The 142,715-nt window shown below is 38.6% G+C and overlaps 2 protein-coding genes across 2 annotated transcripts in view; both read left to right on the top strand.

The window, feature by feature from the left end:
- Window positions 1–17,951: 17,951 nt before the first annotated feature.
- LOC135196180 (protein bric-a-brac 1-like) lies at window positions 17,952–111,411 on the top strand. The gene is made up of 5 exons (XM_064222766.1): window positions 17,952–18,120; window positions 62,653–63,499; window positions 102,320–102,379; window positions 104,615–104,815; window positions 110,744–111,411. The coding sequence occupies exons 2-5, from the start codon at window positions 62,687–62,689 to the stop codon at window positions 111,014–111,016; spliced, it is 1,347 nt and encodes a 448-aa protein (XP_064078836.1). The 5' UTR covers window positions 17,952–18,120; window positions 62,653–62,686; the 3' UTR covers window positions 111,017–111,411.
- Window positions 111,412–133,039: 21,628 nt separating this feature from the next.
- Window positions 133,040–142,715, top strand: part of LOC135196182 (septin-7-like) — a gene marked incomplete in the record, with an annotated part of 398,771 nt that continues 389,095 nt past the window's right edge. The window contains 1 exon segment of the mRNA XM_064222767.1: window positions 133,040–133,164. Within this exon segment, the coding sequence (XP_064078837.1) occupies window positions 133,152–133,164 (13 nt within the window).

The raw sequence follows: 142,715 nt of genomic DNA on the forward strand, positions 1-142,715 counted from the left end.
GTTGCTCTCATATTAAGAAGTGGTTCTTCCTTTGTCACCTGAAAAAAAATCATTACGAAGCAGTGATTCCACCGAATCACTACACGACCTCTGGTGACTCCTTGTGTTCAGCTACTGTTTTAGTCGCTGTGGTCGGTTCGATGACTGATTATCTCTTTCCTGTTTCTGCCATGGCCTAGACGTTTCCCTTTTTCTGTTTTCCTCGTTCTGCAGTCTTCGTTTCCTTCGATTTCTGGCTCCACCCTTGTCTTTATCCTTCCGTGTTCCCGCAAGTCCACGATATGATTAGGTCACCGAGTTGCTCGTCCTGACGGAATTTGCATAAAAAGATTTAATGTTTATGGTATTCACTCCTCTGTATGTACAGCCGACCGTCTTGCCTCCATGTCTTTGCATTAGCACTCCTCTGATACCTAGCCTTTCGTAGGCACTGCAGGCTAGAGAGAGAGAGAGAGAGAGAGAGAGAGAGAGCAGCTGGTAATGTTATTGTTTATCTATGAAATCCTTTTGCTTTCCGTAATACCGCAAGATGTTCCTTCGTGTCTCAACATTTGAAATTCATTGTCTCTTTTGGTACCCACAAATTTGTAGCGATTTCATTAGCGTATTCTGCTGTTAGTTCCTAGCCACATGAAGATATCTAATCCTTTGGACCAGCCCTAGGAAAGCTCAGTGGTCTGGTTAAACTAAGATATACTTAACCTAACTTATTAGTTTTTATGAAAGGAAACAAGTAGAATGCAAACCATCGTAGGACAGAAGTCATTTCCTAGAATATTTGGAATAATGTAAAAATAATTTTAACGTTGAAAAGAAGTAACAAAACCAAATTTCAGCTTTCATATATTTGGTTCTCTAGACAAGAATTTTGGTTTTCCTTTATTTTAGCCTAAGAGTGCATGAATGGATGAAATAGGCTTCTATAAGTGTCGAGTAACTATAATCGCTATTGCAGTCGATGGCCAAGAAACTTGACATACCGGTGATAGCAAGGTAGGCAACTAAATGACAATACTAGAAGGCGTAGATATTCAGGTAAGGAAAGACGATAGACGGATATCTTTGTGATTCAGTTCATCAGTACCAGAAAAGGTCACATTTCTTATTTTGTACATTAGGCTTGCATAGTTTAATGAAATAAACTGAGAGAGAGAGAGAGAGAGAGAGAGAGAGAGAGAGAGAGAGAGAGAGAGAATTTACTTTCTAAGGACTGTCAAGGGTCAGTTTATTCATGCAACCGTTGAGACGCCGTGGGTTACCGAAACTACTACCGACAGTTCGTCCCCCTCCGCCCTTCCCCGGAGGACATCCATCGCTTATCCTCCCCCACCCCATTAACCCCCGCCCCCGCTCTCGTGCCCGCCAGGCAATGTCCTCGAGGCGATAATATTATGATTTTGAAGCCAGTGAAAGTAAGGGCGAAGGAGATTATCTGGCTTGAAATTGCTGGTCGTTTCATGACAAATTATTCGACAATTGGGGTGGTTCCGTTATTTCTAATTTTCATACTTTCTTTTTGTTCGGGGGCCTTTTGGCACCGAGGGTTTTCTCTTTTGTGATAGCTTTGTTTTGCGATTTCAAGATTGCTCGGCTTTCGTTGGTAAGAAGGAGTTCAATTTTGCCTTTTCTGCTCTGTTGCAGTTGGGAACGCTTTTCGCACGTCTATATACCGGGTAAGGAGAATGCTTTGCAAAATCAGAATACGTGTGAATGGGAAGCTTATGGGCATAACGATATCACTTTCCATAGACTACACCCTGGAAAGGCTGTATATCAGGAGAAATGCACACATGCACGTATATGAGTCAGGGCGTTGGCCTTGTAATTCCACTTCTGGAATGTTATGCATTTACTCTCATGCAAGTCACCAAGATACGGACGCTCTATATAGTAGCCGCTCTATGCATGAATAGTTATCCCTCTTCGAGCGTGTCTCTCTCCTCCCCAACACAGGTTGGAGGCTTAGAGGGGAAATGAAAAATGAAGTAACTTCTAATTTCATCATTCTCTTCGAATTTTCAAATATTTTCGGTTTGAATCGTATCTCAAAATATTGGAGCATCAGGAATAAACGCTCATGATATGGCTATTTTATTTCAAAGTTCATGGTGAAATATGTGTATATATATATATCTATATATATATATATATATATATATATATATATATATATATGCATACACACATGCACACACACACATACACACACACACACGCACCACACACACACACACATATATATATATATATATATATATATATATAATAATATAATATATCTATATATATATATATATATAATATATATATATATATATCATATATTAAGACCAGAGGGCAGTGTAAACAGGCTGGTAAACAGGCTGGTTTCAACACAACAATTCACATTTTCCAGGCTGTAAATAAAAGAATAGATCTTGTAAATTATAAAAATAAACAAATTATACAAAAATCTGTTTATTTGTTTGTTTTTATAATTGACAAGATTTATTCTTTTATTTACAGCCTGGAAAATGTGACTTGTTTTTTTGAATAGTCGGCACCAGTAAAGATGTTTTTATGTACCAGCCTGTTTCCACTGCCCTCTGGTCTTCATATATCGATTGATTAGCTGTCCACCTGTATCCTATATATTATATTATACTATATATATATATATATATATATATATATATATATATATATATAGATATAGATAGATATATATATTAGTGTGTGTATGTAATGTATGTAACTAAAAGCTGCAGCCGACGCACTCAAATCCTTCGACATTTTCTTGGATTACTACATACCAGTCGCACATTTTATGTTTTACCGTAAATTCATTTTTTTAGCGGGTTTATGAGCCTGCACTATCAACGCTGCGTGCATGCATATGAGAGAAAAAAAATATACTTGAGGCCTGAAGCAACAGCAGCTATTATTAACTTGACAAGATGCAATTAGAACGCAATAGCACAAAAATTGAAACATAAGGTATAAATAAAATTCACTGCTGTTTAAAATCTTTGTTTGAAGACAATTTTCTCTCTGAAATTTTTTATTTTAAATTATAAAGTGATTTGTGTTCAGCTACTTCATTTTGGAAAAATGTGTGTAAAGCAGATTTCATTGGAGTATAAGAGTTATTTTTAATGTATTACTTTCTTAATGATCAATTTATTTATGATTATTATTATTATTACTAGCAAACATATGTATGCAGAAATTATGTATGATAAATTCGTAAAGTAATTAAGTCTACGGGCATTACCGGCCCCGTTTCATGAATGCCCTCTCACCCCCTACCCATTCGGAGGGGGAAAGGTGGGATGGAACCCCATTATAAACCATCTTCGGGGTCCTCACTATAACCCTGCCAAGTTTCATGCCCATCGGACCAGCCGTTTGGCCGTGATCGATTGACAGACGGACGGACAGACACAACGCCCATTACAGTAAGATTATTATTATATTATATTATATTATTTAGAATACTGCTTTGTAATGAAGCAAATCAAATCTATTTGTTTGCTGCTTTGAGGAAAACAAAGACGCTGTCTACGGAAACTGGAGTCTCTTCATTTAATGAAATACTAAAAAAAATTGTGACATTCAAAATGGCCAGGACTGGAATAGAGTCAGTTTCAAAATAATGAATAACGTCAATTTTCACGATGGCACATTTCATGCGGTTGTGTAGAGAAGGCCAATACGAGGTTCAATGTTGCTGCTTTGTAATCCATGAAGAAATGGTTTGCTCTGTTATTATTATTATTATGATTATTAGATGAAACCTGGAACACGCACACAGGGGCCATTAGCCTGAGATTCAAGCTTCCAAAGAACGTTGGTTTCAACCTCCCAACGCAGTAACTGATCATGTTACAAAGCCAGTGATTTTTCATCGGCCTGGGGAAAAGGCGCGAACCAGTGACATCTGAGTGGCATACCATGACACTGACCACTATACCAGCTACATCTAGTTATGTATGCACACTTTTAAGAGTAATCCAGAGTGAAAGACAGTTGAGATTCGTCCAAAAGAGAAGCTGAACATAAATGTTAGTAAAAACGGCAGCCAAATGATAAAAGAACAAAACATAAACAGGGTACGCTTATAAATTACACTATGAATAATTGTGGATCTGAAAATAGTTTGAAAAATCTCCCATGATTCCGAACTGTTATAATAGGAATACTTCTCAAAATCCAAAAATCCGTTTGCTGATAATGGAAGTCCTATCTAACTTATTAAAAACGGACTTTGAACAATATGCTCACAAAAACAACATCTCTTTTGGACTTTCCCTACGACAGTATGATTACAGTGACTGAGATATAAAAATAGTGTTGGAAATATTTCTCACGCGAACACATTACCTATGTTGATTTATTTCAAAAGTCAGATTTTAGCCACTTTGATCAGTATATGTCTGTCGCAACCACGAAAATAAACTTCGTGAATACTTCTGGCATTGTCATGTTGCTTATTAAAGTGACCTAACAGTGACTGGTTTCTGAAAATATTATCGTTAACTTCTTTCACGATCTTCGGCAGAGTGATTCTTTTATTTCAAATGTAAAACTGTTATGATTATATGGCTGTACGTTAGCATATGGAATATCTCAAAGAGAGAGCAATATCATACACTTCGAAAATAAATGGTACAAAATCGCCGCTTGGCCGTCCTTATTTTTTTTTTTTTCACTCATTCACTTTTAGGCGGTTCTTTTACTGCCAACTTTAGGCCGAGAGTTGTTATTGATGATGGGGATTATTTCGGTATTAAGCCTAGTACGTATCCACTTTTATCAAAGTCCAGGGTAAACTCCCGCCAAGCAAAGTAGACGGCCTCACGAAGATATTGTTTATTAATATAGTTTGTCGCCCACACAATATAGAAATGGGTGTATATGAATCACTGATCCCGAGGGGCTAGTACTAAAAACGGCACCCCAAGGAGCTTCCGCCATGTTTGGTACTAGCACCTCGGAGCGGTAGATACATTCCAGCTTAACACCGAATTATTCCAATCATTGGCCTCCTCGTTGCTGTTTGAGGTATTGCTGCCAGTTGAAGCGGTATGGTTAAACTTTTGAAGCGGCTGATAGAGTAGCCAGCCTCATGTTCTAAAACCAACTTGCAAATGAGATCTAAAGATTCAGCAAAACCCGGAACAGAATTCTAAACCATACCATCTTTACCATTGGCATCTTCATCTTTCTTATCTTTAAGTCCTTTTGTTTTTATTCGTTGTACAAAAAGACTTGAAACAGCGCAAGCGTTACCTGTTGCACGTGCTTATTGGCGTGACGTGGCACCCTTTGCTTGCGAGCAATCACAAGGGCGCTTTGCAACTCGTAACGGAACTTCCGCGAGATATATAGTATGTGCCTTTGCGCAGTTCTCCCTTCCACCTTTGGTGGTGAGCTTTGCGTGGTTGAGGATTCTTGAGTGGGCTTCGGTGTTGCCGTTTTGTGGGTATCTTTTCATAAATATCATTTATGATCCACTTACTCCATCTCCTCTCTGGTTATATACATACATAGATATACGTACATATATATACACCACGAAAGAAGTAGTAGGGAAAGGCATCCTTCAACAGTTCATTGTTAATGCCGACATTTCGCGACACATCCGAAGTTGTATTTTCAAGGCTATAAATATATATATAGCGAACATTCTTTGATGATATGGTATGGCAACAGCTCTACATGAAGTAAAAACAGTTAAAACTAAACATATTCATAGACAAACTCACTAAAGATAAGAGGAGTTCACTAAAACCTTAAAATTAACCACCTACAAGACAGAGTGAGACCTACTTAGGTAAAAAAAAATAATAAGGAAATCCACTTGCCAGTTGTAGAGAAGACAAATTTTTAACAATAGTACAGTCTTTTTCATGGTTATAGATTCTAAGTCGTTGCTATCTTTGCTTCTTTGCTGTCAATTTAATTTTTACATAATTTTGAATGGTTCCGTGTATTCAACTATTCAGGATTAGATGACTTGCTACCAGATCTATGGCTTAATCCCCTGTGGGAATCTATGCGTACTTTCGACAGCCTCTTTGTGTATCTCACGTACTGTATAGCCCGTGAACGTTTCGCCCAATTCTATTTATATACGACGCTGGATGAAACTAGACGACTGGTTAGATCTTTGACTCAGAACAGGGAACATTTAAAGCAGGAAAACCCTTTTGAATAATGGACGTGTATTATCTCTTGTATTCCTATACGAGGATGAAACATCATATGACAATGAAACTATATCTAAAAGAGTTTAACAATTTAAATATGAACACTTAGGGAGACTACAAAACAGCAAGGGCATGCGGTGTAAAAACCCCTTTTTCCAAATAATAAACCATGCCTGATGTTGTAAGGAAAGGCGCATCAGGCAACCGACCCCTTGGTGTAGGGAAAACGGTGGGAAAGAAGAAGACTTAGGGAGACTACTGCGGGTCAGATACCAGAATGAAGCGAGAAATGGAAACATAATGCTAAATGACGCGAGAAAATGATGAAAGGGAGATAGATATGATTTGAAGATGCCATTTCCAACATCACGGGGAAAACATGACATGACACTTTCACCTGGGCTCATGGGGCACCTGGATGAGAACTAGGAGACAGGAAGCTGGAGATGAGTGGAGATCAGTGGGAGTGAAAGCACAGGAAAGACATAAGTGGAGATTAGTGGAGGTGAAAGCACAGGAAAGACATGAGTGGAGATTAGTAGAAGTGAAAGCACAAGAAAGACGTGGGTGGAGATGAGTGGAAGTGAAATCACAGGAAAGACATGAGTGAAGATGAGTGAAAGGGAAAACACAGGCAAAACATGAGTAGCAAAATTTCACAGAGGCTCTTTGGCGATGCACATACGCATGAATGCGCGTACGGTGTGTGCACAACATTACGAGACTTTCTCAAGATCTAATTAGAAAAAAAAACATTGTTTCGCAATGTTTCCAAAACATTAAATCTGTCCAAATCAAATATTCCACCAGTATACATATATACAAAATTAAAACACAACTACCAGACTAAAAGCCGTTCCTACTAATGATTGTCAGACTAAAGACAAAAGAATCCAATTCAAACAGGCATAAAAACAATATTTATATTTATAAAAACCATAGAAATTGTAAAAAGAAAAAAAAATTCCAAGAAACCTTAAAAACATTCCCTTACACAGGATCGTCAAATTGTCTTCAAGGGTTTTCAAAAAGAGAGTTTTGTACCTTGACATCCGATGCATTCAAAAAATGAACAGCATCTCTAACTCTAGCCAACATATTATCTTTTGGTACAACCATCCAAAACTGGCAACGTGATGTCCTTGAGAACACACACTTCAACCAAACCTAAACCGAGAGAATATGCTAGTCACTTCTTCTAAAATGAATATTCTTTAAAGCTACAATGAACTCTATACCTCCTCTTTCTATCTCCAACATCCTGTTTGCAAAGCTTTATATCCAGCACGGAAATAAACGAAGCAACTTTCCTCTTACCTGGCAGAATTCGAACCAACGAGAACAGAAGTGCCAGCCAGCGCGGCATACTGTGACGACGGAGTCTAATCCTACACTCGGTTTTTTTCCCTCTATCCACCCGCCTGTGGTGTTTGCGTATGGTAACACTGCGTCCCGGGCTTTAGATAATTACATTCAGCTTACATTCAACAATAATAACTATCCTATTTCGAATATTAACGGTGTAATTCGCATACAGTAAATTATTAAAACACTTTTCAGTTGCAAATGTACACCCAGATATCCTTTTATTTACCTAAAACTTTCACATAGCGTATCTATCTAATACCCGGGACGCAGTGTTACCATACGCAAACACCACAGGTGGGTGGACAGATGAAAAAAAAAACAGAGTGTAGTTCAGTTCATACACTCATCATGCATCTCTCGCATTCATATTATGCATATTTATTGGAGCTGTATAGACTCGATTGCTTCATTGGGAGAGAAGCCTAATCCTTCGTTTAGGGGATGAAAGGCTCAAGACTGAAATCTCAGATGATTATTAAAGCAAAACCCCAAAACAAGAGCCGACATTTGAATCAGCCTTCAGTGCAGAACTTTTGTCACGTTAAGACCACAAATGAGTTTTAGCAAAAGAATGGGACAAAAACACAAAGCATGTGTTTTTCAAAAAAAAAAGGAAAGATTTCAATAAGTAAAACCATATAAAGGCTTCCTAAAATGAATGCACCTACTGGAAGCTTTGGAAAGTTGAGGAGGAAATCAAAGGTCACTACTCACTACATACATATTCCTCCTCTAGCCTCTCGATCATCATTTGATGTCTTGGAACTTAAATATCAACAACGCAAGACGTCTCCAGAAAAAGGTTAATCAGGTCCTTCATGTCCGAGTCTTGGGACGAAAACTGGTGCCTGGCACGGTCTTTTTTAGGATGAGATACCTAAATAAGAAAATTGAGATGGATGAAAATAAAAAGAGTAAATCGTGCGATAAAACAATAAAAAAAAATGGAGAAGATTAAGAAATGGCATTTGGTTTTGTTTTTTCTTAACTTGTTTCATGAAATAGTATATGTATCTATTGAGTAAATTTTTTGCGTTTTTTTAAGGAATTTGATGTATTACTACCCATCTTGTGAAGAAATAAGGAACATAAAAGGAAACTGGCAACCGACATAGGAAATATGGCAACACTCATTCTTTCACGTGACGTCATGCGCAGGGCGCTCTTATTTTGGTGAACAACTCGGCAGACCTAATATACCTAGACCGTAGTCCCTGGGAGAATGAGCATCCTAGTTCGTTCTGCTGGCTTTTAGTTGAACGGTATGTGTGGTTGTTTCTTTTAATAATATCCCCGGTTTCTATTTCTAGTTTTCTGTTAAAGGAAACTATTGAGATGGCTTTTTGACTGCCCCTCCGCCATCATATCTTAAAAGCTACTGAAGCTAGAGGGCTGAAAAACTGGTATGCCGAACATCCACCCTTCAATCATCTAACACACCAAATTGCAACCCTCTAGGCTCAGTAGTTTTTTTTACTTTATCTAATGTTAAAGTTAGCCATGATCGTGTGTCTGGCACAGCTATAAGTGTGCCAACGACACACACCACCACCGGACTATGGCTGAAAGTGTCATCGGCCGCGGCTGAGAGTTTCATGTAGCGTTATACACTGTATAGAAAACTCGACTCGGATAGTAAGCCTACAACCTACTTTGTTGTTGTTGCGGGGGAGGCGTAGAAAAGGTCTATGGAAGAGCCTAAAAAGGTCTGAAAAAGGAGTCTCACGTTGAGTTAAAGATACAGGAATTTTAGTATAGGATATTTGTGATTTATTTATTAGAATGAAAATGTAAAAAGTACATAATGTGCATATCAAACTGTACATAAAGATTATTTCTAATAAAATTTAGTGTATATATTTTTATTTTCGTTGGTGAAACAATGGACTGTCTGTATGTAGATTTTAGCAAGTTTCAATTTATTTGATGTACTGAATTTAGAGGCTATATTTCTGTTCAGTTAGTTTGTGTTTCCTTATGACTGAGAATATACGAACGTGTTTAATTTGTGTCCTTTTTATTTGGTCCTTGATGTTGGTATGAGTAGTTCTAATTTTGAGTATTAATGACGAAGACTACTTCACGTGAAGTTAGAGATATAATGTTTGCAACTTATGCGTCAGTGGAAAATCTTGCACACGTCCTCTAGTAAGCTGGCAGTCGGATCACTCCTTGTTAGATTTTGTCATGACCTCAGGCCTCAACCAAATGTCTGGAGCCTAGGTTGAGAATTGAACCTACTAGATTTCAGTGTGCAATCCGTCGAAGGCTCCTACAATCTCTTGATAGCGGCAGAGCGGATGGAAGGTTGGCGGTTTGGTGACCAAGTCAAAAGATGCCGACATCTTCTCCGTTGCTGGTCTCTAAGGAAAATGCCAGGTACCAAAATTTTGCAATTTAAAGATGGCTGTACATTAAGAAATACGGATGTGTTATATAAAAACATTTTCTCTCACGCCAGTTTTAATTCTATTTGCATCTCGGTATATGATGTCTAGGCCAGTCCCTTACGACGTTCCTTATTGGCTGTTGATGAGCCAATTACAGGGCTGGAAACTCAGTCCCTCTCGAGAGTTCACATAGGCAGGATGCATGTTCCACCTCCCCTGAGGGATAGCTTTGAAAGACGTATCCCTCAGGAGAAGTGGAACATAGACCCTACCCATGTGAACTCTCGATAGAGACTGAGAGTTTCCAGCCCTGTGATTGGATTATCAACGGCCAATCAGGAGCGTCGTAGGGGACTGGCTTAGCCATCATATGCACCGTTGATGTGAATCTACTATAGCGTCATCTACAAGCGTTGTGTCTTCACACCAATGAAAAAAAACACAAAGTAAATAATGCAGGATTCATGCAGGAATGTCACAATCTAAACTAAAAACCCATTTATTCTAATAACGAAAGTACGTTTTATTAATATACAAAATGTACCCAATAGAAAAAATGTAGCCAATGGACGAAATTCCTCAATATTCAAAAGTTACGCAATGAATACAACCTACCTAAAGCCAAGTGTAAGAATGGATAAAGTGTACTCAACATGCAAGCATACTCAGTGAACCCAGCGGACAAATTATACACAAACGACAAAACAATTGTCTCAATAGATGAAAATGACCTTTTAGACAAAATGTACCAAATGGGTACATTTCGTCCATTGGTTACGACTTGTCTACTGAATACACCAAGTGAATCAGGTTGATGGATTCATTTTCCCATCGTGACACTGTGCCTGCTGGATATATTTAGCTCACTATACTATATATCTATATATATAGAATATATATATATATATATATATATATATATATATATATTGTGTATACTGGGAGCATTTTCCTCACTGGATGCATTTTATCAGTTAGGTATATTAGGTGTTTTCTTCTTTTATTGGGTACATTTCGCCGATTGCATACATTTTCTCTGTTACGTACACCTTATCGGTTGGTTATATTTTGTTCACTGGATGGATTGGACACATACGGCTATTAAGTACATTTCGTCCATTTGTTAAATTATGTATGTTTACATTGTGTCTCTTAGCTACATTTTGAATATTGGGTACGTTTTATTCATTGGCATATCATGACTGCCTAGTTTCTCGGTAGGACCAACTGCTTAACGAAACTGGAGACTGCAAACCGCACATTCTACTTTTGCAGGTTTGGAAATATCCAGAGGTTCGTGAAGGACGGCGAATTCTGTCTCAGATTCCGATATGCCAGCAGGTGCTCTCACGCCATCCCTCTTGCGACTCATTTTAGCACGCTCTGACGTCACCTGGTGAGCCTTTTAGCAACAAACGATTCTCAGACATATTTTTGGATTTATTTCTTATTGAGAATTAGAAGACCTATTCAATTCATATTTTGTTTTAATGGATTCGGTTTCCTAATATACATTTCTAAATAAAACGTTTGAAATCGCATCTGCACAAAAAAAGGCTAAAGGCCCGTGCACACTAGGAAACATTGTTTGCAAACAAAGTTTCCAAACAATGTTTCCTAGTGTGAACAGCCCTTAAGATGAAATCAAGCTGAAAAAATACAGAGAAAAAGAACAAAACATTGACTATATCCATGCCAAATGAGGGATAAATTCATACGGTTTTATCCTCGCAATAAAACCACCATTTTTTATATCTGAAAAGTTCGGCATAGTTTAAGCATATCAGCTGGTACGTGGCGCGATTTTCATTCAAACAATTAGACTTCAGATTTCAGGATTCGTTTTCCACTAAAAAAAGTGTTTATTTTCACAGTCACAGAATTACATAAAATACAAAAGTGGTTTAATCGGGAAAAAGATACTAACTTTATTTGATGATACAGGAAAATACTTTGCATTAGGCTACAAATGTCCTTTAATATTCAATTCGCTCTACCTTGGAATTTATATATTTTCATATATGTAATTCTGTAGTCTATATTCGCAACATGAAATCCAGATATAAAATCTAGACATAAAATCGATCGTATTTATTCCAGGGGAGAAAGCTCAGTGTTTTGGCCCTTAATGAATCAAGGCTAAAGGGCAGCAGTGGGTGCTCGAAGGAATGGGAAAGACACAGAGTACCTGTGGTGGGGTAACTGGAAAGTAAGGAGTCAGAAAAAGGGTGGCTCTTGTTGTCATTAAATTCTGTGCACAAATGAAAGGGTGTAATTGTACCAATTCGAGGCTTGTGTGGGTAAGATAGAGTGCGGCAGGAGAAACAAAGTCATAATATTGATTGTATAGACTTCAGGAACACAAAAGAATGTGAGAGGAAAGAAGAATTCTCTTTAGTGAGTCTGGGTTTATGTCCGACTGGTTTTGAAGACTATGAAAGGGTAGTTGTGCTAAGAGATTTGAATGCAAATAGATGTTGTTGTTGGTATGCATGGAGTTCATGAAGTAAATTAAAATGAAGAGTCTTGTGAAAATGTGTTTAGAAAGTGAGATTATGGTTTGAAATACAAGGACTACTCTTTTCAAGGAAAATAGACGTGGTAAGGAAAGACTTAGTTAAAGGAAGTGATAGTACATGATGGACAGAAAAGCAAGTTAATGGATGTCACGTTATGAAGTAGAGTGGCTGCAGCTATATCTGATAACTTTTCGGATGAAGCAAAAATTATGATAGGAATCATTTCCATCGGAAGAGAAATGTGTGGAAACGTAGCTGTAAATGTAATTAAGCAAATGAGTTTGATAAGAAAATGAGAAAATGAAAAGACCATACATAGAGAAAATGGGTCCAATATGGACTGAAATTAGGCCGAGGTGGAAGTAGATGGGGAGTATGTAAAATTCCATGATGGATCATCAGGGCAGAGGAGAGCGTTTATAGGGGGAGTCAGAACACTTTGTGGAAATGAGGAAAGGAAAGGTTCATTGAAGTAGGAAATAAATTGATCGAAATGCAGTTCCATGATAGAAATAAACTAGGGGTTGGATAGGTCACTCAAGCAGGAGAAAAAGAGGGAGGCAATCAGAATAGGAGGGAAAGAGTGGGGAATAACTTCAGGAGAATGATCTGTTATACTGGGAATTAAATACAGTGGACAGTTTAATGCGGATTGAGAGATGGTTTCTCAAGCGAATGCCCTTATATAATGATGGAGTGGGTATTTTGAGGATTTTTGCAACAAGAACGAATGAAGAGAGAAAGAAATGAATGATTCAAGAGTTGAAAGGGTTAGTGTAAATTTGAATTGATTGTAGAAGAAGTTTCTGTTGAGGATGTAAAGGAGGGAGTCAAAAGGTTTAAAAATGGCAAGACATCTGGAACTGGTGGGATTACAAGTGAGGTGTTGTGAAGCAAAGGGGATAGTGAAGGAAGTTGCTGGTCAATACAAAGGTGCGTCTAGAAAATGGAAAGATTTTGGAGGAATGGCTGCTAGGAATTATCACTCCATTGTAGTTACAAAGGTGGAGATGAAAATGGCAACTGTAAGAATGATAGGGGCAAACTTTTCCTCTGAATACCAGGTAGGATTTTGATAAAGAAAGTATAACTGGGGAAAAGAGAGTGTATAGGGGGAGAACAGCGTGAATAGAATAGAATGAAATAGAATTTAGGACAAAGGTTAGAGCGCTGAAACGGAAAGTTGACAGTAAAAAGGTTTGAAAGAAGTGATAAGAGGAAATCTTCGCAGTTGCACTATGAACCAATTGTTAGGAGGATGGAAAGCAAGACAGAAGAGAGAGAATGCAAACGGAGGTACAGTAAAAGGAATGAAAGCGTTGTTGCTAGGGGACGAAGGGACGCTGCAAAGACCCTTAAGTAAAGCCTACAGTGAAATGCACGAGGTGCACTGACGGCATTACCCATTACGGGGAAGGGCGTGGGTGTAGACAAACATGGCGATGTGTGGATTAATTGTTTGTTATAGAAAAGATTTTGTGGGGAATTTGGAACTAAAGAGAAAAAGTGAAAAAAAGTAGCAAATAGCTTAGCCTAGTGAGAGGAAAGATCAGAGTGTTTTTAAGAATAGACGGGAGAGGATGACCTAGAAACTGCTAGATACAGGAAGTGAAAGGAATATTGAAAAGGAAACAGAAAAGTGGGGAAAAGATAGATAGGCCGAATGGTGCATTGTGTCTTGGAAGTTCAACATACTGCTGATGAGTCTTCCGCGTTCATGAGTGAAGCAGCAAATGTTGTGGAAGTTTTCCGTACAGGGGGTGTATCCACGGTTTTCATCTGAAGTGACTGAGATCACTAGATTCTTTTTAATGAGAACCGCCGCCCGCTGCAGTAGCAGCATGATGTTGAATACATACAATGTGTGTGTGTATCGAGTAAGCTTTCTGACGAAGCATTTATATTCATATACTTTAACATTTAGAACTGCGTGTGTACGTGTGGTCGAACATAAGCACACCTCTCCAGTGAATGTTAAATGTGTCAAAAGTACAGAACGGGTTTTTACGGAGCGCGCCTTCCTTCACACAAACAGTGAACCCCCGTGAATCATTGTTTCCCAGAACTGATGGATGCTCTACCTTCCAGCGGTTACGTTTCGCTGATCTCTCCTTTGAACAATAAATTTGTTAGGCGTTTTTTTTTCTTTGTGGTTTGTGTTTTGAGACTGGTTGTTTTTAATGAAATGTAAAACATGGTTAAGAAGTTTGAACATCTTTCTTGGTTTAATGACTTCTGGTACTAAGGATTATTGTGTAACATTCGTGTAAGATGTTTATGATGGAAGTGCCGATGCCTTTGTTACTTGAAAACTGTTACAAATGCTGGAGAGAATCTGGTCATTCTGGTGCGTTTGTACTCAAATTTCGTGTTCAATAAAATGCTGAGAGTTCTGGCCCTTTTACCCACTGTAACCTGTATTTTCAAAATTTTACAAGAATCTAATATTTTGAACAATAAAAGCATAAGTTATGTAATAAAAATTGTCATCCTGTATGGCTTTCTTCCAAATGAAAAGCATTCCTTCAAGTTATCTAAGAGTTTGATGTTTTTCCCAAGAGAAAACAAATTTCCCCGAAGTTATTTAAGGTCCATTTAGACACGAGTTCTAAATTGTATATCATTTGTCTCTTCCTCAAGGGCCGCTGGAGGCTTCCTCTGGAAATTAGCTTTTGAAATCTCTACAGTTAACCCAGTTGTAAAAAATGCGTCCGAGATTTTTGTTTGAAAGCCCTTTCTTCTCCCAGGTACCTCCCGCGGATTCCCCCCCTCCCCAACCCCCGGGGGAAATGCAACTTGAAAGTCAGCAGAGCAGCCTCACGATACCGAGCGATCAGTCATTAAGACTACATTCTCCATTTCCAGCGGGCGCCTCTTTCGGTGATAACGAAAGTTATTCCAGAAACTCAGAAGTTCCCTCTGTTCCGCAGAATAAATGATAGGCCTCCATCCTACCAGCAGATCGGAAAAACATCAAAGTAATACTTTCCAGATGACCTTCGAAACGTTTGAAGGGAACCGGAGTGAAAATCCCTTTCCAGTTCCCGAGGGGTCTTTGGCATCACGCCGCCCTCCGCGGAGGACCCGAATCGCCATCCCTCTCCCTTGACGTTACCATTTCCAACTCACGGTCTCTTCCTTCCCCCTCGCCAGCCGTCCCCCCCGGTAGACATGCCACGGTGCCTCCGCCCACAACAGGTAGCGGAGGGAGAGAGGAAGCACTGGGCGTGACGGGCAGAGGAAGGGTGGGGGATTATGGCATATAATGGGTAGGGTAGTGGTACATCGGGGGACGGAGGCAGCACGTCCGTATCCCCAATCCGTTTCTCCAGCATTTGCCAGTTACCCCTCCCTCTTCCCCCTTCCACTTCCCCCTGCCCGGTGAGTCATCTGTGCTGAGCGCGGTTGACGGTGGCACACACACCTCGGCAGCACCATTCCCCTTCCATGACCACCCCTCCCCCCCCTCCCCGTCACCCCACTTCCTCTCCTTGTATCTCGGCACACCACCATTGATCGATTCATACATTCATTTTTTTCTCTGCTCTACGATGGAGGAGATTTAAATGATATCGGATAAGTGCTTGTGCTTTGAGATTAAGAGATAAGACCCGCTTCACTAAGGAAATTTTTAGTCTTCCGACAGTTCGGCGTGGAGATGGTGTGTGCATGTCACCGAAACCACAGTTTGGACCCAACTTTCTAACTCACGGCTTGCTTCAGATGAGCTTCGAACACCGTTATCATAAGCGTTCAAGATATATGTGCTAGATTTTGTTTTAATAAGATTTTACTTTTCATATCTGCCCTATAAAAACTATAGTCAAACAAAAACACTTAAATTACGATTCGCGCGACAAACTGATTGATAAATTAAGTTTTTCTTCTTTTCTTTCTGTTTGTTATTCTTTAGACCTGGTTTTCAGTGTAGAGTTTTTTCAATAATAGCAGTCGGTCACACAAGGCTCCAGGTAGTCGGAAATGTAAGTGCTGGCCAACCCACTAATAATGCCTTGGTGGGAAATTTTGTCTACCCTCAACCCAGGCGCGCTTTTTCGCTAGGGCCATTTCAATGAAAGAAAAAACCGCGTTTACGAAAACTTATGGATAGACATAACATATATCTATATCAGCATGACTTCTCAAGATAAAGATATAGTACGACGAAGGCGGTAAGATTCAGCGTGAGAGTGAGTTACTGAATTTTTGGATAGAAAAGCATGCTAGTTTGCAGAGGGAGCTCATTTGACTGGGGTGGTGGGGTGGCAGTGTATGCATGAGTGGTGGTTCATTCACCCAACAGTGCGTAGCACGGCAGCGATAATTCAGTAGCTAAACTGAAGGGCCCTTACATGACACTTTCTTCTTGGTGGTGGAATCCAAGAGATAAATCCATCTCGTGCATTTTCAATGAGTGACAGCGCTGGATATCTATTCGGGGACTGTCTGTTGATCGGTGGTCCGAGTGTCAGAAGGAGAGGAGGGAGGAGGAGTAACTGGAGGAAGTGGGGGCGTGAGAGACGGGGAAGGGGGGGGCGGCGGGATGGGGGAAGAGGAGATTGGTGTGGTGGGGGCGAACGCGTGCTAGACAGTGCAGGGAGCGACGGGGCACAGTGCGGTGGTTGGTGGGCAGCAGCGACCAACGCTACCACTAACATCCAAGTATCGATTTTTTAGTAGCGTTGGGTAGCCATTTTACTGTGAGGCAAAGGCCCCTTTGGGCAAGCAGTGTGTAGTGTGCAGGGCCAGGCCACGGAGGAAGTAGCCCCTGGGCTGGAGAGACGGTGCCAAAGTGAATTTTTCCCGAAACTTGCAAGTGTAGTAAAAGGGGGTGCGTGTTGTGTTGGGGGCACTTGGGGTGTGGTGGTAGTGGTGTGGCACCTGTGTGCAGCAGCAGTTTAGCAGTGAGAGAGAGAGGAGAGAGTGTCACGTGTATATACCACCCAACAGCATTATCATATTTTGTCTGTCGTTTCTCTCCCTCCCTCCGCCTCTCATCATCTCTGCTCCTCCACACGCCCGAGTTTTGTACCCTGGGAAGAAGAAAAAGACATTTAGCCAATAATACTGCCAGGAAGGCAGCAGCTGGGTTGTCCCTCCTTCTCAGGTCTTCAGGGGATTGTTCTCTCGCATCTGACATCTACACGAACAAGGTAAATAAAGAACGGAGTTCTTCTTCTTCTTGCTTTTCCGCCGAAGCTTCGTTCGTCCTTCTTTTCTAATGTTTGGCATAGAAAAGATGCGGTCATGTAGGCAATCTTAATGTATGTAAGCCTTCTTAATTGACTTTATAACATGTTTTACCCATTTGACGTAGGTCAGGGTGTTTTGATGACGTTGGCTCACCAGTATGTATTTTAAAAAGTCCTCGAAAGTAGCTTTATGAATTCCATTATTTAAGGAACTGTTCGCGTAAAGGAAAAAAAAAACAAATGAGTAATCTCGTGTGTCACGTATTTGAAAGGTGGGGAGTGAGTTTCTCCCTCATCTCGGCCCCACCTGGCATTTCTCATGGCTAAAAAAGATAGCCCGGTATGACGGAGGAGGAGGAGGCACTGTACCATGTACCGTACATCTCAACATATTGTTCTACGTACTCACTGAAGAGAGGGGCCTTTTAATTCTTTGCTTTGTAACCTCTGGATGGGTCAGGTACGTTTGGAGATAGCATCTTAAATATAGGCCTAGTTTTGCTTTTCCAAGATATTTAAGAAAAGATTTTCTGTTATACTGACGCCGATGAACGATTGTTTTATTTCATAAAACTTAGATTAACTTTATTGTAGACGTAAGATATGCGTAGGCCTATAGTTTAAGCCTGTCATTAAGGTAGGCCTGTACTTTTCTTTATTAATGTCAGAATTCCACATGAACGAATTACGTTTTTGATGCCACAATGATAAAAGTTGGATTCGATTTCAATATCAACTCTGAAAAACATAACTGCATCATGATATGCATTTTTCCACTTTGAGTGGCAATGCTTGTCGTGGAAATACTTTTAAATCACGCCTAGTTTCTTAGCAGTTTAGCTGACTTCTAACTTTCCCAGCTGTTCAGGTTCCACATAATTTGACAAAATTTGTGTTTATAAGTTTATCTTTTGCTCGTATACGACCATTTTACCCAATGACCATATAAGGGCAACATTTTACTTTTATTTTCTACGTAAAGATACTCGTCAAGTTTGATAGAAATAGTTGTAACTGGTGGAGTTGGCCTTTTTATGGTGTTTGGTTTTCCATAAAGATTAAATTAGAAATGCTTACTTAATTTTGACCGTGTAGAACGGTACACACATTTTACCCTCGGAACACTGGAAATTCATGAAATTGATGTTGCACACGAAAGGACGAAAAAGCTTATGAAGAAGCGAAAAGCTTTGTATTTACTCGTAAGTCGTCAAGTAGAGATATAGTTGGGGAGAGTGGGGTGTACATTATGTCCCAATATCAACCGCTCCCCTCATCCTCTCCCCAGCTGTTATTTCTATTTCTCTTTTGGTGAGAGTAGGACCAGAAACTAACTTTAAAATCATGGTTCATTTAAAGCCGACGGCCAGGACGAAAGGCCCGGAGTGATCAGCGTCGCGCTAGATTTATTGTTATTTTTCGTTCTCTTTCATTTCTTTGTTTTTCAGGTGCCTCTTTGTTTAATTTTGTGCCTATTTGTAACTTTGGTTACCGTTTAGATGTGCATTGTGCTATAAATTTCACAGTGGTTAAGATTTTTTTTTTTATTTGCCTTTGTAATCTTTTGCTTTAATATGAAGTAGAAACAAAGTTGATCGCCGCTAAGCAGTCTCATGCTCAGACAACATTACTCTCTCTCCTCTCTCTCTCTCTCTCTCTCTCTCTCGTAGCGTAAGTGCCAGCGCGTTCAAATCAAATGACTAGCGTTCGATCCCTAAACCGGATGAGGAACTATGTCTTCCATGTTTCCCAAGATTACAGTGTGCTTCTTGTTGACTGTAGCAAGGAATTATATATATATATATATATATATATATATATATATATAATATATATATATATATATATATATATATATATATGTATTGGCTGTTACTCGAGTGGTGGTAGTCGCAGCTGAGATATGGCTACAGACGTTTGATTGATTGTGAGTTATCTGGCGTCACAACTACCAGGGTCGGCTACAGACGAAAAAATATCAGATGAGAGTAATTGATCTTGGTATCACAGATATGACAACTAACGGAAAAACCTCGAGAGGTAATCCTCTCCTGGAGTTATGGAACCTTTTTCGCATATATAGCGTATATACTATATATATATATATATATATATATTAATATATATATATATATATATATATATATATATATATATATTCTCTACTTGGATAATTGCTATGCATGATCGTTGCTTATTTACTTGCTGAAGATTTTAGTTAGTTCAACTTACTCTGATCATAGTGGTGAAATTTTAATGTCCATCTGTAAACAAATGAAGGCTTGCAAGAGGCGTGTTGATTCGTAATGAATGGATTTTAAGTCGCTTGTTTTTGCTTCCTGAAGAACCAAAGATGGCCGATCAAGAGAAAATCCTTGATGCTTTCACGCAAGCTGTCTCTCCTTTGCTTTTCCCAATAAAGTGTTTCATTTAGCTTGGATCACAACTTGTCAGAGTGATTTATGCCTTCCCTCCAGAAGATTTAGCGTCTCTCACTCCTCCTCCTCTCCTTCCGATGATTTATTTATTTGATCATAGGAAGCGAATATGCCACGGCTTCGTCACTGTCCCCAAAGACCCTGGCCGGCAGCATGAGCGGCGTTCACTCGCATCATTTAAACCGGGCGGAGAACAGTTTGTTGGTGTTCGCCACTTGCGCCCCGGAGTTCTATTGATTTTTTTTTTTTTTTTTTTTTATTGACTTTACTACACCGCCATACGAAAGAGCAGCTTGTAAGTGAGTCTCCTTGAAGATGGGCAGACGGGTACTTAGTGAAATGCTCAATCTTAATTTAGACTTGAAGAGTGGTGGAGAGACCTCGTGCCCATAAGAGAGGTTTCCTGCCTTGGTAGGAAAGCGCGAATGCCCTTAAAGCCGTCGGCTTTGTCACATGGCTGCGAGTGGTGCCTTGAAATGTCAAGGCCAGTGCTGGAGCGAGTGTGGTATACTCGCAGATACTCCGTTAAGTTTCATGGTCGCCTTTATTTCTTAATCGGTTTCCATCGATGTGTATACGGCTCTCATTTCATTTCATTTACAAGCTAAACTTCATTGCTACCTAAAGAAGTTGTTTCGAGGAATTTACCGAGTCGAAAGGAGAGAAGGCACTAGTCTCATTGACGAAAAGGAAGGGGAATATCTGTCGTATTTTACGTAGAGATTTGTTTTTGCTATGTGTTCATCATTCGTAAAAGCCTTTGCTCGTGATTACTTGATTGGAAAATTCCAAACAAATCAACTCTAACCTATACTCTGTTTTTTCTCATCTGTCCATCCGCCTGTGGTGTTTTCGTATGGTAACACTGCTTCCCGGGCTTTGATAGTTACATTAAGCTTACATTCAACGATTATAATAATATCCTGTTTCGAATATTAACGGTGTAATTCGCACACAGTAAATTATTAAAACACTTTTCAGTTGCAAATGTACACCCAGTTATCCTTTTATTTACCTAAAACTTACAAATAGCGTAACTATCTAAAGCCCGGGACGCAGTGTTGCCATACAAAAACACCACAGACGGATGGACAGATGAAAAAAAAAAAAAAAAAGTATAGCCTAGGACACACGGCCTAGGATCCCCACCCTTGCAAACCCCCATACCTTCAGTATGCCTGCTGTCAACAGTTATCAGTCGTAAGTAAGTTACCGAATAAAATATTGGGTTGGCTGTTCATTTCAGTTAAATTAGCAGGTTGATTAATCTCACATTAAACGCAAGCAATAAGACAGCTGCAGTTTTGTTACCAAGATCTAAATTAAAGTAATTCTCTCTCTCTCTCTCTCTCTCTCTCTCTCTCTCTCTCTCTCTCTCTCTCTCTCTCTCTCTCTCTTCTCGTAGCTGAGGTGGTAGCACGTCTATCTCACAATTGGACTAACATTACTCGTGTTCGGCTCTCGAACGGGACAAGGTGAGATAAATGGGCGTTACTGTTCATTGCTCTGTCAAAATGAAGAACCGTGTATATGAATGGACCTCGATGAAGTACTCCCCACTCTGCGAGGTGAAATCATTCATATTCCCCCTACAGTGAAAATAAAAAGTACTGTAGGTAAAGCTTTAACGATTCCAATAGATAACAAGTTTAGCTTCGTAACACCTTCATATTTTTACCAAACTCCTTCGCATAATATATAATTGATCCAGTTATTCAGAATTCTGGATGAAGACTACAGTAAATATTAGTATCGTTTTCTTGTCATTTTTTTGCTTTTAAACACACACACACACACACGCTATATATGTGTGTGAGAGAGAGAGAGAGAGAGAGAGAGAGAGAGAGAGAGAAATGTACATCTTCTCATACTTGTTTTGTAATGTTTCCTCTTTTGCCAGCTTAATAGTTGAGTTCTCTCTTCCTCCCAGTTCTGTAATATAATTTGCGAAGGAATAATGAAACCGAATGTAACATAGGAACGAGTAAAAAATGCGCAGTCGAGTTTTTTGTACAGCGTATAATGAAGGGCACCGAAATAGTAGATCTATGTTTCGGTGGTCTCGGTATATATAATGCTGTATGAGCCGCCGCCCATGAAACTTTCAGCCACACCCGGTGGTGACCTGTCCTATATAGTTGCCAGACGTACCTTAAAATAAAAACTACTGAGGTTAGAGGGAATGTGGTATGTTTGATGATTGGAGGGTGGATGATCAACGTACCCTTTGCATGAGCTCTAGCCTTGGTAGTTTTTAAGCTCTGAGGGCGGACAGACAAAGCCATCACAAAAGTTTTCCTGTACAGAAATATTGTCTGTATAAATTGTTGCGTTCTTGTGCGACATTTTTCATAAACCAGAAAGAAATGGCTTATTGCTGTAGCCTATCGGAGAGTCCACTTTTATCCTGTGACGCCATGTTGTACTTCGCGGGAAAGCTCAGTATCGCCTAGTAATTCTTTTTGAGCCTAGTGTTGAACTGAAATCTCTGGTGTGGCGGCATCCACTCTTTGCTCCGATCTTTGACCTATTTTCACGGCTTTTGAGTGATTGTAGAGCGTTTGCTTGGTGATGTAGTGCAGAGTCTGTGACGCTGTCGATTGTGGTCGTTTTTGGATTGATTGTTTCTAGGAGACCGAGGCTTCCAAAGTAGGCTAAGGTCTCACTCGACCGACCGTTTTATCAGAGGTAGAAAATGCGGAATATTTCAACTCTCCAGTTATAGCTGCCTATGACTTTAGCTGAGCATTGAGCTGCAGACTATGATGAATATAATATCTACCAAAGTCGTAAAATAGAATAGATTGCTGTCAACCATAATTTCAACCATAATTAATTGTAAATAGCCTAATTTATTTCTTGAATGGATCATGGGCCGAAATCAGATTCAGGGATATGTGTCTTAGAATGACGAATATCAAAACAGCGTCGATCGAAGCCATTTGAGCTTCATATGCCTCTTGTAGTAGTGGGCTTTGCCCTTGGTACAATTTTGTGCACAGAAACCTGCTCTTAATCTTGAAGATGGCTCATCTCCAATACTGATGGCACATTATCGAACTGGTCGTCTTCAATGATTTCACACTTGACGTGGGACGGTAAGTATCGTGTCACTGATCTCCTAAAACTGCCGGCTTGTACTGTCGCGTCAATTTTGTTATAAGAATGAATGCTGTTTGTGGAGTCTTTTAATTGATGTGAGATTGTTGTGGTGCGGTTTGTTAACGTAGGTCTACATTACCCTTGCATTTTGCTGTCATTCACGATAAGCATACACAGTTTTAACATATGTACATTGAAGAACGCCAGATAACTGGCAGTATAACTAAATGTATTTAAGGTCAGTCATGACATGAGTATTTATATAGTTAAACCAGAGTAAATATTTTTTTCTATAAGTTGCACATACGCAAATCCGATCTCAATGGCGCTTTGAGAACGAGTAGGGTTCTTGGAAGTTAACGACCCAAAATCTCTTATTTTATGCATTTCATGGATGACACGAAGAAACCCTTACACCCGAGGTTACCCTCAACCACTACCGCGAATGCAAGCCACTTGGCCTTTTCTCTCTCCCCCCCCCCCCCCCCCACATATATATATAATTTGTGATAGTCCTAGGAAAAAATTATATATATATATATATATAATATATATATATATATAAAACATAATATATATACATATGTAGTTTGTGATAGAGTCCAATAAAGTATATACATGTCCATTAAGTGAGCATCTTTAAAGTTAAATTGTAAGTTCTGAGAGTAGCTAAAATACAGGCTAAAGAGAACTTACAGTTGAATACATCGAGAATGCGGTTAGTGCATGCATACTTATCATACCCCAAGTTTAATAGTCCTATACCGTCAGAGTTGGGGTGCTAGTATTCCCTCCGTTTGTCTCTATTTTTGTACATTTGTCATCAAAACTTTTCCCTCTCGGTTCAAAATATTTCAAGTCAAGCTACATGCATACCTACTAAAAAATAATAATAATAATAATAAGTCTATGTTACACTACAGTGTGGAAGTTCACAGTGGATGAAATTATGGGTTCGGAATCCGTAGATTCTGTTCTGTTCTTAGGGGGTTAGTATCGTCAGGGCACCTCATGCGGTGCACTGTAGGCATTACTTAAGGTTCTCTGCAGCTTTCCTTCGGGCCCTAGCTGCATCCCCCTTTCGTTCCTTTTACAGTACCTCCTTTCATATTCTCTTTCTTCCATCTTACCTTCCACCCTCTCCTAATAATTGATTCATAGTACAACTGCGAGGCTTTCATCCGTTACTACTTTCAAACCTTTTACTGTCAATTTCCGTTTCAGCTCTGAATGACCTCATAGGTCCCAATGCTTGTCTTTGGCCTAAATTCTGTATTCAATTCAATTCTGCACGCAACTCATAACTTGGCCGCAATTTTTGAACCCAAGCAGTAGGACATGTTTAACTTGCGTATTCCACTAATGAAATTTTTGCAGATAAACACCAAAGTTGGTAATCTTGATCCTGACTTTCTTACGAAAAAAAAAATAGTTTCCTATGCGGGCATTTTTGTTTCTTTGACAAATCTTGTGTGGAGAAATTTGTCAGTTATCTACGCAGGAGCGTATATAATTATCTCTCCTTCAATACTTCATCTGTGGGAACGCTCTTTAGAGAGAAATAACTCTGGTGCTGGAGGGTCGGGCATTGCTTTGGCAATGAGATAAGCTCATTGTGTTAGAAGGAAGAGATTACCCCTGGATGTGCTTAATGAGGTAGATCATGTTGGTGGGTGTTTTTTTAATTACTGGCAGAGAGCGCCTCAGTGGCGTGATCGGTATGGCTTTGGCCTAGCACACCTCGGTGCCCGCGAATTCGATTCTCGGGCATTTCACTGAGGGGTTAGAGATGTGCATTTCTGGAGATAGAAGTTCACTCTCGACGTGGTTCGGAAGTCACGTAAAGCCGTTGGTCCCGTTGCTGAATAACCGCTGGTTCCATGCAAGGTATAAACACCGTACAAACATACAAATAATTACTGGCATAGTTGCGTTCAGAATCGATCCTAATCTGATAGTTTAAGGATAACAAGGATAGGGGCTGATTTGATTCTCTCATTTGAAAAACCTCTTTGTTTAATGAAATTTGTTGTAGATTCAGTTTTTTTTTTTTTTTTTATATAGCTCTGGTTGGCCTTCTTGGTCTCCTTGCTTGATCTCAGACCCGAATTATCCTATTACCTCAAATCCATCGATCCCAAGAAGAATGGTCGCGTCCATGAGCAGCGCATCGTCGCTCCTTAACTGTGATGCAGCAGGACTTCGCTCACTCTTACACGTATAGTGCTTATACTAGATGACCTCTCCTTCGATCCTTCTCGCCATAATGCCGGACCTATAATATTTCTTCTGTTGCCTAAAGATTTTTCTTTTTTATCCCTTGACATGCACGCCCTGTAAACCATATGAAAGCCATCAGTAGATTAGATTGAACAGAAAACTAGCAAAGAGGCAGCATGCATAGCGTGAAATAATGTTCTTTTTAGACACGAGATGAGAGCATTTTCGGTGTTTATCACTTGGTGACCCTTTTCTTTGTTAAAGAATAAAAACTTTTCAAAGGACAACTTTTAACAGTGCAGAACTGCTTCTCAGATGACGAAGTAATGTGATTTAGGTTATATATCCGTATTACGAAGTTTATATTTTAACATCGTGCGTTGTTTTTTTTTCTGCTGTTATTAATTACTTGTAAGTATATGAGATCTATAGTACATATTCATAGCCGTAAAATATGGCCATAGAAGATATGATTACTGTAGGCAACATTCACAAACAATTTAATTACCACACATTCAAACATTGCATATATCAACTTGCATACTTCACACTAGCCTACATACATATATAAGGTCCCCTGTTTTTTAGTGGCATGCGATGCGGTGATTTCAGAAATCGAAGGGAACAGGAACTCGGAAATGCGACAGATTGGAGGCCAGGCTACGTTGATTTTAAACACAGCATCAGTGTAAAGTGAACATTGCCATTACCTAAGGTTTTCCCCCAATAAAGTTTTTATCATTCAAGCTGTAGGATTTCCTATTGTAGATCAGTTTGATATTTCCTCCGCGCCCACAACCCCCCTCCCTACCACCACCACCACCATTCATTTTCCATACCAAGGACAAAAGGGGGTGGGGGGGGAGGCAGTGTAGGAGAGATGGCTGCAGGGCTTCCGGTTGCCATGGTGTGTGCGGGGATACAGCGAGGTATATATACGCTCTAGGGAAGTGCTGGGTATAAATGCTAGACCGTGATATGCTCACGGTCCAGATAGGTATACTATTATAGTACTATACTACTGTATATCCCATCGTCTGTGCCTGCGGCTTGGTATTGCTTAAGATTTAATACAGCATGATTTGGAAAACTTCCTGATGTGTTACACACACACTGCATGTGAAAGGTTGCTTTATTCTCTCTCTCTCTCTCTCTCTCTCTCTCTCTCTCTCTCTCTCTCTATATATATATATATATATATATATATATATATATATGTGTGTGTGTGTGTGTATATATGTATATATATAGTATATATGTGTGTGTGTGTGTATCTGTATATGTAATCTCAAGTATAACAGCCCCATAAAAACACTGGTTTAAAGCTAAGGACTATTTTTCGGTGGACTGACTCTCACCCTTATCAAGTAGTGAATGACAGAAGAAGTTATATTGTGGTAGATATGCCCTCAGTTGATCCCAGGGGTCACCGCTAAGCCGACGTTGGTTCTGTCAGTTGTCTTAATCCGCTTCTTTGTTGTCTTAAGGAAGATATTGTCTATATGGTCAGAGTCCCAGGCTCCATTGGAAAGGTTGATCGTATTATCTTGTTGTATCAGTGAAGGTTCTACCATCTGACATGTATATATATAATATATATCTATACACATACACACACAAAATATATATTATATATATAATCTTCATTTAAGGTAATCAAAAAGGAATTTAAAGTATAGAACAGGTTGGTATATGGCCTCAAAATTGCGACATTCATTTAGCAAAATGAGTTCATCTAAGAGACTTTTTAAACATCAGATGCTTAAGGTTAAGTCATCGTTTGTAACAAAATACGGAACTGTTAACAACACTTATCTTAGTTTATTATCAAGTAAGTTATCATAGTAGGTCTAAAAGGAGCATACTGATAGACTATAATTTATATTTAATAAGGCAGTTTGAATAGCGCCACACTTTTTAATATTATTCTTCATGAACCAAACAAAAACTTCTTTCAGTTTTCTTCTGAAGATTGAAAAAGAAACCCACAAAATCACTGTGTAACTTGTTTACTTCTAATTATTTATATTTAATTGTACTCCACACTCGAGTGCTTTCAGGCCCTATCTGTGGCCCATTTTCAAGAGATGTTTGGGTTGTCAGCCTGGGTCAAGGCCTAGCAGTCTTGACCCAGGCTCACAATCCTAATATCTCTTGAAAATGGGCCACAGATACGGCCTGAAAGTACTCGAGCGTGGAGTAAAATTAAATGTAAATACTCAGAAGTAAACAAGTTACACAGTAATTTTGTGGGTTTCTTTTTCAATTATTCTTCATGTACAAGTGAGCGAACAAAATATCAGAAAAACTGTTGAGTTTGCTCAGTTCACGACAGAGTCTATTATTGTGTCCTTTGCGTTATGAAAATAGTAATTAACCTTTGGACGTTATTCTCTAGAACTTGGGACAGTTTATTGACAAAACATGTTTAAGCTATTTCTTTTGTAGATTTTGCTGGACGATTTAGATTTTTTTTTCTCTTGTTTAGAGGGTGCTGCATGCAGTGGTTGGGGAGTTTACTTGGAAACTTCCAACCCCTGCCATGTATTTCAAATTCGAGGCTCTATTTGCAGAATTGACAGAGTTGTTTAGGTCAAGATGTGTTAAAAAAAAATATAAGAGTATAACTTCGCATAGGGCGCGAGGTTAGGATAATGACTTTAAGCACAGCTATATAACTCTGATATTTGTAGGTTATAGAACATGATACGGTCACGGAAAAGATAGAAAGGAAGAATGGATTCCAGTCGTTTTTTTTTTTTAATGTTAATATTCTTCATTATTATATTTCTTGACTGTCTTCTTTTCTTGTCGGAAAAGAATGTAGAAAGTTAATCATAGTAACTTTCCCCACATGCTGGGTTGTGCTGCAGAGGCCAAAGGACATGAAAGTCGATGTTGAGCCGCTTCTTAAAAGATGGAAGGTTGAATTTCAAAGCTTGGCAGTATATTTATAGATAGGGGGGTATTTCTTTCTAATCGAGCCGTTCGCGGAAGGTTGATATCCCCCCCCCCCCCCAAAGTTTCTTTGTTTCTGTCAATTCTTCCAAGTCTGATCCAGATTAAACACGCATCTTAGGTCGCTGCCTCATGGAAAACGGAAAACAAGACATAGGCCCAGCTTCAAATCATTACTACTTTAATTTCTGAGTTAGGGATGAACCTCGTGTGCTGGAAATGTCCGTATTATTAGCCACTATAGTAGATTCACATCAACCGTGCATTTGATGTTGATGCCAGTCCCTTACAACGCTCTTGGTTGACTGTTGATAAGCCAATCACTGGGCTTGAAACTCTCCGTCTCTCTCGAGAGAGTTCACATAGGCATGTGAACTCTCGAGAGAGACCGAGTTTCCAGCCCTATGATTAGCTTATCAACAGCCAATCAGGAGAGTCGTAAGGGACTGGCCTAGACATCAAATGCACGGTTGATGTGAATCTACTATAGTATATACAGAAGGTTTGCCAGTAGTGTGTTGAACCTCCCAACACACGATGCACCATTTTCTGCTATTTAGCAGACACACTCTCATACTTCCTTCGTAGCGCCTCAGTGGCGTGGTTGGTATGGTGTTTGCGTCCCACCTCGGTGGTCGCCGGTTCGATTCTCGGCCATTCCATTGAGGAGTGAGAGATGTATATTTCTGGTGATAGAAGTTCACTCTCAACGTGGTTCGGAAGTCACGTAAAGCCGTTGGTCCCGTTGTTGAATAACCATACTGGTTCCATGCAACGTCAAAACACCATACAAACAAACAAACAAAAACAAACGAAAAGAAAAATGAAGCTGTGCTGACCTTTTTTGCCCCTTCTGCTTATCTTCGTTTCTCTCTGTTAGAGTTCATCACCATGTACACTATACAAACAATTCCTCTCGACATCTGCAACCTTTTATCTTGCATTCATATCCAACATGCTCACTCTAGTTCTTCAATGGATAGTTGGCTCAAGAATCTCTTCCAGTGACACTCCAGGTCTCCTTCCAATCTTTTCCACTTCATATCATCCATTTGCGTGAATCTCCTTTTATCCTACTATCCTTTTATCCAGTGTTTATTTCTGAATCAGTATTTAAATCATCGGCTTCCATCCTTCCACAGTCCATATTAAGATTCATTGTTCCACCCTCCTAAGTTTCATCTACTTGCATAAACAGAGTGCTTCTCACATTTACGTTAACTTTCTAATCTTGAAAATACTTATACATGTAGTTTTCTTTACCATACGGTTTCTTTCGCAATTTCCAATTGAGTAGTGCATCATCTAAAAGCCTTAGGTATCCCGTGCTCTATTCACAGCTCCTTTTTTTTCCTCTCTCTCAAAACTTCGCACCTTGATTGAATGTCCTTTAAGTAGCTTTCCACTATCCGTGGAACAACACACCCATATATGAGACTCACGTTTGCTCTCTCCCATCCACATATTTTAACATTTTTTCGTCCAGAATAGAAACTATTGATAGTCCACTGTCTGTGGAGCGCATTGTTGTACAATGTTTCAGATAGGCATGGACCTTTTAAGGAAGATATACCATGTAAATGGTGAGGATATCACAGAAAGTTTCAATGGCAGTGTAGACTTGGGTAATTTTTATGGGATATCTACGTAATACCAAGATTTTCAACCGAGTATGAAACTATTTATTTGGCCATTTATTTATGTTTGTGTGTTTTATGTTTATTCTTTGATGCCTCAAGGAAAATGTGAAAAAGAAAGTCGTTGAATAACTGAGATAGGTTTAACAGTATGTATCTAGTTTTTGAAGGCCGCAGTTCCTATGGTGTCCAAAGGCTTCCAAGCTAATAACGTTTGCCATAGTATATCAACATAATTGCAATTTTCCCTCTGTAACTGGCTAATTGTAGAGCTAATGGTATGTCACCTCGATCCCATAATCATTATATAATCGAGCGTCCTTATTATCAAGTAATTATTAATTACGTAATTTAAACACGTAACAAACGCGCTGGAGGTATGATGCTGTATGAAACTTTCAGTCGTGGCCCATGAAATTTTCAGCCACAGCCCGGTGGTGGCCTGTGTTGTTCCAGACGCACGAGCATGGCTAACCCTAAAATTAAATAAAGAAAAAACTACTGAGGCTAGAGGGCTGCAATTTGGTATGTTTGATGATTGGAGGGAGTATGATCAACATTCCAATTTGCAGCACTCTAGCGTCAGTAGTTTTTAAGATTTGAGGTGGAGGGGGGGGGGGGGGGGCGGACAGACAAAAGAACCATCTCTGTAGTTTTCTTATACAGCGTGTGATTGTGCTAGAGGTTGTTGCTGCTACAGAATGACTGGCAGTAAGAATTATGACATCGCTAACTCGTCTCCAATGAACTTTCAGGATGGTGATGAAGTCTGCATTTGCCCGGACTAGCATTTCATTTCTTTCTATAATGATAAACTGAAGGGGAATCCGGTTTCCGACAGCATCTCTCTTGTTGCACCACATATTTTAAGATCCGTATTTTCTTCAATATTTTACCGTGATCTAATGACAACTTTTACGTAGGTCATTGCAGTACTCTGGGTTTTTTTTCGGGGGTTGGGGCGGGGGCGGGGGTCATTTCAAACATTTTTAGTCACGCGGTTGAATTTCTTACCCTACGGCTGTAATAGTCATTTATTACCTTAATCGTAATTTTCCCTACACTTGCCACTGCAGTAGCGCATTGTTGTGGCATGGGAAAAGTTGGCCTCTTAGAGAGATCAGTAGACCTCGCAATGCTGGGATCAGTGACAGTTCTGTACCTCGTGTCGAAAATATTTCATCCTGTATATTGCTGCTTCCTCTAGCCCTAAACTATTTCCTTATGAGAAGCGTGAATGTTACCTCCCTGGGATGAGGCTTCACTGTTTTTCGTTCTTATTTCCTCTTGTTTGTCGTCGAGGCTTGGAGTAGCTTTTGGTTTGTTTCACCCTCCCAATAAGCAGAATTTATTGAACCGCATTTTGTTTTCGTCAATTAGAATTATATTTTTTTCATGGCGTGGTTTATAAATAGGATAGCAATTTTTTTACTGGCTTTGTTACAATCAATAGTGGTACACTTGTTTGTTTGTTTGTTTTTTTTACCATTTTATGGGACTTTTTGATTTGTTTTTTCAAAGTTTGTGTCAAAGAAGGGATCTTAGAGCTGTATGTTGAAGTTTAGGGGATTGCTCGTTTGTGTTTGTGAGACTTTTTCCTTTATATAGCTGTTGTGTCTAATGCAAATGGACCCAAGTAAACTTTTTGCTGAATGCATGTATGCATGCAAGCTCGCTGGGCATCTATTCTGCATACATGTGGTTGTCATGTAAAACCATCAAAGTCACACGTAAAATTCACCAGCTCCGAGTTGCATCCTTGGCTGCTATTTAAGACATCAGTCTCGTCTTAAATAGCAGCAAATTAGATTAAAAGAAAAAAAAGTGATGCAAAAAATCATAATTGCTCTGTACACTTCTCACGCCGCATTTGGCTCAAGATTGCTTCATTTCTCTTGACAAACAACTTTATGAGTGTATTGCCTTGTGCGCCCTCTTCGAACGCTGTGTTGAAATTTATAAGCTGGAGAATTTGCTTACTATGCAGGGTTAGTCCATTTCACTGGTACTGTAAAGATGAACGTGAACAGGGAGATTTTCTAGCGGGGAAGAAGACGCGAAAGTGAGTCTGGATCATGTTCTGTAGTTGTATATGTTTTTCCTCAGCCGTTGCTGCTTTCAATCATTACCTATAAATTCTGCTTCGGACTGGTTTGTTCACACTCGAGCTTTCCATTTCCCCCCCCCCCCACCCCCCCCCCCCCCACATATACACACCTCTCCTCCGGGGAAAGATTAATTACCGTGTTGTGTTAAACAGAAACCATGACGACAGCGGTCGAAGTTTACACGCGACGAACTACACACACATAAACACAGTCTCGCGCGTTCAGATATTTTCATGATTTACAGAGAAGTTTATTGAATCAGCATCACCAATAAGATCATTCGCGAAGATTATTGAATCAGCATCACCAACAAGATCATTCGCGAAGTTTATTGAATCAGCATCGCCAATAAGATCATTTGCGAAGATTATTGAATCAGCATCACCAATAAGATCATTCGCGAAGTTTATTTAATCAGCATCACCAATAAGATCATTCGCGAAGTTTATTGAATCAGCATCGCCAATAAGATCATTTGCGAAGTTTATTGAATCAGCATCGCCAATAAGATCATTTGCAAAGTTTATTGAATCAGCATCACCAATCAGATCATTCGCGAAGTTTATTGAATCAGCATCACCAATAAGATCATTCGCGAAGATTATTGAATCAGCATCACCAATAAGATCCTTCGCGAAGATTATTGAATCAGCATCACCAATAAGATCATTCGCGAAGTTTATTGAATCAGCATCGCCAATAAGATCATTCGCGAAGATTATTGAATCAGCATCACCAATAAGATCATTCGCGAAGTTTATTGAGTCAGCATCACCAATAAGATCATTCTTTTGGCTGTTTTTGTTTACCTAATTGGGAAGATGGCGTCATTACGGAGTAGATGGTGTAGAAGGGAGCTGCAAAAACAAAGGATGGGAGAAAGAGAGGAGGAAAGGAAAACGGGAGAAGGGGAGAAGAGATGGAGGAACTGGAGTTGCTGGGGACTTTCTATACTCGTCATTTGACATCTCAGCCTCTCACAGCAGACACTCTTGATTGACATTCCACAACCATGTGGAGATTGTTAATGTCCATCACTTCGACCTTCTTCCCCCACCCACTTTTTATCCCCTTCTCCCCCTTATTCCTATCTGGTTTTGATTATCTTTTATGGTAAACTAATGGTCTCTCATAGATGATTTCACTCTCAGCTCCATTTGTTTTTTGTTTTTTTCATACATTATGGTTTATCAGTCGTATGAAGCATCGTCACTTGTTTTTTTACGCAAATCTTCAGAAAAGAATTTCTCGCTTCGGTATTGAAGAATAAAGATTTCAGTTCAGGGTGAGAAGGCCAAAGTTATGAAAGATATTTTTGATTTGTAACTATTTCTGAAAAATGTTAAATATACCAGACATGCGAATTCATAATAGAGAGGTGGCATTTTGGTCCTCTTGAGTTTTGTTTTTTTTTCCTTTTTTTTAGTGACTCATTGTTTTCTGCGGTTACATATTCAAGGTTTGAACTAGAGAATTAAAAAGTGCCAGTCTGCTCTGAAGCAAAAGAATTTAACGCTAAGATGTTGCAATCACTATTGCTCACCATAGAAAATAAACATATATAATATGTAAAAATGTTATCATTGTGAATGCCAGTGGGTGGTGTCTTACAGAGGATATAACTCGGCTAAAATAAGAAATAAGCTATGTACGATTTAATGCTGTCTTTGCTTCTATGTGCATAATCTTAGTCACTCTGGTCTCTCTTTAAGAAAAAAAGGACTTTATTCCTTACCTGACCTTGGAAATAATTATCTTAAAAAATCAGGTCGCTGTTATATCCCCACACCCCATCTCTCTCTCTCTCTCTCTCTCTCTCTCTCTCTCTCTCTCTCTCTCTCTCTCTCTCTCTCTCTCTCTCTCTCTCTCTCTCTCTCTCTCTAGGCTTGGTGTAAGTGCGTTTATCTTAAGGACATCACGTTGCTCGTTTTAGATGGTTTTGTATCAGAAAGATAATATGATGGTTGTAGTTAAAACTGCCATTCATTTTTTCAATGAATTTGATGTTATGGTACAAAACTCTCGTTTTGAAACTCCTTGACGACAGTTTTGATTATCCTGTACAATGAAATATTTTTGAAAGTTTCTTGAGATTAAGTTTTTCCTTGTTGCAATGTCTATGGTCATTCTAAATATACTAAGTAATGTATTATGCCTTTATTAACTGGATTCCTTTGTTTTTGTTTTGTAGTAGGCACGACTTTGAGTCTGGTATTTAATTTATATACTTGATCTTGAGAAAGTTTCGTAACGTTGTGTACACACCGTACGTGCGTTCATGCGTACGTGCGTCGCCAAAGCGCCTCTGTGAAATTCCACTCCACTCGTCTTTCCTGTGCTTTCACTTCCACTCATCTCTACTCATGTCTTTCCTGTGCTTTCACTTCCACTCATCTCCACTCGTCTTTCCTATGTTTTCACTTCCACTCATCTCCACTCATGTCTTTCCTGTGCTTTCTCTTCCACTCATCTCCACTCAGGTCTTTCCTTTGCTTTCACTTCCATTCATCTCCACTCATGTCTTTCCAGTGCTTTCACTTCCACTCATCTCCACTTCATGTCTTTCCTGTGCTTTCACTTCCACTCATCTCCACTTCATGTCTTTCCTGTGCTTTCACTTCCACTCATCTCCACTTCATGTCTTTCCTGTGCTTTCACTTCCACTTATCTCCACTCATGTCTTTCCTGTGCTTTCACTTCCACTCATCTCCACTTCATGTCTTTCCTGTGCTTTCACTTCCACTCATCTCCACTCATGTCTTTCCTGGGTCTGGTACTCGAACTCCTCCAGTGCCTACAGGAGCCCAGCTGAAGGTGCTATGTCATGTTTTCCCCGTGATGTTGGAAAGGGCATCTTCAAATCAAATCTCTCTCTCTTTCGTCAGTATCTTATGTATGTATATATGAAGTTCCATCATTTCCTGTGTTTTAATTTCTCGCTTCGTTCTGCTATCTGAGCTGCGGCAGTCTCCCTAATTCAAGTGTTTATACTCAAATTGCCAAACTCTTTTAGATGTCGTTACATCGTCACGTGATGTATAGTAGTACAGATCATATTAGCCTCTATATAAAATCGTGCTGCATTCACACAGCCTACTGTTTCATTTATCCTCTGTGGTCTTTTACTTAATTCTAATTCAAGAGACCGAGTATTAGAGATCATTGTTCTTAAGTATTTGAAAGACTGCTTCAGTAATCATTTCTTCATCTCTTAGTGAATACTGTTTTCTCATCACTTCCGCGCGTGATCGCGTTTTAATATCCTTCCAGATAATTGATACATTTTCATAAACAATCATTAGACTTAAAGACTGGAATATTGAAGTACATTTTAATAAGCAGTCATTAGACTTAAAGACTTGAATATTGAAGTACCGAAAATTCAAAGGTATTTCTAAGTGAAATCAGGGGAAATGGCAGTTTGTTACCAGTAATGAAAATGACAGGCCACCATAATTAGTAGCTAAGGTAGAATTTATTGAAATAACGCTGATGAGTCCATCTAATTCCATTAGTTAACGCCAATGGACTTTTGCTATTCACGATTGACACAATATCCCATTGACCTGTATAATTTTCATAATTCCTTATTTAATGAGTATTGGTTCCAGTAGGTATCATTTGCAAGGTTAAGCAAGTTCTTGGAACATCAGATATGATTGTTATTCTACGTCTAGTAACTTAGTAACGTAATTTCATTATTTTAGGTTCTTCTATCAGCAGTCGAACTAAAGATTTCTATCAGCTGAGAGTTTTGCCATTATCGTCCTTAATACCGAATGTATGTAACATCTGACCAGCGGTACATTATTAGTGGTTGACCTGAAACTTGGGCGCGATGGCTCAAAAAACTAACCACGGAGAACTAATGTCTATATGAGCGGTGTTTCAGCTAGAGAAGATATCTCTGTATTTTCTCTTCAAGTTTAATGTATATCTTTATCCCAAGAGTTGTTCTACTCTTATGGCTTTTGGACAAAACTCTGTTCTTCATGAGGGAAAGTAATAACTATCATGGCAGAGAACCGCTAATTTTGTTTACTTTACCGTGTACCTGTTTACAACGTAAAGTCGTAAACAGTTATCATCTGCATTAGTGCAGGAACTGTTGTCACCTGCAATATTGCTCAAATAACAGCCCTGATGGTGTCGCTTTGTTGATACAAAAGTCGTCCCCGGGGAGCCTTCAAATCCCCCAGCCCTTACCCCTGGGAGTCTCAAGGTATTTTTTTTTATAACAACACACCAGATAGGTGGTCCTCAAGGTTTCGCACCCGTAAGGTATATGTGTTTGCCTCCTCATAAATATATATCACAGAGGATAATTACCCCGCCGGCCAGTACTTATGAGTTGCGCAGTCTTTCGGTATCTCCCATAATCGTAAGGTAGATTTCTACGTTTGGAGTAAAATTGCAGTAATGATATTTTCAGCTTCGGGCTGTAAAGGGTTTGTGACGCGGCACGAGCAGTTACCTGGTGTAGGAATCGTGGGAGATTGGCCAATGGCTCTGTGGCTAAATAGAACAGACTCGGTAAAGTTCAGTCAGGGAATGGCTGGCTGGATGGGTAATGTCTTCTTTCTCCTGGTGTTTTGTAGTGTGCCTTTTATATGTATATATATATATATATATATATATATATATATATATATATATATATATATAATAGATAGATAGATAGATTATATATATATATATATATATATATATATTATATATATATATATATATATATATATATATATATATATAGGTATATATGTTGGATGTGTGTAAATAAATGTCTGAAAAAATGTACTCTTGGCTATTAAAGAGGATATTAATGAAATGAGGGCTGTAACGCGACTCCCTCTGTAGGATTCAAGAGGTTGGAAGTAAGTGGACCGTAAACTATCCCGTTATCGGTAAGCGCTGTTTCCTCGTGAGAATTCGGTTTCAGTGACTGTGAAACTTGTCTTAGCGTCATCAAGGACGCAGCAGACAAATCATTCGTGTCGTCAAAGTTATTGACAGATATATATATAATATATAATATATATATATATATATATATATAATATATATTATATATATATATACATACCTATATAGATATTACATTATATATGATATATATATACTTACACACATTTATATATATATATATATATATATATATATATATATATATATATATATATATATATATATATAAAGTTCATTCTGGTCTCATTTTTTATGCGTGACTTGGCACGTCGATTTTAAATAGGGTCGACTGTAGTTATTCAGAGATTTTCACCAAAACTAGTTTTTTTTTTTTCATGCTCTTGTTCCAAACGTTTTAGCTAGAAGAAGGTCATAAACAGGTCTCATCCAATTTGAGCGATATCTGTTAGTCTAATGTCTAAGGTCTTCTTAAATTAATTTTGTGTTTATTTGTTTTTGCCAAAGAAAGTTTATTCATTTTGAATTGAGAGAGTGGTATGGAGAGACCATACAGTGCCTTATCTATAAAGTTGATTAGAAAGAATCCTTCCTTCTCAAGAGAGAAGGTCGCCTCTTATTTTTCTGTATTGTACGGCACCGTTTACTGTAAGTGCCAACGTCCTTTGGTGCCCATTTGTTGACATTGTCGCCATAGAAGAGCTCGGGTCACTATTTGTACTCTCCTTTTCATTATAGCAAATGGCACTGTTTCCAATGACGCGTCTACAGTCTTACGACAGAAGCGACTATAATTTCGCTTCTCCAGGCGTACGACTCCAGTCGGGCTGATAGCATTCCAGTCGCAATCGCCTTCGCGACTAGAAGTCTCTCTCTCTCTCTCTCTCTCTCTCTCTCTCTCTCTCTCTCTCTCTCTCTCTCTCTCTCTCTCTCTCTCTCTCTCGCTTCAAACGTGGACGATTTTAAACTGATTGAACTGCTGCACATACACAGATATCTGTATGATCCATAAAATAAATGACATTTGATGAGATTTATTTCTTTTTAATTGATCCAAAAATAGGAAACATTTTGCATCATCGTCTTCCTCGAGATAGTAGAGAGAGCAACTCAGGTGCTTCCGCCATGACGTCAGCAAGTGAAACTGATGAAGTAGAGCGACCGAAGTCGCGGTAATGGAAATCGAATAGGGTGCGACTGTAATCGCGCGGCAAGAAAGCGTTCGAGACGCCGCATTGGAAACGCATCTCGAGGCATCCTTCTCTCTCACTTGGCGTCACTTTTTCTGGGTTTCTTTCTTTGCTTTGGTGTTTCGCACGAGTTTCTTTTTTTATGCACTGAGTAGGAGATGAGTCATAAATCATCTTTAACTGGGAGCACATAAAAACAGCCAGCGAATACCGTTGTCTGAATGGGAAATCTTTTTCTAGTCGCAGTTTAACGTCTCGTTGATCGTAGTTTCGTTTTATTACCTGCGTAATTGCAAGAAATTGTCTCTGCAGACCCGTGTTTCTCTTGACAGGCGAGTGTGAGTGGCAGCACAAAGCCGCCGCGAGCAGTTTGTTGAATGAGGTTCCTTAGCTCATTAAGTTAAAGACAGAAACTGTCGGAACGGATTCGGGCAGGTACTGCTCCAGAGTTACACGGCGCTTTGCGGTCGTTAAGGATTTGGGTGCACTGGAATAGAATAGCTACGGAAAATTGCTCTGTGGGTTTGGTGTCTCTTGAGTTCGTTTTAAGAAACTCGGTGATTTATTTAAAGACGCCGGAGTAACGTCGGAAATTTCCCCCAGGAGTCATTGAGTTATTAACTTCATACCAAACACTTGTGCAAGTTAAATATGACCGGAATAATGATCATGAGTTGGAGTTTTTTGGGGCACAGCCTTTCTGTAGACGGAAACCGGATGGATCATGCCACGCCCATTTTCATGTGAACTGTCTGGTAAGTTAGATTTAGGATGGGAGATTGATTGAGTGGTTACTAAAAATGATGATGCACCTGTTTCAGGGTCAATACCTAAAGGTACATAGGTTAACTGCGCTAGGTTGCTAGTTTTTTTCTTTCTTAGATTCAAGTTTGTTGCAATAAGTTAGGTTTATTATGATACAAAATAAAATCCTTTGCTTCGATTTCTAATGCAAGATGCGGAGGGAGTAGTGGTGTCTTCATGAAAGATGTAAAAAGACCCATACGATATCAATAGAACTTAGTTTAAAATGCAAGGTGGTAAAGGCTACTACTAAGTTGTATAATGGGAAATTATTCAGGCTGCTCATTTTCCTCAGATTTACCGTGGAAGATTTCTTAGACCCTCCCTGTGCTTTGAGCAAAAGATTCCAGTCTAACCTTGAAAGTGTTATGATGCAAAAACAGAGCATTATGATTCAGGTCTTACGTAAAATTTTAATGCAAGATTTTTCAAGATCATGCCGCCAGATTTTCAAGACCCTTACTGGAAGCCATATTGCAAGATGGATGCAAGGTTGGCAAGATGCTATTTGGTTTTGCGTCGTAAACCATTACTTGAACTCATAAGTTTGTTAATTGCTCTCGTGTAAAGTTAAAGTTAAATTGTTTTATAAAACTATTAAGACGATTACCTCGTCTTATAATGTAGGTTGCAATCATTTTATAAACAGTACATACCCATATAATGCAAGAGTTCTCTGGTCATTACTATTGTTTGTAATTTAAGGTGAAAGCTTTGGATATGACTTGCTTTTGTAATGCAAGACTGCTTGGGCAACTACTGAGGTCTTCACTGCATGTTTGCTTGAACCATTACTCAATTCTAGTTTGCTAGACAGCTTGGACCACAACAGTCGACAGTATTATCTACTGGACATCTTGGGCTCATAGTTCAAGATTGCTCAGGTGTTGTTTGAGACTTGTTGCACTGTTTTGGTCATCTCTTGAGGTTTGTTATACTTATCGCCTCTCCCAAGGAAATTGGAGAAGTCATGATTATACCTGTGTATGTATGCATGTATGTATGTATGTATGTATGTATGTATGTATATATGTACGTATGCATATTATTAACGGAATGTGTAGTGGGTGGGTGAGTGGGTTTAGGTGAATCATTGGTGTATCCCGTCCCGGTGATGAGTTGTGCTGCTTATCGCCGAAGATGAGGTGATTTATTGCCGTCCGAACCACATCGCCCATTTCTTAATTCGAAGGCCAAATTAAACACCATAGATGTAATAATCTTTACATGATCAAACGCAGTGCTTTGTACTGTTATCATGATAGGCTGGATGTCCATCATTTTACATTTTTAACATTAGACTTACAGTTTTTTTTATAGTTAAAACGAAGATTGTTTTTGTTTGCATTGCAAGAATACTGAAGCGATCTTGATATTCCTCACATGATGTATCTAGCTGTTATGATGTTGATTGGGTCGTTGGCTACAAGGATTTAGATTAGATGACTTAGCCTACGCAATTGCCTACAGTTAAGATATTGTTTTGGGCATTATTTAGGTCAAGCTCGGTACTTCTCTTATAACTGATATTGACTTATCTCAGTGATTTATTGCTTGACGGGTAAGATTGCTTGCTAGCCCCATGCCCCATTTCTCGACCCTAAATCATTGGTGGTGTCAGACCAGGATTAAACCACGGACCTGGCACATGTCCCGTTGATAATCCACGCAACCCCGGCCCACCTTCTCCCGGCCTTTCGGGAGAGATAGATAGATGTTCTGTATGTTGATTGTGTGTCGGGGAAAAGAGAGAGAGAGAGGGTCGGTCGATTACGTGCAAGTAGGTGAGGAAGGCGGGAAGAGTGTGGTTGGCGTGAAAGTCTCCCTCCCGACACCTTCACAAGGGGACGAGTCTCCTGGCATCATTTTTTCGAAGGGGGGGAAAACGGAGACTTCTCGAGAAGGACATCTGTCGTTGCAGGCGTTGCGAAGGCGACGGTTTCAGCAACATATTGCGTGAGGAGGTAAATGCAAAGTCATTGCGAGAATTTTATTGCGTCTGACGAGAGAGTTATGAAGGATTCGATTGCTGGCGTCGCTTGGGTCATGAAGGGCGTCGAGAGTCTGCTTTTAGAACTTGTGGTTTTGGTCTGGATTAATTAAGCTGCTTCGAAACCCTTCATTATCTGATGAGCGGCGGCTTCCAGGGGTGATCAAACTAAACGACCTTCCTGATCAAATTGTCGGTTTACTTATGATAAAAAAAAAGTTTTTTTTGTTGTGACAAAGCCAATGGTTTCATTGTCATTTAAATCACTTGTCTCGCATGTGGCATAATGGCATAAGACATAGGTTATATGCTTATAGTCGAAAGTGCCAGTGCCGTAAGAGGTCCGAGACAGGAAATCCCAACATACTGTCCTGGATGACGGATCGAGATAGATTCATTCTGCAAATGGTAAGTGGGTGGCCCTGGGTGGACACCGAAAATTCTTAACGTGAACCTGGCTAACTGGAAACTGGGCTTGTGACCACGAATGAAATATATATATATATATATATATATATATATATATATATATATATATATATATATATATATATATATATATATATATATATATATATAGACTGTTGGCTGCATTTGTGTGTGTTTTTGTTTTAGTATATTTTTGTTTTAATGGAAATGATGGAAGTATTATAATTGTGGCTGCATAATGTTGCTTTGAAATAGATTTTGTAGTGAAGATGGAGTCCTTACGCACTTTGTGTTTGTCTAGACTCAAGTATTTTATTTGATATGAATCGTTGTCGTTGATTTGTGAAAGGGAGGCTTATTCATTGCTTTAGGGTAAGATTATGTTTGTTGTTTTTGTGTTTGCTTGCATGCATGCAATTATTATGATCTTTTTCCAATATTATTTTGTAGCGATCGATGTGTTACAAAATATTCTTCTTTTACATTTAATTTTATAGCAATGTTATTTCACTGTACTGTTTAATGTTGCATACTGTGAAAATGATGTTTGCCTGTTCTCCCTTAAGGCAAATTAGGGATTTTTTAGGGTTAGGTTATTAAAATGAAACCACGTATCAATAAAAAAAAATACCTTTATTGTTATTTTTTTACTTAAAACTGTAAATTCCTTTCATTTTCGATCAAAAAAAAAAAGTATGGGTGATTTCCTTGTCAGGCTTGTTGTGCCAGTGTTCATAATGGTTCCATAGTATCTGCTAATTGTAGGTCAATCTTTGAAACATGCTATTTTGCATGCGTTAATTGAACGTAAGTGTGAGACATGGTTGGTATTGCAGTACCTATATCTGATGTGAAAATAAGAGATTGACAGGGAAACGGAGGATGACTTCTGAGGGGGGCGCTGTAATTATTGGGGTCCTTTTGATTCATTCTTTTCTCTTGTCGAGATTAAGTGGAGAAATTTTTTGAGTCATTCGAACTAAACATCGCCTTCTCCGTTGTCTCTGGTTTTACCATCTCTGAGCCCAACTTCCGGGTAATTGTAATCATCTCCCGCCCTCCTCCTCCTCCTCCTCCTCCTCCAGGCGAGCGAGAGACGGCGACCCAGTTATCAGTGATGTAAATCACAGAGCGGAGGCTTTTTCTCAGTCGGCGGAGTTTTCAAGTTGCTTTGAGAGACAATATATTTACCAAGTGGAAAGTCTCATAGAATGTATTTACTAAAAAGAAAGTCCCTCTGTGGTATATTTCCCTGCCTCAGGCTGCGCATTACAACGGCAATTTTAGCCGTCGTTCTTATTCTTTTATTTAATTTATTTTTTTGTTACTCTGAGGCTCATGAATAAATATTAGTGTTTGAGGGATGCGTGCGCCGCATGATGATAACGTTTGAAGTCGGGCTTTAGCTTTTACTCTATTTGCAAACATGCTTAGGGTTGGTTCGTTAATCGTATGGTTGTCATTATTCAGTAGTCTTGACTTATATAAAACTCATTTTTTATTCATACGTTCATGTACTGGTAACTGTGAAAGAGGAGTTTGCGGAATGAAGGCGCTTCATACTTACATGCCAGCTTCTCTCATCAATGGGCCCACCTATGGGTATGCAGTGATGCACCTTTATGCGGACTTATATTCGTCATATTGGACGGGTGTGGGTGCTGCTTGTCATTAGTATATCAGATTAATGTATAGCATATGGCAAAACTTACATTTAAATGTATTATAAAATATTTAAACGTCAGATGATGGAGGCCATTGTGTGCTCATTATTGGCTTGCCCTGAGAGGAAGCGGAAATTCTCTCTCTCTCTCTCTCTCTCTCTCTCTCTCTCTCTCTCTCTCTCTCTCTCTCTCTCTCTATATATATATATATATATATACATATTTATATATATATATATATATATATATATATATATATGTGTGTGTGTGTGTGTGTGTGTGTGTGTGTGTGTGTGTGTTTGTGTATTTGTGTATTTGTGTATTTTCTCTAAACGACAAGGTATTTTGAAGGAAACATGCATTGATTAAATTATATGTAAAAACACCAGATAATAAACGGGAGAAAGTGGACATAAAACAATGTCATCTATTACTTCACTAATAGATATTGTGAGAGTAATTCTTCTTATTTGTGCTACATAGAAAATTCCGACGTTCATGTTACATTTTTTTACACTTATTGCAAAATTATATTGTTAATATGCATGGTTTTTATTCATCATCTTTATGTGACCAACCCAGAAGACTTTTCAAAGTCTCGAAACACATCGAAATGAAATCGTGTTGTGGAGAACAAGAGTTGTATTGTACCCACCAACTCTGTGTTTTCCAAGTTTTAGTCAGATAACTTACTCACCTTTTAGTAAGTTTGGGTCGAGAGATTTACATCTTCCAAAATATGAACTAACATCTATGTTTAAGTAAAGAGAGAGAGCAAAAAAAATCACGTTTCTTCCGAGAGGTAACAAAACATTGGTTAATTTGTCCCGAGAATAAACCCCAGAAAGATATATGTGTGGAGTAGTTCCCAGAATCCCTTCAGCAGTTCTTAAAATATCCTTGGCTTCGTTGATCATGTCACTGTTGTTGTTGAAGAAGCTATTATGAAATACATACGAAGAAGCTGATATGTATAGTTATAGGCTGATTGTAAAGAAAACCAAGACATCGTTTAAGGCCTCATTGGTGGCTTCAATATTTTATGTGATTATTGATCGATTATCACCAAATGAAATAAGCGCCTCGGCGGCGTGGTTGGTATGGTATCAGCGCCCCACCTCGGTGGTCGCGGGTTCGATTCTCGGCCATTCCATTGAGGAGTGAGAGATGTGTATTTCTGGTGATAGAAGTTCACTCTCGACGTTTTTCGGAAGTCACGTAAAGCCGTTGGTCCCGTTGCTGAATAACCACTGGTTCCATGCAACGTAAAAACACCATACAAACAAACAAACCAAATGAAATAGGCTTTGTCATCTTGTGGATGATGAAACGTAAGTAGTTGACTAGCAAATAACGATGAATCCAGACATAACTTTTTTCCTACCTGAAGGCGAGAATGGCCAGAAAGAAAAAATTCTTATATGATTGAGCGTAATATTATTTACTCTGCATTGCGTATGATTCGCCGACATGTGTGTGTATTTGTTTCATCTTACCAATAAGATTCAAAATACACTACATTTGGAATACAGCTACTATGGAATGCTTATCACTTTATGCGTCAAATAAGTGATGTTGAGATTTTGACTCAAAATACATAAATTTGGAATTCAGCTACTTAGGAATGCTTATCACTGTATGCGTCAAAATAAATGAATTTGAGATTTTGGCCCTGGAAAAAGGATTAAAGACTTGTTACGATGCAAGGGTTGGTCTGCAGCCCATAAAGAAGATGTGGTCATTGCAAGTAAGTCCTCTGCAAATGGAAACTCATGAATTTTGTATTCGCAAAAGCGGCTTCTGTGTTCGTCATGGGTGGCTCACCCATCTCCATATTTCTGTAAAGTTGCTCCTAGATATAAATACGCCAGTTTTTTATGTTTATCTTCCTTCACTGCTGCAAAAATTGGAACCAGTTTTGAAGTTACTGAAATACGGTGTATTTGGATTGACGTGTGAGTGTTTTTGTGTGATTTTAGCAGAAACACCTTTGTTCTTTGTTCTCCGAAAGACCATGTTTGTAGAATGTAATAAATGTGATTAATTTTGTAAAAGTAATTCACCTTTGTGCTGTTTTGACTAACATGTTAAAAAGTGCATTTCAGTAGGAATTTACTGATGGCCATTCCATATATATATAGTAAATATAGATATATATATATATATATATATATATATATATATATATATATATATTTATATATATATATATATATATATATATATATGTTATTTATATATATATATATGTTATAATATATATATATATATATATATATCATATATATATATATATATATATATATTGTAATTGTCGCATCAACTTAATACTTTCTTCTTTCCCTTCTGAATTCAGATATTTTCACATTTATGTTCAAACAAATTTTCACATTTTTTAAAACAATTTCATGTCTCATCCTTGTTTAGGGAATTACCACGGTACTATATCTCTATTTTTCATGCCCAGGTAACACTAACTCTCTCCCACGAAAAAGCGTATGATATATGTATATATATATATATATATATATATATATATATATATATATATGTGTGTGTGTGTGTGTGTGTGTGTGTGTGGGTGTGGTGTATGCATGTATGGGTATATATGTATGCATGTTTATGTGTAATTTTGGAAGGGAAATCTAAGTGTTGGGTTTAGTCACCAACTAGCTGGTAGTTTCCTTCTTCGTATTTTGATGATTCACTCCTTGTGCAGAAAGTGGTGTGTGAAAAACGATTCTATGACATTTCTAAAATTTCTGTTGACTGTCATATTCATGGAGCAGCGGTAGTTTGTTGAGTTCAGGTAGATTGAATGCTGTCTGTTTTTACCTTTTTCAGGGCTTGTTTAACCTCTTTCATGTTTAATATCATGTGTTTATGAAAGATATATGGTTCAACACTTCAGCACTTATAAACCGTCTTCTTTACTGATATGTGCATGCGCATTGAAGCGCGCGAGCGCTTAGACCTATCCACTATTTTTGGAAGTCTAGTTTGGCAGACGCATCAAAGTCAGAAGCTGAAAAATGGGCAAATAGATCATAATTTTTATTGTTATTAATTTTGTTTTAATATCGAAAGCCGTAGAATTATTTATACACTACATTTGTTAGTGATTCATTGTTCAAGGTTTTCTTTTTGAACCACTCTCAAAGGGTGATCGTTACAACGACACCAATCTCGATTTATTCGGAATGGACACCCTGTCAAGGAGGTTGCATTTTGTGGAAAACCCGATGTTTCGGTGTTTGAGGATATTTTTGGTTTGTTAAAGAATGGTGAACAAGCACCTATTGTAAAAAGAAAGAGTTATGGCTTCAAAGAATCGATCTAGAATGGGGTCGGTATTTTGGTCCGCTAGCCATGTGGAGAACATTTTCCCTCTCGACAGATGACTTCAGACTTCTCTCTTGTGGGATGAGAACTTCTGCCGGGGCTGGTTCTTGGGAAGAGGTTTACTTGAATAACCTCTCTCTCTCTCTCTCTCTCTTCTCTCTCTCTCTCTCTCTCTCTCTCTCTCTCTCGTTACGTAATGATGAACGTGTAATTTTGCTATTTGTGCTTCGTTTGGTAGAACTCGGTATCAGGTATGATGCTCGAAAGACCACATTTCAAGGTATTGGGTAACCGCGTTTTTTTATTATTCGTGCTCTTGCCCGCCCCCCCTTGTCTGGTGTTGATAAATTGGTTGTCCCTTTGAAAGAGACAAAAGAAAATAAAATCAGATCTGTGTAAATACGATTTTTTGCTCTACGCCACTCATAAGCGATCTTCTTGTGATAGTTTGGCCCTTGTTAGTTACGATTCTTGTTTACATTCGTGCCTACAGCAGCTGGCGTCCCTGCGATGTCCATATATATACTCTCAAGTGTAAGAGATGCTGATGCTGCGTTGAATCCCTAGTGCCATCCTCCACCGCTAATTCCCAAGGAATATTTTCCATTTCTGTCTCTGTACTTTTTTTTTATTTTCATTTAACATTATCTTTATTTTATTCATTGATATTTCTCGTCTCCGAATTTTTCGCCCATGTAAAGTTTTAAAGTTTGCCGATCAAGTAAATGGTCTTTTAGTATTTTCATTTAGAATTCTTGTTGGATAATAATATTTATGAATCGTGATAAACATATATATATATATATATATATATATATATATATATATATATATACATATATATATATATATAGATGATGTATGTATGTATGTATGCATGCATATTGTATGTGTGTTTTCGTGAGTATTTATTTTATGTATATTCTCATTATAAATTTTAGTACTGTAAATTTTTATTTGTAAATTAGCCATGTAATTATCTGTTTAAAAGTGTTCTTGGTTAACACGAATCTCACAAAATCCGGGTTATCGGTTAGTGTAAAATGGGGTAGTTGATCATGAAAATTCTTAACTAGTATGTGTATGCGGTTTTGTTTGATAAAACTATCTCATATCTTCTTTAACATTACGTTTTATTTCATCAGCAGAAGGTAGAATTATGCAGAGGGTTATCGACGGAAAGAAAGGATGTCCGCATTTGCTATTATCACTGTGTCACATTTTATTGCCTTCAGTGTTGGCTGTGACTCCTTTAAGGAAACTTCTTAAGATCTCTAATGCCGAAATCTCTCTTGGAATTCCGACGATATCCTGATAGGTGAAAATATCCAAAGGCGCGGGGTTAGGGGTTGGGGGGTGTGGGCTGCATGAAATAGAGCCTGTGTTTCAAAAACAAACTCACTGGCTTTTCCGAGCATCTTCTTCATAGTGGTGGTATACTTCGGACCAGTCCAACATGCCACGGGATTCTGTGCCCAGTGATGCCCCATCGTAGAGTTGTGGTTTCTTTGCTTATAGGCGTAATCCCAGCATGACACGTCTGTTCCTGTGTGTGTGGCATTTCGTGCTGATCGAGGCCATGACTTGCACAGGCATCGCCCTGGGTGCCTCCTCAGTTCCCGGTTGCTAATGGTGCCAAGCTTTCCTCCCTATACTACCCCTTTCTTCTCGTACCCCAGCTCACTCTGGTTTTGAGTGGCCTTAACACCTCAAGGCTAATGCTGGTGTCCAGTCCTGCTCTTTTGCCTATTTGAGTGTACATAAAAAAAAAAGTGTTTTTGCTTTCGGTGTATTTTTCAGAAACTTCCAAACTCCTGATTATTTATTTTAATTTAAGGTTACCAGTAGTGATTTCTGTTCATGCTCAAAACAGTGTCCATAACCATTAATTATGTATTAAAACGTGACCCTCAATATGCACGTGTTTCTAAATTTACCGTATACACCTGCATAATGTATACATTGCTTAACATTTCCCTTCTTGGAGTGCGTCGCTCGTGTTTCCCAGTAGTATGGAACATGTCGCTCTGGTTGCGTTCATTTTTGTAAACGTGAAGGATTCTTTTAGTGAAAGTTGCTTAAGCAATGTTGCGTTCTTCCAACCCTTCATTAAATTCCTCCTTTATCGTAGACGAATGCTATTTATCCATATTCAAATAGCTTTCTTTTCAGTGTTTAGTATGCAATTGTTTCCTAATCTTAAAGTGGTAATTTCATTTTTAAATGATTTTACACAGATATACATTACCGTGATGCATATACATGCATAAAGCTACAAATGTCTTTTGATATCCAATTCGCTCTACCTCGGAATTAACATATTTTCGTTTATGTTAACCGAAGGGGAATTTTTTAGTTGATAATAATTTCGTTCTCTCTTGGGTTCGAACTAGCGCCAAGCGAACAGAGGAGAAATCAGGACTTCATTGATTTTATCGACTCGGCCAACGAGTCCATAACATCACTGAAGTCCTGATTTCTCATCTGTCCGCTGGGCGCTGGTTCGATCCCACGAAAGGACGAAATTATTATCAACTAAAAAATTCCCCCTCGGTTAACATATATGAAAATATATTAATTCCGAGGTAGAGCGAATTGAATACCAAAGGACATTTGTAGCTTAATGCATATTATATATATATATATATATATATATATATATATATATATATATAATTATTTACAATATGTGACAGTGGGTACAATGGAGAAGTTAACAGGCAGGATTTCGTAAAATATATCGTCTTATATTCCCCGAAGTTTACGTTTTCTTTGATTTAGTTTTAGATGTTTCCCTTGGAAGAATGATAAAGATTTATTTGTCGAAAGACTTTACTCTATTTCCGTATATACTTAGGTTCTCGGCTAAAACTTCAAATTGAAATTACTGCTTCAGAATGGATCAAGGGCAAGTCTCTCTCTCTCTCTCTCTCTCTCTCTCTCTCTCTCTCTCTCTCTCTCTCTCTCTCTCTCTCTCTCTCTCTCTCTCTCTTCAAGGTCGAAAGTTGGTGGAAGTCATTTACTATTATGGTTGAAACCGAGACTAAATAGTTTTAGATGTGTAGTTCTATATGCTGATTGTGATGATAACCTTTCGAATAATGAGTAAATACCTTGAATGTAACAATTCTAGAAATAAATAGAACTACGTAAAAGACGTAGGAGTTGTAGCCACGATACCTCTTATGATGAAATCGCTCCTTTGTGAAAATAGCCCACGCTGGGGTTTTAAAATTCTCGCCTAAGGCATATAATAAAGAACTGCGTTCTAAATGAGAAAATATGAATGGATAAATAAAATATCCATATGTATATGAATATATATATATATGTATATATTGTATATATATATATTATATATATATGTATATAGATATATGTAAATAAATATTTTTACTTTTTTATTTTCTTTTGTTACATCTTGGATAACAAGACATTGAACATTATTATTCAAGTACCAGAGATACTAGCCCTCACTGGCATGCAAGTGGGTATGTTGGCACGGAGTGGCCCCATGTGTTATCTTGTGGTGAACTCTTGGGGCATCTAGTGCCTTGTCATGTAGTTACTATACAAAGCGCCGGAGTGCCAAGCACTGACGATTGGTTTGGTTTTGTTACTTTGTGTTAATTCTCTCTCTCTCTCTCTCTCTCTCTCTCTCTCTCTCTCTCTCTCTCTCTCTCTCTCTCTCGTGTAGTTACGGGACTAAAGAGATAATCGTATAGTGGTTTACGGAGAGAAAAAATATGAAAGTTGAGATTTCTATGTAAATTAAGCCAAAAATTATATAAAAAAAAAAGCCTACCGAAGAGAATTAATCACAAAGAAGAATGTTACCCACCTGATGAATCTTCCAGTGATGGCGGCGAATATGCCGACGTAAGGAGTATTTTGGATACAGTTTTCATTGTAAAGGATGGAAGACAGATATGAGTAATGGTTGGATGCAAGGTGTTCCCTTAAGATTTTTAATGTATGTGAGCTTGGACTGTTAAAAGATAGCATGGTGACAGCGAAATGGAACGGCTCACCATGATGTGTAAGGTATGGCTGGATGTTGGAAAGATTCAGAGAAATGGGTAAGGGAAATTGATATTCTTTGTGTAACATCACTTACGACGCCTGGAAAAGTGTAATTTAGTTGCAGTACATTACTTAGAAGGCCTTCAAAAATGTCTGGTGTAGTTTGAATTGATGAAGACAGATTAGGAAAATGATTTAGATGGGAAGATAATTATGGGTCAAAGGAGATAGGCTCTGTGTGTGTGTGTGCGAGTGTGTGTGTGTGTGTGTGTGGTCGTAGAACTAATAGGGATGCAGTGTTGAAGGTACTGGAAGGATGTGAGGTGCAGGAGGATGTATGATGGGAACAGTTAAAAGCTTTTATCACGAAACCGTAAGAGATGGGATGTGTAGACAGGCCAGTAACTGGTTTCGTGCCTCAGTTAGTCTTAGACAGAGTTGTGTTATGTCTCCCTGCAGTGATGAGAGAAGTCATGGGGTGAATAGAAAATGAAGGTGCAAGGCTGTTCTGTTGTTCTTAAAAAAAAGTGGCCATTAACGAAGACTGGATTAGATGATTCATTGCTATAGCTGGTTCACTTAAGGTAGATTCTTGGATGAGCCCAACGCTGACGAGACGTTTGCTCGGCGGCCGCTGATTGGCTGGTACCGGGAGTTACGCAGCTCCCAGCCAATCAGCGACCGCCAAACAAACGTCTCGCAGGCATAGAGTTCATCTAAGGATCTACCTTAAGTGAACCAACTATAGTGAGTGATCGTGAAGAGAAAATGCATAGGCTAAAGAAGAGCTTCGGAGTGTCCCTAAAAGGAGAGAGTGAAAAGTAAATGTTATGAGGGTAAACAGAGGCCAAGAAAATATTCATATGAAAGATGGAAGACTGGAGTAAATGGTGAGAGTGAATCATAGAACATGTGAAATCTGCTGAGGGTGTTGAATCCACTCTCATGTATGGAATGAAGCGAGGAAGGTTAATGAGAAGTATTTATAGCACAATGTGAAGAATTGATCACTTTGAGAATGTGTGAATGGAGATTGACGAAAGGTATCTGTAGTCCGGAAGAAATGTATGAGATGATAAAGAGGAAACCCGATTAGAAGACAGGATAGGAAATATTTTGGAACGGAAGGACCTTGGTTTCCAGGAAACTCGTGGGAGCTCTCGTGAAGATGCAAGGGTGTTTGTTAAGGATAGAAACCTCTGCTGATGAGCCGCGCTCTAGTAGTTTTGCCAAACGCCTGATTCTGTGGAAAATATTAACAGATGAAGTTCGCCCTTTATTCGCCAATCACAGAAAGAACTTTGTAGTCCTTGCTGGTTTGTATTTCTTGTTATGTTTGTATGTCTGCGTTTGCGTCTGTTAAATTTAATAATAAGAAGAGAGAACTTTTATGGGGTGATGTATTTACCTTACGTTACATTTTCGTGGCTATGAGTAATGCTGTACTTAACGTGGTCTCATAACCAATTAAAATAACTAGGTGCACACAAATGATTCACCAAGGATGAATAGTGGCTTTTTAGCATATTTGATGACTGTCTGTCTCTTCTGAGTAAACTGTTAATAGTTATACAGACACGCATATATAATATATATTTATATACATCTTCACTTCAGTACTTCAGGAATAACTTACATGCCCAAAGCCAATCATATTTGATTACTGCTCTTACCTTGACGAGGATTTATACCTATGCTCTTCCTTCAGGTAAGAAATTTGGGTGACTGTGACAATATCACCCAGTGTTTTGTCTTTATATTTAAAAAATAAAAAAGTTACACGTGAATTAATGACAAAACAAAATCTAATTATAACTTACATATATATACATATCAAATATATATATATATATATATATATATATATATATATATATATATGGAAACTCTCAGTCTCTCTCGATAATTCACATGGGAAGGATGTGTTCCACCTCTCTTTAGAGATACGCCTTTCTAAAGTATGCCTGAGGAGAGGTGGAACATACATCCTGCCTATACGAACTCTCGAGAAATACTGATAGTTTCCAGCCTTGTGATTGGCTTATCAACAGCCAATCAGGAGCGTCGTATGCGACTGGCCTAGACACATCAAATGCAAGGTTGATGTGAATCTACTATGGCATGCTAGTAGCGTTCAACCCACCTCTTAAAGTTGGAGGGTAGTAGCTAAGTATATTTTTGTCTGGATGTCTGTTAAACTTGCTCTAAACTATTAGCTTGAAATAGCAAAAGTAGGATTTTATTAGTTTGCCAAGTAAGCAAGTTGATGCCGTCCCCATTCGAAACACCGAGCTAATCACATTATGCTTTTCACCTTTTCTCTCATTAGTATCATTATTATGGTCGCTGTAGTATATTAACCACCGGTAAACCATGCTCGCTCCTAGGCGACAAATAAAGCCCTAATTGGGTTAAAAGATAATGAAATTGTGTTCCTTACCGCCCGACAGTTTCAATGATATTTTCCTTTTGTATTTCATACTTATGTTTTATGAGAAGTTAACTAACCTAAAAGGCATACAGAATCTGTCTTTACTTGTAGTAAGTGTATATCGTACAATGTTGTGTCCGCGTTAATTTAGATGTATTATACAGAAGGTAGCTGGAATAGAATTCTTATCCTGCAATCATTTTCGAACAGAATAACCGAGGTTTTTGGCTTTATAAGATGTCTGATAATGATGTTGATTTGAACGTGCTTGAATTTTAACTTTATGAACATGCATAAATTGCTTGAATACTAATGTAGAAGCGTCTTGTTTACACATACCGTACCCCATAACGATACGATGGAGCCTTAAAAGGCTACTACCCCATTTGAAACCCTGAACATTTGCTTGGATTAGCTTTTGTTTCAGTGGATCTTTTGAACTTTGATAATACGGCTTTTGAACAATCCAAAATCCCATGAGCTTTCGTTGATAACTTTTCCCGTCGGGGAAGGTCGTGTATGAAGAGAAATTGGAACGAAGAGTATAGCAGAACAACTTAATAGATGTTTCTTTAGTATATGAATGAATGGATAGCTACTAAAGTAAGTAGACGAAACGGCAAGGAAATTTAAGGTCAGGGAGCCAGCCCTATACCCAACCTGATGGATTTTGAAGGGCCTTATATGCCGATGGCTCTAGAATTATTGGAAGATACTAAATGATATTAATCAACAGGAAAGTCCGTCGGAAGAGAGTGAAAAACCGTAGTACGTACAAGGGTCAAACTCGACTGTTATTTTCCACTTACTAAGTGCTGTTACCTGTGCAGCTACTTGTATTCATTTCATGTAACTTTGGATGTCATACATAATCCTTCTATATTATATTTAATGTGTGTGTGGGAACTTTTACCTAAAAGAGACAAGAAGTATATGTGATAATCATTCAACTATTGATATTATTTAGTCTTACTCATTACCATTAAAATGGTGATAAGATTTGGTCTTATACGAAGTTAACTGAGCTAATAAAGTTATCACAATTTTCTCAGTAAATGAGTTTAAACCTTGCTATGATCAAATCTTCAATTGCTGATCTCATGAAATCCTACATAGATTGTGACTAAATCCTTTGAGGTTTTTAAACTTTGCTTCGTCGATAATTCAACTTTGCGGTTACGGTTATGCAAATCTTTTAAACCTAATTTGATGGAGACTTTTGATCTTTAATCTGGTGCATTTTTAAGAACTGAATATTGCTCTTTTGAATTTTGAGTCTGTGAGTTTAAGAATTATTTCTTGACTGCTCATAGAAAAAAAATTGTGCATAAAAGCTGTAGAGTGGCATATTTTCTATTTTTATAAGGAATATCTGCACATTATTATCAATTATAATAATTATATCGTCCTTAAACGTATTTTTGGCAGTCATAGACATCTGACTTAGTAACATCCTGTGGATTGACTCCATTACACGTACGTAATGGAGGTGATCAGTTAAGCAGGTGATGGCTCACTGCGTCAAAAAAAAAAGGGGGCGTTGCCTCGTTCAAGAAGTACATATTAATTTCAGCTGTTCCTCCCTGACGTCTGCATCTGTGTCTCCCCGTCTCACACAGCCTGGCAGTTGGCTTTATTCTATCCTAGCCAGTATTGAGAGTGGGATGGAAAGGAGCTTTCTTCTGTGATTTCATAAGAGAAATAAAACCGATTGAATATCGAGTTTAATGCTTCGCTTCAACAAAGAGCTGAAAGAGAGGCATTTCCCTTGTCACCAACGCTTTCTAACTGTTTAATAATGGGACGCGGTTTGGCTTTGCCAAGGAAATTTGTTTTGCTTTTTAGATTTTCTCTTGAAATCCGGGTTCCCCCGACGAATAAAAAAAGAGGAAATGACAAATGACCGTATCTGATGGTGACAACGCGAAGGCATTTCAAACTGCCGCCCCCTCCTCCCCCTTCCCCCCCGTCCCCTCCCTCCTCCCCTCCCCCTTCTCTCTCTCTCTCTCTCTCTCTCTCTCTCTCTCTCTCTCTCTCTCTCTCTCTCTCTCTCTCGTGGTTGGAGAAGAATGATTGCACAAAATATATGTCTGAGACGTCACTTTCATTTCACCAGCAGCTTCCACGCTTCGCGAACGCTTCAATTTGTAATGGTCGCAGTTGCGAGATATCCAATGGTGGATGTGATTAGAGGATTTTATGGTTTCACCAGTAGTGGATCTTTTTTTAAATCTTTATTTTTTAAAGCTTCTGGTTGTGAGTGAAAAGAACTTGTGCCCTTATGTTTTTTTTTAAATTGTTCTAGAGTAATCTACTAAGTATAATGTAGTGGTTTCCACGTAAGAGAGCCTTTGGGTTCGTCTTACGAGAGTTGGAATAACTGTGCTTTAAGTTATCTTTAATGATAGTCATTCCTAGCAAAAGAAAGATGGGAAAATCATGTTGTGTCTGCCTTTTAAACTTAGTGCATCCTCTGCCTTGTTATAAAATATTACGAAAACACGCAAAAAAATCCTTGATTTCTTGCGACGTAACTCTCTTACTGTAGTAGACCGTGTGATCACGGTCAAAATATCTTCAATTTTGTCAACTAAGGGCAGGTCATTTTTTGAGTACTACTTAGGCCTTTTTGACAGTTTAGGTGTACTGCTATGCTTGCGCGTTGCCATGTGCTTTTGGGGGGAGATAAATAGAAGTGCCACCCTCAATTAGCATGACACTTGGTTGCTTTATGTAAGAGACATTCTCATGTATATTCCTCGTAATGTTTTGTCTTGGCCCTCATCTTATTCTGCAGGACAAAGGGAAACAGTTAAGTGTATGTGACATTTCAACGTTATTATGCTTGATGCTGCTGGCCTTTCTGTGTGGTCAACCAGTATCCTGTCGGGAGAATGGCATATGTCATACGTGATTCAAATATACTGGAAGAATAGTGACGAGGACAAAGAATTCATTTCATTCTCACCTGGAAACTATTAGTATTCAGCTTGCGAAGGGTATTTTAGTGGTGTACAGTTTTCAGCACGACTCCATAAAGTTTGGTTTGGTAAGTGCTTTCCAGACATTAGGTATCTGCTCAGCCTTGGAGATATCACTGCAGTTCACTTATCCAACCATGACAACATTTCTCGATAAGATTTCCTTTGGAGTCGGAGGAAGAATTGAGGTGTTTGCTCTGCATAGATACTCGCTAAAGCTATTAGTTGGTACCAACTTTTCCGGCCGTTTTTTATTTAATTATTTTTTTTATTTATTAATTTGTGTGTGTGTGTGTGTGGTGTTGCCGCTGGCTGTTGCTGTTGGCTCCGTGACAAACTTAAACACGTTAGAAAGTCAGATGACAACGAAAATCGACACGGTACATCCATTTGTCAAAGTATACCTCAGGCTCCCAGTTTTCGTAGAGTTTGGCGTTGTCTTCCATATGCTTATCATTTTTTATTTTCTTTACTTAAAAAGTGAAAATAAACCTATTTATTTCGGGGACAGTGCTCATACGCTTCTGATGTAGATGAACCACTCTCTCCCTCTAATTCAGATGTACTCTCTCTCTCTCTCTCTCTCTCTCTCTCTCTCTCTCTCTCTCTCTCTCTCTCTGATCAGTCACTAGAACTGTTGTCATGCATGATTTATTACATCACCAGGTTACAATTTCTTTTTGTTCTAGGCCACAGGCATCCAACTTTTAGAAAATAAGTTGCTATACTTATTTTCACAAGTTTTTTTTTTTTTTAATAAGGACAGAAATAACTCACGTAGTTAATTAAATTGTATGTTATTTATTTGGCGGACGTATATCAACGTTTGAAGTGAAAATCTTCAGGTAGAATTGGAAAGGGTATTTGACGTAGTCCCTCTCTCCCACAATACTGAGACTATTTGGTCGCATATTTATTGATAGAATTGACCAGATCAGATTCCTCAAATGTTCCTGCCATGACCTTCACTTGCGATCATTACTTTCTGATCTCCAGATTTCTTTGGGGAATTTCTACTGTCGTTTGTTTGCCACGTTCCTGTCAGTGGTGGAAGGACGTTATTGGATATTTAGAAAATATATTGTCGTGGACATTATATTCTTAGTACAGTAAGAATACCTTATTCAAAGAAGAATATTCTGTTCTCTACATTGTGCAGAATAGTTCCTATGCAGAAATACAGAGTGAAGAAGTGACTTCGGACTCTTCTTTCGTCTCTGTGGACTTGGGGATTGCAGAGAGAATTCTGCCAACATTTGGTTTTTTTTATACTTTCGCGAGTGGTGCATAAGAAGAAGAAATCTTGTAGTTGAAGGCATAAGCAGAGATTTGACTCGTATAGTGTAGTTACCATTGTACACTGAAACATAGAATTCAAGCTTGTTACTAAATTTGTTGAACAATAGGTTCAGAATTATCAGAGATGATCTGCATACCCTGCTAACTAGAACACATACTGCTGATATGTGGGAAAACTTTGTCAAAGACTCGTAACCACCTCATACTGCATAATGCATTAGAGGTAAAGAAACAAAGCCAAAAAGGAAGCTTTATCTGCATTATAGCTCCGGTCGCTTGAGACTTTGAAGGAGATCAGCCTGTAATGGCCCAATTACGAAATTCATGACTGAGAGTGTCCAGAGTCGTCCTTGTCGCAGTTGCTTGAGCCAGTTTCCCTTTAATATGCTTTCTTCCTAACAGATGTTCTATTTTCCTGGTCGCCAACCACTTATTCCATTGCTAAATTTGTCCAGCCTTGTATAGCTTCCAGCATAAATCGATGGTGAACGCTGGAAGCTATGTATGAAAAGCAGAGTCATGGTGGACGATACAGGTGTATTTGAAAATCATCGCGAAGTAGATGATACTTTACATAATGCATCCTTTTGACGTTGGCAATGTGAATGACTCCATTTCACTCAAAAATAGACAGTTGTCATTTGTTTACCATCAAGATTCTCCATGGTTACGAATGAGCGCACACATTTAGAAAAAAAAGAAAAGAGAAAATAATGAGTATCATATCATCCTACCGTGATTTGCGAAGTGAATTAACCTGATTTTGAAGTTGTAATTCGTCGAAAACTTATAATAAGACCTTTAAGGGGGAAACACCATAATCAAATATATTAATTCGATTTTATTCATACTAGAGTGCTCGACTATGTTTGTGTTTATAGACAAATGCGTGTGCGTGTAACTTCTGAGCGTATTTAAGTATGCATGTGTACATGCATCAGTATGTGAAGACATATTGTTCATCCGCCACCTTAGTAATTTTTTGGTCTCATTCTATGAAATTATGTTGTTTAGGAAAAAGAGAGTAACACCTTTGCCTCCAAGAGTAGAGGGATGATGAAACGAATTTTTATAATATATATATATATATATATATATATATATATATATATATATATATATTATATATATATATAGTATTTATATATATATTATATTACATATATATATTGTGTGTGTGTATATATATATATATATATATAATGATATATATATATATATATATATATATATATATATATTATATATATATATAGATATTATATATTAGTATATATTATATTATATATATATATATATATATATATATATATATATATATATACATTTCACTAACAAGATCAACGGCGTTACAATCAATCCAGATTCACGGTCAATAAGTTTTGATGGATGTTCCTTATTCACTAACGTTCCCATTGACTCGGTATTGGAATACCTTCAAGATGAATTGAATAAACTTGATTTCCCATAAGCAATTAGGCAAGTCATAGAATTAATAAAATTATGCATAAGTGATTTTCAACGGGGAATATTTTAAACAAACTTTTGGTATGGCAATGGGAAACCCACTTTCGCCTGTTCTTTCAAATACATCCCTAAGATTTTCCATTTTCCTGTGACATGGTACCGTTATGCTGATGATATTTTAGCCATCATACCCAAAGATTTGGATGTAAATAATATATTGGCTCAACTAAATGATCAAGTCCCTTCCATTAAATTTACACTTGAGTTGGAGAAAGATGATTGTTTACCTTTTTTTGACATTTATGTTAAAAGGGAAACTTTTAATTGTAAATGTAGTATTTATAGGAAAAAGACAAATAATATGACGTATGTTCACTATTATTCAGGATATCATATAAAAATTGCCAGTTTTATCATCAATGTTTCTTTGAGCTTTGCGGGTGGCCAGTCTTAAGTTTTTATTGGATTTGAAGCTGTAAACCCTTTTTTTTAAATTGTTTAATAGAAATGTATCTTTCACATATAAAATGTAAAAAAAACCTGCTTATAAAAGATAGCCTCCAAAAAGATAGCAATATTGTATACAAAATTCCATTTATGGGTTGTGATTTATTTCACTTAGGTCAGACCAGTAAAGAATTGAACACTAGATTAAAACAACACAAATACTCAGTAATAACAGGTCAAACAAATAATGCTTTATTTTTACATTTAAGTGAAAAGTCCCACAGAATACATTGGACGCAAGCAAAATATTGTCACTGTAATGAAACTATTTCAAGGAACTTGTTAGAATCTGTTTTGATTCAGTTAACCTAGGTGAATAATTTTAATGTAACTCAAGGATTATTTTCTTTTGAACCGGTCATTAAACATATATGATCCAGAAGGAATTGAAAGATAGAATAAAGAGGATTACCAATACTAGCAAACATGTATACAGAAATTATGTATGAAAATTCGTAAAGTAATCAAGTCTACGGGCGTAACCAGCCTCGTTTCACGAGCAGGAATCCCTTCTCACCCCCACCCCCTTCGGAGGGGGGGAGGTAAGGTGAAACTCCTTTAAAACCATCTCATGGGTCCCCACTATAACCTTGCCAAGTTTCATGCCCATCGGACCAGCCGTTTGGCAGTGATTGAATGACAGACGGACAGACAAACATTACGCCCATTGTAGTAAGAAGTGGATTTCGATTTTAATCCGTTGACCGTTCTGTGACCTCCCGACCTTTTTATATTCCCTTACGACTTGCACCCACCATTTATATAAGCCCTTGCTTCTGTATATCTTTAGTCGTTTCGACCATGTCTTGGTAATAGGACGAAAGTACTTAGCATCTCTAGTGTTTCAATTTATCCTTCGTGGCTGTAACTTTCTTTATATATATAATGTGTGCGTGTGTGTGTGTGTGTGTGTGTGTGTGTGTGTGTGTTAGCGCGCCCACATGTGTGTATTATATATACATCAGCTCAGTGAACTAGGTAAACTAAGACTTACTTTATATATATAATATGTAGACTATATATATATATATATATATATATATATATATATATATATATATATATATATATATATATATATATATATATATATATAATATATATATATATATATATATATACGTGTGTGTGGTATGTATGTATGTATGTATGTACATAAGGAAATTATTCCATAGTGAAACAGAGAAGCAATGACATAATTATCTTCCCGAACCTCTACCAACTTAGTTTTATTATGCAGACTTACGTTCGAGCCATTGGAGAGAGAGAGAGAGAGAGAGAGAGAGAGAGAGAGAGAGAGAGAGAGAGAGAGAGAGAGAGAGAGAGGCCAGCTCAAGGCTGGACGATATCATGTCTGAACGTTTTACAGTCTTGTAGATATGAGAGTTTATGATTCTATTGTACAAGAGCCAATACGTCGTATTCAGTGGTCAGTGATTCTGATTCTTTTGATAAATTACTGAATATCTTCGTGAAACGTATGTAAGTACTTACTCATTTATGTAAGTACTTACTCATCTATGTAAGTACTTACTCATTTATAAATTACTGAATATCTTCGTGAAACTTATGTAAGTACTTACTCACTTATGTATTATGACGGGCATTGTAAGGCTGGAATTTATGGAAGGTTAATTCCTGGTCCATATAGAAAGGGCGTCCTGGTCATTGTCCAGTTTTGTATTCTGCTTCTTCATGAAAGTTCTCGAGTAAAATACCTTCTTATCAGGGAAAAATCAAAACCGTTTATCAGAGTGCTCCACTATGGCATTTTCTTTAAGATGTTTTGGATGTCGTAGTTAAGCCCCATTGTTTTCTTTCAAGAATGATGGCTGAAAATGTTCGTTCCTAATTTGACGTATATAGTATGTAGTATGTCTGAGACAACTTGGCAGTGGTGCAGAATAATGAATGATCAGGCTGTGGAAATTAACATTACCTGGTGGTTAAAACTGTCCATTCCCTCGTTGCCTGGAAATGTTTTTGATGAATATTGTAAATCTGCTGGAGAATGACAACCACCTACCTCTCAGTCGATAATTTGTAGGTGAAGGTATAGATTCCCGGGTTGTTTACAGGAACCCGTCTCTCTCTCTCTCTCTCTCTCTCTCTCTCTCTCTCTCTCTCTCTCCTCTCTCTCTCGCTCTCTTCATCTCCTCCGCTCTTCTCCTCTCTCTCTCGTCTCTCTAGCTGCACCGATTTGGTTAAATCGCCTTGATGTTTAAAACTATACAATCCCAGCATATTTTTCTTACGAAAAAAATATAAAACGGTTTATGCATTCCAGTAATAACATTTAAAAAAAAAAAAAAAAAAAAAAAAAAAAAAAAAAAAAAAAAAAAAGGAAATAACTACAAGTGGTTTACTTCACGCTGTCACCTTCTACGTGAATTTTGTCGTAAATATTTGACCCTGTATTTACATACCGTAGCTGTCTGTTCATCCCCACCATTAGGAAAAAGACATTGTTATTGTTGAATGCAACTTACTGAATTATACCTGACGACAATACACCCTGGACCTTGTAAACCTTCGAAAGAAAACTGTTTTTATAGTAGTAAGAAATTTTCACTTAAGGTTTGTGCTTGAAATTTGTGAGTGTTAAGTTTCCCGTCAGCGTTCTTCATCTCGATTATGTTTGTAGATTCGTGGTCACCGACGTAAATAAACAACCATTTGCCGTTTTTGGAGGTTTTAAGAACTGCGATTTAAGATTTAATGTCTTGCCCATATGTCATTTCTATTCTTACTGTTTCTTAGAGTATACGTCGAAAAGGTTCTTACGAAAGGAAGATGCTTCACAGCTTCAGGGATCAGTAACTGCCATACGTTTCTCGCTGTTCGATGATGGGAAACATGATGACCTTCACCCACGAAGTTGGGAAAAGTTAGCGTTTTCAACCTTGTGTTTGCATTAACAAAGAATCTCTAGAACAGATGACAGAATATTGATGAAGCTTTATGAAGCCATTCATTCCGTAACCCTTTGGATTTGATTCATTTTAAGAGCATATCGATGGGGAGATTACTATTGTAAAGTATGGGCGTTTTGTAGGATTCCTGCGCTTCCTAAAAGGCTCCATATAAATGTAATTTGTTTCCTACTGTTATCATACATTTGTTGTATAATGTACTGAGCAATATTCGATGAAAAAGTTGATGCTGTACTTCAGGCATTATTATCTGTTTACGAAGAGGAATGTTGCGTAGCCTGGCAGCAGTAAAATCTCTACCGAGTGTTGAGCGGTTTCTTGGGTTACTTTTGTCCCCCGTTTTCATTGTCTCTTCTCTTTCCACCTTATGGTTTATTTTTAATATTGGTGGCTAGGCTCCATTTCTATTTTTATATCATTTTTATGGTATTTTGTGTTTAGATGTACTGTAAGTGTAGTGTTATGTCACTTTTATTTCGTGTCCTTATAGCCCTATTGCACGAAGTCCGTTCTGAACAGCATTGTAACGGTTATTTATTGTTGCAGGTCGGGCAGCCATTGGCCTCCAGGGAGCGGCAGGATGGAGGCCGAACGATTTTTGCTCAAGTGGAACAACCACCAGAGTAATTTGGTGACGGTCTTCGACCAATTGTACGAACAGGAGGCTTTTACGGACGTCACCCTGGCCTGCGACGGGCGGACGTTCGCCGCCCACAAGGTGATCCTGTCTGCTTGCAGCCCGTATTTCCAGGCGCTGTTTTTGGGCAATCCATGCAAGCACCCAATCATCTTCATGCGGGACGTGCGGGCCGGGGACATGGAGGCCCTGCTGTCCTTCATGTACCGCGGCGAGATCAACGTCCACCAGCAGGATCTGGCCTCCTTCCTCAAGACTGCCGAGTGCCTCCACATCAAAGGACTCTCCGATTCCTCCGAGAGACACAAAGAGACTTCCAAGATCCTGGAAGCCATGGAACGCAAGTTCTGCAGCCCGAGCTTGCAGCAAGCCTTCGCCAACCCCTCCACCCCTACCATGGGGAACCACTCCTCTTCCTCTATGGCCATGCCCTCCTTGGGCACGCCGGCCATCGGCACGCCCAGTGTGCCTACTGTCAGCAGCTCCGAGTCGCCAACGCCTCCAAACAAGAAATTCAAGTCCCTGGAAGGGTTGCCCAGGATCCTGCCCAAGATGAAGCCGCTCACCACGCCCCCAGGACTGGTGACGCCCGTGCCTGGACTCCTCACGCCCATCACACTAGCTGCCACAGTCATAAAAAACGCCGCCCACGCCGCCCATATTGCTCAGAACGCCCATGTTAGTCCGCCCACACCAGAAACCACGAACTCTTCCCCCAACACAGAACTTCCAGTACCGCCCAAAGATATTAAAAAGGTAAGCATCAGCCCGTCTGATCTTTCGGGTGTCTGGAAATCTGGTTTCAGTATGAAGAGATGTCTATCTCTAGTTACGTTTAGGGACAGATATCGCTCGTTTCTCTTCAATTTTTTCAGGCTCTAAATACTGTTGCAAATCAGTCTATTAACAAGGCAATCATTTAAGGAAGGTATTATTTTCTTCCCAAACATGCTCAAGAACTGAAAATGTTTATGCATACTTTTCCAGATTAGTTTATATGTCGTTCATATCTGTGATATCTTATTAAGTTTGTCCAAGGCTGAACTTATAACTTTGGGTAACGCATGCAATCATTTCAGAAGTAAAATCGTGTGGAAATCCATTCCTCTTTGTTCCCCTTTTGTTGAATTTTCTCCAGTGTTTGTGTGGCTAAGGTAAATTTGGTATAGATCCAGATGCTATACCTACAGGGCTTGAGAAAAACGTTGGTACAGATTTGAATGCTTGTCGACGAACAGACTGTTTTTTTTTATATGATACCCTGATCTAGCTGGACCGTAAAGGAAAAAATAAAACCATGAGTCAAAACATTTTGGAAAAGCGGGAAAAAACTGTCATTGTGAAGAGGTTATTATATGATGAGCGACTTGGGAATGGTTAGTTATGAGCTTTCCATGCAAGTGTGTCTACAGAGACGTCAAACTTTTGACAGTAAATAGATGGTCTGCAACTGCTTATACGTATAAAAATTTGTCTTAGAAGGTGGGCAGTATATTCCGCTAAAATATTGATTGTAGAACGTGAGGTCTCGTGAAGAGAACAGGTAAAACTGACGTATTCTGAAGGTAGGACGATTGGAGACTGTCAGGTGAGTGTGAGAGATGAGCATTTACGAGTGCCTATGAGACGAGAATTAAGTGTCGTTCTATTTGAAGATCTGAAGTGAATAATAGATGAATACAAGGGGCATGATCATAGGCATACGAAAAATCGACGAAATCTTTATTTTCAGCAAATACAACGTAGGAAAGGATTAAATGCAATCGGTCTATGAAGAACAATTTCTACGAGTAATTTTATGGACTTAGATACAGAAATAAATGGGGGTTTCCTCTTGAATACAGAAATTTACAGCTGCAGAAGAAATGAAGAAATGAAATGATATCAAATATCTGCTGAAACGAGGAACAAGTTTAGTAAATCGCTCGAAATCTTTGGTTTATGGAATAAATAACTCGAAATCTTTGGTTTATGACACCTTAATTCAAAAATTGCCAGCAAAATCATATTTGAGGAGACGCTAAGCCATGAAATAACTGTAATCAAATAGTAACAAGGTTGTCCCGTTATAAGCTCTGGATAATTAAAGGTTGTTAAGGAAATGATGTATATTGCTTGAGTAAAGGTATGAAGGATGTTCATAAACGTGACGTCGTTCTGTCGTCAGCCTCTAAAAACTGCAGCCTTCGAAAATCGAACCGAGTCCCGAGTTATTGCTTCGCTCCGCTTCCGGTGAGCTCCGAAGACAGTTATCACTAATGCATTTGGACTCGGGGATCATTGTCTCAGGATTATACATTTTTGCGCCTGAAATGGTTTCCAACATCGGAGTCAGTTGTTAGCCAGTCCAGCATTTTCAAAATCTCTCTCTCTCTCTCTCTCTCTCTCTCTCTCTCTCTCTCTCTCTCTCTATCGCTATCTTCTCGCTCTCTCCTCTCTTCATCTACTCTCTCTCTCTCTCTCTCTCTCTCTCTCTCTCCCCGCTTACTAAACGAAAACAGATTTTGCGTCTTTTGTTCGTTATGGTTTCACGTGTTCTCCCTCAGGGAGAAAAAGGACTTGCGAATAGTCATGAGTGTACCTAAGGAACCCAAAATCAAATGGTCGATTTATTGCCACGAGAACTTTCAGCAATGTAGACTTTCAGTCAACATATCTCATTGTGCAGAGGAGCCTTACATGTATTGTGTTGGCAAGCAGAATTCTCTCTCTCTCTCTCTCTCTCTCTCTCTCTCTCTCTCTCTCTCTCTCTCTCTCTCTCTCTCAAAAGTGGGACCAAATTCGCGGTGAGGCCTGACGTGATCTAGGGCATTTTCTTGACTATCTATTGAGCATCTGTTGGGTTGTTCGTTGAATTTTATGGTCATCAGCAGGTCGAAGACAAAACAAAATAAAACGAAGTGACAGCCAAGGATGATCGTGACCTCGCCAAAGAAAGTTAAGTATATTTTTTTTTTAACCAGACCACTGAGCTGATTAACGGCTCTCCTAGGCCTGGCCTGAAGGATTAGATATTTTTACGTGGCTAGGAACCAAATGGTTACCTAGCAATGGGACCTACAGCTTATTGTGGGGTCCGAACCACATTATATCGAGAAATGAATTTCTAATCACCAGAAATAAAGTCCTCTGATTCAACGTTGGCAGAGCGGGGAGTCGAACTCGCGACAACCAAATTGACAGGCGAGCACGTAAACCACTCGTCCAGTGAGGGACTTGTGACCGCACCGAAGCGTCATCCTTTCATGACAGAATTGCTAATCGGCACGACGCGGTCATTTCCACCCCGACGGGGCTGAGAACATTTACAGCTGTTTATCAGGTTCTATGCAGATTATATTAAGATAGAAAAACCTTTTTGGGTGTTTTATGGAAAAGGTTGAGCCCTGAGGGGCAGATGGTAGACTCCAACTTGATTGGGAATGATGAGGGTGGTGGTAAGTACAACCGAGCAGGTGTTCTCTCTTATGCCCCTCGCATACACCTGGGCAAAACTCTCTCTCTCTCTCTCTCTCTCTCTCTCTCTCTCTCTCTCTCTCTCTCTCTCTCGTAGTAGCCATCTTGCTTGATGAGACGTTCCCGCGTGAAATCAGATTAATCAACAGATATCACAAGTTTAACATACGACTAGAATTTGAGAAATATCTAGAAGTGTTCGTGAACTATCGGTGATAAGATTAGTGTGAATAGTAGGTAGGATAAAGCGTCTTCTAAGTTAGTTTATCAAGTGTAATACTGTAAATCAGAACAAGATGGCAGTAAGTTCCAACTGCGGGAAGAGATGGCGTAATTTAGCGTGTTTAGCAGATTCGCAATACGATGAGGTAGCAGGAAGGGAACTGGCATTTCTCATCTATGAAATCAGCAACAGTCCTAACCAAAAGATACAAAAGCATTCATAGATATATTAGAAGGATATAATCCTTCAAACTGGAAAAAATCTAATGAAAACATCTTGAAAATAATTGAAGAAGTTCCAAATAAAATCCAAGTGGTCAAGAGACTCATAAAGAAAATATACATAAACCAACATATTCCGACAAAGAAAATGAATAAGGTGAATCTTGTGAATATCCTAATTGACGCATTAGGAAAAAGAATGCCAAAAGCATGCAAACTGTGTAAGGTTTGGTATAGCATAGTCAATCCACAAAACCTAATCAGAAAATGTGCTGCATGCAACATTCCGACCCATCCACAGTGTGCTGAGGTAATACAAGATATGAGAAAAGATACAAGAATTTTTTGTTCAACATGTCTATCATGGATAGACAATGTTATTAAATCAAGATCGAATGTACAAATAGTTGAGGATGAAGAAGAAGAAGAAGAAGAGAACGAAGAAGAAGAGAAAACGGAACGAAGAAGTAAACAAAAATGAAATGACAGAAAAAAATAAGGAAAACAAAGAACAAGATAAAAGTATGGATGCAGAGATACTCATTGATACTACATATGAGGCAATAAAGCAGCATACCTACGAAGAAATAAATTACGATATGGCAACAGAAAAAGCAATCCCGAAGAGGCTCTACCCAGATCTACACAATGACGGGAAAGAGGAAAAAATAGACAAGAAAGACAAAATCTGCAACCTTTTGAAAAGAGGGAATTGCAGATTTGGAGAAAGATGTTACTACAAACATCCTAAGATATGTCACAACTATGAAATATATGGTAAATGTGCATACCTAGATGGATATGGGGATGATTGCAGAGATCTGCATCCAAAAATATGCAAAAACATAAAAGAAGGAAAAGGATGTAAGTTCGACAAAAAATGCAAATATATGCACCCTGTAGCCATGAATCATAATCAAATAAATAACCAACCAAGTAATAAAATCCAAAATAAGAAAGAAACAAATAAAGAGAGAAATCAAGAATATCAGGTAAAAGAGAAAAGCAAACCACCAATGAGATATGCAGAGATGTCAGCAAAAAATTTCAATGCATCAGCTCCAAAATTCTACTCAAGGGATAATAACTGTAATTATTATGCAAGAGGATATTGCAGAAACGGAGAAAATTGCAGATTCAGACACAAAATGAATAATTATGATGAAGGAAGATCAAATATTATGGAAAAGTTGGATTTTTTAATGTCAGAATTTCTGGAAATGAAAAAAAGAACAACATACCAGAACAGGAAAGAGACATGGGAAAATCCTTATTACTACCAATATTAAATGAAGGAGAAAACACGCAAACCATCATAGTGATGAATGCGCAGGGTTTAGTTACGAGTAACTCAAAAAGAAAAATAGAGTACTTAGAAGAACTAACCCAAATTGAAAAGAAATAGATATAATGAATATAAGTGAAACCTGGTATTCCCAAGAGACTGGGAATGATGATCAAATAAAAGGGTTCCAAACTTATAGATCAGATAGAAAAAATAGGAATCAAGGGGGAACCGCAATATATGGGAAAGACAAAAACAAGGAAAAATATATGAGAAATATAGTAACTCAGAATGTGAACTAATAGCGGTAGAATTTGAATCTGAAAAATTAATGAACATAGTAATATATAGACCTCCTAATACCAAAGAGTTTGACTTAATAATTGAAAAATTGGATGATATATGTAGAAATCACAAGGACTGGACTATTCTCCTATCTGGTGACTTCAACTTTCCTTTCGTAGAATGGAAAGAACTAATAGGAGATTTTGGATGTACTTATACATATAAAAAAGAGAGTAATGTAGTGCAGAAGATAAGAGGCAATTCGAAAAGCTATTAGATATGCTACTAGAATACAACATTCAACAAATAAATCACCTGCCAACAAGAAAGGAAAATACTTTAGACCTAGTATTTGTGAACGAGGTGAATTATGTTAAAGAAATAATAGTTTATAATGCGAGTATTTCAGACCATAATGTCATAGAATTAACAGTTCATTCCAAAGCAAGTGAAAACAGAGATAAGCAAGAAATGAAAAAGTGGGAAGGATATGGAAAATACAACTTCTACAGTAAAAATATAAAATGGTCAGAAATAATGAAGAATTAAACAAAGATTGGGATAACATTTTCGTAAGCGATGACATAAGGGTAAATACGGAGATATTATATAAAATATTAGAGAAAATAGTGGATAAATATATACCGAAGAAGAAAAGTAAACATCATTCATGCATACCAAGAGACAGAAGGATCTTGTTCCAGAAAATCAGAAAGTGGAAAAAGGTCTTGCAAAAGAAAAAAATGCATGGAAAGTTATAAGAACTAAAAAGTAAGATAGAAAATGCAGAACAAAAGATTATACAATCAAAAGAAAATGAAAAACGGGAATTGGAAGAAAAACCCTATTAAATATCAAGCAAAACCCCAAACTATTATACTCATATGCGAAGAAGATGAATAAAAGAAGAATAGAAATAGGCCCTCTGAGAATTGAAGGGAGATTAATGAAAGAAAAAAAGGAAATTTGCAACATACTGGCAGAACGATATAAGAGAGAATTCACCCCTAGAATAGATAATGAAGATAATGATATAGAAGTAAGGGACGAAAATAGTGAATATCTAGCTGACATAGAAATTAATGAAGCTGATATTGTGCAGGCAATTAATGAAATTAAAAATGGAGCTGCTGCAGGGCCTGATGGAATCCCTGCTATTTTGTTAAAGAAAGTAGTTCATTCTATCGCAAAGCCACTTGCAATATTATTAAGACAAAGTGTAGATACAGGCAAGATTTATGATGAGCACAAATTAGCATATATCACCCCTACTTTCAAAAGTGGATCAAGACTTGAGGCAAGTAATTATAGGCCTGTGAGTCTAACATCACATATTATGAAAGTGTATGAAAGGGTAATGAAGAAAAATATTATGAAACATTAATAAAAAATAATTTGTTTAATATAGGACAACACGGTTTCGTACCCGGAAAAAGTACACAAACCCAACTGTTAGTCCACCGTGAGAACATATTCAAAAATATGAAAAGCGGAAATGAAACAGATGTGGTTTATCTAGACTTTGCAAAAGCTTTTGACAAAGTAGACCATAATATATTAGCAAAGAAAATTAGAAAACACAATATCGTAGATAAAATAGGAAGATGGTTAAAAGAATTTTTACACAACAGAAAACAGATAGTTATTGCAAACGATGAGAAACCGGATGAAACCAAGGTAATATCCGGTGTGCCACAAGGTACGGTGTTAGCTGCAATACTGTTTGTTATTATGATTGAAGACATAGACAGTAATGTTAAGGATTCGGTAGTGAGTAGTTTCGCTGATGACACAAGAATAAGTAGAGAAATTACTGATGAAGATAGGAACGCTCTACAAAGAGACCTTAACAAAGTATATGATTGGGCAGAGGAAAATAGGATGGTATTTAACTCTGATAAATTTGAATCAATAAATTATGGAGACAGAGAAGGAAAGCTATATGCATATAGGGGACCTAATAATGAACAATATCACGAAATCAAGGGAAGCAGTTAAAGACCTTGGTGTGATGATGAATAGGAACATGTTATGCAATGATCAAATAGCAATTCTTTTGGCAAAATGTAAAGCAAAAATGGGAATGTTGTTACGGCACTTCAAAACAAGAAAAGCTGAACACATGATTATGCTTTATAAAACATATGTTCGTAGTCCACTTGAATATTGCAATATGATATGGTACCCACACTATCAAAAGGATATTGCACAAATAGAGAGTGTACAAAGGTCCTTTACAGCTAGAATAGAAGAAGTTAAGGACCTTGACTACTGGGAAAGACTACAATCATTATATAGTCTAGAAAGGAGAAGAGAACGCTACATGATAATTCAGGCATGGAAACAGATAGAAGGAATAAACAGAAAATATCATGGAACTAAAAATATCAGAAAGAGCAAGCAGAGGTAGATTAATAGTGCCCAAAACAATACCAGGAAAAATAAGGAAAGCACACAGGACATTAATCCACTACGCACCAGCATCGATAATGCAGCGTCTATTCAATGCGTTGCCAGCTCATCTGAGGAATATATCAGGAGTGAGCGTAGATGTGTTTAAGAATAAGCTCGACAAATATCTAAACTGCATCCCAGACCATCCAAGATTGGAAGATGCAAAATATACTGGAAGATGTACTAGCAACTCTCTGGTAGACATTAGAGGTGCCTCACACTGAGGGACCGGTGGGGCAACCCGAACGAACTGTAAGGTCTGTAAGGTAAGGTCTCTCTTATTTAAAAAGGTTCGTGTGAGGTTCCATTTATGTTTTGAGGTGGCAGCTAGGAAAACATTCCCGTAGCTTTAACATTAATTTGCTAAAAGTTTTGGTTTTTAGGGTTATTAACGAAATAATAGGACAGCAAATTCAAACAATTTTAGTGAATGTTTTGTGCTATTTAGTCGAGTTCATGTAAGTTATATGTCTAGTCTGCCTCAAGTCAAGGGTACGGATTATTATATATATATTATATATATATATATATATATATCTATATATGATAGATATATACTAATATATATAGATATATACTATATATATATATATATATATATTATATATATTAACATTCGTTCAATTTACCCCATAGGAAAATGAAAATGGTTTATCTCAGAAAATGCCCAACAGTTTCGTCCTCGAATGGACCTCTTCTTGGAGCGTTTATTAATAAACGCTCCAAGAGGTTCATTGGAGGACGAAACTGTTGAGGATTTTCTGAGATAAATAATTTTCATTTTCCTATGTGGAATATAAGTGAATTACCATATCTTCGTGCCTAAGAATATTACCAATACTCTGTGTGTATATATATATATATATATATATATATATATATATATATATATATATATATATACATATACATACATACACACAGATGGATGTTCTGTGGGTAGATAGAGAAAACGAGTGTGCACTGTACTAGTAGGTATTATGTAGTGGGCCGTAATTAAAACCTGGGTAGAAGTACCCGTAGATTTAACGACTGAAAGTTCTGGTTACATTCTACGTATAGAATAATAATAAAGTCTATTTTGGACGAAAAGGCTGCAGCTCTACGTTATCTCGTGGCACGCGTCTGTTCTGTCATCGTGGCCACCTTTTTCCTTCGTCAGCTACACTCGGTTGCTGCTTCTGTTGCTGTTGCTACCGCTGCCCCAACCACTCCGCGTGTGAGGGCTATCATGAGCAGCAGCAGCAACCCTCCGGGTATTACATGTTATTTCGATCGACGGTGGCGTTGTGAGTGTGTGTGTGTGTGTGTGTGCGTGTGCGTCCAGCATATCGATTGTAGGGTTGGGTTCTCCTCCTCTCCACCACACACGATCTCTCTCTCTCTCTCTCTCTCTCTCTCTCTCTCTCTCTCTCTCTGAAATTGAAAACACATCAGTTCCTTTCTTTCATCTGCCTTTCTCTTCCAGAGATTATGATAATCAAAATATTGAGTGAAAAGGTTGACACACGAAGGCCAAGAACATCCCCTGCCCCCAGAAACCCATTCTAAGTTCGAGTCGAAGTTGCTTAATATTTCCAATATTTGTAGACGTCTTGGCGCTTCAAGAAAGACTGAAAGCCTTTGATGCTCGCTGCACGCTTGCACAATTCGGGCATTTGAAAAATCTTGCATATTAAAACTTGTAATTTTCGATCCTTGGATGCTGACGGTGGTGATTTTGTTACAGAAAGAAAGTGGTTGACGATCACTAAACAGTGGAAGAGAAAGTTGTGCATATTTAGCTCTATTGAGTTTCAGGGAATTTTCAATGGCGGGACGAGCGAGAATGGAGATAACTAGTTCCAGTCATTTTAATTTAGCAAGACGACCCGCAGAAAATACTCCAACCAGATTCCAAGAAGATATCTTAGAAAGGTTTGCTTTTGCGCAGTGAATAAGATATTAGTTCGTCGGTTTTGTTATGGCTTCAGCTTTTTCTACACGTAAGGCGGTGCACTTCCACGCTAGCGAAAGAAAGCCTTTAGAAATTTTGGTTTCGATTTGACAGAACATTGATGACTGGGAAGTCTACGTCTGGTGAAATCTGTAAATGTTATTTGATTTTCTAATCGGAGGGTGGCCTTTCGCTTCACTTACCCCTCTTGGCACTACAACTGTACCACTGCCTCATAACTCACCAGATTCACTAACTCATGAGTCATTCGCTAAGCGGGAATGTCTCATAGTCATTCTCTCTCTCTCTCTCTCTCTCTCTCTCTCTCTCTCTCTCTCTCACACACACACACACACACACGAGGTATCCCAGTGAGTCATTTGGCTATGCCACCTCTATCAATTTTTCATTAAGAAAAAAATTATTTTCCTTATTTGTTATGTACCAACCGCATAGCAGAAATCCGCTGTTAGTTTGTTTGTAAATGATTTATGGGATTCTGACGACAAAAGTAATGATAATAATGATAATTATAGTTTCTTGTTTCCCTTTCTTTTCCTTGAACTGTCACAGACTTTCAAGTTATTTAGGGAACTCCTTGTATAAGATTACAGTAGATATTTTTAGCTCTCTTTTGACGTCTTTGTACATGCGAGTAAAGCTGTGATATAAGAGCTCTCTTTCTTGAATTGTACCCTCTCACCTCTTTCGCTTGCTTTGCTCTTTTCCTATATTGATAGTGCCACAAACGTTGAGTGGTAAATGAATCATTCATATCTTGGTTAATGACTGTATAGTGTAGGGATGACTTTCAACATCTCAGTATTGAAAGTAAGTTATAATCGCATGAGATATTCATGCTGCGTATTATTTCTGATTGGCAAAACTACTAGGTATTTCATTAGCCAGCAAAGATGTGTCCGGTGTATTAGTTCCGATGGAAGTGTGTACGTATACATTTCTTTTTTCAATATTGTGAAACATAGTCAGTCTCTTTGGCCTACAGAATCCGCTAACTTGGCTGTTTTATCTCCTAACAAAGCAGTCAGCATTGGCTATTAAGATTCATTTGACACTCGTATCTCCGTTTACAGTCCCGAATGATTCTGGTGTGGATTCGATGTGATTTCTCCTTCAGTATTAACTAGTAAGTTTAGCAAGGCATCATTTTAATGGACGTATAGTGTGGTGGGTAGTCTTTGTAGTCTGTATCCAAGAGAGAGAGGAGGAAGAGGAGAGGAGAAGAGAGAGAGAATAAGAGAGAGAGAAGAGGGAGGGGAGAGAGAGAGAGAGAGAGAGAGAGAGAGAGAAGGCGTGGCAATGGGTGGTCTCTGCTGGGGGCTGTAGTGCCGCGTGGGTAGCGGTATTGATCAGTGGAAGCCCAAGGGTACAACGCCCTCACCTTAACTATCTTTCTCTACCACTAACATGGCTACTGACTACTTGGGCTACTACCACCGCTGTTTCTGCTGCTGCTGCTGTTTCTGCTGCTGCTGATGCTGCTGTTGTCAGCCTCTGCTTTTCCCTCGTTCTCTACATCACGTCATGAAATGAATAAGGCTATTCTATACTTATACTCCTACTGATTCTGCTGTTGTTGTAAGCTCTCTCTCTCTCTCTCTCTCTCTCTCTCTCTCTCTCTCTCTCTCTCTCTCTCTACTGACGTTGTCCAATGAAAGTACTCTGTGTACCCATTCCCCATTTATCAGTCAGCACTCATCGATCTTAGACAGAGTCCCAGTTGACTTCCAAGGCACCGGAGGTATTAATAGGAGGTCTTGGGGAAGTTGGTGCAACTCATGAATCGGCCCTTGGCTTTTTAGCTGTTTTTTTTTCCTTGTAAAGAGAGAGAGAGAGAGAGAGGGAGGTTGCTGTTTTCGATCTTGGCCCTCCAAGTCTGAAGACTATCCCTTCTACATCCTATGAATCATTGCTCGTTAAGGACCCTCTCTCTCTCTCTCTCTCTCTCTCTCTCTCTCTCTCTCTCTCTCTCTCTCATATCCAGGGGGGGGGGGTTAGTCATTTCCAGGGCAAAAGGAAGGAAGGGAGGGAGAGTGAACTGGAGGTTTTTAGACAGGGGCAGTGATGAAGCTCGTTTCAAGATGAGCTTAGAACCAACCCCCCCCCCCCCCTCACTTTGTCCCCTCACTGTTCCCGTACCCCTCCTCCTCCCCTCCTCCTCCCTCTCCTCCTCCCTACTCCTCCTCCTCCTCCTCCTCTGCATTGAGAACAACTCTAAAGGTTGAGGCACGAGATGAATCCGTCTCAGGCAGCCAAATGTCATCATGGTCAGATGATCCTGGTACATAGATTACCTAAAATACCGAGCGTTCACTTCTTTGCTGGTGCGAAAATACGTCAGATTGTTGGTATTTTGAACTTGAATGCATTATTAAATCTTAGACCTGAGTGAGAGTAGTAAAAAAAAAAGGCGTCTCGGTGAAGTTCTGAGAATTCACACATGACAGATGCGTTTCGCTGCCTCACTCGTACCAACCTCAACACGGTGTATATTTTAGTAAGATTTAGAAGATAATCTGCGCACATTAAAAGTACGGTAGTGAAAGTGTTAACCTCTTATATTATAGTCATCCTATAATGATTTAACTCTTCCTCAAAACATAGTTGTATCGTATAAGGCAAAGTGTTTAGGTTGAGCATATATTGGGTTGAATAATTTGCTTGAACTAGTATATATTATATAGTATATATTATTATATCATTTCGTGGGTCGTCCTTATACCCATCCACCGGCTGTTATAACCATGTTTGCTCTATGGGCCTTTCTCTGAACTTGCTCCTACACCCCCCCCAACCCCAACATACCCCATGATATCGGTTCTTCTTCAGCACCTGGTCCTCAAAGTCTTCCTTCGTCTCATCTGGATTGACGCCGCCGTAAAGGTTTTATTCATCGTGAGTGCGCCGATCCCTTCTGCGGCATTTTATTCATCTTAAGGTGCGTGTGTATGAGTGTCTGTGCGTGTGCGTTAAAACAGTCGACGAACACAACAGAAACGTAACAATCAGAAGTTCAGCATATTACCAGTGTTGCTGGGCATATTCATGCATTTTCTAAATACAAAACAAGTGAATCTACACGAAAACACCTAACTGAACTTAATACTATTCATAAAACGTGACATCCTCTAAGACGGGCACCGATGTATGTACTATAGGTTGTAATACGTCGCTTATTCAGATTTCTTGGTTACTTTGATGCGCCTTCTTTTACGCTAAATATCTGCGTGTATTGTAGTATAGCATAAATGTATGCAAATATTAAGTTTTGGCGATGGTTTCCAAGTGTAAAAAGACCTAAATCTGTGGCAGATATATGGTCGTTGTTGTTCTCTGGAGGGAGAGATCTCACGGCGGAATGCATCTCTCGAGGTTCATCCCCTAGTAGATGCCTCAGTCATTTCGTACACCCCAAAGTCTTCTTCCACCTTCTTTCTCCCTTTGAATAACACCTCTCCAAGAAAGGAGCGATTGTTTCACAATAGATTTCGTGTTAGCAAAAAGCAGTCGATGTGTATTTACGCATGTATGTGTATTATACGTGCATTTCAGATGTATAATAACCATTGTATGTATATAATAAAGTGTATACACATCATGAATTTCATTATAAACTTGCATCTCTTTTGAGTTGTCGGCAGCTATTGTCCCTCTCGACAATCGGCTTGAGATTCGTGGATGATACCCCTAAATTACGCTATGGAAATTTCCAATAGTTAAAAATTGGTCTTTAAAGTGTTCAAGAGCTTCCTTGACTGCTCTCTGATGATGCTGTGTCCTTGAGTAACATTTAAAAGACGCAAATGTAATCATCTTCTGACCTCCTCCACTTCTTGCTCACAAAAGTTCCATATTTACACCATTACCTACTTGTCTCTGTGGATTTCTGTAAAAAAGAAAACTAATGAGTTGGCTTTGTCTGTCCGTGCGCACTTTTTCTGTCCGGCCTCAGACCTTCAAAACTACTGAGGCTAGAGGGCTGCAAATTGGTATGTCGATTATCCACCCTCCAATCACCAAACATACCAGATTGCAGCTCTCTAGCCTCAGTAGTTTTTACTTTATTCATGGTTAAAGTTAGCCATGCTCGTGCGTCTGGCACCTATAGGTTCAAAACAACACAGGATAGCACCGGGCCGTGGCTGAATGTTTCATGGGCCTCGGTTGAGAGTTTTATGGGCCTTGGCTGAGAGTTGCATATAGGATTATACGCTGTAAAGAAAACCCGATTGCGCCGAAGAATCTTTGGCGCATATGGTACTTGTTTTTATTGTAATGCTGCATCCAGGAGGTGTTTCAGTTGTGTCAAGTGTTCAAGTTATCGGTTTAAAGCCAGAAATTAGAAAGCACAGGATATTGAAAGGCCTCACTGAAAGTTATAATAACCTTTTAGGCATATCCTTGTAATAAAGCACCTCAGTGGCGTGGTTGATATGGTGTTTGCGTTCCACCTCGCTGGTCGCGGGTTCGATTCTCGGCCATTCCATTGAGAAGTGAGAGATGTGTATTTCTTGTGATAGAAGTTCACTCTCGACGTGGTTCGGAAGTCACGTAAAGCCGTTGGTCCCGTTGCTGAATAACCACTGGTTCCATGCAACGTAAAAACACCATACAACCAAACAACTGATTGTGTCTTATATCGAGAGACAACCTCGCCTTTTCTTCTGCAAGAGCTTCATATTTCTGTGAGAAAGGCTGTTTTTAGATACGAACTGGAAAATATCAAAAAATGTTCATGAAGGCCTGTTTCTTTTCAAAGGCCAGGTGTGAAACTTGTACTTTTTGTAAAGCCAGCATACCCAGATTTGGATAAACTGTCATAATATAATTTTTCTATTCTAAAAATTCCACTTTGGATCTTTAGAATTGATCAGAAATACCCTGTTAAACAGTCAACCCCCATCGGAGAAGAGGAAGGGCAGCGGGCTATAGCAGGAAGTTGGATTTCGCATATGACTGTGCAGCTCAACACCACTTTTGTTTTGATGAAGGGTACACTGACCACGATTTCTATTACATCCTGTTTTCATGAGGTCATTTAATTCTTCTCCCATAAAGCCTACTTATATGCACTACATCTTCATACACCTGTCATTAGTATAAGCCGGGAAATGAGTTATTAGCCTTAAATCACGATCTCTGTTGTACTTAGACCGCGAATGTTATAGACAGAATGAAATTTGTTAGTGACCGTCCAAACCTGGGATAGATTGCGGGAAAGGCTGTTTAACAATACCCTACACAGTCACAGAGTCCTTGTTATCTGAGGCAGCATTTTGCGCTTCCACTATGAAACAGAAACCTTTTTACATTCCCTGGAGATGAAGTTGAACGAGCCTTCATCTGGTAGTCGTGTCAAAAAGGCTCATAGTGTCGCACAGATGCATTTCACAAGCCCCACCTACGAGTTGAAGGTGATTATAATGCATCCACCAGCATCTGATCCCACACATCTTCCATGAGGTCCACCAACAAGAGAGAAGTGCTGGAAAAGAGAGACTGCATTGCCATGGAAAGGATCCAGAGCTGTAGTTGAAATTGGATTATGATAGGTGTTGTCAACAGCTTGCTCAGTTGTGGTTGGCATGCCACTTGAGCAATTCCAGTTTATTGACTAACGATGTTGTTCATTCCAGTTGAGAGCTGAAGAACACGAACATCGGATATGCTGTAGCCCGATGTGTGCCATGACCTCTTTTATGTTCCATTTAGCCTCGGACGTATGCATAAAGACCTTGTGTCTCTCGTGAAATACTACTGTGGCTGCTGTGTCTAGTGTGCCCACTTGGTTTTCAGCGCTTGTTGAACTGCACTATCTTGGCAATCATAAATGCTGCCCAAGATGTTGCTTCTCCCATTTTTTGGTATTTGATGGATGGATAATATTCACTATGGCAAGTAACAAGTATATATTGTATGAAGTCCTCTTAGCACCTTTTGGAAAGCCTTTATGTGGAACCAGCCATTCGAAAAACTGGAACTTTATAAAAAAGATTAAACTGTAATTTTTTGTTCGTTTCTGAAAAGGGGATATTTCATTCAAATGCGTCCTAGCTGTATGATTTGGGTGAATTTTCGAACCCCACCCAGTTCTCAGTTACTAGCCCACTACTAGTCACTTGAGTTAAATAGGTTGGAAGTCTTAGTCATCTACCATTTTTTTAAGTTCGAACAAATATCTATACAAATCTTGCCTACACCTGTATGACTCACCAAATAAAAAGTTTGTTGTGCTATTTGAAACTACAAATTTCGGCCGATTTTCGTTTCGTGAGTTGTTACAATGGGTGCAAAGACGGAAAATTTCAAAACATGTCTTAGACCGGTGGTGGTTTTTTCACAAATTTCCAACAGTTTGTGTGACGTTCCTACTCTTTGAAGTTGGTTCATCCGCCACAATTAGTATGATAGTAGGTTTGTGAAACTTTTGAAAGGTGAGAAAAATGAGTCACAGATTATATATATATATATATATATATATATATATATATATATATATATATATATATATATATATATTTGTATATGTATATATGTAATATATTTTCTCTAAATCCTTATTTCTTTAGTTTTTCTCAAGTCATCAGTATTTTTTATTCTTTTTTCCTACCATCTTTCTATCTACAAACACTTACTGCTGACTGTATGAACCTTCTCCCCTCCCCCCCATTCAGTTTTATATATGTTCGTGCCAGATAAACAGTTCACACACATTTGTTGTGAACGATAGCGAAACTTTCGTCATTCCTTCAAGGTTTTTGTTTTAACATTTGTATCAATTTCTTTAGCCCCTTTATTATTGTATACTTTTACCATAACTCATGGCATCTATTATAATATTTTTCCCATGAAGTAGAAAGAAATCGGACGGGAAGGGACCGTTGACTGTGAATAATTTCATTTCGTTTTACGCACTATTGAAAAATCTCTCTCTCTCTCTCTCTCTCTCTCTCTCTCTCTCTCTCTCTCTCTCTCTCTCTCTCTCTTTTGGAAAAAGCAAAGAGTACCCCCAAGGTGAGCAGATTTGATGCGAAGGTGTCTGGAGGAGGCGGTGACGAAGAAGCGAGCTATGATCTTGGACAAGAAAAGAGGCAGAGTACTCACACTTTTTTTTTTTTCATTTTATTATTGTATGTTTTGAGAATTGCAAAAGTGCCCTGTATTCCACTTTGTCCTTTGCTCCAGGTGATCTTTGCGAGTTGTTCGAAGGTGACGCAACTCTTGGGTGAATGTGATTATTTTTAAGTTGCGTGAGATACTGACATTGCCTTTTGCCTGTTAGTTTAGAATGCAGCCATGAGTTGACACGTTTCACCAACAGGGAAGGACATAGACTAATTGACTCTTAGCCAAGAGTGTCTAATAAGCTGCCCTCTCAAGAGGCACTGCTCAATTTAACTCTTACCCAGGTAGTAAGTTTCAAAGTCACTCGACCGCCTCCCTGTGAACACCGACTATGAGGAAAAAAATAATTCCCATAAAGATCGAACACTGTTGTGTTTATTCTATATTATGTGAGCGTTTGCAAACACTCCTCCTTGGACACAAGGGTCCTCACTTAAACACACAAACTATATTATAATATATATATATATATATATATATATATATATTATATATATATATATATATATATAGATATATATATATATATATTATATATATATAATTATATATATATATATATTATATATATAGTGTGTGTGTGTGTATGTTTGTAATGGTGTCCATATAATTTTATATTTGAAAGACTTACAACATGTTAAGTCACTCATGCGAGTTTTGTGACTGAATTGAGAGACGAAATAACTTGAGGTAGGTTACTGTCGTTTGCCTCGAGTAGCAGCAGCAGCGTTGAATAGTTTAAAGAGCACGGGGGTGATGCTATGAAGATGGTGGATTTGAGAATGATGGTGGTTGTGGTGTGTATATGTGTAAGTGTGTTTGTGTGTGTGTGTGTGTGTTAGATGGTGCCCGGGTACTGAGGTAGTGCTGTGTATTGATCGTGGGTGCGAGGGTGAAGTAGAAGGGCAGACCAACACACACACACACAGACACACTCACACACACCACTGCCGCCTGCTGCCAACCAGCCCTATCTGCCAACGCCCCCCCCTAACCCCCCCCCCCCACAAGTCAGTCTTCTCAACAGACACACTCACTCTGCCCCTTGGTTCCTACCCCTTTCATCCCTTCCCTTACTTAACCTCAGCCTGAACCTCCGCTTCCCCTCCCCATTCCCCTTCACTGCTCCTCTTACACCTCCTTTTTGTTGAGCTCAATATTCTCTTTCCCCTTTTCTTCGTCTTCTTCTTCTTCTTCTTCTTTTTCTCCTTCTGGCACCGAAGGATGGCAGGGTCCCCCTTCCAGATTCCTCCAAGAATTGGCATAGATCTGTTCAGGAGCCGAGTGATGCATTGTTTTGTCTCGAACTCCGTTTCGGAGCAGCATATCGCAATTTCGGCGAAGAGGAAGTTGTGCCTCTCTCTCTCTGTACGTACTTACGGCACCGTTATTAGTATTTTGTGGTAAGATCTGGAGAGGGGTAGGGAGGGAGGGAGGTGTACGTCCACTCAGCAGCCACTTGCTACCAGAACCTGTATATACGTATATATATATGTATGTCGTACGTATGTGTGCGTTCGTTCGTTCGTCCTTTCCCCTTGTCGCCAGCTGCCCTCGTTTCCCCCCCCCCAAGGGAAAATCTCCCTCCCAAACCCTCCTCCCTCCCTCCCTCTGTGCCAGAAATTAGTCATGTGCTTGGACTACCTCACCACCTCCGTCCAGCATGCGTCTGTCTCTCTGTCTGTCTGTCTGTCTTTTAACATGAGTTACCTCGAAACCCCGTCCTCCCTCCCTCCCTCCCAACCCCACCTTTATAATCCGCAGTAACCAACTCATGCCACCTCTCTTGGTGCCACGATCTCCTCCCTCCGCACACAACCTCATTCTCTTCTTCTCTATCTCCCCCCTCCCCCCCCCCTCGGTGATACCCACCCTTATTCCGTCGTTCGCTTCCCCCTCCCGCTCCCTCTGCCCTTCCCTCGAACCTGTAAACTACCTTTCACTCGCACACGACACACACAGACAGACAGACGGACACAGACAGAGGGGCGGACGCACAGGTTCTTACCCATCGGTTCCCCTTAGCGCGGCCCACCTTTAACTTAAACCTTCTCATCTTCAAAAACCAAAAAACCCCCCCAAAACCCCCTTTCTATCTTCCCACCGAGTTGTGTGTGTGTACGTGTGTGTACGTGTATCCCTCTCCCTCCCTTTCCCTCCTTTCTCGTTCTCCCCCCTCCCCCCAACCCCCACTTCTCCCCCCCCCGGAGGCGACTTACACAGCTGCACACCTAATCGATATTTTCATTGGCATCACTACCCAAGGGCCCCGAATGGAAGTCGAGTGTTGGGAAGGCAGGATTTTAGGTTGGTTGTCTTATATATACATAAAATGTCTTCTCCTCACCAGAAGCAGATATTCCTTTCAGGTGTATTATTGAGGATCAGTTAAATCAAGTTACCTGTCAAGTCGGGATTAGTATACCTGTTCGATCGATAAGGGTACGTAGGACTTGGAACGCTGCGAAAAAGAGATCAAGTTTTACTCGAGTTTATCATATGGCAACTTTGTGCTCGTGAGTGTGTGTGTGTGTGTGTGTGTGTGTGTGAGTGTGTGCGTGTGTGTGTTTATCTGTGCCTTCGCACCTGGGATCAAATGCCTCCCCGCAGGTCCTCCTATTTTGTAGTCTGTTATTACATGTTGCTCGAAAGTTACTCGCTTCATGCTTCAGTATTAGCTAGTCTCTCTCTCTCTCTCTCTCCTTCTCTCCAACTCTCTCGTCTCTCTCTTCTCTCTCTCTCTCTCTCGCACACACACACATATATATATTATATATATATATATATATATATATATATATATATATATATATATATATATATATATATATATATATATATATATATATACATATATTATATATATATATATATAATAATATATATATATATAGTTTATATATAATATATAATATATATATTAATGAGATTAATGTCTACCTGTCTATCTTATATGCACACGTGTATATATATATATATATATATATATGTGTGTGTGTGTGTGTGTGTGTGTGTAATAGTAATATTACATATATATGTATATAACGTAATAGGCAATATATATATAAATGATGAACTTTCCATATTTTAAGGCTTCCCAATTTGTTATATAAGGGCACTGTGCAAAGGTACTTTTCTTTTCTTACAAAACAAGAGAAACTATCATTTTCCACGTGGAATGCCCGCCCATGTTATTCCCATGTACATACGTGGACGAGGAATTCATAAACACACAGTTCGAATTCACTCGATAGGTGGCACCTCATGAAGACGTCAGTTTCTTCAAGTTAGCTCTTAATGCTGGGCTCACGAATACGTCATCTTTTAATGTGTTTGCCTTGACATTTATGAGGTTTCATATCCATTGTTATGGTGTCAGAATCACGTAGAGAATATATCTTTGGCTCCTTAGTCCGTTTTAGCCCCGCCGGCCACCATTTGCAGTCACAGCCGATATACAATACTTTTTAATATTGTAAAAATTCATTCTATTCGTAGCCCTGAAGATGGGAAAGGATTCCCGAAACGTAGGTGAAAATAAAACGAAGAAAGTATCTCTCAGTCTTCTCGCTGTCCTGTTTATTATTCAACTTAAGCTCACCAGGAGCGAAAAACCTTACGAGATATACAGTTCACTCCGTAGATCAACGGGCACTTGGATTTTTCTGGTAAAGGATTCAAAGACGTTACCATCCCCATTTGCTCGAACTTTTGTCTCCCGACGGTGAGCCTAGTCACACATGAGCAAACACACAAAAAATGACTAATATATATATATATATATATATATATATATATATATATATATATATATATGTGTGTGTGTGTGTGTGTGTGTGTGTGTGTGTAATTAACGAGCCTAGAATGGTGGTTTGTTAGTCTTCCCGTTCTCAGAAAGTTTTTTTTTTTTTTTTTTTTTTTTTTTGATTGATTGATTGTGGGTTGCATCCCATTTGCAGCTTGATCAATGATGGGGGTAGACTGTGACCAAACCGTAGACCTTGCAAATGCGAGTCCAGTGTTAAAATATTGACCTGTGCCGACCATATATATATATATTATATATATATATATATATATATATATATATATATATATATATACATATATACTATATTATATATATATATATATATTTATATATATATATATATAGATATATATATATATATAATATATGACATATATAGATAATTATTATAGATATACAGAATATATATGTGTATATATATATATATATATATATATATATATATATATATTCGCTTGTGTATCTAAGGTGCATATACACTACATACATAAATGCTTACATTTCAGTGTTGATTAAACATTAAATTACCCGTACGTGATCTTGAATCTACACTGCTAAAAGTTGTTTTCTTTCACTGTACTTGCAGAGTTTTGTGATTTTAGAAAAAAAATGGCAAAAAAAAAAAAAACAACACCTTTCTGCTCATGAAAACAGCTTATGGACGTCTGTGTGCGTATGAGAGAGAGAGAGAGAAGAGAGAGAGAGAGAGAGAGAGAGAGGAGAGAGAGAGAGAATCTTTTCATCTAGTTTTTCGTTAAAATGAATTTATGGATGAAAAAAAATAGGGTCTGTGAATATGTGAACGACGAAGACATGAAAGTTACGGTCCAAGTTTCCTAATTGAAGCCCTGTGTCTATTTAAGAAGAATGACCTCAGTAGTGACGTCTAAAAGCGAGAAAATCCTCCCTTGGTGATGGTCTCTCGCCCTGGGAGAATTAGGCGAACAAAGCAATGGATAAGCGCCTCAGTGGCGTGGTTGGTATGGTGTTGGCGTCCCACCTCGGTGGTCGCGGGTTCGATTCTCGGCCATTCCACTGAGGAGTGAGAGATGTGTGTTTCTGGTGATAGAAGTTCACTCTCGACGTGGTTCGGAAGTCACGTAAAGCCGTTGGTCCCGTTGCTGAATAACCACTGGTTCCATGCAACGTAAAAACACCATACAAACAAACCAACAAAGCAATGGATAGACACTGTTGTGAATGTGGAAACTGGAGAAAGGAAATTACAAAATGCTCGGAGATGCGAATAAGCTGGTTGTAGAAAAGGCAGAAGATGCACAGATTCGATATTTGCCTTTGCAACAGTGTATGGAATGTAGAAATACCATTAAATGGCTTTCGTTGATAACGAGAAGACGTTTGTCAGTTTTGACAGATTTGTGCAAACACTTAAGTCCCTGTTATATTCCCGTTGAATATGTAAAGTTAATTGAAATTATGCCTTGAAGAAAATAGACTCGAAGTCGATGGCGCCTTGTTGAGTGAATTTGCAGCACGTAATGAAGCGCTACGGGTTGTTTCACCAATGCTGTTTGTCCTTCTTTTGGATCTCACAATGAAAAAGTGCTTAAGAGATGTGAGAGTAGATAATATAGATCAGAGTAGTAACGTCAGAAAGTTAGCAGGCTCAACATGTAATGCAGATGATGCTGTTCAAGTAAATATATCTTAGTTTTACCAGACCACTGAGCTGATTGAACAGCTCTCCTAGGGCTGGCCCGAAGGATTAGATATTTTTTACGTGGCTAGAAACCAATTGGTCACCTAGCAACGGGACCTACAGTTTATTGTGGGATCCGAACCACATCATATTGAGAAATGAATTTCTATCGCCAGAAATAAATTCCTCTGATTCCGCGTTGGCAGAGTCGAGAATCGAACTTCGGACCACTGGATTGGTAGCCGAGCACGAAAACCACTTGTCCAACGAGGAACTTGATGCTGTTTAAATCGCCAGGACTCGACAAGCTCTACGAGGTATTCGGAATAAATCTAAGAAAGACAGACGAAAAGACAACAGAGTTGCACAAAGCGTACGAAGATGGAGACGAGATTAATGAGGTTAACCCCGTAGCGGGGTAGTGCTGTCAGTGCACCTCTCGCGGTGGACTGTAGGCTTTATTTAAGGTTCTTTGTAGCGTCCCTACGGCCCCTGGCTGAAACCCCTTCCAGTTTTATATTTTCAAATACAAGTTAGTGAAAGACTGAAAAAAAATAAACAGATAGGTAATCCGAATAAGATTTTGATCTCAAATAGACTGAAATTCCACACTAAAGAAATTATATACGAACACGATTCTTGGTACGAGAGTGGAACTTGAAAAAAAAAAAAAAAAAAAAAAAAAAAAAAAAAAGTTTGTCGAGAGAATGCAAGAACTCAGATGGCTGGATAAAATGAGAACTGAGAGAAACTACGAAGTTCTGTTGGTAAATAAGATAATGATGAAAGGCGGATAAAAATGGCTTGGACGTGTCCTTCTCAGCAATCTAGGAAGAAATTTAGTATATCTTAGTTTTAACCAGACCACTGAGCTGATTAATAGCTCTCCTAGGGCTGGCCCGAAGGATTAGATATTTCTACGTGGCTAGGAACCAATTGGCCACCTAGCAACGGGACCTACAGCTTATTGTGGCATCCGAACCACACTACATCGAGAAAAGAATTTCTATCACCAGAAATAAATTCCTCTGATTCCGCGTTGGCCGAGCCGGAATTCGAACTTCCGACCACCGGATTGGCAGCCGAGCGCGAAAACCGCTCGTCCAGCGAGGAACTTAAAATCTAGGGAGAATGCTGCATTACTATGTCAGCTCGGCTCCTGGAAATTCCAGAAAAGCACTAGGATGAGAGCTATGAGAAGGTTGTCTGACGGTGAGTGGAGATTTGTGGAAGATAAAGAACGGAAAGAAATGAGTGGTGTCATTACACAGAAAATTGTCTCGTTTCTCGTTCTTTCTGCTTTGAGGTGGTGTGGTCCCACTTTCGCCTCCTCTTCGATTTTGTTTTAGCCGTTTTTCCTTCGGCATAAGAGAGCCTTCCCGTCTACCGAAGTTGTGGAATTCTCGTTCTGCCCCCGTTTCCTTAGAGCTCATCGAACACTTTCTTAGCGTAAACAAAGTACGTACTTGCTGATGCAGCCTCTCTCTCTCTCTCTCTCTCTCTCTCTCTCTCTCTCTCTCTCTCTCTCTCTCTCTCTCTCAAACATAACGCCATTTTTAATTTGTTAAGAACAATCACTGAGCTGTGGTTTATCACTATTTCCTTTTTCAGGAACAAGAAAATCTTTCCAAAACTGTAATTAATAAGCATTAGTGATATTCACATAAAAACAAACATAAGCGAGATTCACAAAGCTATTTTAGATCATTCAATTATCCTGATTCCCCCATTAAATTCTTCTTCTTTCGACCCTATATGAGTCCCACTGTATAGCAGGGTCGGCCGCTCGAGTCATCTTTCTCCATCCATTTCTGTTCTTTGATTAATGGCGGCAGACAGGGAAGCTATACGGAAGTTGGTCGGAGAGGAGGTTGAAGTGCTGAATGGAGAGGTGACGATTAAGAAAGCAATTTAAAATTTATAGAAGTGAATGGTTGTGTTAAACCCACTAAAAGAATCGTTGTAGGTTTACGATACTACTACTACTACTACTACTACTACTACTAATAATAATAATAATAATAATAATAATAATAATAATAATAATATGCTTTATTTCAGCTCAGGACCATATACATTGAATATACAAAATACAGACAGTAACATACACAATCTAGATACATGAGACATGATAAAAAAAAAATTAATAATCGGCACTTATCCACAAAATAGCTGAGGTAGCATAAAAGCTAGTAATCATAATACTGGAAATAACAGTAATAATATTGGTGAGAAAAAAAATATGCATTAAGAGTAATAACAGTTAGTGCACAAATTATATAACTTAAATTTCAACTAGAGACGTTAGGTGGTTACAGTAGTCAGGTCCAGAGGGCTAAATACAAAAATTGAATGTAAAAAAAAAACTTTAGCTTGATAGTAATCACAGTAATAATGAAAAATTAAAATATCAGCAATAAATGTAATAATGACAAAAACTGCAGATGACATCTTGCCAATACAGAGATTAAGTCCTTTAGGGGACAAAGGCTTCATTTTCCCATCTTTCCCACAATTTAGATCTTCTTCTTGCTTCACTCCTTAGGATGCTTTGTATGAGCGAGTTGCTGCTGTTTCTCACTCGGGTTACCAGACTGGACATTGTTCTCCTAACTATGATTTTTAAATTGTCCAGGTGGTTTTCTATGAACATCTGTGTTCCTGTACAGTTATTGTCGATTCAGCATTTGATAGAATGAAATTGGAAGTGATTTTTTATCGGTTTCTTCTATAAAGCTACCCGTTGTTAATGGATATATATATATATATATATATATATATATATATATATATATATATATGACCATTAGTTGTTTGATTGAAAGTAGTAGATATCGATTTAAGTTTGAGTTGGAGGAGGGGAGGTGAGAATATGGCTGAAAATATGACTGCTAATTAATTTCATACGAAGAAAGTAAGAAACGCACATAAGGAGAAAAGAACGAAATACGTTAAGAAGTAGATGAGGCTTTAGTAATATTCCACGATGGTGTTACATAGATATGACTCTCTTAGCAAATAGAGAGGAAGAGGAAGAGAAAGACGGAAACGCTTTGGTGATGAATGAAGAGGAAGATGGATTGGGTATAGCGAAGAAGAAATTAACAGAGAAAAGGAAAGAAAGTTAATGTAGAGAGAAAGGAGGAGGCGAGCGAGAGCTCTAGGGAGTTAAGTTACTCTACAGGTAAGTCAGTGATTAAGGAAAGGTTAATGAACAAATGGATCTGGCAATTAGTCGGTTATAGTGAATCGAAGTTGGAATAAAAGCCTCATCGGAACGTGATTGTTGAGCCTTGAGAAGTTTTCTGCGTACATTTAGAACTTCTATTTGAAGGCAGTGGCAATATTCGCGGATATCATCATCTTATCAAAACCTTGAATCAGTATTTACTTCTTTTTATCTTCTGACCAGCTTCAATATATATATATATATATATATATATATATATATATATAGATATATATATATATATATATATATATAAAGAGGTATAAGCCACGAGGGAAAAATAAACAACGGAGTTTCCGCAAGATCTTTCGACGTTCAACGTCCTTTACTAAGTAAAGGACGTTGAACGTCGAAAGATCTTGCGGAAACTCCGTTGTTTATTTTTCCCTCGTGGCTTATACCTTTATTTATGGATTTATCACGTTCCAAACTTTCGTGATTCAGTTATACATTATTTATATATATATATATATATATATATATATATATATATATATATATATGTATGATATATATATATATATATATATATATATATATATATATATATATATATATATATAGTCGAAAGGCTTAATCCTGTACAAGAATATGTATTTTAAACTACAGGAATGATTTTACTTCATTGTGGATTGTATCCCCATTTACTTAGAGGTACGACATAGTACCTGGCTTCTGCATATATATATATATATAATATATATATATATATATATATATATATATATATATATATGTGTGTGTGTGTGTGTGTGTGTGTGTGTGTGTGTGTGTGTGTATCAAGGATCGGGTCTGAATCCATTCTTGTTCCTCGTCAGAATTAGGAAACAAAAAGAAATTGTGGGAACTGATGTTTGCTGATGATTTTTAGTCATTATTACAGACACATAAGAAGAACTGAATGAAATGTTTTTAGTATGAAAAGGACCCCTGGAAAGGAAAAGCTTCAAAGTGATCACTGGAAAATGATTAGTAGGGAAGGTCATGAAGAAGTAAACAGTGCTAAAACAGAACAATGAGTTGAACTACTTGTGGTCAATAACAGCAGAAGGAGGGAGGAACTGAGAACGCAGTGAGACACAGGGTGAAAGAAGCGTGGCGAAAATGGAGAGAAGTAGCTGGAATTGTTTTAGACAAGGAAATGGCATTAAGACTCAAAATGAAGATTTATAAGACAGTTATCAGGGCCGTACTATTATATGGGGCAGAAACCTGAGCATTTAAGAGGAGAGAGGAGAGGGACTCTTGGAAAGAACCGGAATGAGGATGATGAGATGGATTGCTGGAGCATCACAACTGGAAAGGAGGGAGAGTCCAGATATATATTATAAGGAGAATGTGCGGTATATGTGATGTAAAGGTGAAGGCTAGGGAAGTTCGTCTGAGATACTATGGCCATGTAATAAGAAGAAGAGAGGAGGTGGAACCAATCAAGGGAGCTGAGAACATGCCAGCGCCTCAGCGGCGTGGTTGGTATGGTATTAGCGTCCCGCCTCGATGGTCGCGGGTTCGATTCTCGGCCATTCCATTGAGGAATAAGAGATGTGTATTTCTGGTGATAGAAGTTCACTCTCGACATGGTTCGGAAGTCACGTAAAGCCGTTGGTCCCGTTGCTGAATAACCACTGGTTCCATGCAACGTAAAAACACCATACAAACAAACAAAAAAAATAATAAGAACATGCCAGAGTTGGGGAGGAGGAATGTGAGGCATCAGTGGATCAAGTGAATGGATGTGTTGAGGAGGGATATAGGGGGTGAGGTGGGACTGGGGAAGAAGATACAAGGAATAGAATAGAAATGTATGGAGAAGGTTGACTCAAGCGGCCGACCCTGCTATACAGTGGGACTGATAAGTTCGGAAGAAGATTATATATAGATATATATTATTATATTATATAATATATATATATATAATATTATTATACATACATACTTACTATATATGTGTGTTGTTTAGTATTGAACTTCCCGATTTCTTCATATTTTGGAAACGCTTGTCAACACGAAGCCTAAACCAAGTGAAGATATACTAATGCTCGGCCGAGGCCAGGTAATTATCGTTACCCCGTATTATAATACCCCGACCAGAGATCGAATCTTGACCGGGCATCAGTATATCTTCATTTATCTTCATTTGGTTCCAGGCCTCGTAGTGACGAGTTTCCAATATAAGAAGTCGAGAAGGTAACAGATCATTGTGGCTAATAAATAATACATACTATCTGGTAAAAAGTGATCAGTAGATTATATATATATATATATATATATATATATATATATATATATATATAGTATGTATGTATATATATATATATACATACGTATGTATGTATAATAAGCCATAACTATCGATATTACATTACTCTGGGAATAACTAACACCGGAAGCCTAGAACCAAAAGACTTTGTTCATGAGTCAAAACTAGCCTTTGGTTTAGAAACAGTGATAAAAAGTCGACTTTGGCCGCTCGATTATCAAGTGTTTGTGCGTGTGAGAGTATGTATGTCAGGAAACATGTGTTCGTTTGTAAGCGTGAAATCTTCATTGGTAACTACTATATATGCCTGCAGCGAATTTGTTAATGATCTTGATTCCATCTGGAAAGGTAATGATATGATGATCCTAATTTTACTGTGCAGCGTCCATAAAGGTGTATTTTGAGGGAAGGTTGGAATGGAGCTCTCTCTCTCTCTCTTTCTGTAAGGTAATTTATGTTAATGCCTCATATTGTTTGCTTAATAATTTATTACTATATTGATGTCCTACATATCCCCATCTGCCCACCAAGAGGTCCTCGAACAATCAAGGGAATGAAAGAGAGAGAGAGAGAGAGAGAACCGTACAGTGTTACTGGGGTGAATATCACCGAAGACAAACTCTCCGCTTCCTACTTGCAATTGGTTGGTGCGTGTATTTCCTCTGTTAAATTTGTAATAAGGCCAAAGCGTGCATGTTGAGGCTGCGGGATTGATACCGCAATCATGAGAGCAGGGACCTGCCTACCTGACAAAGCATCGTTGCGCCAAATGGTCTTAGTGTAAAAGGCTCTTCGTGGACGGGCTTCGTGGTGATTTGCAAGAGTCGGGAGATCCTTGTTTACAGTGAGAAATGAAGGCGATACCTGATGTGAGCGAAGTCGAAATGTCAGTTATTGGTTGTTTCTATTTTACAATTGTAAGGTCATTTAGGAGGCCCAATTTCCTATATGTCTTTTCAAGAGTGCTTTGAGCTTTGAATAAAAGAACCTCTGAAAGAAGTATTTTTGCATTAATTTCGACTATTTTTTTTATATGCCATATTCCAGAGGGTCCCGTAAGGAATGTTTGGCAAACTTTTCAAAACTCAGTTGAAGTTTAATGAATCTTAAATATTCTTAGAATTCGTTGTGACAGAGGACTGCTCTGCATGCTCCATTCAGCACCGTTCGACCTTGTGTCATGTAAAACTACTAACAGACTCATTCAAAGGAGGACTAGTAAGCATTTTATTATTATTTCCGACAAGTTTCTCTCTGCACGCTTTGCATTCCGGGCAATAATTTGAAACGGGTAAGCAAAATGCAGAGCCATTTGGACCTGATACGAACAAAGCAAGGCTGAACATTTTGCTGCTGACGTACCGTAATCATATACTTGTGCACAGCGTGTCCTTCTCAAATGAGAACATTTAATATCGTCCTTACCTGGAATCGTGCAGCCCTGAAAAAATAATGGCTTCGAGAGCAATGTGATAAGAAGGGTTTGAATAGTGCGTATAGTATGAGTTGAGTAGTAACCATCACTTCGGAAAAAATGAAGAAATCTAAATTTTGGAGATTTTCATTTTCGAAAATGAAGGTGAGCTAACCCCAGCGAAGTAGCTTGCTTATGAACACAAATGCAAGTTGTTGTTTGGTGTAATTGTAACTTTGCATCACCATAATGGAAATCTGTGAAGCTGCCGTAATGATATGTACATCTAAGATAATGATTGACTTTGTAAGAAGGAGTATTGTGATTCATCGCATAAATCCCTATTTTGCCCGCTGAATTGGAATCTCTTTTTATTTCCTTTTTTTTAATGGCCTTATATTTGTGTTGACTTGACGACTTTCGGCGGATGGACCGCATAGGTTTGATTTGGCGTTTTACAGGAAAACTGATAACACTCTTGACAAGCTTCAATTTCGCCTCGAAGTAAATCCTAGTGGAGTCCGAACAACCATGCGTAGAATTAGGTAGAAGAGAACCACAATTATAAATTCCGAGCAAATCCAGTGGACTAATGATGTAGTCACAACAATGGCATTCGCATTGGTTCTCGTGTGAGTGAAGCAGGTGGAAGACCACCAACCTGACTTTTTCCTACTGAACAGAATAACAGTTGAGTAGGTGATAGAGGGATAAAATTGGTAGACGAATAAAATACCTTCCAAATACGTGCGAGCGAAGGCAAAAAGTCTCAAGAACGGAAATTCTGCCCCAGTGTCAGCCAAGTTGGCCAAAGAAGGCAAACCAAGGACTGGAAAGGTCTTGGTGCGGAGGTTATGATAAGACCAATTCAGTATGCTAAGTGTAGTGATTGATCACACGTGCTTTTACTAGTCTTTAATAAGTGAAATTCCAGTTAAGTCCTGCCCAAATGCATAGCTTCTTTGGCATCTGAAAGATGCCCACGAACGTAATTACATGTAATAAAAACTTTGTTTATCGCTTGGATCACATAGCACCTGAGAGATACACCAGGACGATACTGACCTCTCGCCAGCCTAGTCTTTCATGTGGCTTGTATTCTTAGTAAATTAGTTATTATTTAAGAACCTCGTTGTGCCGTGTGTTAGCCTTTTCATTCCGTTCTTTATGGAATTCAGTTACACATCCAGCTTATACGGCATTCGGCAATCCCTTCTCAATATGTCTTTAACTATTTCCCGTTGCTTACTACGTAAGCAATTCATCTCTACAGCTTCCACTTTTTCCCTTTCACTCATGTTCAGCATCATACTCCACTTCCATAATACTCCAGACAACTTTCATGTACTATTGCATAAATTTTTGAAAGGCCAACCTGCAGTAATAGTCATATTTATAGTCTGCTGTAGTGTTGCATATATTATTAATTATTTTTATGAGATTTTAAACGATCTTTTACAGTGCTGCTAAGATAATAATGGTCTTTTTCAGTGTTATTCCCCGCAAGGGCGGTAGTGCCGTCATTGCTGGCATTACTCTTACTCCCGTTGCTGAATAACCTTACTGGTTCCATGCAACGTCAAAACACCATACAAACAAAACTATGGGCATTACTTTAGGTTCTTTGCAGCGTGCTTTCGGCCCCCAGCTACAACCCCTTTCGTTCCTTTTTACTGTACCCTCTTTCATCTTCTCTTTCTTCCATCTTACTTTCCATCCTCTCCAAACAATTGATCTATAGTGAAACTGCGAGATTTTCTTCCTGTTACCCTCTCAAACCTTTTACTGTCCATTTCCATTTCAGCGCTGAATGTCTTCATAGGTCCCAGTACTGGGCCTAAACTCTGTATTTTAGGTTTTCTGTAATGACACTTAGATACTGAGGTAATCTACTGCAGTGCTTCGCAGACTTCAATTTGAATTGCCAGATTAAGAGAAGCTGTGTGGAAATTTCAAGATGATTGCAGTGTGGCTATGCAGACTTCAAGGTCTGCTGTAGTGTAGTACGCATGAAGGATAGTTTCCTCCAGTTATGTGAGGATCGTCAGATCTTATGTTGCTGTACAGGATCCATGATAGTTTGCGGTGATTCAAAGTTGATTTTGAATTTGTTTACAGTAACACTGCACAAATATTGAAGAATATCTCTTATGTAAAATGTCGAGTTGTCTCGGCATTTTTCTGTTTGTTGCAAGAGTTCTGTCCCTGCATTATTTATATATTGACGTATTCCGAAGCGGTTTTGCTTGAACTGGACGCTGGATTTGTAAACTACTGAGTACTTATGAACAATGATCTACACCAGCAGTACATAACAAAAAGTGTCAGACTAGAATGTCTGCCAGTGCTCCCTGCTGCCTTTTGTTCAAAGGAAGCGTGGTCAACTTTTTGCCTAACTTTTATAGCGGATTCGTTTGCAGGGGTTGACTTTGAAAATCGTTTCAAAACGCAAGGTGCCTCGTTGTTCATTGATACACGAGTTCAGGGATGGGGGAGGGGGAGGGGGTTTGTTGTTGGATGCTGTAGGGAGAGATGCGGATGTGAAAGAGCGAGGAGGTGGAGGAGGCAGTTGTAGGAGAGGGTGAGGAGGCCCACAGGAATGGGGGTCTAGCGATGGGCCGCGGCGGTGCCCATAAGGTATATAATGCCTTGAGGGAGAGAGCACAGCGCCCCTTGGGTCATCGTATTGATCCATGGGCCAGGGTGGAGGGTGAAAAGGGGGGAGAATGGGCTAAAAGGGGAGGGGAAGGTGGAGGAAGAAGAAGAGGGTGGAACTTGGACGACGGGGCAGTTTGTTAGGGTCGGTGCCTGGTGAGGGAAAGGGAAAGAGGTTGGCCCTTCTTGGTTTGGATCAGAGTGGGTGGGGGGGGGGGGGTAGGATGTGGGGAGGAGGAGGAGCCCCCAGGGCTGCTGCTGACGACAGCGTGCCAAGTGTGGGTGCTTCCTCCCCCCCGTTCACTCCCCCGTTCCCCATTCCCCGGGCAAACCTACCCAACCCTCTTATCACCAGTCCGGCCTTTCACGTTGCCCCTCTCACCCTTCCAGCCCCCGTCTTTCCCTCGCCGTCTCTCTCTCTCTCCTCTCTCTCTCCTCTCTCTCTCTCTCAAACACGCACAGTGTACAATACACACAGACACACCTGCTTCATCACTACCTCATGTTGCCACCCCGCCCCACCCCCCTGCTAACATGACACCTGCTTCGCTGCCCCCTTGAACTCTCTCTCTCTCTCTCTCTCTCTCTCTCTCTCTCTCTCTCTTGAAGAAGAGAGAAGAAAGTAAAGGGTTCAGCTTTGTCGAAATAGACATCACTTATAAAACAAAAATTAAGAGTTCATAATATTAGTCCGTTTTGTGATTTGTATCATGAATACATTTGGACTATTCCTCAGTTTGGCAAATTTTGCAGTTCTCATCGGTCAGGGATCCATCTCGGCTCTTCATTTCGACTTCTGCCGCAGCATACTTCGGACTTTTCCCGCTTTGACTAAGCCTTAAGTCATAATCAGGCATTAATTCGTTCATGCTATAATAATCTCTCTCTCTCTCTCTCTCACACACACACACACGCACACACAATACTACAACAAAACGTCCTCCCTTATGTTTAGTGTTAATATGAGGTGGCCTTCTGTGTATTGTCTGGCTTCATGCCCCCCCCCCCCCCCACCTCTCTCTCTCTCTCTCTCTCTCTCTCTGCCCCACCCTGTAGCCCATCTTTCTGCCCCTCGTTGCCTTTTCCTCCCCCATATTTCACATTCCCTCTCCCTTACCCTCCTTTCAACGTCGTCTCTCTCTCCCTGCTTTCCTCCCTTCTGCAAAGTGGCTTTCTCCCCCCCCCCCAACCCCCTCTTTCAATCTTACCCCCACCCTCCTCCTCCTCCTCCTCCTCCTCCTCCTCCTCCTCCTCTATCACCCGAAGGAAAAGAATGGGTGGAGGGGACAGGTTGTTGGATTTGTGCCTTCAACCAAAATCTCTCTCCTTCCCCTCCCTTCCTCCCTCTTCTCCCCCTCTCTCTCTCTCCTCTCTCTCTCGTAAAATACATTGTTTCAGAGGATTGCATTTCAATGAGGTGCGATCACTCCAGCTGTATCCATTTTGTTCAGCATTTATTTAGTTATTCTATTATGTACGACGGATTCTGTTGATTGATGTTCAATCACGCTCTCCAGCAAGAGCCGTAGTGGGTTCTTAGCGCACAGGAGTTAGAGTCCTTATAAAGGCTCAGGATCCTGTGCAATTGCCGTTCAAGTGTGGGGTCGTGGGGTTTTTTCTCAGCTATATTGTGCCCAGTGTTATTCATACTCTGATCTTCTTCTTAATTTGCTCTGCTTTCTGATTTTTATGCATGATGACATTCGTATAGGCGTGCGTGCATATATAATATATATATATATATATAATATTATAATACTTATATTATATATATATAATAAATATATATATATATATATATATATATATATATATATATATATATATATATGTGTGTGTGTGTGTGTGTGTGTGTGTGTGTGTGTGTGTGTGTGTGTGTGTCTGCTTGTGCGTAATTCTTTGTGTGCTGATAGCAAATATTTAATACAATTGCAAATACTATAGATAATTACTGTTTTGATATAATGAAAGTTCTTAATTAAGTAAGCTACATTAGTAGTAATACTGTATTCACAAAAACGACGCTGTAAAATCTTTAGGATAAAGACGCCATTAAGAAGTCGAAGTGTTGAACAGGTATTCAAGTACAGCAAACTCTCGAGCGGACCTTTCCTATACTGTGAAGGTTTTCCGGGATCGTTATTTAGGCCTTGCGTTACTTGGAGGTCATTCTCGTTAAGATATTTACAGTCTTTTGCTATGTTGTGACGGTCATCATCAAGGGGCTTGTACTAAACACGCCGCAGAGGTGGATACATACCGGGTTAAAAACCTTAGGGGGGTCACTATCTATACTCTGTTTTTTTCCATCTGTCCACCCGCCAGTGGTGTTTGCGTATGGTAACACTGCGTCCCGGGCTTTCGATAGTTATGCTATGTGTAAGTTTAAGTAAATAAAAGGATATCTGGGTGTACATTTGCAACTGAAAAGTGTTTTAATAATTTACAGTATGCGAATTACACCGTTAATATTCGAAATAGGATATTATTATTGTTGAATGTAAGCTGAATGTAACTAAAGCCCGGGAAGCAGTGTTACCATACGCAAACACCACAGGCGGGTGGACAGATGGAAGAAAAAAAACGAGTATAGGAAAGATCCCCTCAAGCTAATCGTAAGCTGCTTCTTGCACCGTTGGATCAAACGAAATAGATGCAAAGTTATATATCAGTAACTATTTATATTCAGCTTAGAGGACCATGTGGCAGGGGTGTATAAGAACACTACCATCTTAGGTTCTGCGTGTCGTAAAAGGCGACTAAAAGGAAAAGCTGCTATCTTGCAGTCTTACTTTTGAGTAAAAGGCTATAGGGCCACCGTCAATAACTGTGGAAACTGCTGCCTTGCAGGTGGAACTTTTTACTCAAAGGCGAGGCCCACCGTCAATAACTGTGGAAACTGCTACCTTGCAGGTGGAACTTTTTACTCAAAGGCGAGGCCCACCGTCAATAACTGTGGAAACTGCTGCCTTGCAGGTGGAACTTTTTACTCAAAGGCGAGGCCCACCGCCATTAACTGTGGAAACTGCTGCCTTGCAGGTGGAACTTTTTACTCAAAGGCGAGGCCCACCGCCAATAACTGTGGTTGATGACAGCAAGGGTATGCGGTCGTAAAAATCCCCTTGCCAAACATTAAATCATGCGATGTTGGTGGGGATGATGCCTGTAATAGCAGGCAGAGGAGAAGGTGCAATAGGCAACCGACCCCTTAATCCAGGTATAACGGTGAGAAAGAAAATTTATACTCAGCGTAGACTCTGTCTCTGATGAGGTTTCGTTTGACGTAATAACTCACGAAGAAGAGCAAATTCTGCGTGTCCTCATCCTAGTCGTAACGGCTTGTGATCCAGTTCCTTAGGCTATACAGTATAAGTAAACTTTGGCTGGAGGTGTGGACTAGATTCTTTCCTCTATAGCAGTGAATCTGATTATGGGATTTGTCGCATTGTCACTTTCCCCAAATTGATGCAAAGGCATAAAATTGATCCCGGGCGAAGATGTCAGCCGATCCGTCCACATTCAGGTTAGAAGAGTTCTTAGAGTCGGTGACTCTACTTCCATTCATTTCGCAAAATAAACCCAGTGTCTCCCCCTTTTGTGTGTCACGCCAGTTGATGTTGTTGTAGGTTTTGAGATTAAAGTACACAGATTATCAACACATACTTATTCTTACATTTATTCCTTTATTATTAAGCTCGCATAGACTATGTGAGGCTTAAAAGCAATTGGACGAAGACGCAATATAAATTATATATTTTATATATATATATATATATATATATATATATATATATATATATATATATATATATATATATATATATATATATATATCATGTTTTATTCAAATTACAATGTAAATAGTGTTTCATCAGCGTTACTTTTTTTAAAAAAATTATGTATATTCAGTTCTCCCAGATAAAACATATACTTTTATATATATATATATATATATATATATATATATATATATATATATATATATATATATGTGTGTGTGTGTGTGTGTGTGTATATATATATAGATGGGAATGAAAGGATACTCATCTGATTGCACATATTAAAGCAAGTTTTGTAATCTAGTGATGGATCGAACATTGGTATTTATTTAGTAAATGGTCAGAATTGCAACTTGTCCCACGAGGAAGAAAGTCGTCAGAAAAAAAAAAAAGCTTAACCCTGAAAACAGTAAAGCGGTCAGTGTCATGGCATAAACATTGTCATTTCAATAAAATATTGGCATAACTATGGCATGGACTTCCAAATCAGTAGTTTCATTAAAAAAATTAAAAAAAAACTACAGTATGAAGTCATAGGTTAGTCGGAAACGCTTATGGATCATTCCATACGTGCGGTCAGTGGAAAGATGACAATTGACATGCCATCAGAGAAAAGTAATCACACGGGTTTGCTGCGAAAGCAGAAATGACCCTTCCTGCCACGCCTCCTCCCTAAGCCCCGGGGGATGGGTGACCCCCCCCCCCTCCCCCTCAGACGTAGATAGTTTTTCAGTAGGAAGCCTTTTCATCAGAGGAGAGCGCACTCGCCGTGAGACGGTCTGCCCGACGTACACATAACTTTGCATATATTTCACTTCTGTCAAAAGAGGAAGAGAATTTTCCTAAAAGCTCGAAAGTTTATTGTTAATTTTGCTATAATATCGTAAGATCTCTACTTTTTAAGAATCATTTCACCCTGTCTATTTTAAACTTGTGGTCGTCATATCTTTATTATTATTTTGTTGGTATTGACAGTCATTATAATAACCTCAGTGAGCACGAGCAAAATGAGGTGGAAAAAATGAGAGGAATAAAAAACGAGGGGAATACACATGATACTACCGGGGTGGAGCTTCTATCACTCTTATGATATTAATGGAATCCTTAACATCTCTCCAAGTCATCGCAGTCGTTATTCCGAGTGCACTTCTGTGGTTACCAGAGTTAACTGACTCGCTGGATGCAAAAAAAAAAAGAAATATTCAAGTTAAAACCAATTTTGACATCACAGATTATTTTGAATTTCGCCTCCATCTTTTGGTTAACGGGTAGAAAATGAAGCATCATAATTTAGGTCTGCAGAACTGTTGGAGAAAAGATGATGGAGAATATAGAGAGCAATTGAAATGAGGCATAGTCCCATCCTGCCTTTCAGAGCCAATGCTGACGACATGGATCATATATAAAGACGGAAGAATGCCTTTCTTTCCCATCGCTCGTTCGTTCAGGACACTTCGGTAGCTTCTGATTTTTAGCCGATCTAGATTAATAGGTTGTGTTCACGTTTTTCTCCCTGAGTCTGAGAATTAGGGCAGCCATAGGTCATCTGGAAGTGGTTTCTTACTGTGCAAACGGTTTTCAGTTCAGCTCTCTCTAACAGACGATATTTATACCTATACTCTGTTTTTTTTCCATCTGTCCACCCGCCTGTGGTGTTTGCGTATGGTAACACTGCGTCCCGGGCTTTAGATAGTTACGTTATGTGTAAGTAAATAAAAGGATATCTGGGTGTACATTTGCAACTGAAAAGTGTTTTAATAATTTCCTGTATGTGAATTACACCGTTAATATTCGAAATAGGATATTATTATTGTTGTTGAATGTAAGCTGAATGTAACTATCTAAAGCCCGGGACGCAGTGTTACCATACGCAAACACCACAGGCGGATGGACAGATGGAAAAAAACAGAGTATAGATGTGGATGAGTGGGTTACCGAAACACTTTGAAAAGACGTTCATGTTAACATTTTTGCTTAAACAAATTGGCACTATACGCTGACCATTTCCCGCTCAGTCAAGGGAAGACTTAAAGCTAGTGGAAGTATACATCGTCAATGTCTTTAAATTTTATTATTATTTTTTTTAAATGTACAGCATGGGCCAGCCTTCTTTTAATCATAAAATGTGGTGTGGACTACATAGTGACTGAGGAATCCGATCAGAATAGATGTCAGCACGATATTAAACGAACTAAATAACTTTGTCCATCAAATTGAAGTAGAATTGGGAGAGGGTAGCAGAATCCCCTCCCTGGACGTTCTGGTAATTAGAGGAACACAAATCACAAGTTCCTAATGTACAGAAACGCCGCTTTTTCAATATCTTATATCCATTTCTTTAGTTATCATGGTAATCTAGTAAGGTTGGAGTTACAGACGAACTTTATATTAAATTGATCTTTACGTCAAAGGAGAGAGGAAACCAGCGGGAGATGACTGACCTTTTTATAAGAACGCAAAGATTATATATTTGGTTCTTGTCTACATTTTGATTTTCATTCTCTGTTTTTCTCGACCTCAAGTTATGACCTCGTCAACGAAGTTGGAAGGAGGCTAGTAAGTAGCCTTCCGTGCCTGCTTTTCTGCAAGAAATAAAGAATAATTGATGGGGATATTCCAGTGAATTGTTGGATAGATGGACCAGGAGCCAAGGAAATAGGCTGAAGTTAAAACATGGCCTGGGCAGTAGATGTAATAATATTAAAAATAGATTAGTCATTTCCCCACCAGCATAGTCTGGCTGAATTTATATCTTCTCTCAACCTGGAAGATTTCTTGCAGATCTGTTAACTGTGGAGATTAGTTTAAAAGTACGGAACGATTCGTTAAGGTATCTCGTCCCATAACTTAAGTCCGAAAAGGAACGGGGACCGTAAATTCTCAAGTGTCGAATTGCCTTGTTTTCGACATCGAAACGTTTTCCTTTGGCAGAAATGTTTGTCTGTCACGCCCGATCTTTTATCCTTGGCGATATTCTTTTCCCACTCCGAACTCACCTGATTCACTACGAGCAGAGGCCCTCCAGCAGATGCTGCAGTTCTGATAAAGTATGCACTTGTCGACAACACCCGTAGCATGTGTACTAATGGCAACCTTGATATAAATTCTACGGAATACAAGCGTCTCGTTTCATTGTTTTTTTTCTAATTTCCTAATGATTGTCTGTAGAGTCCGTGTATATTTAAGGCGTCTAATCGTCCAACATTATTTAATGACTATAAAATGAAAGGGCTGATGTTCTTCCTTTCATTGCTATGTGCTTTTAGCTATACGTACTTGAGTAAGCAGATGTACTATTACGATATTTATTTTTTCTAAGTTTTATATAATTAATTCATCATGATCATTCTGTCGAATATATATATATATATATATATATATATATATATATATATATATATATATAATATATAGAGAGAGAGAGAGAGAGAGAGAGAGAGTGAGAGAGAGAGAGAGAGAGAGAGAGAGAGAGAGAGAGAGATTTGTATGTATATATATGCGTGTGGATGTGTGATAGAGACAGAGGATAAACACCTATAAAAGTTCAATTAAATTAAGATATCTGTAGATGTGAATAGTCCAGTTTCCCAAGCAAAAAAGAGACGAGAATGACCAAAGTCTCGCTTCCTGTACCTTCATCGAGAAATACAGTGATATTAACTAGTTAATTATTAAATGGAGAGTAGTGTGTTTTTCTTTCTAATGAAAAGAAGTAACCAGACATTATTATCTGTTAACTGATGCTAGGGACCTCTCCTATAGGTATCCCAAACAATGATTGAAGTGGATGCTAGTCAAGAGGACTCCAAGGCCAATTTCATTGTAAGTCTGTTTTAGTGGCGCATTGTAGTCCCGAAACTGCCTCTTCTTCTCATTTTTTTTTTTTTCCTCTCCAGCATTTCGTGCATGCATTTATTTTTTAACTTAGTTGTCATTGTTCTGCCGATTTAAATGGAAACATTCAGTGGCGGGAAAAAGGACTTATTGGGGAAACTTAGCTTTGAATCTCGTCTTCCCAGTTGTTAAGAAATCATCCATTTAAATGGCGATGCGTAGCGTGTCTTTCTTTACTCGCATTCGAGTTTTGTAGTATCTGTCAATGCGCAGTGACCCTGTCCTTCGTTTGTTTATTTTGACTGATCAAGAGCATTTGAAATTTTTACAATTTTACTTTGTCATTTGTGTATTATATATATATATATATATATATATATATATATTATATATATATATATATATATATATATATATATATACTTAGTTTTTTTTCATTTCGTTATTTTAGCAGAGATAGGTTATGATGAAATGTTGTGATGGTGGCCGTGTTTTTGTTTTGTTTTTGTTTTCAAGTGCAAAGGAGTGTTGCTGGAAACAAATGGCGAAAGTAGTTTGTTTAATTGAGTTTATAAAAGCGATAGATCTTCCAGTGCTCTCACTTGTTTTCTAGAGTACTATTCAATTCATAGTATCACAACTCTTAATTCATTCACATCACGCTGCTCTTGAATAAGGCCGGAAATTGCAAGTGATAGAGTGGATAATTGATTCATAAAAGATTGAGAAGTTTTCTATCAAATTTGAACAGTCTGATCCGTTGGCTATTCAGTTGCCGTTAGTCCTTTTTTTTTTTTTTTTTTTTTTTATTGTCTGGCTTAGCTGTTTAATTAGATTATATTTGTGTTCCTTGATTCCTTGTAGTGAAATGTTAGGAAAGTTGTTGGAACAATTTGTTCCGTGTCTCGTGTGTATGTGTGTGTGTGTGTGTGTGGAGTTTTGTCTTATTTGAAAAAGCTTAGTGAGTAATGTATTCGTTCTTTATTGTACTCTCTCTCTCTCTCTCTCTCTCTCTCTCTCTCTCTCTCTCTCTCTCTCTCTCTCTCTGTTTTAGCGGTTCCCATATGTATGGAAATGTGCATGCACAAGTACCGTTCATACAGAATCCTACGATATGCAGTGTTTTAAGGATCGAATCGTGTATACTATTTTCTATATAGTATTAGGTTTTTTTTATTTTGGTCTAGATTATTTGCGTAACTATTATTATTATTATTATTATTATTATTATTATTATTATTATTATTACTTTCATATAAGTTTTTTGCAGAATTTGAACTTTTTATGCCATATTTATTTCATCATTATTTTCATTGTTAGAATCCCATCAGCATGACAGTTTCAGTAGCATTCGGTTTAACGTTAACGTGGATGTTTGAGTACCTATTATTCTTAAGAAGTGAGGAGACCCGCCCATCTTAAACCCCTAATTTTATGTTCTTTATGTAGTATTTTTCATATATTTGTTTCGTTTGTTTATTCAATACTACTTTTTTCATTGTTAGATATTATAGCAAATTCCGTGCATGTGCTGTTTCGTGAAAAAATAATACGTCATTTAATTTGCCTTTTTCTTGATTTCAGATGTCATTAGGTCGCCTGGTTTGTTTTGATTGGTTAAATGCTTTTTTTATGTATAAATTTACTTTTCTCACTTATCTAGACTTTTGCTTAGTTACCACGGTTTTCAGCCTGCCCATAATACAGTGTCGTAAGGTGATTGTATTCAGTTACTGGAACTTATTTGAGAGCTCTCCTGATTTGTAATTAGTCTACAAGATGCATGACATCTCATCTGTTCCAGTGGGACTTTTGTATTGTAGTTATAGGATTAGTATTCGTTCCGTTTACCATACCTATGAACATCAAACGAGACTTTTACGATGGCCAAGGTTTTGTGAAATGGCTGTTTGTTATATTTGAAAACAGCAATTTAAAGCCATTAACTTTTTATATATATGATCATTATAAATGTCGTATCCAAAGTTACTTATTTGAAAGTTGATGGTCAGTCTTTGGTATTTTCATATTACTGTAGGAATGTCAAGTCAGTTTGTTTTTATTTATATGAAATATATCACTCGGATACATGGTAATTATATTGTTTATTTTGACTTCCTTTGCGTGCTCAGGTACTGAAAGTGTTAAACCTTGGTCGCTCTCGAACTTGTAATAAATTTGTCGAGTGTGAGTGCCGATGTAACATCCTCTTTTGTTCCACAGGAGGGATACATCAGTGGGGATTCTCCGCATCCAGTCTATCTTGTCTCGAGCGTGGGTGGTATTGGAAGTGCCGGCACAGTCACCTCTGGGAATTCCACGCCGTCACACGATGTCAAAATCGAAGAAGAAGACCCCTTGGACGAAAGCTCCTTCAGCGATGACCCTGCCTTCTCGTCCACTAAAAATGACGAGGAGAATTTGGTGAGTTCCTCTGTCGCGTGTTCAGCACCCGAACGAGAGGTTCTCTTCAGTTCAGTATCGTCTCTCTTTGTTGCTGTTGGTTTGTGGCTAGAGGTACTCTTTTGAAGGTTTGGCAGGTGTTAAGTGATGTACTATCCTGTTTTCTTCATTTGCTGAGAGATTCTTCCATCATAAGTTTGAGTTAAACGTTTATTGTGCGCTTTATAGAATTACTTAGTCGTAAGACCCAAGTGAACATTATCTCCAGCTGCATTGTCTATATTGATAATAGCACTAGATTGTTTCGGCACAGTTGCTTCGAAGCTCCTAGTAAACATGTTTAAACCTTTGGCATTATTTTGTTCAGCCGAGTTCATCATTATTAGATATATTTGGGTAAGATATTTATTCTCCCACCTACCATAGCTATGATGGAAAAATTATATAAAAGACCCTCTTTTTGTCCATGGCATTTGTGTTGTACTTAAAATCTGAGTCTCTTGTTAGCATGGTTGAGTGGATGGTTCATTTTTACGTGTAACATTTGTCTGTTTTATTTCAAGTTTATGTAGATAATTAGTAAACAAATTTATTTATATTTTTTGTACCTCTCTGCCAATGTTGCCTGAGCACCAGGTGTTGCCAACAAGCATTATTGCTTCACAAATGAACAAGTAATGTTAGATTGCACAAAAGAATATATATTTTATGCACAATGACTTGCTTTCTGCACCGAGATATTTGCATGCTTTTTTCTTTTTTTTTTCTTTTTTGCAGTAATTGCCACATTTTATAGTCCATTGAAGTCCAGTGGGAACATCTGATAGATTTACAAATTTAGGATAGAACGCGGACATTTTTCTCCGTATTTAGAATTTTATTAAGCTTTTGTTCCTTTTCACTAAAGCCAACTGTTGTTGAAGGAGGCCAGTGCCTATTGAAATTCAGATCATGTTTAAGAAAAGGTTATTACCTGGTTTAACTGAATCTTTCCTCCAAGGAAACACAGACCTTTCAGAACTTTCTTCGAAATGCCACCTTTGTACTAGTAACATCACTTATGAGAATTACTTCTTGGTGTGATACTATAAGGTTGACTTTGCAACTCATGTGGATTGAATGATATGATGCTTGAAACTTGAATATAGAAATATAAATGTTGCTCTGACTCTACAAGGATTTTATATTTGGCCTGCATCTTATTATTATTTTTGAAGATTGCAATCTTGTATGTTTTGATCAGTAAGGAAAGAAATGAGAAGTTGATGGACCTTATTTTTCCTGGTAGCTGTTGGCTATGTAGTCACAAATTTGTAAGGAATGGTTTCATAAGAATTGTCAGAACTATACGTGACAGGACGTATGCTTAAAGACATTTCCAAAGAGGCCAAGTTGTGTAATACTCAAATCACTAATATTTCCAGCTGTGGTTTATCCATGCTTACTCTTCTACTCTCTCACCTCCCTCATTTTTTATATTGTTCTAAACACTGATTTCAGTAGGATAACATCATCTAACACTGATACAGGTTTTTATATTGACATATATGAAGACCAGGTGGCAATCTTAATCAGCAACAAAATGATAATTCAAGACTTATCCCCAGATAATAGTTCACTTTCACATAATGGGATTTGATGGTTTGGAGGTAGTGCACCAAATGTCTAACAGGAGCAGATCAGTGTGAAAACAAGAAGCAGAAAATGAATAAGACCAGAAAGAGACGAGAGCACCCAGAAGGCTCAACTTTGTTAATGATCTTGTTTCATAAGTGTTTTGGAAGTTTTACGGAGTAAAGGAAAGTGGTGTAGTAATTTGCTTCACCCTGGATACTTTGACCTTTCAGAGAATGCCGTAAGACCCTCCAACTTTTATTTTATCAGGATGACCAGTAATGAACTGCTCTTCTTTCATGGAATGAAAACTGTAAAGCAGCATAATAATTGTCCACTGTCTAGGTGTCAAATCTTTTTTCACAGCTGAGAGTTCCATGTGAATATCTATGCATCTCTTGCTTTAACGCAGCATTATGCTTCTTTGAATGTAACAACGAACTTCCGTGCCCTCTTGGCTGGAAGGCTGGCCTCCAGCTGCTTAACTATTTTTGGAACTGGTTCTTTTCAGCCTAGGTATTGTTTAAACGTTCACTTAGGTCATCAAACCACTCATTTTGATTACAAAATAGAGAATATTTTTTGCTGAGGAAAACGATTGATTCTTGGTTTGCTCTTATTGAAATACTTGTATTTTACTTGCAAGGTGCCATGTAAAGAATCCAGAAGACTCCTCTTGCACTGTATCTTCCCATGTTCATGTGTGCATTAGATAAAAATTGAATAGTCACAGTTGAATAGCTGAGTAAAGGAACTCCAGAGTTCCTCCTGGTAACGTGACTGCCTGCTATTGGGAGCACGTGGTGGACCAGTGTAGACACCTTTGTTACATGAGCAGATCAGTATTTGAAGCCGTTGAGAACTCCAGAGGGGAAAGTCTCCAACAGTGGTGAATGCTGGAGTAGAAACTAGACTGTTCATTTATAACAGTATGTATCATCTTAGTCTTCCCATTTTATTTATCCCAGAACTTCAGAAATTCCAACCAGTAAGAAGGACTTCTTTTTCATATTAAGGTCCATAGACGGATCATTATTACCTTGGAATGGAGAGGCACATCTTTTGCCCCTGGGCTTGTTCACAGTAAGAGTAATAAAAGGAGCTGTTGATTTTTACTCAAAACCAGCAGTGACTACAAAAGAAAGGACTTGAGTTAATAATCAAGTCTTTAGTTCATAAGTTTTCTGGAACCATTAGGTGGCATTCAGTTCGTCTGCAAGTTACTTTGGTGTGTTCCTTAGTGGGGTTCACATGCTAACAGCTTTATTGCTGTTCTTGATTTGTGATGCAGAATGCATAAGTACAATAGATCTAGATACTGTACTTCCCCAGAGGAAGCTGACAGACATTTTTCCAGGCAGGAAAGGATTTTGTTTTTGATTCATGATATATTTTATAGGCTTCAACTTCCAGTTTTAATCTAACATTGGAATTTATTCAAGAACATTAGGTAGTTAATCATTAGTAGTGTTACTGGTACTTATTTGTAATACTATACATAGTTGATAAATATGTTTCAGAAACATTGTAGGAGTTGATCCCCACAACATTTTAGGATTAAAATGGAAAGACCATCTACCATATAATTGTATAACTTCCCTTGTGAAATTGTAATAAGTATCTGTTGTTATTTATATTCAGTACATTTGGCATTTAAGTGAAAATGTTTTTTTTGTTCTTGTGATACTACATTAATGTACTTGAAATGTTTTTTGTCCACTGACATACTCAATGTATAGGGAACTATGTCTATAGTGTTTTAGGAAAGTAGAGTTTACAGATTTCATTTGCTGAAATGTAATTTTCTAGTTGTTATCTAACAAATATTGAAGAACCTCATGATTCACTTGAATGATACGTAGAGTTCATCTATGACTTGTTAAATGCTGAAGGTAGGGCATTAGATATTTTCTTAAATCTGAAAACTTACATATCTTCACGAATAATGGATCAAAATCTTAAGATTTCAAATAGTTTGGCATTCAGATAGGTTGTAAATTACAGTAAATACTTGAAAGTTTGACCAAGTTAAAAAACAGCTATTTTTCTCATTCCCAAAAGAGCATTTATTTATTTATGATATAAAAATGTTTTCATTGTGCCATCATAAAGTGAGATGAGGATGAGCATTATATATTTTACTGAGTATCCAGAAACCATAGAATTATTACACAGAATTTCTTAGAATTATTACACAGACTATGAAATTATATCATACAATTCAGAAGAAGAAACTGCTCCAAAATATCTGTTTAAAAAATACAGTATCTAATTTCTGATTCGATTGGTGCAAAAGCAAGCATTTTTTCATAAATGTTTTAATGGAAATATGTTGAGTTGATCAAACTTGCCATATTCATTGATTGATGTATGAGATTCTTGGCCAAGTATTTTACCAAGATTTTGTTATTCAATATCAGAAAAAGACAAGAAAAGTTATAAGTTTCTTCTTCAGTCTGAAAATCAAATTACAGAGGATCATGTGGGGGTGGAAATTAAATGTGAAATATTCAGAATTTATGAAAAGCATTTGTCCTTAAGACATGCAATATTTGCCATTGATATACAGTACACTACTGTGTACAGTATAGAAGAAATTCTATTAGGATCTAATAGGATCAGTGATATCACTTGTACATATTGTCTCTGCTATATGTATAGGGGGTAAATCTGTCCCATTCTTAGTTCTTAATGTCAGGTTATGTCTTGATTGACCAGGAGGTTGGGAAACTTGCATGAATGCATGTTGCTACTTATGCATGTGGTATGTCTGCATATTTTATTTCATGCATGATTTCAGGTTTATTTTGACTTAACCGTGAGCCTCTGTTGTGCGTATTTCTTACATAGTTTCACACAAAATATTTTTTATGTGCTTGTGCTGTGTCAGGAATGTATATTGAAAGACTTACATTTTGAATCGATAGTTTAGAAAATGAAAAGACTGATATCTGAGTCAAATTTTAGACAGTGAAATTGCTGAAATATTAATAATACGCAATAGGGTTAAACTTGATTGCTGTCTTGCAACTGTTTCATATTTTCTAAATTTGGAATGATTTACCAGGAAAAGTCAGCTCTTCAATCTTAATATCACATTTAGCATGATAAGATCTTCTTTGTCATCAGTTTTTGAAGTAATGAGAGTTAGTCATGAAAATATAAATTTGAACTCCCCAAGTCACAGATTAGAAAGTTAGAATTTAAAGTTTTTTATTGGTAGTATAAGAATTATGAATTGCTAATTTGATATTCTTGATTCATATCAAACTGATGTAGCTGTATCAGAAATCATTTTCCCATAATATTATAATGAATTAATGCCCACCTGCAGAGGCTGATTCAACTTTTAAATTGGAGTAGAAAGGTTGATCAAGAAAGATGGTGGTTTGTTTGTTAAAAATTAGAATACCATCTTGCGATTTAATATCAGTTGAATAACCAATTGATATATAGGTTTAATGTTAGGTTGGTATGGTTGAATTTTGTTTCAGCATGTTATTAAAGTTATGGAAACTGGGAAATTTTGAAAGTTGTATTTTTAACGTTGATCAAAAAGCAAGAAAACATTCTCAGAAAAGTATAGTATTTTGTGACATAGCAGATACGTACTGGTCATTCACCTCTTTATTACAATGCTGTATCAGCATAATGAAGCACATTACCAGACTTATTGGTATAAATATAAATTGATAAATTGCATGTGCAGCTAAAAGTTGCTTTTGAAATTTTTGGGCAAAAGTTCATTTTGTGCTTGAGCAAGTGTGCTGAAGAGTGCATTTCTTTTTATGCTTTGTGCTTTGTAGTGTTGCATTTGTTGTTTTAAGTGATTTTATTACATTGACTTTCATGACATTGGTCACCCTTTTAATTTTACATTAATTATGATTGTACTAGTGAATGTTGTTGATGGAAGTTTGACAAAAATATTAAATACAGTAAATTGCTTTGATAGAATTAGACTAACTAATTAATATTTCTATTAAATTAATTTTTGATCAGTAATGAATATTTAAATCACATAGATGTACAGTAGTTTAGAATAACTAACAATCCATTCATATGCAAAAATTTAATATCTACTACAGGATTACAATGTTGAATGCATGTTTGTTTTCTCTCCTTTTGGTTTTAAAAGAAATTAAGAAAATTACTGGTACGTAAAGAGAATTAAAAGTCTCTTCTCTCTCTCTCTCTCTCTCTCTCTCTCTCTTTACGTTATATCTTATTAAGAAATGTCTATTTTATTAGTCTTAAAAGATAAAAAACCATTTGGAGAGAGTGAACAATTAGTTTTGGCATAAATATGGGTAGTGACTTTGGCAGTGGTTACAGGCGACGAGCTATGGGGACGACCTGCTAGGGCTGGCCAAGGACAAGCTAACATATCCCTGTCGCTACTGTGGAAAGCGATTCACACAAACGGGTACTTGCCGTCGACATGAGCGCCTCCATACTGCTCCCAACAGTTTCAAGTGTCCATTTTGTCAGAAGGGTTTCAACCGCAAATATCGCCTGAAGGAGCACATCTTGGCCTCACACCCACAGCAAAATGATGAGGGTGATCTCTCACTCATCATCAACAGTTCTGCCACCACTATGGCGTGAGGGCATCATGCTGGTGCTGGATCTGTGGAAGGGATGGGTGTTGTCAATGGTGTGGAAGGAGATCGTTTCTTCCTGTTAATATTGGGAAGGTAGCTTGACCACGTGGGAAGAAGATTAGAAGGGACTAGAGATTATTTTGGAATTATCCTACTGTTTCTACCTTCGTGAAAAACCTTGCCACAGGGTTTTAGTACTCATTTGCCTGAGGCTGTAATGTCATTTTTGTGGCATGTTTATATTAAAGTAATATAATCATTATTTTTATTACTGTTATTTTTTTGCATTCCATGCTACATTCCTCAGCATTTTGTCATCATTCCAGAATCAGTACAGGTTAAATGCTAGTACCAATGATTTTATAACTAACCATAATTACTACTAACATTTGTAATTAACCATACTAACCCCTGAGTTCAAACAAGTCATAGATATATTTTGTGTATATTTATCAGTTATGAGGAATATATTGATAACTTATTCAGTGTTTGAGTCAGCAGTATGTACTTAAGTTGTAATGAAAGATCTGAGTCAGGTCACTGGCCCCAAAGACTTATAAACCAAAGTTTTTGTACTTATGGAAGAAATGCATTACATATGTCCCATGAGGATACTGTATTATGTTTTATTAAATTATCTTAGTTTTCTTAGGTAAGGCTTGTTCACTGTGTAATGATATGTTTATCGTATTTATTGACCTCCTTTTCTATGACACAAACTGTGATAGGAGAATCTTTAATTAGTCAGTAAGCTGGCGCACTCCTTTTTATTGCATTATTTTGTGTTGTTAAAGATTTATTTTGTATTTTGCTCTTCCATGACAAGGAAATGGAATTGCTCATTCCATAATGACAGTAGATTTAGGATCCAAGAATTACAAAACTGACTTTACTTTGCATATTGGATTTAAACTTGTATCTTTCATAGATTGCCCAAATCTACTGGAGTTTATTATTTTTTTGTTTAAATATAATATATTTAGTACCTCGTAACTCATGTCTGCGGTGTTTCCAGAAATGAAGTAGCCTTCTGTACTATATAAAATGATGTAGTAATACATGCGTCCAGTGTTGTAGGGATATGGCACTGCATAGCAGATTTTCACAACGAATTGTTTACAATAAATATCATGAATCAGATTATATATAGATTTTACAGTATTGCTTATCAGTTAGATTGTTTTCTAACAGGCTGTATACAGTATAATCATTTTCTCTAGCTTTATTGGACATTCATCACTAGTCAATACTGTGTACCACATTCATATCCTGTTTTCCCAGCAATCTCAAGACAGGAAATTGTTGCTTTAGAAGTTTGTGTAATAGCGATTGATTATTGTGCAATTTAGTTTAAGTAGATTTATGATGTGTACAAAAAGCATTTATTAGTACAATTGGTCTTCGTAGCCTTATTGAAAATACTAAAAACTGTATTTTTCTTTTCTTCAAACTGTCAGAAATTGTGAACGAAATGATGTGATATAACAGAGCATAATGTTAATAACATGTTATTGTAAGTTTTTCCTTAAATGTCTTCTTATTCATTGCATCATATCATCACTCATTTTATATCTTTTACTTCTGGACACAAAATTCATCGTTTAGGCTTCTGTGTAGAATGTAGTGTGCTTACTGTATCTAAAGTTCCTAATCAGATTACAGTAAATTATAAGATTTGTACTTAACTTTTGTTGTACTTAACTTTTGTATGACCATTGCTTTAAGAAGAAAAAAGTTATCTTGGAGATTATTTTCTTTTTGTAAGAGTAGATTTCATGAATCAATAAGAAACTGTAAGTGAGTACATACTTTCATTTTGGTGAAACTTGGATTTGTGTTTAACACCCTCCATAAAAATTTGATAATCTTCCCTCATATACATTGCAAATGTAATCACTCCAACACTGTGTTCAATGCCAATCTTTCACCTTCCACCTTAATTTTCTTTCCTCATTAGGCCACAGATAAGTCGAGTGTTTTAGTTGCATGTCGCATTGACTTGTGCATAAAAAGTTTATGTTGAATAAATTACCAAAGAACATCTTTTATAGTTTTAGTTTTATTCAGGATACAGTACCACACTTTTACTTGATTTTCTTTCATCAAAACATGATAGAAATTATTTGTTGAAAGTTACACATTCTCATAAGTAATCATTTTCAGCTACACATACTATTTTTGGATGAATAATAGTATTCATTGACAAACACCCTTGTTTAATTCATGCTGAGGTACCCAAAGTAGTTTATCATAGCTATTCATTTCTCTCATTACTGACCATGACCAATTCATAATTACTGTATGTGAATCTTTTCATTGGAAGTAAAGCTTTACTTGTACAGTTCATCCTGTAAATAAAATCTATCAAAACAGGATTTTAGTAAGTACATACTCCTTACATTCCAAAATGGAGAAACTTTCATTTGATCATGGTTTACCACCCAGAATACAATCTATTTTTAATTGTGTTTTGACTTACGGACAAATTTCTTGGACACATCATAACACATCACCAGCTTTATTTTTTACTACATTATTTCATGGTTCATTTCCCTCATTTTTATTTTTTGTCCTTGATTTTTGTGAGTTATATATGTCGCTTGCATCATATTCGTTTGGATTTCATGAAATATCCTTCAGACATCCTTTTGACGTTCCTTAATGAACCGCAGACAGTGAGTATGTGTTTATGTATACTGTCAGGCTCAAGACACCTGGCAAAGAAGTATTACTATATTGCATTTTGTTGCTTTTGTTAACAAAGCATTTAGATTGTGTCGAGTCAGGTTGTTATAATATGTTATTTGTTTTAGTTTTAATGGAGCATTTCTTTAGTTGTTATGCAGTTTGGTTTAGCTATTGATAATATCATAATGAAGGAGTAGGAGTCTTGCAGAGAGGGAGTGTTTGATCTCCCTCACTGGAGGAAGCTACTCCAAAGGTTCTCCTTAAGCACAAGGTGTGCGAATTTTCCTGTACCCCAAAAGCCATGATATTTTGCTTTGTATGGATGTAAGTTAGTTGTACATTAGCATGCAGTACCTTAACTGCAATTGTATTGTGGGATTCATAAGCAAAATCTTGAGTTTAATTATTTACAAGTGAAGATTGAACATCATCCTGAAGCAGGCAGAAAATGTTTATATGATAGTAGGTGCATTCTGATCTCCACCAGGGAAGAAGACAGCTGCTGTTAAAGGTAACAGGTAAATTCGTCCTCCTCGCAACATTTGTATAGTCGCACCAGTCTCAGTTTGCACCTGTTAATTTAAGAGTTTCAAATTGCACCCTTTCTAAGTCACCGATCTCAGTTTCAGTCAGTGAGGGTTATACAGGCAAGCATAGGGGAGAGTGAAGGCAGTTTCTGTGTTTGTGTAGCTTATATTTGTCCAGCTCAGTTGGAATATGGCAGAGGATTTAGCTTACAGAGAATCTAATACTCTGCTCCTATGCCTGATGCTGTGGATCTTCCTGGGGTTTTATTTATTATGAAAAGCTTTATTTTCGTTTCATCATTGCTTTATGATGTTTGGTATAGGTTGGGAATTACAATGTTAGTCTCGTGAAAATGTGAAATGAATAAGAGGGGTTAATGAAGAGAGCCCAGCTGAGGCTAGGATTATAAATGTAGGCTGGATAACTTGCGGCCTATTTACTACACACTCACGCTGCCTTGGTATTTAACCAACCTTTATACGAGTTTACACTGGTTGTCACAGAAGTTCCTTAGGTAATAAGTTCACCATAAGTGTAATGACTGATATTTGAATAGGTAAAGAAATAGATGTCAGCAGTAGTGAAAGTGACTTGTACTGGACAAAAGCATCTTGCTTCTTGGTGCAGTCATGCTCCTAGGTCACTATGTTTGGAACTACAAACTGAGTTTGCGAGCAAAGTCTTAAAAACATTGTATGCATGTAAAGATAAATACTGTTCTATTGCTGCCACAAGTAGAGGCTGCTGTATTTGCTAATGCATGTTTGATTGAGAGTCTATTTTGTGTACTTAGCCAGTGTAAGAGACGTGATTAAATCCACACAAGACACGTCCTGCTCAACTATTGTAGTGACACAATCCCAAATAATCCACTATTCTCTTGTACTATGTACTAGGCCTTGGCTAATGTACTTAAGAAGGCTGGTATCAGCAACAAACGATTGTTTTCTATTTTCATTTAATTTTTTCATCGTCTGAGGGCTGGACATACTGCAAGGGAGAATAGTGGCATATGGCCTCAGGTTACTGCAGGCAACTGTTTGCTCCAGATTGTGGTTTTCCTTTTTTTATAATTGTATTACATATATGTAGGTTGCCTGGAATTGTAAGGTGTTAGTTATTTTGATACTGGAGTAAAAGAATCTCAAAGCAGAAATTATTCTGAGTGACCAATACAATCAAGATATTGGTTTTTGTCATGTTAAGTAGCTTGTGGTTCATGTGTAAGGTGTGCAGTTTATTGATCTAAGCATGAATTGGATTTTTTTATTTCTGTTTAACAGTATAATTAAGTATATCAGTAGTTCTTTGTAAAGAGAAATTTTGTAAAGAAAGAAATGTTGTTTATAATTTCTTGAATGTAACTAAAAAAAGATGGTAATATGTATGATTTTGATATTTTACATTTTATGTTAGTGTTCCTTGTTTTGTTTCTATATGATTCCATTTCTAGTATCATGAGAATCGTAAGAATTATAAGTAGGCCTCAGTTGAACTGAATGAGAAGTAGAAGTATATATGTTTTTATTAAATATTCTGAAATATTTAGCTGATATTATTTATACTGAAATTGCAAAACATATGGAATCTTGATTTGTCCTTTTCCATTAAATGTGATGAGTTGATCAAAATTCTGACAATGGCCTCAACAGTACTGTACTACAGTATTTTCTCACACAGCTTTCATTTTTTAAATTTAGTCTAGCATAGTTGCAGAATTATCTAATAGAACCAGTATGTTTATAAATGTGCTTAAAAGCAAATCTTAGTTCACATATTTTTCAGTTTTATTTGGATACTACATTTTTTCTTATTTTCTCATGCTTGTATTCTGTAAATCTGAAAAATTTATGGCAAATTTGTTCTTTTGCATTCATGGGAAATGAAATTATTTTTATTCATGGCTTAGCTCATTTTGACAACATTTTTAATGTTAATTGGATGACTCTTTCATGTAAAAACTGTTATTATGTTGCCACAGTTTTTTATTTTAATTTTCCCCTAACCTCTCATAATATATTTTTTCATAGATTACAGTAATTCCCAGCCCAATTTGTTAGTGACTTAATTTTTTTTTTTAGTATAATCTGCAGACCACTTTGACAAAATATAGTTCAGATTGCATTTTAATCATCAAGACCCATAGAACTTTTGCCCCAGGTATGATAAAATACATATTGTTGCCAAATACTTTTGAAATTTTTCCGTCAAAGAAATGTAAATTTCTGGTCATAAATCAAATCTAAATTGTACATTATATTCAAAATAGTAATTCAGCACTTTATGCCTTAGCTATAAAGGTCATGTTCATGAATTTATAAGGAAATTTTTGCTATTCAGACTTTTGGTAATAATGCATCACTAAAAATTGTACCATTTTTATAAATGGTAGTGATCACTTTTTTTTTCCTCAAAATTTAGACACTTTGAGTTATTGTTTTGTGTCTGTGTAATGGTGTTATTTTTATAAGGTTTCAAGGAAATGTATTTTATCTCTTGATGGGCTCTTATTTCTCCCATCTTCTCTTGTCACTCATGTATAAAGACTAAAATTATATATTTATTAAAATTATGTTGTTGGAGGAGAAAGTCTGTACATCAACATCTGTTCCATTTGGTAGAATTATGCTTTTATGTTCTTAATACAAACCATTCATGTGTAATGAAATTGGTGTAGACAAACCATTCAAGTTAAGATTGAGGTATTATTGCATGGAAAAAAGATTATTTATATATATATATATATAAATATTATATAGATGATATATATATATAGATTATATATATATATATATATTATATATATATATATATATATATATTATATAGATAATAATTATACAATACCATATCAAGAAATTTAGCATATTTTGCATTATATCTATATATATATATATATATATATATATCATCTTATATATATATATATATATAGATATAGATATATATATTAATTACAATACCATATAAGAAATTTTAGCATATTTTGCATTATAATTTTATTTTAATAACACCTCATAGTAAAAGAATTGCAGTTCTCATAGAGCTGGCTTAATAAGTTCTTATAAGTATGAAGTAAAGTTGAGAATTTAACTCAGTGGTCTGGCAAGCTATTTTATAATACCTAATCCATAAAATCAGATAGGTGATTGGTTCTTATCTGACTTCAACTCAAGCTTAGGCCTTAAACTTTATGTGGCAGCTTTTAACTAGTTTCAAACAACCAAAGAAAATTTGTTCAGTTCTGTTGTACAGGGTAGTACTTATATATGGTTTATTTTGTTTATTCAGAAAGATTCTTTCTCATACCTCTGTTGATATTGTTTTAACACTAAGATCAGAATGTTCCTTCAGATTTAGAATGACCTGGTTGTTTTTTGTAAAGCAGATAGAAAGAAAATGGAATTGTAGGAAGTCCTGTTGGCCATATGGATAATAGTTTGTAATCAACATTTCTGAGAGAAGAATAAACTGTGCTTCCAGGAGCTAATTTTGGTTTTATTATTTCCATCATGTTTAATTGTATACATGTATTAATTTTTCTTAAGTGACTTAGTTTTCTTCCATTTCTAGGGTAATAATACTGCTCTTTGTACATGAAAAAATCTTATCAACTGTCATAATGTGTTTGTGTAATTTCTACTTGTTAGTAGTGTAACTAGATTTAGCTACAAACAGTCTTCATGGTTGAAGTTAATGAGACACAAGTTTAAAGGATTAGACTTCCTTTAAATCTCCACTTATTTTCAGCTTTCCCATCTTACCCCCTAGCTGACATCCTGTTCATGACCACAATAAGGAAACTAAGTTTCAACTACTTACTGGTCTTCATGAAGGAAGGAGTAGGATGACCATGAATGAATTCATAGGGGAATAGCAAGGATAATGGGCTTTTTAGGGTCTTTAATCTCCTAAAAATTATCAGGTTATTTGCGTTGGGTGAGCCTGAAACCCCCAGCTATGAAGGACCTCCTCTGTAGAATGTGGATGTCAGGAGCAGGTGATGTTGACAGTTTCTTTGGTTGATACTTTTTGGAGAAACCTTATGGTGGGAGCTTGTTTCTTTATTTTTGCTCTTGAATTCTTCAAAATGTTGTTGTAGAGTTCCAACCCTTTGGTATTATGACCTTTATGCTAGGGGATGTCCAATGACCTTTTTTCATAATTTTGTCAAAGTACAATCTTAAACACATTGTTAGATGTGTCTTGTTCACATTGCGTGTTCTTCATTTTTGTGAATAGTTCATTTCACTATCTTCCAGAACAATCCTGTTCATGGTGGTTGAAAACTTGTCCTGGAAGTCATCCAATTTTTTTCTGGTTTATTAACGTCTGCCAGAAATCTGGTAATGATAAGATTTTGTGAAAGACAGATTCTTTTATTGTTTAATCTTAAGTTTTTGTCTAGACGTTGATTTTTAAATCCATCATTTAATGTATTTTGCTGTAAATGATCTGGTGTTTCTCTGGCCAATAGATGATTTAGCCAGTCTTTGTGTAGGTTCATTGTTTCCTAAAGCAATACAGTGCTGTCCGTGAGAACATGCTTTTCGTTCGTATCTTAAACAAATTTAAAAAATTTTCCTCATTATTAAACATTGATCCTCTCTACAAATGTAGCGTTTTTTAATCAATGATTCATTCTTGTACCCTTTGGCCACTTCAGAAACACTTTCTTTTGTTTTTGAGGAAAACATCCAGAATTTCAGTAATTCCTTATTGTAGCATTAGTGCTTTGGAGCCATATCAGCCGAATTGTAGACAAAAACACTTAAAGGCAATGACAGGAGTGAGTGTGGACACAGTCACTCACACCATGGGTTCCACAGTGTGATGAAGGCATCATGTAGGATTATTAGGTGTAGCATGACAGATTTGCAGGACAAAGGCATGTAGCCCTGAGATGGCAGCGGGGCATTGAATCAAACATTTAGTGAAATTAGAACAGTAAGAAATTTGACTTGTATCTTTACTCTTCCTTAACAGAAGGAATCATGAATGACTGCTTTTGGGTCCTGAACTGTAGAGTGAATGCAACAGCTTTACATACCAGTCAGTAATTATTTAACATCTCAAAAACCCATCATGTTTATTAAGTAGAGTTTATAGAATAATGAACCTGATGACAATAAATTGAAGCAGACAATACCCTTGGTTGAATCATGGCATTCTTTGAACCAAAAAAGGATGCTATACAGAAGTCCTTTTATCTCTTCTCTTAATGTGGCACAATCACTTCACCCAAGGATACTTAATAATAATAAAAAGTAAAAGAAGAAGAATTAGTTTTTCTAGACCTCTGAGTTTTATAAACGTAGACACTCCTCAGGCTGGTATGGATACTTAATGAATAGCCAACATGTCTCAGTCTCGGTATGCAAGGAATGCAGGTCACCATTAACATTTATACATACATAAATCTATGTGAATGTCCAAACTTCAGTCAATAGCAAATTTCAAGTTTAGGTGACAACGAAGGAATTTTACGGGAAGCTTCATTTTCAGTTTATGCAATCATCAGATTTTTGAAGAATGCAAATTAACAGATGAAACTTGTATACGTATTTATGTATACAGTCAATGCCTCCTTTAGTTCAACCCCATTCCAATTCTCTTTCTTCCATCTGGCTTTTCACCCACTCTAAAGGTGCGTTCACACGGTCGAACAATGCCCGACGGACAAACATTGTTGCCATATCAAAGGCGAAGCAGGATGACGTCAAAAGCGTTGAAACGAGGGAAGTAGATCTGGCAACAAACTGTGGTACCAGTTGAAGTTGTATACCTCTACTTTTACGCTGCTCACAAGGCAACGACCGGCGGACAATTGTTAATTGGTAACAATGTTTGTCCGTCGGACGTTGTTCGACCGTGTGAATGCACCTTTACGGTTGTTTTGTGGTGCAACGATGTGGTTTTCCTCCTGTTACACCTTCAAAACTTTCTTACTGTCAATTTCTCTTTCAGCGCTGAATGACCTCATAGGTCCTTGCCCTTGGCTACATGCCTTTGTCCCACAAATCTGTCATGCTACACCTAATAGAATTCTAATTTCCATTCTCTTCTTCAGTTCAACCATGAATATTTACTGAAGGTGAACTTCAGGTATGAAGGAATGTCAGGTTCCATATCCTCATTTCATCTTCTAGACCGACTGCTTTTAATTCTCTAAAGGAGAAACTCACAATACACTTTTCCATTTCTCGCTCATCTATGAGCTTCCAAAGAGACTAAAAAGGAAAAAAGCCTAAGATGTAGTTAAAATTGCATACACTTCATATAGAGATAGTTCCACATAATAGGTAGTCGCAAAGTTGAGTTAGGATGCGTGTGACCCAACGATGAGTTACTTTAGTCTGTCTTCACAACGCTATGTATAAACATATTTAACCAATCTGTATTTAACAAATTTTTATAAAGCCACTTTCACAGATACCAATATACTCTAATTTGCTTTTCCTCGCTGGTTTTTAGTTTATTTTTGTCCCTACAACTTTTTATGTCTCTTAATGTGTTCCACACACATTATTTCATTAGCACCCAGAGACATTGTCTCTGAACTCATCCAGGCATGTGACATCGGAGAGAAGAATGATGAAACTTTCAAGATGGAAAGACTAGGGAATGACCCACCTGCAAAACCATTTCACAATCCATTAAAAACTAACAAGCTGAAGACATTCACAAATGTGTAAAAAAAAATGGGGTTTGAAACAAATGGGAAGAACATAATAATCTCGAAAAACCGCTCTCTGTTTGGTCGCATCATAGTGGTGGCACAAAGGCACAATCTTAAGATGGAGGACATTCTTTCTCACCCCCTGGGACCACTACTATGGCTTCTCCCTACCCCAGACGGATTACTCAGGAAGACAAAGAAGCTTCCTTAGCCACAACTTTACAGAAGATTGTGACAGTATCAGACCATCTCCAACCAAATCCAGCTTGCGTGATCGATGGTATGAACTTAGTTCAAAGAGTGAAGAGAGATCAAGTTACGTTTGGAGACACTGCCACTACAATACTGGCTACGGCATTGTGTGAAGGAAGAAAAAAATACCCAAATCGATGTGCTTGATACTATCGAAAGAATTCTGTCAAGAACAGTGAGAGATTGTCATGAGGAGAAGATACAAGACAGCAACTTCAGGGTATCACAAGTGCATAGATTGTGAGGCAATGGAGAAGCCTCCTGACTGGAATTACTAACAAAACCAGTCTGATTAGCTTTATAGTCAGTGAATGGAAGAAGCCAGAATACAGAGAGAAACATAATGGGAAGGTTTTGCATACCACTGTAGATGGAAAATGCTACAAAATCACGTCACGGGGCAGTGAAGAGGTACCATATCTCCAGTGTCAGGAGGAAGAAGCAGATGGGTGCCTAACTCTTGCTTGCAATCTATGCTGCTAGAGAAGGCTACCAGAGTGTAGTGATATGTGCAGAGGACACCGATGTATTTATCATGTGCTTAGCTTTCCATGACAAGATAGGAGCCCCGTTATTCCATAAATGTGGAACTAGAACCAGAAGTAGATTAGTTGACATCAGGAAAGTCGCTGCCATTGTTGGCATTGATGTCTGCAGAGCACTTCTTGGTATGCATGCGTACACTGGATGTGACTACCAGTGCTTTTGTAGGTAGAGGGAAGACAAGTGCTCTAAAATGTGTAATAAGTAACAGGGAAATAAGGAACACTTTTTTTTTATACAGGTTGGCCAGGAATGGAACCTTTCCTCAAACCTGATGGACAAACTTGAGTCTTTCACATGCCACCCTTATTGCTCCAAAGCAGCTTTCAGTAAAATCAATAAGCTCAGATACTACTTGTTCTCTGTTAAGACAGGTGAAATATGGTGTTACCAGCTGCCATACTGCAAAGACTCCTCAATCAAACGTGCACAAAGGGCAAACTACCAGGCCGGAATATGGCGACATGTCTTGAACAAGACCCATGCATACCAAGTCCCATTGGCAGAGGATGGCAGCTTGAGATGGATGTTGCTGAGGAATTAATGGTAGTGGATTGGATGGATGGTCGGCCTTCACCTGAAGCTATATCTTGGCTCTACTGGCCTGCAAATCCTCAAAAACTTGTACACTGCCAAGATGTGTCTGTCTGGCAAATGGACTTAAGTGTACTGATATGTGCAAACTGTCAGGCTTTGATAATTGTTCATCGAATGATGAGGAGAGCTCGGATGATGTGGAGAGCATGGACGATTATGGTGATGATAATGAATTTAATTAAAAGTGTGTGCATTGTTGTAGGTAAGTACAGATGTTTTTACCTGCGTTTGTTTGTCTTTCTGTTTGTGTGCAACATAACACAAAATATTATTGACGGATTTGTAATAAATGTCCATGAAATGTTCATAATGGCACCAAAAATAGATGAATAAATTTTGGGAGTCATCAGGCTCACCATTTGGTAGGAATCACAATATGCTTGGCGGAGGTCTGCACTCCCCGAGTTTATACATATATATATATATATATATATATATATATATATATATATATATATATATATATATATATATATATATATATATACAATATATCTTAGTAGAATTTGTTGTACTGTGAATCATTCACAAATATCTTTTATTACTAGGCCTAGGTGTGTGCTTGAGTAGAGAACAAACAAAATTCAATTCCGCAATTGTACACTCAACAAGAAAACTGAAGATACAGTTTTCATTAGCTTTCGTTCATCCAATTTCCCATTTGTTTTTACTGAAAAGACATAATATCGCTAAATTTACTCTAGAATATGAAAATACACTGCAAATTATATCATATAAGTTAAAACCGCAAACAAAACCGTTCAGATACTTAAAAACACGATATATGTTTCCCGAAAGTAATTGGAATTTCTCAGATGGATTCGTTCATAGAGATCTGGTAGATAGAATGTGAATTTCTGATTTTAGTACTATGTATTACGTAGACAATATTTACTCGTTTTGCTTCATGAGCGGGGATATATTGCATTATCGTAAGTGGTGAATGTAATGATTTTTAGTTTTCTACAAACTTATGTTTGTATTCCAAAGCGATTAAAGTTAGCTGACGTCAATGGCACTCAATGTTGCGACGGCTAAGTAGGTTGAGCAAATCTAGTTTCATCTGCAAGAGCGTTTTCTATGATGTGAGGAGGAGCCCTAGAACTTCAAGCGGGAAAGCGCAAGTCACTGGATACTGGCTAACGTAACGGATTTCACACTTTGATTACTTTGACGTTGACATGGATCGAAATGCTGGTTTGCTGTTTACAAAGCTACTGTCTTTAACATAAATCTTGATCAAGGTTTAAGTAGCATGTTAGCTCAAAGATTTTCTGGCTATATGCTCCCATTACAAAGCAGTTCGTAGTAGCCTACAGCCCTACACCACTGCATTTCTTTGCCGTGAGGCTGAAAGATCTCCCACGATATAAAACTTTAATTGCCTGTGCAATACATATTGAGTTATTTGTGGTAATAAATATTTTTACTTAACACAGCTTTTTTCGTGAATGATTTGTGGATGAAACCTGATTTTCAAAAGTAAAGACTATATCAAGAAAGCAAGAATGACCGCACCCTGTGTGTAAAATTTTCCAAGGCAACTGTCGAATGTAATCAAGATTAGGGTATGAATTTCTTAGAGAATTAACTTGAATATTATGATCCTTCAAATTTAATCTAGCATAATGCAGCACGATCTTGGCAGTCATATGATATCGCGCAAGCATAGGCCTATCGATAGAGATACTTAATTCATTATATTTTCTACTGCCTTTCCCCCGTCACAAGTCAAGTCCGTCACCAGTACTATCATTCTCTCTCTCTCTCTCTCTCTCTCTCCTCTCTCCTCTCTACTTCTAAAACATACTTTAAAAATATATATATTACCACTCAATCTCCCAAAGAAAATATAATGATATTAAGTAGTTATAAATAGGACTAAGCTTTCACATGAGCAGATTTTACTCCTCTCTCTCTCTCTCTCTCTCTCTCTCTCTCTCTCTCTCTCTCTCTCTCTCTCTCCATTTTTAAAACACATTTGAAAAAATATTATCACTCAATCTTTCAAAGTAAATATAATGAATTAAGTATCTCTATAGATAGGCCTATGCTTGCGCGCTCTCTCTCTCTCTCTCTTTCCAATTTCTTTCCCCATCTCTCTCTCTCTCTCTCTCTCTCTCTCTCTCTCTCTCTCTCTCTCTCTCTCTCTTTTGAAACATTTGAAAAAATATTATCACTTAACCTCTCAAAGTATCTCCATCGATAGGCCTATGCTTGCGTGCTCTCTCTCTATTGTCATAATATTTCAGTCTTTACTGTATTGTTCCTCACGATTTCCACAAGTACTGCCCAAATTTTAAAACCCTTTCTCTCATTGTTTAAGATCCGTCTTTAATTACATATGAATTTTACGTCAGTTTAGTGTCAAACATTACTTATAAATAAGGTTTTGCAGTAGTTTTTTTAAAAAGGATGATCGATATTCTACCCTGAACTGACGTTACCAAACCAACATTAACGAATAATATAGAGCCTGTTTCTACATTCAACTATAAATGATTATAGGACCTCAACAGAATCTTTATGATGTAAAGTTGATGGAAATCTAGAAAGCAACAAACGCTATAATTTTGAAGCTCCGCCCCCTTTCAAGAGTTGCCAGGTGTGGCATTATTGAACAGTAGCTATATGTCCGAAGATTTAAAAAAACTGTATCTTAAGTTTCCTTGCCGAGTGTACCAGTGACACCTAAATATAAGAAAAAATTGTTTCTAAGCAACTTTGTGATTTATTGTGTAACTAATGAAGTCATTGGATTGTTCGCACAAGCTTTTAAATATGTGGAATATCTTCCGTCTGATAACACAATATTAGGTGTAAAAAATTTCATTGGTATTGGATAAGATCGTTCATCTAAGATTGATTTTGCTTATTTGTGTTTTAGCTTGGTTTTACACAGAAACATGGAACCCACAGTAAGTTATTATATATCAATGTTTTCCCCAGACTTTTGGGCAGTATCCTAAACCATTGAATCTCTGAATTGTTGAATTGTATGGTCATGGAGGAAAACATAATTAACTTGACACTCTAAAATTTTCCATTTTCTCTACTTTGATGTCTCAAAGTCTGACCTAATATTACACATAGGTGATTGACCTAATATCTATGTATAATCTGGTAAAATTTCAGAAATCTGCCTGAAAAGTTTTCCTTTCTATAGTCAAAAAAGTGTTTTCCCAGAGACCTTCAAAATTCACCTGAATGTTTACAATAAATGGGAGATAACACATATAAAGCTACAACTGCCACAATGCTATCACATGTTTTCTAACACTAAACATATATACCTACCCAAAAAGCACTATGAGCCTTCTCCCTCCGTTTGATGCCGATGAGCCAAAAATCGGACCCTGGCTGATGGTCTAATATATGCTGTATCTGTTTTCACTTCCGCCGGAAGAATGTCAGCATGACAAGCTCCTTTTTCTAAAAACTTCCTTACCCATCTCTTTTTCTTTCTCTTATCCCTCCTCGAGTACATGAAAATAGTCAAGTAGATCATCATCATCATATCTTATCACGCCAACATTGTATCCAAGCATAGCGGCCTAATTACATTCGTAGAGGTTCAAGATTGTACAGATTGGCCCATGTTCACAACCACAAAGAATGTGATCCCTTGTCTGGATGGGGTGACCACATGGGCACTCAGCAGAGGGGGCAAGACCCCACTTATGAATATTGTCTTCAGTCCTTCCAACTCTAGTTCTTGCACGATTAAGAGTAACCCAATACTTTCTACAAAGGTTTGTTCCATGGGGGAGAGACTCATATTGGCTCTGGATGGCCTCACCCACTGGGTGACTGGACAGTGGTCAGTTTCTCTTCAGTGTTCTAGGCGGTAAGTTGCTGACTCCCTGGGGTCGAAGCTCTTGCGGGATTTCAATCTTTGTCTAACCACCAGATGATCATAGAGCGGGTGCCTTTCATCATCCTCTTGTTTATATTTTTGGGTCTTTGAATAGGCTGTTCGGTGGTGCAATGCCGGACAATCTATAGAGTACTGGGAGGGGTGATGGTCTTAAGGCACCAGTAATTATGCGACATGCTTGATTGAGTTTGGCGTCAATTTATGGGAATGGCATGACCTTTCCCAGACTGGTGAGTAGTATTCGGCAGTGGAGTGGTTGAGTGCTAGAGCTCTTTGTCTTAGGATTTGAGGATTTGTTCCCCAATTTGAATTGACAAGTTTGCTAAGGATGTTATTCCTGGTAGCTACCTTCTCCTTTACTTTCCTCACATGCTCCCTAGAAGATAGTGTTCGGTCTAATGCAACGCCTAAATAGACTGGGAAGCTATTATTCTTCAGTTTCTTATCATTCCATGAGATATTAATTAAACCCCCTTTTTGACTGGTAGTTTTTAAGATGGAAAGCACATACCTGTGTTTTGTCAGGGTTGGCATTTAGGAAGTTTTGCTTGTAGTATTCATTAAGATCTTTCAAAGCATCTGATAATTTGCTTTCAATGATAATAAATGAGTCTGACTGGATGGCTAAGCACAGATCATCTGCATATAAAAATCTACGGATATCTCTAAACTGTGGTTGATCGTTGGTACAGATGTTGAAAAGCATGGGAGCCAACACAGACCCTTGTAGGAGGCCTTTTTTCTGTTTTCGCCCTCTGCTTCTCCTGCCGTCCATTTCAACAAAGAAAAGTCTGTTACTCAGCAGTGACTGGATGATATGCACGATGCTTGAGTTGCGAATAACTTCGGTGGCAAGTTTCAAACGAAGCAACCTGTGGTTCACGGTGTCATAGGCTGCTGTTAGGTCAACAAATACTGCCCTTGTGATTTTCCCAAGCTCAAAGTCATCCTCAATATACTGAGTGAGGCTAAGTACCTGAGAACAGCAAGATCTTCCTGCCCCCCCCCCCCCCCCCCCCCCCCCCCCCCCCCCCCCCCCCCCCCCCCCCCCCCCCCCCCCTCCCCCCCCCAGCCCCGAGGAACCAGCCTGGTCTGGTGTCAGTTGTTCTTCGACTGTGGGAGATATCAGGCCATCATCATTCGTTCATACAGTTTGTATAAAATGCAGAGAAGAGATATTGGCCGACAGCCCTTAGGGATCTTTGGGTCTTTGCCAGGTTTTTGTTAGGCCACAACTTTAGCTCTTCTCCATATTTTTGGGATCTGGAATGTTTTTGCACACTTGTTAAGAAGTGCCACTACCCATGATTTAGTCTTGCTAACAGAGTGCAGTATTATCTCAGACGTAATATCATCCTGCCCAGCACCTTTTCCAGGTTTAAGGTGTTTCATGGCTTCTTGGAGTTCTTCAACAGTGAGAGGTTCAAACTAACTCATTATTTTCTTGCATGACAAGTTTCATTTCGTCCTTCATTCTTTTGAGATATTTGTTCTTTGTTATATGGTTTTCCATTAAGTTAGAGTTGTTTTGCTACTGCGTTAGGTTTTACTGCAGTTATTCTTGTTTGGATGTTCTTATCCGAGTTCAGTTTACTAATTGTTTTCCATGCTTTCTTACTGTTCTGAGTCATATCTGTGCTGGTTATCAGTTCCTTAATTGCCATCTCTCCTTTTTCTCGTTGGCTACAGAGGCCAACAAAAGCTCTCCTAGTTCGATGGTGTCTTGGGCAAACGGGTCTAAATTTCTGCTTCCTCTTGGAATATGTTTCCTTGACACTGTTCATAGAAGTTTCTTGAAATGTTCATAGTTGTCTGGTTCTGGTTCATCCAGTTCTGATGCGAAATATTCCCACTTTGATTTCCGGAAGTTGAATCTTGATATACGTATATAATATATATATATATATATATATATATATATATATATATATACATATATATATATATATATATATGTATATATATATAGATATATATACATATATATATATATATATATATGTATATATATACCCCACTATATACTACCCCTATATATATATTATCATATATATATATATATATATGTGTGTGTGTGTGTGTGTGTGTGTGTGTGTGTGTGTGTGTGTGTGTGTGTTTAGGCTCAAGAGCTCTGATAACTGGTCTGATGTTAACATCAATAGGTTTGTGTTGAAATTTTGGAATTGGATCACTGACTGATCTTTCAAAGTTTGGGTAGTGGCAAGATGACACAAATGCCAGGTCAGGTTTATATCCTCTCATCCATCTTGAGCGCATAAAAGATGATTTATCTTTTGCACTATGGAGAATGGTTAGGTTGTTATTTAGAGCCCATTCTCCTACAGCCTCTCCGTCAGTGTTATTCTGTTCTGTAGCCCCATATGGTGTTGTGGCTATTGAAATCTCGAATCACTAAAGATGCCCTATTTTCCGGGTTGTGATTTGGAGGCCATTTAAATGGTATATGAGGTGGTTTGTACACAGACACGATGTTGATGTTTTTGGTCTCTATTTGGAGTAACTCCATCCCCTCATCCGTTAGGTCAGCACTATTCACGATAAAGGCTTTTTCCTTCACGTATACTACACTACCGTGGACAGGATTCGGGTGGTAGATTGACAGATGCATGGTTTGCATTCTTGGTGGTGCTGAGTCCTTATGTGTCTCTTGAAGACATAAAATGTCCACTTTAAGACTGCTGAGAATTTCCAATTTTTGTGGCCGAGAGGCCTTCAGGTTCGACATCTTAGGGGCCGTGGGTTTATCCTTTTACCACCCCGCAGAAGATTGAGGTGTTGCGCGTTGTGTAGTCAAGTAGAAAACAGAGGCTACTGCACCGACAAGCATCCTAACGACAATACTGAGGTCTGGAGCGCCTCTGCGCCGTGGTTGGTATGGTATTAGCGGCTCAACTCGGTGGTCGCGGTTTTGATTTTCGGCCATTCCATTGAGAAGTGAGAGATGTGTATTTCTGGTGATAGAAGTTCACTCTCGACGTAGTTCGGAAGTCACGTAAAAGCCGTTGGTCCCGTTGCTGAATAACCACTGGTTCCATGCAACGTAAAAGCACCATACAAACAACTGATTTCTGACCCTGGATAGGAAACATTGTTTGCAAACTGTTTGCAAACAATGTTTCCTAGTGTGGACAGGCTTTGAGGAACATTCAACAATCCAGTTGTGTAAAAAAACAAAACGGATTTGTACCTAACAAGCTTCTTAAGATCTCATAAAATGAATATGAAATTCCAGTCTGTACGCAGTACTTTCTGTCATGCAAGTAGTCCTCCAAATGTTCAAAGGTTTCATCAAGATTTCTGACGGGCTATGAATCATTTAGAAATAGTTCGTGCACAACTGTATTAAAAGCTGCAAAAGGATAGAGCAACACCAGGGTACCACATTCTTATCATCCATTATCTCCTATTGATCATTTACAACAGAGCATACGCAAGTCCCTGTAGAATATAATAACTTTCTGCAAGCTGATTAGTGACTATAGTTCAAAAACTACATAATCTAGTGTGAGGACCAGAGATTAAGACAGGTAGCTGGGATACTGATGATTTATTTACAATTGTTGTTTAAGATTAAGCTGGTCTTGTGCCAGCACGGGCTCTTGCTCGTAGAGCAGCCCGTATGTCATATTAGTTTGAGATGTGAGATATTTAGGATATGAAACTTTATTGGTGATGCATGAATGATGTGGTGAAGGTGATTTGATATTGAATGAAGGATTTGATGGGCAAGGTTGAAACCCTTTAAACCCTAAGGTACCCTTCAGTCGTAGTGAAAGCTCGATAGTAGTAAGTGTTGGCTAGTAGGAGAGACCAACAGATTGGAAGAATGAAGGTTTGAGTTGTAGGCACAGTTAGCTAGTAAGATAGCTCGTGAAATTCTTAGACGTATTCCTTTTTCCGGTCCGGTTTCTTTAGGTGTGTGTTGTCTGGTGAGTGTGGTGAAGGGATAGTGATGACTGTGAAGGGAGGGGTGATGAAGGAGGCAAGAGATGAATGGGGATCTCTGTTATAGAGGTTTGTATTTTTGTCTTGCAAGTTATGTGGGTTAGGGTAGGATGGAGTAGTGGTCATGATTGTTGGCATCATGTGCTGTCCGTCAGGGTAGTGTTCTGTTCCTACCTTGGTGGTGGGTAGGAGCATAGGAAACCTGCCAATTCATGGGTGTTTGCTAGAATGTGCTTTGTGATTTGAGTGGTTGTGCGTTCATTTCCTATGTAGGTACCTATCTCTTAGTTGCTGCGTTTCTGGACAGTCTAAGAGGTAGTGTTCTAGAGGTTCTTCTGGAATTCTTTCGCAGTACTTACATGGCTTGGGATCGCCTACTATCTTTTGCCAAGTGCATTGGTATCCAAGCCTTAGACGATGAATTATGACTGCTAGTGCTCTTGACATATCTTTGGGAATGTCATGTGATTGCAGACTGGTGGTGTCTACATACCACTTTGCAGTGTTGGAGCCTCCAAAGACTGCTCTCCTGACTTTGCTTTCTTCTTGCACTTGACAGTACGCTGCGGCTTTGCTTTTAAGTTGAGTCAATGAGTGGCTGATTTTAATACCTATGTTGTTTGCTAGGGAGTCTGCTTCCTCATTTCCTTGGATTCCTATGTGACTTGGAATCCAGTTGAGAGTTATCTGTCTGTTTCTGTTTTGGTGGATGTTGGCAATTGCCCAGATACTTGTCAGGAGTTTGATATTTTCTTTTGCTTTGCCTTTTGTGATGGCTTGTATTGCTCCTTTCGAGTCGGTGTGGATTATTTACAGACAAACTGGGTTGACATAGACAGGTGCGGACGGATAAGTAGTACAGTCTCGCACCGGGAACAGAAATGACTCTGAGACAGTGGATTTGTGTTTTCTTACAGACTTACATTTAGATATATTAAGGCGTACAAATAATGGAATTGCGTGTGTTATATATACATCGGCGGAAAGGCCGCGGAACACTCTATCGGATGGAAGTAAGAACAACACGACTAATTGGATACAATGAAATAGGGAAAAAGCGTTGTCCTTACACTAGCATGTTGGACTTGAATGATATATTCGAATAGGTCTGAATAAAATAAAGCTTTGACAATCACTGCATCTTTTAAATTGGTTTAATAACACCTCTTTCCCAGATATATGAAAAAATTGCTGTTAGAGATAACGTTACCAACAAATTTCAGCACTGTCAGTATTATAGCATGAAAAATTTTCCACTCCAACAAAATCAGTTATACAGAATCGAATAAGTTGCTCAATTTCTTTTAATTATAATCCTGATAACATCATCGTTATCTTCACTACTAACTCAATGTAGAAATCTGTCGGCCATTTTTTTATTACTAAAACCATCGGGAGCCTTTTATTTTATCCATCAGTTAAACAATCAAGAAGTCGATCGATACTAGTTATTCATATCCATTGCCATTTCTCGGATTTTCTGATTATCAGGCTACATCTAGTTTTCCTCCTTATCATGTAAATATCATGATTCCTTACTATTCTCTCCATATAGTATGGTCTCACCTCCGCCACTCGTCCTCTTCAAGTCTTTTCCCCTCTGTAGTTTCCAAGCCTCACTATTAAACAAGAGTGATTTGTCCCTAACTGTTTAGCATACCTACATATTGCTATCACCGGCCACATATTATCACATTCACTCTCATAAACAATAATTAGACAATTAACACAATATGCTCACAATAAAGCTCAATCGCCCCGATGACAATGTTTCATGTCCTCATCTAATATCAGAGGTAATTCATTAATGATGATATGCAGATAGAAATTTGTTCTAGTCCTGAAACTTATCATCTTTTTTCACTTTATTATTACCAGTATCTGAAATGTTATAAGTGTATGCAGTGGTGCACTTCTCCATAACACTAACATCTGAACATTGAACCAAACAAAAACTTCTTTCAGTTTTCTTCAGAAGATTGAAAATCGAAACCCACAAAATTAATGTGTATAACGTGTTTACTTATAAATATTTACATCTCTTGAAGAAGGGCCACAGATAGGGCCTGAAAGCACTTGAGGGTTGAAGAAAATAAAATGTAAATATTTATAAGTAAACACGTTATACACAGTAATTTTGTGGGTTTCTTTTTCAGTCTGATACATTGTTGTCTACAAAGTCACTAAGATCCAGTATATCTCCAGCAGAAGCTGTTATACGAACATTCGAACAATTAAGGTTATCAACATCTAGATAGATGTAATTCTAGTAACTCATTGTCTTATGTCTTCCCGGGCAGCCATTCATAGGTTAAAGTCCCCGACAGGTTAAAACTTTTGTTGGTATCATGCTAAATTCCTCCAAAGAAACATTAACACTTAACCAGCTGTTGAGAACAAAAGAATCAAACTTTCTTCCAACCAACCTTCTCTAGGAATATGTAACTAAGTATGTGTATGAGGAACTAGTTCAATGATTTTAGCAGCAACAAAACCTTTATATCATGTTTCAGCAACAAGAAGTATATCAAAATACTTGTCAATAATCAACTCTGAATCGCAGTGTTTCTCCAACGAATGACCGCATATTTTATAATGCCGCTTTTCAAAATGTGAAAATTTATATCCATGGTCAATATCGACTTCATCCAGTGTTCCTTATTTTATTGTAACCTTTTTCAATTGTATTCTTTTGTGCGTGTTTATCAAAACCGTTACTGCGGACTATCAATGCAATGTATTGTCTTGCTTCTTTATTAATTTCCAATTCCAAGGTATCAGACAAACTGTAATGAATCAGTTCCTCATCTTCTGTATTTTCAAGTCTTAGCTTTTCATAGAAAGTCCCGGAAGGTATTTATGATGATGTCGAAATAAAAGAAGAAAAATAATGAGAGAAGAAGAAGCAAAGGATGAAATGGTTACGACGCATGGCGCACCGCAGTTGTTATAATAAACAAAACAAGTGGTTTCGATCGTTGGCGGCCAAAACCAAAATTATCAGTGAAAATGAATAAGCCAGGTAAGTGTGAGTTTGAGGGTTGAAATGGACCGTTTAAATATTCCTTCGAGATTGTATGTAGCGAATTCATTCCTATCTGCAGCCGTTTCGTCGCTTGTGAAGAGCAGCCAGTGACGGGAGAAAATGGTCGTCTTTCTGCTGGCGTAATACTAACCCCTATTTCTTATCTTTATGCCCGAGTTACGCCAAGGGCAGGCCTCTTGCAGCAATGTATTTAACTTTTCAGCTTTTCCTAAGGAATCCTTGGTGACATCCTACGAGGCTTGGTAAGAATGAGTAGACGACAAAGGCGAGCAGGTGCGGGTCGTCCCGCCCAGACTTTCTTGACTTGGGATCTTGACATTTAGGGTAAAACATCACAGCAGGCCAAACAGGCCACCTACAATCAACGCTTGCCACCCTCCGAAAAAGTACATTATAACGCGTCCTGTTATCGGAGATGGGCATCAGTCGCGACTTGTTCTTGGTGAGAAACGGAGCTAAAGACCTCTGCTCTCCTTTCGAAGTAAGTACCTATTTTCTCCAAAGTTAGAAATTAAGGCCAAATTCTAAGATTTAAACAGAGGGTACTGAAAAGGGTGGCTACGGCAGTGGAAATCTCACCAAAACGCTTTAGAAATTTTTACTTACAACTAAAAATGTTTCGAAGATTGACGCCATCTTGATGTTTACGGAGTCGCTTGTGTCAACAAACTTTCCATTTCCTGTGATAAATCCGCACACCACTTGTACCCACAGACGCTGGGGCACTTTTCATCACAACAATCGAAACACGGTTTCTCACCAGGAAACAAGTTAGGAGTAAACAACTGTTTTGGTAGAAGATGACGAGAGCGTGCTCTTAGGGTAGAACATCACGGCAGGCCAACCCTCATCACGGTGGACGGGTCTTATTCACTCGATATTTAATTGGTGAAACAAGAATACAATTGCAACTCTAAGCATACCATTTAAAAGACTGAAGTTTCGTGAACATAATGTGATATATGAAAGCCCCATATGAACTAAAATAAGCATGTGAGCTCTTCGTAAAATATGTTTTCAAGGCAGTTTTGAAATCCAATATGGCGGCTACGTTTTGCATGGAAGGTTCTCATCAGTGACGGCCACCATCTTTCCCCAGCCTTCCAGCACTCATTTGAACAATGTTAGCGTATATATGTAACGTTTATTGATCTTACTCAAGATTGCAGTTGTAATCAGCACAATAAAACAACATTTTGTTGCCTATATTAGTGAAAGTATGAAACTTGTTATTCCCGGGGTTATGGTTTGAACTGAATTCATTTCTTGTCTTGTAATCGGTGCACCTTACTGCCATCACAACTGAAACTCCACAGTGCTTATTTGATTGTTATTATACACATTTTGGTCTCGTTCACTCCACATTGCACTTTAAACCCGTTGCTGTTCCTGGTTTCTAAGCGCGCGCGCCATAAACACAATTACGAACAGCAGACGACGACAGACGACGAAACTGCGAAGTTTTATTCCCTAAACTGTTTACTTTACTCGTTATTTAGTTTAAATTTACTTTGTTATTTAAAAATTTTGATTTAATTCATGTATATTATCCCTTTTTTGCAACCAAATTACCCCGAAAAATGACAGATATTTCTAAAGTAGATAAAATCAAATGTTTCTAACGTTTTCGTACATCTGGCTGCCGAAAACCATAGAGGAACGAATACGGAAAAGTACATAGAGGAACATCTACGTTTTTTTTTTTTTTTTTGCTTTTTTGTTTTTGCTAGCACTTTTCATTGATTTCAGTCTTTATTAGTATTTTGAATTTCTTTAATAATCGTATGCCAGAAATAAATGTAACCTTTAATGTTTGCATGCTAAGAATGGCAAAATCATCGTTGCCACATTAGTGGAGGCTTCACACATACGCCGTTCCATTATTATAAACTGTTTCCATGAATTCTAGCTGTCATAGTAATGCAATAATGATAAAATTGCGTTTAATATTTATGTATATATACTTCCAATACATAGCCTAATTTCACCAATTTCAACGTTTTGTGTGTAGTCTTATACCTAGTTTGGAGGGTCAACACATACCGAATGGCAACAGAGAGAGAGAGAGAGAAAGGAAGGCGGAGGAACGAAGAAGAAAAGGGTGGAGGGGGGGGGGGGAGAGGGTAGGTGGAGCTTTATACGCGTGTTCGTATCCATTTCTGCATAATGGCGTTTTTTTGTCTCTTGGTACAAGGACAAAATGATCGTTATTCTTTACGATTAGTGATTCACGATACCCTTATAAATTACGGCACTGGGTGTAATGCACTATAGCAAAATCTCGTTCTGTTACGAGTGTTCGTTACAGAAATAGGTATTGCCCAAAAACGTGCTTGCATTGTCTCTGAAACCCATAGTAGACATGCTGCTTAGTTGTCAATCAAGTTTTTATAACCAAGTATTTTTTACAAGCTAGCTATTGAATAAATTTGTATTTTTCTCAGTCAAAACATATGCCCCTCAATGCTAACTTTCCTCTTTTAACGATTTTCTGGTCATTGCAAATTCGGCCCCATAATTTCTTATGGTGCGAAAACAGACAGAGGCCCATGGACCGAAAACGATTGCGTCACACTACGGCGATAATCCAGCAGTAAAACATCTTCATATATCCAAAAAGTAAATAATAAAGATATATATGCGCATTACGATTATAACAATTACATGTATAGCTGATAACAATCTGCATGAATAACTGGTAAACTGTTCTGCAATGACAGTTGAGTATAGCAATTATTTACAATAGGTACGAAAGTCAAGATTTCGTGACGTCATAATACAGAACTTAAAAGAACGTCTAATTCAGAAAAATAATTACTTAAATTTGAGTCAGAGTCGAGTTACTTTTTCAATAACGAATATTTTCAAATTAATCATCATAAATATGTAAAATATTGATGTTTTACTACTTATTTAAAAATTAGCTAAGAGCACGCTTCTCGTCATCTTCTACCAAAACAGCTGTTTAATGTATGACACTTACCTGGCAGGTATATATATAGCTATATTCTCTGTTCCACCTGGCAGAAATTTTCAAAACTCGCGGCAAACGCTAGTAACCTATTAGTAGTTCAGGCAACCACCACCCCGTTACCGTGGCGCTAGCGCTAGGAACCGTTCCCAATTGGGCCAGATTTTCTCTGCCAGCCGAACCGGCAACATTGTTGGTGGTTCCCTGCTAGGATTTTCATTCTCGTTGCTGACTTTTCATGGATCTTTGGTATTGTACTCGGAAACGTTAGCTTGGCATTCGATTTGGATTGTTCTTTAAAGATGTCTGATACTGGAAGTATGTTTAGAGTTTGTGTAAAAGAGGGGTGTAAGGTAAGGTTGCCGAAAGCTTCGGTCGACCCTCATACCATTTGTAAGAAGTGTAGAGAGAATGTGTGTACTTGGGAGAATAGGTGTTTTGAATGTGAGAATTTATCAGAGAAGGAATGGAAGATATTTATGAAATATGTTGAAAGGCTTGAGAAAGATCGTGTAAGGAGATCTGTTTCTCGTAGTGAGAAGTCGAATTCTTCTAGTAAAAGGAGTGAATGTATTTCCTCTCCAGCTCCTTCTAACGTAGAATTGGTAGTTCCTTCTCCCCAGGTATCTCCTGCGCCCGCTGCTGTATCGGAGGAGGCGAACGATACACAAATTGTGAAGGTGTTCGCTGCCCTTGCGTCCATGGGCGACCAGATACAGCGACTTACGGATAAAGTTAGTGCTTTTGATGTCAGTGAAAGTGTAGTGGAGGGGGCGTCTGATCGTCTCTCTCGTGCTCCTAGACCTAGACCTCTGTTAAGCTCCCAGACCCAAGGGAGAAGGCATGTCGACAGTCGAAGGGAGGCGAGAGAGGTTTTGTCGCGGTCAGGCGTCCCTTAGAACAGTCCTGTTGCAAGTTCCCAGGCTGTTGCAGTTCGCCGCAGAAAAGGCGTAACTTGGAAGTGTGCGTCCTCGGATGGTTCGACTTCCGAGCGGGAACGTCGTATGCAGTTGTGTCTCGCCCCCTCAAGAGGACTTTCAGGACATCGACCGCTCTCAAGAGACATGCTCAAGATCGTGAGGCTTGGAGTAGTCCTGAGGTGTTGTCCTCCTCGGAAGACGGGGACGCAGTTCCGATCAAGAGGAAGAGGATTTTTCGTACTAAAGAGGACTTAGTACGGCCCTTCTCGTCCTTGGATTTCGATGAGAGACTCTCCTCCATCTTCTTGTTTATCTTCCCCTCGTCTATCTCCGTCGGGTAGAGTACAAGATCGCTCTCCGTTACGTCGCAGTCCCGCTCGTAATCCTCCCTCCTTCGTCTGCTATCAGGATGATAGTACGAAGGGTTTCTTAAGGGAAATGCAGTCTAAGCTGGCAGTTCTTGTGAAGTCCTTGGGATGCGCCTGGGCAGGCATCTTCGAGGCGGAAGGACGATTTCCTTCCCGTTAAGTCTTCTAAGAGGGAAGACAAGGACGCGTTCGCCGAGGACGCAGGACGCACTGCCGCTACGAGGACAGGCGATCGCTTGGTTATTCAGGACGCAGAACGCAGGAAGAAGAAAATGGTTTCGGAAGAAGCAGGACGCAAACGTCAGGACTCGGGATCAATTGTGGACGCAAGACGCAGGCGACAGGAAGCAGATGTGTCTACGATGGACGCAGGACGCAGGCGGCAGGACATCGAGAGGCGGCAGGACGCCGATTCTTCGTTAGCCGCAGGACGCAGGCGGCAGGACATTATTCCGTCAGCGAAGCGTCAACACGACAGTGATTTGCACGACATTTCTTCAGCAGAAGAGGAAGTGGAATTAGTTGAGGAAAAGAATACGGAACCTTCTTCAGATTATAAGTTCTGACTTCACGTCTTCTTTTCTATTTTTTGGTTTTTGAAGGGGATTCAAACCGACAGCTCCTTTATCTCCCTTATCACAGTTTTCCAAGACTAGGGACTCCAAAGAAGTCCTCTTTCCTTAAGATGACTCTGTCAATTTCAGCGAAGAAGGCCCTTCAACGTGTGAATGACTGGATGAAGGATAAGAAAGAAGCGAGAAAATACTCTTTTGCTTTTCCACCAGCTAAGTTAGCATCGAAGTCAGGAGTATGGTACGCTACTGGAGAAAGTCTAGGCCTGGGAGTACCTGCCTCCTCCCAGGGGGACTTCTCCCAGTATAGTAGACAGCTCACGCAGACAGGCGTTACAGTCTGCTAAGGTCTGGTGGACTTCGTCCGAGTTTGACCATCTTTTTTAAAGGGATTTTTAGGACTTTCGAAGTCTTCAATTTCCTAGATTGGTCTTTGGGAGCACTGGCGAACTCCCTAGAAGAAGAGGATTCGCAGGATATAGAAACAGCTAAGAGCATTATGTCCTGCATGGACAAGGCTCTGAGAGACGGAACGAATGAACTGGCTTCTTTGTTCACAGCAGGAGTACTAAAGAAGAGATCGCTGTTGTGTTCTTTCGCTTCAAAAGGAGTTTCTAACTCTCAGAAATCGGAGTTGCTGTTCTCTCCCCTTTCGAAACAGCTGTTTCCTTCAGAGGTGATTAGGGATATAGCTCTCTCCCTTTCTCAGAAGGCCACTCAAGATCTTCTCTCGTCTTCAGTTAGAAGTTCTTACCATCCAAGTTGGTTAAGAAAACTCCAAAGGAAACTAGGCCTTCGCAACAGCCCTTTCGAGGCAGAACATTCGCTCGACCCTCCTTTAGGGGTTTAAGAGAGTACCCACTAAAAGAGGAGCCAAGACACCTCTAAAGAATGAGATATCAGTCCTCCAGACGACAGTGGGAGCCAGACTTCAAGGTTTTTGGGAAGTTTGGCAGAACATGAAGGCAGATCCCTGGGCTGTCAACGTAGCTCGGGAAGGGTACAAGATTCCTTTCTTGAAGAGACCTCCTCTCGCAACATCTCCGAGAGCCCTCGGGGCAAATTACAACGATTTAGTGAAGAAAGCGGCTCTGTGGGAGCAAGTAGCTTTTCCATGCTAGAGAAAGGAGCCATAGAGCCTTGTTCTGGATCACGAATCGGTCCGGGATTTTACAACCGGTTGTTCCTGGTTGCAAAGTCATCGGGAGGTTGGAGGCCAGTTCTGGATGTAAGTCAACTGAATCTTTTCGTAGAAAAGACCAAGTTCACTATGGAGACGAACGATTCAGTACTGGCAGCGGTACGTCCAGGGGACTGGATGGTGACCCTGGACTTACAAGACGCATACTTTCATATTCCGATTCATCCAGGAAGCAGGAAGTATTTAAGGTTTGTGATTCAGGACAGGGTCTTTCAGTTCAAGGCCCTGTGCTTCGGCTTTTGCACAGCCCCCAAGTGTTCACGAGGATGATGTCCAATGTGGCGAGATGGTTGCATTTAAGAGGGATCAGAGTGTCTTTTTATCTGGACGACTGGTTGATAAGATCCCAATCAAGAAGTCAATGTCTGGAGGACTTGAATCAAACATTGAATTTAGCAAAAGACCTAGGTCTGGTGGTAAACATGGGAAAGTCTCAATTGAATCCCCAACAACAGATAGTTTATTTGGGGATTCAGATATCGTCAGTGACTTTTCGGGCTTTTCCGTCCCCCGAAAGGCAAGCCCTATGCATTCGGAAGGTGCAGGACTTTCTAAAGAAAGACCGATGCTCAGCAAGAGAGTGGATGAGTCTACTGGGCACACACTCTTCGCTAGAGAGGTTCATTTCTTTAGGAAGACTGCACATGAGACCTCTACAGTTTTTCCTGAAGGATTCATGGCCAAGAAAATTGCAACCGGATTCCTTCCAGTTTCTAATTCCTGCCGAAGTGAAGGAGGAATTAAAGTGGTGGCTAACTCCAGGCAGGTTAGCAAGAGGGATGTCGCTTCAGCAGAAGAGCCCAGACCTCGTCTTGTATTCCGACGCGTCGGACGCGGGTTGGGGAGCGACATTAGGCCCTCAAGAGGTGTCGGGACTTTGGAGCAAGGAAGAAACAAGTTGGCACATAAACAGGAAGGAACTGATGGCAATTTTCTTGGCCTTGAAGCACTTCAGAGAGTTGATTCGAGACAAGACAGTGCAGATCAACTCGGACAACACCACGGCTCTGGCATACATCCGCAAACAAGGAGGGACTCATTCTTTTCCCCTTTACAAGCTGGCAAAGGAAGTTCTGCTTTGGGCGGAAGAGGAAAGTGTTGTGCTGCTCACCAGGTTTATACAAGGAGAGAAAAATGTGAGTGCGGACCTGTTGAGCAGAAGAGAACAACTTCTCTCGATGGAGTGGACGTTGCACATGGAGGTTTGCCAGAGCCTGTGGAAGTTGTGGGGCCGTCCGGTAGTAGATCTGTTTGTGACAGCCAGAACAAAAAGGTTACCAACCTATTGCTCTCCGGTTCCAGATCAGGAAGCAGTGGCGGTCGACGCATTCCTGATGGATTGGACAAACTTAGATGTGTACGCTTTCCTCCGTTCAAGGTACTGGGGAAAGTTATGAAGAAGTTCAGGGAGAGCCAAGGAACGAGGATGACCTTAATAGCCCCGTTTTGGCCGGTCCAAAGTTGGTTCACAGAGGTACTGGAATGGACAATAGATACGCCAAGGACTCTTCCTCTAAGAGTAGATTTACTCAGACAACCCCACTTCGACAGGTTTCACAAGAATACCCTCGCTCTGGGTCTGACTGCGTTCAGACTATCGAAAGTCTTGTCAGAGCGAGGTGATATTCTAGAGAGGTGGCCAGTGCAGTGGCTAGAGCCAGAAGAACCTCCACAATCACAGTATATCAGTCGAAGTGGGAGAATTTCCGGAAGTGGTGTAAGAACAGGAGAGTGTCTTCATCCAGTACCTCTGTGACCCAAATCGCAGTTGTTCCGATACGTAATACAAACCATCGGTCCTTTAACAATAGGAAGTAGCTAGCGGCAGCTGGAACGGTCGTAAGCTTCGAACAAGGGGAGAACGGTCGTTAACTGCTTGTCCGATCGTCGCGCGCCGCGCGACTGGGAGGTAAACAAACCACTTTTGCTTTCGGCCGTGTGAGGATAGGACGTGCTCGTCATCGCTCTGCCCGCTTTGTCGTTTGCTTTGAGTATCAGCCCTATTTTTCCTAGTGTAATTGAGAGTGTAATGATTGTAAGTACATTACATTTCTTTTTTTCATTGCAATAATGAGTGATCAAGAAATGGAGATTTCGCCGCGCCCCCAGTCGCCCGTAGAGGTGTGTCCCCCGGGCTGGAGGGGCGTAATGCGGCGGATTCAGATCATTTGTGGATGTGGATCACACGAGGTTTGTACTCGGTGTCGGGGGCGAGAATGCTCCCGCACCGAGCCATGTGTAACATGTATGAATTGGTCCGAGGCGCAGTGGGTTCTGTACGAGGGCAGGAAGAGACTTAGGCCGCCAAAGAAGTCATCGGAAAGTCCAGTGACTCCTTTGGTAACGGACACTTCGTCTTCTTTCCTGCCCCCCGGCCAGCCACCCCCACGTTTCGCGCCTTCCCCTGCGGTGGGGGTAGCGGAGTCCTTCTCCTCTCTCGATCCGTCGAGTGTGGAGGAGGGCGCCCGCTACCCGGACGGTCCAGTTGTATTCGGGGTCTTCCGTCCGCTCTGGGTGGGGTTCTTCTCCCCCCAGGCGCGAGGAAACCCCTCTGACTAACCCGACTGTTGCTTCCGCAGGTGTGCCATCAGCGAAGGACGACCTGGGACAGGTGTGGGAGTCGCTGGGACTGCAGGGAGTGCCTAGTATCCAGGGTTGATTCAGCGGTTGGCGGGGTCGGCAGTGGTCACTCATGGTACGGTAACCACTACCACTACCACCATATCTACACCAGCGTATGACATGCCACCGCACTTGGTGTATACACCACATGTAATGACGGTGACACCCACGGCTGCAATACACAAACCTATTACTGCCGTACCAAAGAGGACGGTGCCACCGCCACCATGGGTTCTTTGTGTTGCCGACCCCGGACTTCCGCTGCCCCAAGAGTACCCCCCTGGACCTGCCGCCAGTGCCGAGAATGACGGTAGCTGCTGACAGGACGCCTGGCTCTCCTGTGGTTCTTGCCGTGCCTGCCGTACCTGTTGCTGTCCCTGCTGCTCCTTCCCTTTCAGATAATGTGCATGCTGTTCCTGCTGTTCCTGGACCTGTTCCTGTTGTTCCTGCTGTTGGTGTGCTGTCACAGTCTCAGGTCTTTCCGGACAGGTGCAGTCGGGCCCTGTTTGCTTCGGCAACTGCCCCGGCTCCCTCCTGGATGGAAGACCTGACGTCTGTCCTGCGGAGCCTGGCGTCTAAGGCTAAACAGCCGAAGAAAAGAAGAAAGGCTGCCTCCTCCCCCCTAAGAAGACTCCTTCGGGTATCTTCTAAGGGCCCGTCTCGCTCAGGCGAGTCGGGAGCTCTTCTGCTGGTCCTCCCTGTTCCTTCGGGAACGGGGCCCGTCTCTTCCTCTGCAAAGAAGAAGACGACTGGGGACCAGAGGTGTACCAGCCTCGGCTGGTACGTCCTCACCTGGTGTTAGCGGTCCTGCCGCTAAACCAGGTTCCGTCTCGGCCGCTTCTCGTTCGCGAGAAGTACCGAGTGGACGCTCTT

The sequence above is a fragment of the Macrobrachium nipponense genome, chromosome 17 (assembly GCF_015104395.2).
Source record: "Macrobrachium nipponense isolate FS-2020 chromosome 17, ASM1510439v2, whole genome shotgun sequence".
Lineage (NCBI taxonomy): Eukaryota > Metazoa > Arthropoda > Malacostraca > Decapoda > Palaemonidae > Macrobrachium > Macrobrachium nipponense.

Coding starts and splice junctions, on each gene's coding strand:
- LOC135196180 (XM_064222766.1), top strand. CDS start 62,687: ATGGAGGCCGAACGATTTTTGCTCAAGTGGAACAACCACCAGAGTAAT. Junction 63,500..102,319: donor CGCCCAAAGATATTAAAAAG/GTAAGCATCAGC, acceptor CCTCTCCTATAG/GTATCCCAAACAATGATTGA. Junction 104,816..110,743: donor AAAATGACGAGGAGAATTTG/GTGAGTTCCTCT, acceptor CAGTGGTTACAG/GCGACGAGCTATGGGGACGA.